Raw genomic sequence first — 131,596 nt, forward strand, 5'->3', positions numbered from 1 at the left:
TGGACAGGTGACTGACTGAGCGCTGGTGCCGGAGAGCGCACAGGGCTGTGCAGCACCACCCCCCCCGGGCTCTGTCTGTCTGTGGGTGTGTGTGACTGTGTGTGTGACTGTGTGTGTCTCCCCCCCCCCCCCCCACCACCACCACCACCACTGCATCTGATCCGGGAGGGGAGAGTTTAAAGTGAATGTCAGACACCGCCAAGTGATGGCGGAGCCGCGCGGTCGGGTCGCCCGGAGCAGTGGTCCTGCACCAACACCCACTCCGCCACCACCACCACCAGCAGCAGCAGCAGCAGCAGCAGAGCAGAGGCAGCCGCTCAGCAGCTCTGCCCTCACACCTGCACTTTAGCGACGCAGCTGCTTCGCCTGGTTTTGCTTTTGCAGTTGTTCGTTCTCTCTCTCTCTCTCTCTCTCTCACTCACTCTCTCTATCTCTCCATCTTTGTGATAGTGATTTCCTCCCCCACACACACACACACACTCCCTCCCACACACACACACACACACTCCCCCCCCCCCACACACACACACACACTCCCCCTCACACACACACACACTCCCCCCCCCTCCCACACACACACACATACACTCCCCCCCCCACACACACACACACACTCCCCCCTCACACACACACACACTCCCCCTCACACACACACACACTCCCCCCCCCACACACACACACTCTCCCCCTCCCACACACACACACACACTCTCCCCCTCCCACACACACACACTCCCCCCCCCCTCCCACACACACACACACTCCCCCCCCCCCCCCACACACACACTCCCCCCCTCCCACACACACACACACTCCCCCTCACACACACACACACTCTCCCTCACACACACACACACTCCCCCTCACACACACACACTCCCCCCTCACACACCACACCACCACACACACTCCCCCCCCCCACACACACACTCCCCCCCCCCTCCCACACACACACACACACTCCCCCCCCCCCCCCACCCCACACACTCTCCCCACCACCAAAAAGAAAATTCTCTGCCATCGACCTCCCTGTGCCATCAGCTCTCAGTGCAGTGCAACACGTTGAGCTCTCAGTACACTCAGCGCCGGTGCCTTCTGCTGTTAAGAAGGTAAGTTGCTGTGAACCAAATCAGACCCCCCCCCCCCACAGGGCAGTCTTACAGTACTCCCCCACCCACACACTGTGGGACAGTCACTTTAGTCTGAGAAGGTTCCAATTTATTATTATTATTATTATTATTCATGTTTTATTATTATTTTTATTATTGTTATTAAATGTCCAGACGATTGTCGCAAAACTTCCCGTTCTGGACACTCGCCATATAAATACACGGACTGTGTGGGAGAGAAACAGCTGTTAGTGTTGGTGATTCAGAGCTGAAAAAAGGTGGAAGGAACCTGTCGTGTTAGTTACATAGTCAGCACGAGTGTGTGTGAGAGAGTGTGTGAGAGTATGTGTGTGTGTGTGTGTGTGAGAGTATGTGTGTGTGTGAGATTGTGTATGTGTGTGACTGTGTATGTATGTATGTATGTATGTATGTGTATGTGTGTGAGTGTGTGTGTATGTGTGTGACTATGTGTGAGTGTGTGTGTATGACTGTGTGTGTGTGAGTGTGTATGTGTGTGTATGACTGTGTGTGTGAGAGTGTATGTGTGTGACTGAGTGTGTGAGTGTGTGACTGTGTGAGTGTGTGTGACTATGTGTGAGTGTGTGTGTGTGACTGTATGTGTGTGTGAGTGTGTGTGTGTGTGTGTGAGTGTGTGTGACTGTGTGAGTGTGTGTGACTGTGTGTGTGAGTGTGTGTGTGTGACTGTGTGTGTGTGTGACTGTATGTGTGTGTGACTGTGTGAGTGTGTGTGTGTGTGAGTGTGTGTGTGTGACTGTATGTGTGTGTGAGTGTGTGTGACTGTGTGTGTGTGACTGTGTGTGTGTGACTGTATGTGTGTGTGACTGTGTGAGTGTGTGTGTGTGACTGTGTGTGTGTGACTGTGTGAGTGTGTGTGACTGTGTGTGTGTGAGTGTGTGTGTGTGACTGTGTGTGTGTGTGAGTGTGTGTGACTGTGTGTGTGTGAGTGTGTGTTTTCTCCCCTCGTCACAGTTCCCTGAAGGTGATCTGACAGACAGACAGACACCAAAACGATGCACAGCACAGACACGACTTAAGAGAAAAACAAAAGGGAAACTTTTGAATCTTTTTTTTATTCAGAAGAGATAGAAACAGAGAGAGAGAGAGAGAGAGATCGTATCGACATTGTCACAGAAAGTATATATAATGAAACCAAACCCACCACAGTGCCCAAACTTTCTCATTGTAATGTCAAAGGCTTTTTACATCTCGTTTGGATCTCAGGCAGATCAGACGTGTCTCCAGTTGTACAATGGACCTGTGTGTGTGTGTGTGGTTTTGTTGATGTATTTGAGCTTCATTATTTGAAGGCTGTTTTTTTTTTTAACTGATACAATACATTACCTGTCGATTAAACAGCTGAAGTAGCGATGGATGGGCTGTTTGCGTGGTGTGGATGGAGCAGATGCAGTCTGTGTGCAATGAGACCTTTCTCTGTAGTGCTGTGTTGTTCAGTGTAGGCACTAACATTGCAGAAGCCCACACAGTAAGTATGCATTTCTTTACAATATATTTGCTTTGATGACTACTGCACCTTATCTCACTGTTTATTTTTAATTGCTAGATTTCACGGCACGTTTTGCACTTGGACATTACAAAAAAATCCATGACCACATATATATATATATATGTAATAATAATTACCCTTGCATTTGATATAGCGCTTTTCACGTCGGGAGGACGTCCCAAAGCGCTTCACAGAACACACTGTAAAGTGAATTGACTGTATATTTGTGGGCGAACGCGGCAGCCAATTGCGCACAGCAATGTCCCACAAACAGTCGTAGATTGAAAATGACCAATTTATTATTGTTTTGGTTTTGGAGGATTATTATTAGGCTCTGTGTGGAGTAAGGAAACTTGCCCGAGGTTTCGCCCTCTGCCTGGAATTGAACTCAGGTCTCTCACTTGCAAACCACTGAGCTACTGGACTCTCACACAATATATATATATATACAGACACCACCCCTGAATTGAAATGAAACTGTGTTATAGCTGGACCAAACACGAGCAGTTTCCTTCTCTTACAAACCCATTATGTTGAGGATAGCAAAATAAATGCTGCTCATTAGAAACAGTATCGATTTATGCATTACAGACCCATACTGTTTTCGCACAAGGGAAATGCAGTGTTAATGTATACTGATAAGTAACATTTCTTACAACAGCGTTAGGATATTGATGTTGTATTCTCTGTCAAAGGAAGGAGGGTTTCCTTCTATACTGTGTTGAAGGTCTAAAGCTCCGAGCATCTCATCTATCAAAGAGAAACCTGCCAAAGAAGTGGCAGTACTCACAATAACCATTGGTTATTATTATCCGGTGGCGGATTCTATGCCAACCGCCTAATAATTTCCGGAATTAGGTAAGCAGGATGCAGACCTCCAGGGAGAGAGTGTGCGCATCCATTCGAACAATCTCTCTCTGGATTTCCATGTGTAGGTGGGATGCGTGGAATTCTCAGCGTGGTTAGGATTCCCTGGTTTCTGCATGTGTCAGGCACCCCGCTGACCAAACAGAAAATGTCCCATCCTCTGCGGTGAGAGGATTTGGGTTGACAGTGAAGAACCTGAAAGAGACTTGAGTGTATTCCTGGTTTTGAAGGTACCTTCTCTTTTTTTGGTTGTCTTGGGCAATGCACTAACTGCGAACCAACTCCCAGGCCTCAGCAATGCTGTTTTGTGTGAGCTGTGGCAAGTAGGAGTCAGTCTTAGAGTAATATTTCCAGCCCTGAATTCTTGGGATAATATTGCCTCTCTCTTTAGGGAATTCTGGCTTTCACGTGTGGCTTTTTTAAAAAAAAATTATGTTTTAAAATTATTCCGTGTGAACATTTGTTTCACGTGTTACTACATTTGATCAGAGTTGTTAGAGAAGCCCTTTGAAGAAACTCAATTGGAGTAGCTTCATATAAAACAGTAGAACCAGAGGATTGATTGGGGGTACATTCAAAAAAAATCTACGGGAACACTATTTCAGTGAGTAAGTAGTGAGTGTATGGAACAGGCTCCCTAGGGAGATGGTGGAAGCAGAAAGTGTCGATTCTTTCAAAAGCAAATTAGATTTATTTTAGGAAATAGTATCTCGGGATAGATACAGTATATAGTTTGGGACATGACAAGTGCCAGGTTGGCGGAAGGCAAATTGGATCGACCTTGGTCTTCTTTCGTCTTAACAATTCTCATGTCCTTAAATGAAAAGATGTTAAAGTTGAATATGTGAAAACCTTCTGAGTTATGATTGATTGATGTTATGAAGCATTACTGGTTGACGTGACTGAAGCTTCCCCTTCCCAAGTATCAGTTTAAATGTTGTGATATCATTTCAATATCCCCCCGCCAATCCTTGCAGAAGGATTTTTTGTACGTGGTGGTGTTGTTGTATAACCCCTTTCACACACGTCAGGAGAACGTCTTCACGGGATTTACTGTGAAGTGCAGTGACTGTGTTTTTGTTGGCAAACACCTATATTTTAGTTGTGGGCTAACCCCAGGAAGCAATGATTGTAAGATAAGAATAATTGCAATAAAGATAAAAGTATAATACAAACAGAGGTTGCTGGGAATACTCAGCAGATCAGGCAGCATCTATCGAGAGAGGAAAGTGAGTTAACGTTTCAGGTCAATGACATTTGGTCAGAACTGCGGGATATTGGAAGGGAGCAGTTATTAGGACAAGATAAAAGTGTGTTTCCTCTCACAAGGTTCCCAGAAATTAGAATGAAAAGTGTGTCATTGTTGTTGAGTCATTTATGAACCTATTTCGAGGTTTAGCAGCCCCACAGGCCTTGAGCTTAATCATCCCATTATAATGTCACACAATTATGGTATCAAGAGTTTCCACAATTGAATACTGCTGTCCTCAATCAACTCACTTAAGCTGGATTTCTTCTGTCTGTTGCCCGCATTCCAAGGGGGTATGATTGAATTAGGGAGGAGAGTTAATGAAGTAGTTTACATTTGCTTCAAATACACGCTGAAGAAAGGATCTATTTTGGAATGAGGGAGAGCTGAGCATTAAAAATCTAAATTAAAAGTTCAGTGTGGACCCCAATTGTGATCACCAATTATCCATTATATTCATCAATTGATGTGAAATTTACAGAAGATTTTTGAATATTCTTAGCATTTGCTTAGAGCTCAACGGAGGGTCTAGTCTGGGTGGTGTCCAATCTTGTTTGGCCACCCTATTCTAAATGGTGTGAAAAGTACGATGACAAACTCAACTTGCCCCCCAAAGTTCTTGATCTTAAGGATACAGACTTTCAGCTGAAGATCAGTTTAAGGTCTTTCTTAGGAGAAATGTCAAGATGCACTAAATGAGCATTTTCAGTTGTGGTGCACACCACCAGAGACTGGCTCGAGGCTCCCGTGTATGTGTGTGTGTGTTCCACCAACCTTCCTCATACCCCAAAGCTACTGTATTCGGGGCATCTTTGCTCTCAAGCTTTTTCCTTATGAATATAATCTTTAGTCATAAGAATTGCTGGGCGAAAGAAGACCAAGGTCCATCCAGTTTGCTTTCCACCATCCTGGCAGACGCTTGAGACGCTGAGTCCCAAACTAGATTTTCTATCCTGAGATATTTTCTTTACAGAAATAGTATACGGATGAAGGTGTTGAACAAATCCACAAATCCTTCCCCTTTGGGCAGTGGTTTGAAAATGGGAGAATTTTATTCACCATTCTATACAGTCTCTGCCTTTGCACTTGGGTTTCATTCATTTCTGGTCGAGAACTATTGGCAATTAGAGATGAAGTACCTTTACTGCATCTCTTTACTGATCCCTTTACTGATCAAAGTGGTGGTTCAGCTACTGAAATAGAAGCTGGTCCTTGTTGCGGAGTCCAGCCATTAACTATTTTTCTCACAATTATAGGAATAAATTATCAACTGAAGGAGATTTTTCTGGAGAATATCTAATGGTCTCCCTTGATACCATCTTCTTTGCTGTTTGAACTCTGCCTCATTAACTGGTGGAATTTATGCTGTCAGTTAGAGTTGCTTTGCTGATGGCGCTCTGGGATTAAAATATTGACGGGGACTGTTCCATTTCTGTCAAAACGCTTTCTGTAGTTTTACTAGATTCCACCTAGACTGGTAGGTATATTTAACCACAGGAGCAATTTAACTGCATTAACGAGGAGACTTTTACCTCTTATGGGATATATTGTGTATATATATATCATATATATATATCTATATCGAATGTGTCTATGTATATGTGTATGTATCTCTGGCTCGGTGATGCACTCTGATAAGTTCTCTTATGTGAAGAGCGCTGTATAAAGTACCAACTCTTCCAGTAGAAGTGTGATGTTTAGTTGAAAGCCTCATTTACATTTCACACTTTACATAGTATTGGATAGAGGCTGTTAAAAGCTGAACCCCTAATTTCAGAAGTATGTGGATGTCTGAAGCGTATTACAGTATATTCTGTGAAGAGCTTTCAGACATCTCAACGATTTTGTAATAGAGATGAGGAGAATGACGGAAATAATTGTTTGTATTTTGTTGTGTTTTCAGCATGGTTTAATTCATTTACTCTTCAAACTGGATTTCCACACACCTTTTGCTCGCTGATCCCTTCATCTGCGTCTCTTGGCTGCCTCCGTGGGTTTATAAGACAAAAAGAAAGTCATGAGGAGACTGGCGTATTGCAAGATTGTCTTGGCCACATCATTGGTCTGGGTGCTTCTAGACGTCTTCCTGCTGTTGTATTTTAGTGAATGCAATAAATGTGATGACAAGAAAGACAGATCTCTGTTACCGGCCTTAAGAGGTAAGAGCTTGCATTGTATTGTATTGCATTGTGTGTCAAGTAAGCTCTAAAGGTTGAAATTACTATTGTAAACTGCATTTCATCACAATGATAGGAATCTTTCCCTTCCCATTGCCTGTTGATATCATTTTGTGTCAATGCATTCATCTTCCATCCCATATGAAAGTTGTTGTTTTTCTTCTGTGTGAAAATGAATTGTTTTTGTGTGTGTTGTTTGAAGTGTGACTATATTGGGGCTTGTGGTAAGTATTGCTGAATATAGATTATTTACAGCTCAATGTTTTCACTTCCTTTCTGTTACTTTTGAGACAATTTTACAAAACGATTAATGTTATATTCATGACTGTTCCATGTGGGTGGGATTTATTGTCTATTGAGTGAATGATTTCTGAAATCTATTCTGGAGTGGTGATAATGGAGTTTGTTTCACGGTATTTTATGAACACTGGGTTTATATATAAAAAAAACAATGACGTAAATAGTGCTGTGTTTACCTTTCTAGCTGTTAACATTAGAAAACTAATTGGGATTGGAATGTGTATTGGGTTAGGACACCTGCCCTTCAGCCCTGGGGCCTGAAATCATGGTTGATTTGGTTGATACAGGATAGCAGCCACTTACTTTTCTTTTACGAAATACTAGCACCTGATGAAGGCAAAGGGCAATATCCTGCAGATGCTGGCAATCTGAAATAAAAACAGAACTCGCTGGGAGCACTCAGCAGGTCAGCCAACACCTATGGAGAGAGGAAAGTGATTATGAGATGCTGCCTGACCTGCTGAGTGTTCCCAGCGACTTCTGTTTTTACTCCTAATGAAGGCGAATGAACAAGTGTGGCTACAAGCGGTAAATCAAATCAACAAATAATAAGTTGAGGATAGCAGTGCCTAAAAAGTTGACTGAAAATTCTCAACCTGTGAATGTATTTTTTGACAAAGAGCCTATAGTTTTACATCTAAACAATTGTGATAATATGTAACACAGTCACCTCTTAAATTGCAGGACTGCCTCAAGGATAGGTGATGATGATTTGAACAGGTTTAGCACTAATATGGTTGGGCAGTTTCAGTGACTTTGGGAAGAGATCTTGAATGCAAATGGGCACTTATTTTTAAAAATCCAATGTAATTGCCTAAGATAATTACCATTCCATATTCACTGCAAAGACGGATGTAAAGACAATTCTGTAAAAAGACTGGATCCAGATTTCAAATTAAATGTACCCAATGCATAATTAAAGTGGAAAGTGAGAGGGTGCATAAATTAGGAGAGAATGCCAGAAGGCAGATATAAAAAATACATAATGCATATGTTATGCATTGTTTCACTAGACTCACAATCAGGTACATTGTTTATTTTTAAGGAAAGGGATGTTTTACATTGCAAACGTTTCCTGCATTAGGGAAATGTCCAACACAAGTCAAATAATCTATATATTTTCAGGTGAAATGAACCAAAACACTTTTATTCAGTGTTATTCAGTGCATGTAGGAATGTTTTTTCTAAAAAAAGTTTCAAACCTATTTAATCAAATGTTTGTTTTTCATTGCATCAACTGTTTCAATTTGCCAAATGTTTGCGTATTGTTTGCTGTCTGTGTTTGATTAAGCATATTCCAGTGTTGCACAAATAGCAATTCACATTCATATATATATATAAAAGAAGTGTGCTTGGTGTCAGTTTAACAGAGCTGTGGAAGTGTTCCAGTTGCACATAAATAGAATTCTTTACTTCCAGTGAAAGCCATTTTAAAACCGGATGTATGAGTGCTGTTTCCATTACTAATTGCTTTACTGCTTGCTGGCAGTTTTTCCAAGTCTGTCCTTTCCTCTCTCAATGGGGGAAAAAAAATCTCTGGTGTGTTTGTTTGTTGCTGTATTAGAGGTGCGATTTAAAGCGCTATTGTGTTTTAGCAAAGTGCGTGTCCGCTTTCTAATTATTGTATATGTCTAAAGTGCTCTGGGATACTGCCCTGCTGGAGGGTGCTACATAAATGCAAGTTGTTGTTAGGTGTTCCAAAACTATTATAAGGAACCAGTCACTACACTTTACAGTAAGTCTGTGAAGCATTTTGAGACATCCTCTTGATGTCAAAGTCACCATATAAAATCCAAAGATTGCTATTTATTACTGTTTGGCCACTTGAATTTTGACCCCTGGTGTTCCATTGGTAAGATGATCTTAAGTACAAACTTCCCACGCAGCACAGTGAAGCTGTGTTTTGTGTTGTGTGATGTTTCACGCAGTAATGTTGTAATAACTTTGTTCAAGCTGTAAAGCGTACAAAGGCAAAGAAAAGGCTTGATTATCGATTGGGTGTTTTGTTCCTTGCTCTGAATCCGAACTTGAAAAAAATGCCTTTATGTTTCATGCCGACCAATACTAGTGCCTCCAAAACCTTACTGTAAGTTGCTCATGAAAAAGAAATGAAGGTGCATCAAGCGGTCGGAAGCTGTAAGAAGATCAGCCGCTTACATTTATGCGAATCCATTGAAGTTAAACCTACACATTTTTGCACAATCCATTGCTTTTAAAACATTCAGAATTGAGGCGGCTTGGAACCGTAAGTCAATCGCACGCTTGTGTCCCATCCAGAAGGTAATGGGATTTAGTCCCAGAGCTTTTTTGTCCTTTGGCTATATTTACTTCAGTAAGTGAGAGATGCCAATTGTCAGCCAAGGTCTTACGCTAGTTAGTGTATTATATGATGGAATAGCATTCTATCCCTCAGGGAGGTGGTTTGCTCATCATGCAGCCTCCCGGCGAAATGTAGAACGGTATTGACTGCTGTTACAGAGAAGTTCATGATCTCGTCTGCCTTCTGCTTCAGATTGCAACTTGCAACATAATAAGTGGTACTGTACGTAATCAGTTAGCATGAGGAGGGAAAATTGTCAATGGAAAATTCAGTTAGACCCAAGGCTTCTTTTAGTGAAGGAAATGTTTATCAATATTTCTTGTTGCTTATTGAATAAATACTGTTGTTTATGAAATTGTGGCAGATGATAGTTACCCAATGTTGTACTAACTTCAGTTACCAGTAATTTATAAGTTGATTATTCTAAAAGTCTGAAATATTCAATGCTTTCAAAAGTCAATTGGTTACATCGATCTACATGATAAAACACTTCTTCTAAAGCAATAATTTTAGCGTAATATTCTCCGCTACTTAAACTACTTTTGGTCCTTTCCGCTAGTTTTATTTCTTCAACCTATTATTCAATTCCATCTGTCTTGTGGATGAGACATTAAACCGAAGTCCTGTCTGCCTGTTCAGGTGGACGCTAAAGATTCCCACAGCACTATTCGAAAAGTCTATTTGGTTTCATGCAGGATAGCATCTCGATGTTTCTCCCTCGAACACCGAGCGAGGGTAAAAAGGGGGCGGTCACTATAGACACAGTGGAAGAGATAAGTCTTTAGCTGGGATTTAAAGATAGCTAAAAGGGGGTGAGCCAGAGGAATCGAAGCAGGGAGATACAGAGGTAAGAGGCATGGTCACTGATCGTGGAGGGATGGGATGAGGGGAATCCTCAGAAAGGCTTTGCGCTGAGTGAGGGTGAGGGCAGTGGAGTGAGCTATGACTAGGTCAAAGATGTAGGCAGGCGCGGTGTCATTAATTGGTTTGTAGATGAGGTGAGGATCTTGAAATCAATCATTTCAGATATACTAGCATTAATATTTCATTTCTGACATTGGATTATCTCCCGACTTTCTAAACTATTGTTTTAGAAGTGTAACCGGAATAATTTCAATAAAACTTAATATTCCTCAATCCAAATCTCTTGCTGCTCTGTTTTCTTTTTAAAGTTTCTGTTCCTCTGTAAAAAAAAAAAAAAATAAATAAAATAACCCGCCCAGTTGTGATGGCCTTTTTGTTCCGATCTCCTTATCCTGGAAAATTTACAAGGATGAAATTGGGGGATAAATCAGAACAGACACTAAAGGTGACCTAAGTAGAAACCATGATGATGAAAATAAATAAAGATCAGAATGAACAGCCATATCATATCTTGTGTCCTGATACCATACGCTCCCCTTAACCGGAGATGGAAACTGCGTATCGTAAGATGTTACAGCATTTTAATAAATAGAACATAGACAGAAAATTACAACTTATCTTAATATATAAATTAATCAGTTTGCCTTTATTCTTCTGTGAAAAAATATACCCATATCAATTTGGTTTCAAAATTTTGTGAATTTGATTTCTGGAGAAATCTGTTCTAAGCATTTACTTCAAAGGTTTATTTGGCTATGCATGTATTTACCCAACATTTTATGACGACAATCTCAACATAGATCTGTCTTAAGGTATAGAATAGGGATTGTAGTGGAAAACATCAACAATACTCTTGTTTAATGATTTCTATTGAACTTGGAACCTCCCCTCACCATCTTAAAGTAATATGAAGGGCATTTTATCTTGTAGATTAAAAAAAATTGTGCAAAACCACATACTGGATGAAAGTTATAATATTTTGTAGAGGTTTAAGGCACAATGTTATCAAATCCGTTCAGAAACACCATTTTTTTTTACCTCAAAGACTTGCGTGTGGGGAAATTAAAGACTGCAGCTTGAATGGAGTATTGGATTATATTATAAATTTATTTCCCTTATTTCCGGAAATTTTGTGTTGCTTCAGGGAAGGCAACTGAAGAGAAATTGCCTCACTGCCTTGATCATTTACAATTTGTGAACCAGATTTTACTATACTTTGTGTGAACTCCAGGCACTATAGTACAGTTAAATTGAAGAGGCTGTAAGGTTTGTCAGTCATTCATTAGTCATGTTAATCATTTTTAGCATTCTTTTGCATGTGTACTTAATGAAAGATGCATTTCCTAATAGCCTGTTCCTCAGGTTAGTAACACGTCAATGATTTATATTTTAATCAATGAAGAACAAGATTAAATTCTGTAACCCATCTCGAGTGACAAAGCTTGCCTATCCCCTGAGTGATGAGCTACAGACTTACATGCTTTGTCTCAATTTGTTGATGTATAGATTGAATTGTACTTAACTGTTGTTTTTTTATGATAGCTTTCTCTCAAACATGTTAAAATGTTTAACTTAAATTTAATCTGGAGAGATATGGGAAGAATCGAAAGACCTACTTTTCACTAAGAAGGAAAAAAAAATCAAGGAAATGTTGGAAGATATTTATTGATCCTAAAATCAACAGAATGTCAGAACCTGATATCTTTTACGCTTGGAGCAAGGACTCTTTGCAAGTCTTAAACATAACTGTGTAAACACAGAAGGTGAGAAGTTGTTCCTCGATAAAGGGGAAGATTGGATTTTTATGAACAAACAGTTAGAAGAGGATACCCGTAGTTAAACTGATCAGTTGTATGACAATTCCTCCTGCTATGTACAGTCCATTGGGTCTTAGCCTTGAATGTCTCAGGTTACAAGTCAACACTGAATAACTGTGTAATTCTGTAAACTGGCTCCTGGGTTGAGCAGTTCTAACCTGAACATGTCCTGAAGGATGACCTGTGAAGCGGAGGCTAGTACTTTAATAGATATAAACAAACCCTAAAAGGGAGAAGACACTTTTACCTCTTCTCTCTTTGTTCTTGGAGGTGATTCATCATGCAATCGTTTTGCTTACATACCATACAGTCCGCCAGAAGCAATTATATCTTTTAGAGAACAGTCCAGACTTTCAGCTGCAGAATAGGGAGAAGTTGGGAATATAGATGGGCAGTTCTGCTCATACCCCCAAATCCAACTGTCCTGCCCAACAGTCCCTTAAATAAGATTGGTCATTGACTTCAAGGCTGTTTGTGGGACGTTGCTGTGCACAAATTGGGTGCTGCAATCACCCTACAAGTACGTACTTTGCAGGAAAAATCCTGTGAAGCACTTTGAGATACTCTCTTGATGTGAAAGGTGCTATATGGAACAAGAGCTTCAGCCAGACATCAGTGTTGACTGCATTCAGAATCTGAACCTATGCTTACAGTGAGCAACCTATTGGGATATAAACTAAAGCAGTTCAATGCATCTTTGCTTAACAGTTAGGGTGATGTCCAGTGGGTTTCAGAGGAAAGTGAGTACTCTAGCCTAGACCTTCCTTCTCTTGAATAATGCAAAAAATAATTTCAGATCCATCATGTTCAGATTATGTCCTTGATAATAAATGGCTTCCCTTGTGATTATCAGCCTCCGGGCTGCATTATAACAATAGATGTACCTGTATCTAGATTTTGTGTTAATGTATAATTGAACACCTTTGAATCGGTAAATGCAAATCCAGGAAAATGATGAATTTTAGTATTTAGTATCAAAATAGAATTTCAGCAGGAAAAGTGCTAACAGATTAATCAAACAAGTGCATGCAATTATCTTCAAAGTCATCTTTGAGTTACTCTTCGTCTTTGATTTAGTGAAGTTCCTTTCCTTCTAGGCATTAGTCCAGCCACTAGAGTGAATAGGAACGAGAATAAGCGAATGATCCCTTTTTGCTCATGGCCATTGCAATCCAGACGGCTTGATTTTCATTGGCTACAAAATTGCCCTTCAAGTTGTTTTTCAGCCATGGAAAATACAATTAACTCCAGATTATATTGTTACCAATAATTGTCAGGTCGTTGGGACGTCTCAAAGTGCTTCATAGAATACGCTGTAAAGTGAGTCGACTGTGTATTGTATTATCAGGCGTTCACTGTAAATGCTGTAAGTACAATTTGCACAGCTCCAAAATGATCGGTGGGAGCAGTAAGGCTACGGAGAAGCTATGGAGACCAATGGAGAATATACCGGGAAAATGATGAATTTTACCAAGAAAATACTTGTTTCATGTACAATCCTGATTTCCCTCGGTCGAGCCAAGCTTGGGGGAGAACCGAGTTTGCTAATCCCGAATCTGAGCCAGCTGCACAATGCTCAGAGGAATTGGGGACAATGGTATTTTTTTATTTTTTTTTAAAAAAAAGTACACGTCACTGTGGTGTGTTGCCTGTGCATCCGTTTCCTGAAATTAGCTGTTTATCTGATGTGCAGAGGATTTCAGCAGAGGTTTAGGCAGATTCAGCAATAGGACACTAGTCCGGGTCAGTTAATAAAATACAATGCTCCTCCAAATCATATCAACTTGCAAATAAACTTTTCTTTTCAATAAAAGGTTCCACCACCTAAGAATTTAGTACGTATTAATGGCAGTAAAATGCTTGATTTAAACATGTTTTTAACTGCGCGTAGTAAAATTAATCAACTTCGAGGTTAAAAAGTGAAATAAAATGTGACTCTTCCACAAACAGTCCGTAGCCTCACAAAGGTGAGGCAGTCTGTTGCTTAAGCGGCTGTGGGAATGGTCAGGTTAGCTTCAGAAATACGACTGTTTTCGCAGGTGTCAAGTACTGAATGAGTTTTAATTTCCTTCGACTGAAGGCTGACAAAACAAAAGCCATCCTGCTTAGTTCCGCCAGCGCCTCCTCACCTGTGACTCCCTCACTGCTCTCTATCTCACAAGGGCAGGGCACAATCTTGGCCTTTAGTTTGAACAGCAGCTCTCCATTAGGCTTTTCATCAACTGCTTGATCACCGGTTTTCCACCACCTCTGTCATATTGCCCTCCTCCATTCCTATCTCACCTCCAACATAGCCAGCCTTTTGTTTGCACCTTCATCACTTCAAGGATTAACTTCTTCAATATCAATCCTTGCTGGTCCTCTTAGCTCAAACCTCCATAAGCCGTAATCTTTAACCGTGCTATTAGTATCCTGTTGGATGTGAAGAGTTAATAATATTATCTCAAAAATGCCTATTGAAACGTAGGAGGGAATTGAGAACAGAGAAGCTTGAAAGAGAATAATGATGCCTTCACAAATTGTTAGATACTTGTATGAGACAAGAAGGTGGCAACCACTTTTATTAACATTTCACAATCTGAGCAAAAAAACATTTCTTTTGCACGTACATTTGGTTCAGACAGCATCGCTACTACCATTCAAAGTGCACGAGCACAAAGTGACGTGAGTTAATACTGATAGAAAGCATTGTTTCAACAAATTATTAGTGGTTTGAGAATACAGTGTTAATATCAATACTCCTAAGTTGGTTGAGGGGACGCCATTAACATTTGGCTGCTTCGTTCTGTAAGTTGTAATATTACCTTACATTTATCATACATTTGTGGCGTTATTATCATTTGCAGTGATCCATGGCTTAAGGTAATCACTGCTCTGCCCTGTCCACAGCTTTTTAATGGTTTGAATGACAGTATTTTACTTTAAAACACCACTCACACGTAATTAAGAAAGGGTTTATGAGAGGGAAATATTGTCCCAATAAAATTGTCTCATCAAACTCTATATATTTAGTAATGACTGAGGAATAGTTACTAAATACAGACTACTACCCAGATGCTCAGTAGCCTTTTCAAATTTGTATGTCCTAAGTTATTTTGTATCATTGAAATTAATCTATTGGATACTGATACTACAGGTTTTAAGGATAAAAAGGATATCAAGGAATCCATTAAAAGGCTTTCATGTCTGGGTAATAATTTATTTGATTTACTTGCTGGGTTGAGGACCCACTTAGGACTGGACACTTCTGGGTTTGATTTCTACCGGGTCCATTCCCTTTGTTGAGATTAATCTATTTAGTACTGTATCTAAAATACTTTCCGGAGAGGTGAGTGAACGAAAGACGTAAGTGAGGTATGTCTTCATGGGTTTGAACTGACTCCAAAAGAGCTGATCAAAAGGTTTTGACCTTTAATACAGTATGAAGCAGAATTGATAGTATTCAATCTAGTATCTAGTACTGATAGCGTTTCTGCTTATAGTGGTGTTACAATTTGTGATTTGTAACATTTACCACTATAAAGCAGAAAAGAGGAGATATTATTTACCCTTTTATCAAGTTTTTTTTATTAGCCACGTTAAGCTTTTTGAAATGTTCCAGCTTACATTTCATTAAGGATCTTGAGTGATTTTCCAAACCCAACATAGTACCCACTGCGGGGGGTGGAGGAACATTACCTTTAATCCGTTAACTAATCTGTACATTATAATAACACGCATCTTGGTATCGCACTGGGTCAATTAATAAAATTGCTAGATTAACTCTATTTTCTACACTAATTGTAATTTATCAAAGAAGAAACTTGGGGGTGGAATATTTGTAATCCACTTACATCAAGGCACGGCGAGCAGTGTTAAACCCACTCAGACGATTGTGCTGGTGTTTCACACAACATTAAATGACTGCTGCCAGGAAACTTAAAAACACAAATTTATTCCAATTCCTGTTTTTGGAGCCCAATCCAATTAACTTATCAACGCCTAAGGAATCCTCGCTATTCCCTCTTAACGCCACACTGTCGTTAGATCGACCTTTTAGAACCTATGGGTTTAAGTCTGCTTACTTCAAGCGTCAGGGATGGTTCTGTCGTAAGATGAGGTGAATGCATAGACTCATATAGCTGTTAATAATGCACTATATTCCTGAGAAGTCTCACAAAGAAATATACGTGCACTCTCCTTTACGAACGAGCATTTCTACAGTGGAAAATTAAATGTAACCAACCTCTTCTTTTTTACACTCATGTGACTTGTTTTCATAACCTCTTTCACTCACTCTTTCGTTTGGGTTTTGTTTTGGCATTGAAATGCCTATTTATCCCTGATCCTGAACAGTCTGAGGAAGGTTGGGGTCAGGTGCAGATGTCCGCTGCCTGCCTCAGTATTGTATGAAATATCCACAAGATTGAGCCCTGGGAACGTGTATTATGAGCAAGGTTGATGCCTTACTCCAAAATTGGGCCTAAACTGTTTCAATCCTTTCGGAATCCATTTTGAACAATTTGCCTGTCAATTTCCCTGATGTTTCGCTTGTACCGCTTGAAGTATTCTGGAGAGGGAACAGGATTTTACATTTCCCACTTCAGTACATTATTTCTGATGCAAGGCTTGAATGCAATTGCCTCATCTGCATTTATACTGCAAGGTGCACATTTCTATGCTGCCAAAACCTCTTCAAGGATGACAATCCGGACCAGGAAGTCTGGTTCAATTCCCTCTCCTACGTCCTCTTCTCTGCCCAACCCAAGTGAAATTTTAATTATCTACTATTGCAATGCCCGAGATCAGATGACAGGATACATAAGAGGGACTGAGACAGGAACATTTTGGGGCTTCACATGGCACTAGTTGGCTTCACCAATTGAGCCAAGTCATAAATCCGTTGGCTTTTTTACAGCAATAAGAGCATAATACTGGACGAAAAAAAGAGTCCATCGAGTTTATCTTCCTGGCGGTCACATGCACATTTGTCCCGAACTACCTGTGTACTGAATCCCATTATGTTATTTCCTAATAGAAAACTCTCTAATCTGTGTTACTTTTTCATAGTTTAACAAAGTCGTGCTATTTGGCTTCGAATTTGAAAAGGAGCCATTTTATTACTGAGTTCAATATTTTCACAAGTCTGGGGGGATGTTGGGATATTGTGGAAATTGCACTGGTTTGGTTGTCAATCTTTGCTGTTGTGCAAAGATACAGTAATTGGGGTAAGAGGTTGATGGACTGTATTCTTGTGTTTCGATGGCTGATCCTCTCACTAATCTCTAGCAGTGATGTTGTCTGCCATAACACTACTAAAATAAAGATTTACATTTCAGGCAATGGTTTATAGAAATTGCCCTGAACAGCAATTACTGTAAATTACCGCATTCTCACATTATTTGAGTTTTGAGGAATAGATGTGCGTAACTAAGGACAGCCACACATTAAGATTTAATGCATTCACCCTTTTGACAGCTTAATTAGTTGATTAAGTGTGTGTCACACAAGACATTCTGTTTCATGTTCTTTTTGGTTTGTATGTTAACTGAAGAATCTTTTTCTTGCATATTCTGCAAGACAGTTCTGTTGAGGGCTTTGAGTCCTGGTATGAAAGGCACAACATGAACTTATATATCTTATCTTCTGTCATAACTGATACAACCATAGTAACCGTTTATTTTTCTATTGCAAATATAAATGTTTGGCTAAAATTGTGAGAAGCAATCTTTTCAGAGCTAAATAATTAGTCTTTGTTTCGAAATAAAACTTCACTTATATACTGTGTGTCAAACTGCTTGTTAACTCTAATTCATCTCACCTTTGGGAGTTAGGTTGTGAAATTAGACGCCACAATGATGGTGCTTTCTTTGAATTGTGTAACTTCATTGAAATTTCTGTAACTTTTTTGTGCAATAGGAAGCAACTGAAGATGAAGACAGAATCACTCCCTGAATTTATCAAACTGTATCCAGTGGTTTGATGGATGCATAGAGGCACCTAGAGATGTTCTTATGTTTTTAACAACACTGGTGTACTTTCAAGCAGGCTAGAAATTTCATATAGCGTAATACAAGCTTCAAAACCAGTGCAGGGAGTTCTAGGGAGCAATTTGCGGATGAGTGACCCCCTTTGGTTTTCTATCATCTTCGGTTTCAGATTTCTAACATTCCCAGTAGTTTTACTTGTGTTAAATATCCAACTTAGGTGTTTGTTACTCTAGCATTGGTTGCAAGGGGGAAAAGTGTCTCCCTTTCTTTAGCAATGACATCTCAACGGGAACAAAAGACATTTGGAAGCAGTCGCTATAGAGTGAGTAGGACATGAAAATTGATTTCACAGTACCTAAAAAATAAACTGGGAATGCCCAAGTGGAAAGGACTTGTCAATGTAATGCCTGACTACTCCCTATGTTAGCTTCAGGGATTAGAAGCAGCTGAACTGCTGGTAGGTGGTGAACGTACTATGATAATATTGAATCTGACATGGGAAACAATGCAGGCAATACCCAAGTACATGATGTTAGACAGGCTGACATCAGGGGTATAAATGCTGAACTTAGCAGCCTAGACTAGGGGCATTTCTCAAGAACAAATCTTAGCAGGAATAAAGGGTCATCCTTCAAAACAACATTAAACAAAACATTAGGCACAAGACAAGTACGTACCTAAATGTAACAGAGAATATGACATCTAACTTTCAGCACACATAACACAAGGTATCTCGAAGCATGCAGAAATCCATCACTATGCTTAAGATTATCCAAACCAAACTGAAGTTTCATGTGTGCCAATATCTGCAAACTTTTAAGAATCCTACTATTCACAGGCTATTGGACTTAGTGTTTGCCAGGCACATTAATGTAAGTAAGTCCGATTCAAGGTCAATTTGTATTGTAATCTATGGTTAGGGAAGTACAAATTTCCTAGGTAAACTCTTGCTCATAAAAATGGGTTCCAGGAAGATTAAGTCAATTATATACATTTCCCTTTATAATAACACAAATCACCATGAACACGTTACCTTCAAGATTTGAACATCACTGGGCAAATGAATAAGAAATTAGTTTCTTACAATGTAATGGAAATTACAGTATTTTTAAATCGGATGTTGTGTCCAAAAATACCACTGCAGACGATGGAAGAATAGTACTTGCTGCCTTGCATGTTTTTGTACTTCATGGATCATGTGTAGCGCTGAAGTAGCCATGGATATGGGATAATGATATGGGAGTACTGTATAAAGCAGACTATTTTTAGTTTCAGTAAAGAGGGAGTCTTTGTAATTGTTTAATTGTTAAATTACGACCCAGCAGCTTCATTAGACTTTGTGCTTTGGTCATCAGAATGAATAGGAACATTCAATCTATTTCACAGTTTTATAGAGCGCGTTATGTAAAAGTGCTTTCAGAGTGCAATATTTATGTTTCTCTATAGATTAGAAGACTGGCTTGAAATTGAGGAAACAACTCATTTTGCTGTGTGCAATTGGCTGCCGCGTTTTGCCCACAGAATATGCAGTCAATTCACTTTCCGGTATATTCTGTGAAGCGCTTTGAGACGTCTCAAAGCTGTGATAAGCTGCTTTATGAAACGCAAGTATTATTATGTTGTTAATGGTTTACCTCCAGTGTGTTGGCATTCAGCCAAGGTATAGTGTGAATAGCGGTCATTTTATAGCTCGCCCCATTATTCCAGTTCAATTCCATGCAGAGCGAAACCTTGGGCAAGTTTCCTTACTCCACACAGAGCCTAATAATAATCCCTCCAAAAAAACAAAACAATAATAAATTGGTCATTTTCAATCTACGACTGTTTGTGGGACATTGCTGTGCGCAATTGGCTGCCACGTTCGCCTACAAATATACAGTCAATTCGCTTTACAGTATATTCTGTGAAGCGCTTTGGGACGTCCTCCCGACGTGAAAAGCGCTATATCAAATGTAAGGATTATTATTATTATTATTTAGTCGGGTTAAAGTTTTAAGTTATGCTCTTAAACCGTCGTGTTATAATGGGCAGCCTGTAAGTGTAAGAAATTGTGGCTGCTCTTGCACCTAAAATGAGCTAACAGAATACCTTAGGGAGTTAGCTTGTGAACTTCAGACTGGACCTAAGCCCTGCTATAATGCAGTAAAATTCCCAGACCCCGAGTTCTAATTCGTCTATAAATTGCTTACGGTCCTGTTTTGCGGGTTGTCAGAACACTGCTGATGTCACTGCTGGCACAGACTGGCCATGTTCCTGCTCACGCTCGCTGTGTGTGAACAAGACGAGGAGGCAGAGGGAACCTTGGTCGCAGATGGAGAGGATGTCATTTGTATGTTTGACCAGAGCTGGCTTGGTGCGGAGAGTGGTACGGAAGCCAGATTGGAGATACTTATCCAACGAGTGATGAGAGAGGATGGAGCCAGAGGAAAGGGAGTTGTTGGTGACGTCAACGAGCAGGAGTTTGCGAAATGGCAGCTGGGTGGGCAAGATCTGTGTGGAAATGAGGTCAAGGGGGCAGGTGGTTGGTTTCATACAGTAGATGAGGGATGAGTGAGAGATGGGGTCAAAGGTGTGAAGTGTGGGAAGGAAGGGGGCAGAGGAAGTGGTGACAGCCGAGTGTACCTTGTTGATTTTGGACATAGAGTGAAATATTCAGTGAGTGGGACCCCAACAACACTGGATAATACTATGGAAAGTAATAAAACGTGCAGTCTGAACCTAGTTAGGTTACTCCAAAGCGATTGCAATGTTAAACCACATGGTGTAGAACACAGATGTCGGCTATTTTTCAGTAACTTTCAAGAGTTAAGTCTCGTAAAAGTGAATATGGAAAAGATTTCTTCCTGCAAACTATTTTAAGAACAAAGAATATAGCCTCAAACAGCCATAGATACTGAATTAATCGAGGTGTTTAGAGTGAGATATATAAACACTTGGGAAGCAAGAATGCAAAGGGATATGGAGAAAAATTGGAGCAATGAGATTAGCAAGATAAAGAGCTCTCATTGAACAATAAAATAACAGAACCCACTGGATACGAATAACTTACTCCTGTTGCCATGTCCCATGAATGCGTGCTCTTTATTCAATTACAATTTGGGTAAATCCAAGTTGTAAGAAACGCTTGTGTTACAAATTCTGCACTTTATTATTTTCACTCGGCATGAGACCTCCCAGTACAGTGAAAAACAAACCAGTGTTGCATCTTTGCCAATGTTGCTCTGGAATCGAATGTATTTTTTCCTCTATCTCTGTGGGGAAGTGCTTGTTGAGACGAGGAGCTCTTTCCATATGAAGGAAATACATCCTGCCTCTGACTAATGCCACTTATCAGCTCAGTTAGCAACTAGATTTATCATGTCCCTATTTGTTTTACCTGTTGCCTTGTCCGTGGATCAATGTGCTTTCATGTTGTAAAACACGTATAAGGCAGCAACATAATCCAGGAAAATTATGCATTGGCCTGCTTGCTCTCTCTCGAGCCTTCCTGTAAATAGGGCCTTTGTGTGACCTGGGAGTGAAAACGGAATATGCAAACACAATCTCTTTGTGAAGTGCAGTGTGCTGATGTGTTGAGGAGTGTTCGGCTATATACAAACAGTACAGCAGTGCTGTGTAATTGCATAACAAATGGGTTTCTATTCCTAAAGTCTCTATTTTACTCTGCTTTGTACTGAGAATTCTCAAATGCCTTGAAGATTAATGCTATCTATTTTGCTTTTCCTATGTGGACATGTATTATGGGCTAATAAGAGGTGGCTTATGTCCCAGTTTTGGATTGACAGCAGTTAACGTTCCAAATCTTGTTTGTATATTGAAATGTGTTTAGCATATTTGTGCTGCAGAAATCCATTGAATGGCACCATTCTTTAGAACTTGTGTATCTCTTCTGTTATTACAGTATTTATATAAGAAGAAACAATGGTTTGCTTATGAGCCGTTTGCGTGCTGGATTCCCTTCTGGTTGGGCTGATGTGTGTTTTTTTAATAAAAGATATTAAAATTGTTTATTGTGTGTCATCAACATTTTATGTTGAAACGTGGTAACTGTAGAAACTGTTTCTGTAGGAAAACGTGTAAACGAGGTTCCATAAACAGCCACAAAGTGAATGAATTAGGAGGATTGTTAGTCTTCACAAAGGGATGAACTACTTTTACTTCTCAAAATGCGCCATGGGATCTTTTATCATTCTCATGAACAGGTAGCCAGAGCCTTGCTTTAACATCGCATCTGAAAGGTGACACCTCCAACAATGCAGCACTCTCCTGGTCCTGCTCTGGAGTGTCAGTCGAGACTGGAATTGAGACCCGGGATTGGGGGCTCGATCCCACAGCCTTCTGACCCAGACAACTGCACCAAACTGAGTTACAGCAATGTTTACATTTCTTTGTGTGTTCGCATTGATTTGGCAGCATTTCAACTCATAATGCTAGATGTAAAATGCAGGATTTTTCATAAGCAAATGTGCTGCAGATGCATTGAACTGTGTCTTAATTTTTTTTGTGCCCCTTTGGCACATACTATCAGTAACAATTTAAATACTCTTTGAATTCATCTTGTAATTCGTATTTGACTAGCTGCGTGGATTGTCAGGAGCACAAGTATTGCGTCGCTTATTGCAAGCCTCGTCTGCAATCAACCATCCTTTATTTTTGGCGAATTGGGAAAGATTTATTATTTCTTGCAAAATGAAGTCAAATAAGAGTTTTTTTTAATTTCCTCACAACATAATGATGAGTCCAAGGAGCTCCATTACAGATTGCAATGCATCAACCCACCGCAAAAAGATTTGACTCTTAAATCTGTGTGCTAAAAATACCGACTTATGTGCTTATAATTGGAATGAAATTTCTTGATTGATTTATGCCATAGATTCTGTGTGAAACAATAGCGCTTCGGTTGAGATTTTGCAATTAGTTCCAGGACTTGACACTCCCACAGCTTTAGCAAAATGGTTTGGCCATTTTTTCAAAAATAATATAAAGGCCGTTATCTTGTATTTGGGGCGGCATCTGAATCCTGCTTTATAGGACGCAGACTCAGGTAAATCCATGTCTTATTTTTAGATGATGTTTTGCACAAAATTGTGAGATCTGAGGTCTTTGTGCTTGAGCAAAATGGCCAGCGCATTAGTATGGTGGGTATTTGGAGATCACATAGGCCGAAGGGCCTTCTTCGTCATAGCCTCTCTTTTAATCTTGAGTTAATTGATGCTTTAAGTGTTCAATAATTGTGATTTAAATAACATTGATTTCTTTTGGGGGCATCTGTCTCCCAAATGCCCTCCGGGAGAATCAAATCGACAAACAATGCGACTCGGTTTTACTCGGGCAAAGCCAAACAAATGAGAAAGTTCCAAGACCATCGCTTGGGCTGCCCTTCAAGTTCTCAATGTTCTAAGAGAGTTGGATGGACTCGGGGCTCCAATAACTTTCAGAATGATTGCACACAAGGACACTGGCATTCTGTCAGGGCCTTGGAACTGATGATGTAAATACAGTTGCAAAGAACAGCTTTGACCACTGTCCCTGGCCTGAGACAGGTTAAACAGATTTGTATGTCTTCCTGATTGACCGTTGACAAGTTGATTAGAGTCGTGCATTATTGGAACATTTATTATTGTAAAAGGCTGGTTTAAGGTTTTGTACCACACTGTACTCTCTCTATTGCTACTTTACTACTGTTTAGTAAGCAAACTTATTAAGGGACCAGGGCCAAACATAAGTGTTTGAAATGGGGAGACTGATAACTCAAGGAACAGATTAATCAGTAACCAGTTCAAGCACACTTGAAACATAAAGTACCTCTCTCGAGTCTGTATTGTTCTTTAGATAACTGGTGCCAATTGATGCGGGCAGTTTCTTTCAGCAAGTTAACATGGCCAGTGGCCATCTACTGTATCCACCAATTTTTTTTTAAACGGAGGATTTGACTGGATTAAAGCGAATGCTTTTTATCGTTCTTTGGTTTATTTATTCTAGTTTATGCAGAGCAGCGTGTTTGAGCCACAAGCTTGTGCAATGTGAGATCGTGTTGACAAGATGGCAGGAAATCTGCCAAGCAAAGCAAAAATGACAGGATAAATACAATGCAAACAATGTGCCCATAAACTGCTTGGAAAGAGTAATTCATTGCTAGAAAAGATGAGATAAACAGCACTGCAACACCCAACTTGCTACCACAATGGAAGAAATGACAGGCAAGAAATTGAAACAATTTTAATTGAGAGCAGATGATGTAAAGCTTAATATTTCGAAGACGTGATAAGGCGCTAAATCAAATGCAATATTATTATTATTGCTGTCAGCTTTCAATTAAATCCTCCTTCAACGAGACAGCATTTTGTCTTCAACACAACCCTTCGGCCTCTCTTTACTAAAATATGAATAGATATTTTTATCAATATGCAGTATGCAATTTTTTTTCGAATGATTTTGTATCTGCCTAACTCCTTGATTGAGTGACAGTAGGTTTTGCTGGGATGGGATGTAGGGCAGTTTATGTGACTCACTAGCAGGGGTCTGAATAAGAGAGCTTTAGAGTATAGCGCTTTAAAGAGCCCGAGGCAACTGTAATGTATCGGCTTGTCTTTGTTGGCTAGACTCGAGAATCAAAAATAACCTGGTTATCTTTACAAAGTAAAAGTAAATAACGGTGTAATTATCCACTATTTCCAGCTTTACACCACATCACAATGAACTATAAAGTCTGTTACTGTAGTCTGGAAACATACTAGTTTCTGTATGGGAGTATTCTATTTGACTGTTAATCTGGTGCTTTTACAACAGGCATTGCAATTATGATTTTTAAACGTATCTTTAATAATTAATTTACTTAGTTTGCTCAACTGTGCCAGCGTTGGTTGTGTTGTAAAAGAACTTCAGTGAAATAGAACATTTTGTTCAGTCGTGGTTCCAGTTTCTCTGATAACAATCCTGGGGAACATTGCAGAACAGAGCGCATTAGTCCCTCAGCAAACAAGATAGCATTTCAAGAACTGCCACACTAGAGACTGCTGCTATTTAAGAATAAGGTGGACCAAAGGACTCCTTGTGCACTTCTGAGAATCGGAGCTGTCTTGTTGGCTCGTGTTGTACTCTATTTATTTTGAAAACACAGAATGCTTCAATAGAGTTCTGACCCCCATGTCCCAAACGTCAGAGTCATGGAATCCCTGATCAAACCTTGGTGGTTGTGTTTTTTTTTAAGAGAATAAACTTCAGCGCATTAAATAACTTGTGAGTTCACAAGCAGAGGGCACCTTGTTTTAAATCAAATCAATGTATATTCTTGCACATTTCTTAGAGTACAGTTTTTATTGTGCCTTTTTTTTAATGTGAACGTAATTATTAAATCTTCAGCTGTTTTTCTGTCCTCCCCCTCTCACCCTTGCACCATTTAGGTCAGCTGGCCTGACAGATGTGACCTTTGAAACCGTGCCAGCTACCAGCAAACTGGAATGTGTAGTTCATCCCCAGCTCAATACAAACTGGTGATGCTGCTTCGTCAAAGAATATTACCAGACTTGCCACCGACAAACCTACGTAAAGCAATTCATTTTCTGTTTTCGGTCAGCCGGGTGTCTTGACTCTTGCGGAAACCCATCACCGTGGCTTAACAGCATCCAAAACAAACAGAGAATTCCATGCATCCCACCTACACATGGCTCCCAGAGAGAGATTGTTGGAAAGAAATGTGATCTCTCTCTCTCTCTTTTCCTGCTTACCTAATTACAGAAAGTATTACGCACAGGATGGCACGAGCCAAAAACAATTAACAGCTCCTTTAAAGAAGTCCAGTCTTTTTGTCCAGCGTGTACACAGAGTGATGAATCTATATTAGTTTGATGTAAAGCTGAGTGATTTTATTAAAGCACTACAGAAGAGTTTACTTAGGCATAATTTTTATTTGGGAACTGCCGGCTGGTTTCTTGTCATTGGCCTATCAAGAGGTTATTGACTTGCTTGTTCCTTTGCTGCATCTTGGCAATCTTTAGTGTTTCAGCTTTTCATTACAGTTAGAAACGTTTGGAACAGCTGAAGTATAGAAGAGAACACAGAAAGAAAAATAAAAGTACTTGCGTGTATTTAAATATGTTGTGATCATTATTACCATTTTAAAGCTGCCATTATGTTTGAGAAGCTTTAATCCTTGCAATCATGATAACAGTATCCTTTTTGGAATCAAAAATATACAGAACCAGTTCGGTGAGTCAGGATTGGACCTGACCACAATTTCAGGTTAAACAGACCGAAGTACAAAGACCGACAATGTTTTGTTCTGTTTATGGAATTGACATTTCCAGTCTACAATGTTTACCAGCTAATTCATGAAGAAGAATTGAACCAAGGCAGCTTCTATGGCTAGCTTTCTACACTGCTGGCCGATTGACCACAGTTTATTTCCTCCAGGGTTTTTAATGTTTTCCCAGTTTTAGAAGTTGTCAAAGATGGCAGGTTGGTGTGAAGAGTCTTTGGAGTGTTTTTATTTGAATGGATGTTAAATACTAAAGTAATTTAGCCAACAAATTGCAGAGAAGCCAAAGGCAGGCACACTGTTGTGAATGGTAACGGAATAATTGGCTTCGCTGGTTGAAACATTTTGAAATCAGCTGGAAAAGAAATATATGATCCAGATGCAATGAAAATTGATTGAGGGAGTTTATGCTCTTCTCCTCCGAGCACTAAAGGTTAAAGGGGATACAATACAAGTGTTTAATGTAGTGGGAAGAATTGATGAACATCTTACTGCATTAAAGATGAAACGTAAGGACAGGTCAGCAACATGCAACAGGGAAAAAAAAGTAATTCAGGCAGATTTTCTCTCCATGGAGAGATAAATTGCCAATAAATTGAATTTATGTGGTAACATAATCTCTTGTAACCAAGAGAGGCACAAGCTTTCAATGAAGAAAGATAGCACCATTTTCAAATATATATAATGAAAAGGACAAGAGAAGTGTTTTGCTGTTTCGTTTCGCCCACAAAATATAAAGTCGATTCACTTTACAGTCCATTCTGTGAAGCGCTTTGAGACATCTTGAAGACGTGATAAGGCGCTGTATCAAATGCAAAGATTATTATTATTACAGTCCGTATAACATAACCTAAGAATGCGTGGAATGAGAAAAGGTCAATTTGGCCTATTGAAGCTAGTCCTTCTCACTGGCTATATGCAATTTGCACCGCTATGCCCAACCTGACGTCTGACACATCTCCCGAAGGAGGTGAATATACTTTCAAAGATCTAAAACCCACTGATCTTTCTCTCTTACCACTGAACATAACCAAATCCAGAATATAATAATAATAATCTTTGCATCTGATATAACGCTTTATCACGTCATTGACATGTCTCAAAGCGCTTTGCAGAAAATACTGTAAAATGAATTGACCGTGTATTTTGTAGGTGAATGTCGCTTGGCATTATTCAGCTGGATTAGCTTGTGTTCCAAAGGTGATATTCAAAAAGAGCCGGGTTGAATGTATTACTAAGTAACTGGAAACTACACGTTTCAAACTGTTTCTTAATATGGTTTGAAAGACCGGTCCTCGTATTTCTGTAACATGCGGCCAAACTCACAGCTTCACTGTATTTACAGAATCGGCAATGCTAAAAATAGTCATCTAAAGGAGATATCTTTTTGATAAATTTCTGTGGTTGGTCCATCTATGAAATTCGAGCACTGCTGCAGATTTGATCCTTGCATTCAATTTTCTCTATGATCAGATTTTAGGAATTGGCCCAAGACCAAGTCAAATCAATAATGTTTGTCTCAGGAAAATCCTTGAAATTTGAAATGATCATTTTGTCTGGTCTGTCTGTCTGTCTGTCCAGCGCCTTGGGACGTCTTCGCGACCTGAAAGTTGGTTGCTATTTACTGTTACTTAACATGACATCCTTTGAGGTAAATATTTTGTTGGTTTGTTCTGGTATGCACTTTAAGCCTTCTATATTCAGCTTGTTACTGTTAACAAGAAATGAGCTTCAAGTAGGTGATACATGCAATAGAAGGAAGCTTGTTTGTTCGAGCCAATGACATATACTGTGTTTGTGAACGTCCTCTCCTGCTAATGGTTATTTGTTATAATCATACTTCATATGAATTGACTGGCTTGCAGCATCCAAAAATAATATTTTTTTTTGGCTGTGCTTTTTATTGACTTGATGTTTTGTTTATCGTGATGTTTTTACCAGTAAGCAGCTGCGTTTATGGAGACAATATATTGGAATCCAAAATGGAATAAAAGATAAAACAGATGTCCAGTTAACAATGACCATTTTGTGAATATTTCTCAAGTGCTAAAAGTTCTAATTGAAGTGCCAATACCTTATGCCAGACCTTGATTGTTGGAGCTGGAACATTGTTTTCGCTAACTATTACAAAGGTCCCATTTACACATCTGAACCTACCAACAAATGCAAAAAAAGGTTTGAAATAAACGTTAGCACTCACAATTTCCCTGTAAGAAAAACCTTGAAAAGGTCATTTGTTTTATGAAGTCTATTTCTTTGACAGAAGATGCAAAGAACAGCCTATGTACTTGACTTCATCCTACCCATGCCATCCTTCAAGGGAACATTGTGCTTAAATGTTCCTTGATTCCCAAACAGCAAAATCTTTACTATCCAAACATGTAAATCTTTGATACTGTTATTCCTTACAGACTCTTTGACTCAATGTGTATCAGCAGCAGGTTTTCATGTTTCAGGCAAGATTATGGGGTCTGGGTTAAACATAAGCTTAACTGGGTTAAGTGCTCCTGCAGTATGTTCTCATGTCGGAGTGACAGCTGTTTGCATCTCCCAGCATTCTAGAGATGGATTACGGGAAGGTTTATGATCTTGCAGTCATGCAGGTTAATGAGTTTGAGGAAAGGAGTGGGGACACAAGTCTATTTCCCTGAGGGAGAAGAGCTTAATGGCACGGTACTGTGGAGCAGGAATCTGACTCACTTTGAGAAGGTACTTGAAAAGGAAGAATTTGCAAAGGATACGGAGAAGGAGCGGGACTGAGTGGGCAGCTCTTCCAAAGAGGCACGGTGGGCCGAATGGCCTCCTTCTGTCCTGTAATATTCTATGATTCTATGGCAGAATGTATGTCCGTCTGTCATTAACATCATTACATTTTTCATAATGGAGAACATTCCTTGCCTAAACTCAAGCCATTTGCTGCTGTTTTGATGGGATGCCTGAGGGCTAAATATTGTCATGGTCTTTAGTCTTCAAACCATTGTCTTAATTTAAAGATTGGGCAAAATTTTGCTGACATTTTATCAAATTCAGTCTTGCTTTTCTAAATTTCTTTCAAAAGAACTGTGGAAAACCAGCTTCCAATTCGAGGCTGAATTTAAGAACTTTCCAAAATGATGTGCAGCCTTAAATTTGAAGCAAATTATTTCACGGATGAAATCATGATGTACAGTAAACTCCTAATAGCTCAATCTTGGCTTAACTTGTCACTACCACTTAAGCCCATCATGCTGTGAATATCAATATCCAGTCTGCATTTATTCATGTATTTATACATATGCCTAACTCGCCGCTCCTGATAACTCATCACTGAACCTCTTTCCCTTGGGACTGACAAGTTATAAAGAGTTTACTGTATTTCCAGCCTCTGGTACCTGCCCCTAGATCTATACCATTTTAATGATTTTACTTTATTCAAACCTTGTCTTATGTTTCTTAAACACAATTTCTTAACTGATGAGCCCTTTGCAATCCTTTAAATAACATTTTCACCCTCCACTGCTGTGCTACAAGTCTTGAAATTTTAAGTTGGGTTACATGTCATACTGGATGAATGAATAAGTATGCAATCCAATATTTATTCATCACCGCAGGGATTTCAAACCACTTCAAATGGTGCTACCAAATTTAGTAGAAAGCTTGACGTCTTAACTGAACACGACTGGGATGGAGATTAGGATATCTTTAGAACTAATTATCAATCAGACAGATGCCACTTAAGTAATTAAACTCTTGAGTGAATCTTCCTCCTCTCCAAGTGACATAACAATCCTCTGTTCCAGGCAGGTAAATAACTTTACAATGAGGTACAATTCTGGCTTCCGGGAGGAAGAGTGCGACTGCTGGAGATGCTTTAACCCACTTCTATTTATGTAGTGCCCCTCACGCAGGTTAGCATCCCAGATCTCTTGTGAGAACAATTACCCCCTTAGTAATAATACTAATAATAATCCTTGCATTTAATATAGCGCCTTATCATTTTGTTGATATGTCTCAAAGCGATTCACAGGATATACTGAAATATAATTGAATAATGCTTGCTTATATATTATACATTATTATAAATAATTGCTACACAGGATGTACTGCAAATATAATTAATGAATGCCTACTGCATTAGTGACATCAGTGGTGACTTTACTGCAATGTTATGATGATTTTATACACCTTCAATGTTATCACGTTATACCAGGTTTCAGCTGCAATGAAAGACTAAATTCGCTCCATTTAAATTTGTAACCTAAATTCTTGCTAACAAACTTCAAATTCTGATGATGACTTTTTCTATCAGAGTGACAGGATTGTAATGTAAAATTGTGCGAGCTACTTTAGTAACAAAAGTACAATAGGGATTTTCTCTCCTGCTCAGTACTTTCCACCACGGCAAATTCTCTGGATTCCTAATATTCCTGGAATTATATTGCTTTACACAGTCCATTGCACTAATTAAATATTCCCCTGATGCTTTGCTGTGAAGTGTTCCTCTCGGCAATAGGTTAAGATTGTTACTTTTGCAAACTGTAAGGATTAAGATGTGTTCAGATATACATGAAGGAGAAGTGTTGAGAGGGAATTGGAAGGGCTCAAGGCTCATATAAACATTGGCACATATTGGTTACGCCCAATGGCTTGTTTCCATGCTATTGCCGTCTATTTAATTCCACGTGGTGTAACTTATCAACCAGACAGGTGCAAGTAACTACGTCTCGAGTGCATCCTTCACTCAGCGAAAGATTACAATCCTCTGTTCCAGACAGGTCAATAACTTTAGCATGTTAGTTATTGTGGGATGTGTAAAATATTAGGTTAGATTTTGTAATACTATGTATTCCCATGTATGTATTAGTATGGCCCTAACCGTACTAGAATCTTTGGACTCAAAGAGTGTAATAAAAGATGGGAATAATGTTTATGAATGAGGTGCAAACGCGCATTTGTGTGAAGTTTACAGTGGCAGTGCAAGTTTTTCTTTGGTATTTTAAGCTGAATATTGCATGACTTAAATTGAAACACAGTGTAGTGTAACTGGACTTCCATATTGGTTGTGCTTCCATTACATCATGTACCAAGGGAATGAAAAGTCTTGTGTTTGATTTATTTCCAAGGAGTTTTCCTTTGAATTATCTACTGATGATCCATTTTGATTTCTGGATGAAGATTTATTGCCCCCTTTATATAATGCATTTTTAGCGTTGATTCAATTGGCATTAAAATTATAATTTAACTTGGCTTTTAGAGTCATTGATTCAATTTTGACTCTACTTCCTGAACCATGATGCTGACAGTATAAATTGAAGTTTACAGTAGCTGATTCTAAACCAGCTCTTAAACTGGAAATTGTAGGGCCTTGTATTTTAGTGTTACTAAAAAGCTGGTTACAACCTTATTTTTTGATAACATTTAACAAAAGACAATAACTAGCTTTTCAGAGTTGAACAGTACAGCTCTGCTCATACACTTTAGGATGTTTTTAGATATAATAATAATAATCCTTGAATTTATATAGTGCCTTATCATTATCAGATCAATAAAAGAACGGACAGAGACGAGTGTAAATGGATGGAATAGGACTTTGGAATTACATTTCTCCTTCCTTGCAATAACTGTATGAATCCCAATCTTGCATTATTTAACACTAATAAGGATTAGGAGAACAATTTTCACACATCAATAGAACGCTAGTAAATCACTCAAAAACACACTTAATCTCTGTCTGTGCACTGACAGAATCTCTTAGTTATTCTTTTTAACGGCAATAATTTGAGTTCAGGTTCAAAAAAGTCAATCTTAAAAAATTTATGAGTCTTGAAAAATGCAATATGGAAAATTTCCAGTTGAATTTGGGAGGAAATGAAACTGAGTTGGTCTTTAAATCATTGTCAAGTCTGCAAAAGTTGAAGGTTATCTTGCTGCCTTTCTGTCATCAAACTGTTTATCAGTAAATCAACCATTCAGCTTCCGATATGGCAGCATTTTGACATTGCAAAGAATGCATTGTGAAACAGTTCCAATACAGATGCCCTACAGTGGGATACAAGGGTGAGGGTGTAAATAACTGGCTTACAATTGCAGTTGTATTCCTCTCCTTATTTAAGGAACAGCTTCAAAATGCCTTCCCCCTGCACTCCCACCCCTTCCTGGACCTCCGAATAATTATAACACACAAGTCTGCCTGAAAAGCCATGAGCTATCTTGGATTCCCGTTCCACAGAGAACATTTTCCAATCATATTCAGAGGATATTGACATAACGCAATCTGAATACCTCCTTGATTGCATGCAGGACCACCCCCTCCCCCAGCTCATTGTCCAACTCTGTCCTTGTAAAGCACTCTGAGACATTACCTTATTTGAAGGGCACTATATAAATGCAAGTTGTTATTGAATAAGGCCAGGGAGGTCTTTATTCACCTTCCCAAAGGGCAGTGAAGATCTCGTTCAAATCTCATTAATACTCCGTGCACAATCCAGGATGTCTCCAACCCAATGCTCCGTACAAAACCACTGGGAAATGTTTCCTTCCCCAACAATAATGTCTGACTTCAACAATCTGATTTGTGGATCGCATATAGTACCGAAATGTCAGTTTTTGCAATGAATGTGTAGAATTGAACATGTCTATCATGACCTGAGGGTAGTGTGAAAGGCACTTTGTACAACAGTTTCCCTTTAGCTACATATTGACCTTTCCATCTTATTGCAGCAATCATACAATAATAAAATAGACTTTATTCACTCAGGTAGAATGTTAGGTTTTTTCCTGAGTGCAGCAACACAGTACAAGCTTCAATTTGCCTTGACTGGTTTCAGAAAAGAACCTTTAGTAATCATACTACTAATAATCCTTCCATTTGATATAGCGCCTTATCGCGTCTTTGAGACGTCTCAAAGGGCTTCACAGACTATACTGTAAAGTGCAGTGAGTGTATATTTTGTGGGCAGCCAATTGCGCACAGCAGCATCCCACAAACAGTCGTGGATTGAGTGACCAAATCAGTCGTGGATTGAGTGACCCGATTAAGATTAATGTCACAAATTAAGATTTGTGTGTAGATTTGACTGTATAACTACCTCTAGAACCTCAACACTTCCAACATGTTGCAGTTCTAGGACTGATTTGACTAACAAAGAGGAGCTTCAGTAGTCTCTTGGGAAAGCAGCAACTCTGCGAGAGCTCAAGTATGATTGACTGTTTCATTCAATGCCAGCTTCAGTGACAGTTTCAACCTTTAGTGCTGTACAGAAGCTCCATCAGACCTGCAGAATTGTAAGGATATCACATATAAAGGCAACACGAAGCCTGTCAACAAAAGATATTGATCAGGAAGCAGCCGTCAATCTTTCGGAATAGACTTAATCAGGATGATGAGCGCTTCCTTTCTTCCCTGCAATCCCGTGCAGTTTGGTTGCCGTACAACCAGTGACACGCATCACAGAGATCAACCATTGAGTTTGTTCCCTTCAAGATTGAGGTAGGAAGGTATTTTCAACAAGATTTGAAATGTAATGCCCCCCACTCCTCCTCCTCCTCTTCACCCTGTCACACTCTATCTTCTGCTCATGGGCTTCATGTTGTGGAATAATACTACTGTATAGACTTTCCTCTTTATTCTATCCATGTTTCTGCATTCTCTTGATAGTCAAACGACAATGATCAAACGTCCAAAGGTCTTCTAGAAATAATGTGCTTCATTATTGCTGTGATCTTGCTGTAACTCGGTAAACCGCTGTGCGTTTATGTAGGCATAGCAGAATGCTCCTATTTACCTTGCCATTGACAGTCTTCTTCTAACTTAAATTATAATAATGAAACTATCCTCGCGTTTGATATTGCCTCTCATCACTTCGTTGAGACGTCTTAAAACGCTTCACAGAATGTACTGTGCATTTTGTGGGCCAAAAACACAACAAGAAGAGCAAAAAAATGATCTGTATGTTTGATTGATAACTGTTTAAATGACCACTGTGCACTAGAAGGATTTGGAAACTCAGTGAATACTTCTTGCTCCCTACTGCTTTGATTGGAGACGATGAAAAACAATCAAATGAGCGTGGCTGGTGTTCTGTGTTGCACAGTTTGTCTTGTGATGATTTGCGATATTTGTCACCGAGGATGTAGAATAAATGGCACATTATTTACTTGAGAGTGTAGCACAATAAATCTCTAGGTTGATGGGACAGACTGATTTGTGTAATCCACCTGCTTTGACAATACTAGGACGCATTAGGAATATTAAACCATCCTGTTCTAGTGCTTATCTAGCTCTGAGCTCCAAACAGATGGTCCCAGCATTTCATCCTGGAAAACAGTAAGAGCAGTGAGTTGACCGATAGGATTTGGCATTTGCAGTAAACCTAAACATAATGAAATGTGATAACAACCCTAGGCCGCCTCCTTCAATTAGATAAATAAAGAGAAGCAGCGGTAGAACTATAACCAATTTTCCTTAAAACGATCCGACCTACGTAAGCACAAAGTGTTAGAGGTTGACCCAGCTGGGTGCTGGGCAGCATCAGACCGAGGTACCGACAGATAATTCAGCTTCTACACCGGTTTGAGAATTTTTTCCATCAGAAAGAGTAACCTTTTGCAACGTGTTTCAGAGCTGTGTTGTCTCCAAACTCCATAACGGGTGTGAAAACGGGAGTCAACCATGTGTGTCATAAGCAAATACCATTGCGCCGATTCTGAAGTGAACTATTTCCCAATTGCGATCTTTAAATCAGGAACAGCGATACAGTTGAGAGTATCTAGATATCCGCAAAAAAACTGAGAACCAAGCATGACCAGTTTCTAATCATTTTCTAAGACCCTGAGAATCTCATCTGATATTCTCAGAGAGAGATCAGAGTAATTTGTAAGAGAGCATTTCCTTTGTGGTTCATTATTTTTCTTTCCAGTGCATTTCCTACCAACCTGCCCGCTCCCTCCGCTCATCGGGCTCTGGCCTGCTCCATGTTTCCCGCCCGACCTGCCCTACCATCGGTGGCCGAGCTTTCAGCCTCTCTGCCCCCACACTCTGGAACTCCATCCCACAGTCCCTTCGTCTCGCTTCCTCCCTTGCCTCCTTCAAGGCCGGTCTCAAGACCCTTCTCTTCGATTGTGCCTTCAGTCACCCTCCCACCTCTCTGCCTTCCCTCACCCCTACCCCACGCCTCCCCCATACTCAGGTCCTGACCCCTGACTGTTCAGCGCTTTGGGACATCCTTCCGACGTGAAAGGCGCTCTATAAATGTCATTTTGTTGTTGTTGTTTGCATCTCCATTCTATTGAAGGCATATGTAAATGCATTTGAACTTTATATTCAGGGCTCATAAAACCATTGATGGGGCTCCTGCTACATGGTCAAGGAATATCAGCTTTTATGACAAAGCACCTGTAGTATTAATTACTATGTTTGATCAGTAGTGATTTATGGAATAAAACTCATGATATACATCATATATAATGCATTAAGCGCTCCGAGATCCCGCCCGTCATTTATGTACAACAATAAATGCAAGTTGTCGTCATTGTTGCATTGGTTATAATGAGAGAATCGTGAAACTTATTATGAAGTATATGAAGTATTTTGCAAACGCACGTCGCTTTTGTTGCTATCCATATCATATTTATGGCAAACCTTCCACCCGTTTTTATTACATTTCAGCACCGTTTCATTTCTGAAACAAGTTCTTTCAAAGTTTAGTTTTCCTTTTGACTTCCTCTTGCTATTCTATGCCCTTGGATTTCTTCTCCAGTGTTTACTTAGCTCCAGGAATAGATCTAATGATGCACAATGAGTGCGTTGAGCCCATTATGGGCACAACTCCAAATCAGCCAGTGTTGCAAATCCTGTGTTGTTTTGTGACAGTTCTGCTGTGCTGTAGCCTCTCTTAGCTCAGCTCTGCTCTCTCTCTCCCTCTTTCGTAACTTGGCGCTCTCCTCCTGACAGATCTGGACAAGCAACTGTCCACGCTCATCCTCTCTCATTGCTCATTGCATGTTTAAGTTACCCATGGCAATTGGAATGGCCTAGATAGGAAGTAAGTATTAAAATAGCGTGTCGTATTTCAAAATAATAATAACTGCCAATCAAGGTTTTTTTTTTTACAGGTCACAGACTATTTAAGCAATTGTTATATTAGATGAATAATAATACAGACAGCCCAGCACTATGCAGTAGTACCTGGATTTGTTTGTTGAAAGTGGTTGGTAGTGAGTAGTTGGGTATTCCATTTCAAGCACTGTTGTCAACATTAAAGCTCTGCATTCTTCACTCTGATGGAGGGACCAAGGCGTCCTTGCTTCAGCGTTCTGCTGCTCTTTACAGGACGCAGTTATAAGGTGGGTCTTGTCCCTAATGAGGAGACCCAGGTTTGATTCCCAGGCAGGGCGAAACCTTAGGCAAGTTTCCTTACACCCTACGCCTCTGTTTACCAAGCAATAAGTAGGAACCCGGTTGTTAGTCACTTTCCATCCAAAGCAAGTGCAAGGATTATTATTATTACTATTATTGTAACACAGTTTTAGAAGAGAAAATACCCCCACTATAGCATTGTGGTATTTTCTGCTTCCCAAACCAAGCATCCTGTGACTTCTCTGTGTGAGTTTGGGAATTATGGCTGAATAAAAGGCCCCTTTGTGTTTGATTGCATGTTTGATTAAGACCTACATTGGAGCCTGCCTGAACTCATTTCATATCATGCCCTTTATAGACAGTATTTTTTTAAAAAAAAGCTTCATTTAAACTGTAAATACCAATGTCTGTCACTGGGGTTGCTGAGCTGGGAATGTGAACTTGCTGAGTGTGGAGAATCCGACATAAATCTTTATCAGGGTGCAGCTGAAGTGTTACTGTGCTGACATTTTGCTGCATCTCCAAACATTTCATTTATATTTATGCTCCTAAATTCATTTCACGTTACTCTGCTTGGAAAAAGAACAGTGCTGCATCAGCTTAGGTTTTACGCCCACAAAATATACAGTCAATTCACTTTCCAGTATATTCTATGAAGGGCTTTGAGACGTTTTGAAGACGTGGTAAGGCTCTATATCAAATGCAAGGATTATTATTATTATTAAGGTTTCATTCCAACTTGCAAGCATTGCCATTCTAACTAACAGGAGCTTATATACAGCACAACACGTTTCCTGGTTTATTAGCGCAAGTCTATTACATAATAGGCAACTGTTGTGATGAGAAAATCTTTCATCAACCTGAGTCTAGTGCTTGTCGGGAGCAGCGAAAGCCTAAGGAATTTGTGGTGGGATCAATGGGAAAGGCAGAGCTTTCTAGTAGCACTTACCATACGTTCCCAGTTCAGCATGGGATGGTTAAGTCTCGATTTAAAATTCTGCATGCAGAGAACATATTTTCAGATAATGATACACTGCTGTCTGGGAGACAGTTCTGTTGGCAACTGAATATATTCTTTGTTGCTGATATTTCAAGTTGACTTTGAGTGAATAATGCCGAGCTGGAGATGCAACTACTCTTATATTCCCAGCATAAATCAAGAAGCTTGACTTAAATCTGAGCACTTTGGGATGCGATCCTTTAAAAGAGTCTAATCATTGAGTGACATCTCTCCAATATTCTGCGAGATGGACTCTGGCTTGAAGTGAACTATTCGCATCCAGTTCACTGATCTTAATAGGTTTAGATTCTGCTGAGTTCCAGAAAAAAACGGGTAGGTTTTGTTCGCAGCTTGCCAAAGGAGATTACCGTACATTATTGTTTTGCCTACAAAAACACAAGTCAATTCACTTTACAGAATATTCTGTGATGCGCTTTGAGACGTCTCGAAGACGTGATAGGGCGCTATATCAAATGCAAGAATTATTATTCCATCAGTGGGGGCGGGGGGTAGTGAAGAAGGGATAGAAGATGGAAAAAGAGCTTTTTTGTCTTTTGGAATACTGATGTTGTCAACTATGATTAGTGGAGCTGACATTTCTTGATGAGTCCTGTGCTGCCAGCAGATATCTCTGCCATCTGTTTGCCTGAGCATAACTTGTATGCGATCATTAAGGCAATGAGCTGAATGTTGATAACTGACAAGATCTCGGGACTGATGTTGTGCGGGGTTAGATGAGCCAATGTCAGCGTTGGGCTTCACTGACAGTTTTGTCGTCATAAAATAATAATAATCCTTGCATTCGATGTAGCGCTTTTCACGTCTTCTAGACGTCTCAAAGCGCTTCACAGAATGCAAGGACATAAAGCGCTTATACTGTAAAGTGTATTGACAGATTGAGACGTCATAGTGCTGAAGATAATGTGGCAATTTGTTTGCCATGAGTCTCAATCTTTCCGATTACCCACTTTGCCCCTAACCCCACCCCCCCTATGTTTGGCCCCACAAGCAAATCTGCAGTCGTTGAATGAATGTGAATAATATCACTATTTGACCTCGACTATAGTATCCATGCAGTTTTAGTACCACTTAGTCATGAAAACTACCTTGGTTGCTCTGCTGTGATTCATTTTTATTTACACCTAGTCAATGCCTAGGAACTATTGTGAGTCTTTTAACATGCAGTTGTATATAATTTTTTGTAAAAAAAGAAATAACTGAAACAATTTTACTGCCACAGTTGTAAATTGTACCAGGCTACTGTTAAAATGATTTAGCACTTTTTTCTATCCTTGCTCATAAAATATAATTTCCTGTTTACTGTAAACACAACCTACACTTGTGAGTGTTGCATTTCCCCCTCCACCTGTGTTGAGATTCTCCAGCCCCCACCAACATGACTAATATTCACATAAAAGAAAATCTGTGCTGAGATCCTCTGTTCAGGACATCAATGTTGATGGTTTGTCGTCTGAAGAAAAAACTGCACCTGAGAAATTTATTGAACAAAGGTCTTTTCACTTTATACGCTTTATACACAAAATACACAGTCAATCCACTTCGCAATATATTCTATGAGATGTCTCAATGCCATGATAAGGCACTATGTCAGATGCAAGGATTATTATTATTTATAGTTGTATTATTCTGGTATGAACTGTATTATGACAACAGCATGTTTTTGATCATTCATGATACATAGTGTTACGTAGAGTACCGAAACGGGCCATTTGGCCTAAATGAATAATGAGCTCTGGTGAAAGAGCACCTTGTCTTTATCTTATTAAGCAAATCTATTCTTCTGGATTTCAACTGAAAACGCCCATCTTCCTGAGATTTCTACTCAAGTGAAATCCAAACTCAAATTAATGCGAAAGGTTTGCCGTCCAACTTTCATCAGCAACACTTTCTCAGCTTCAGCCCCATTTTCTATGTTTAGAGCATTCATCAGACAGTGGGAATTAGAATAAATAACTGCCCCGAAGCTATATGAAGAAAAACTCAATTTCATTCAATAAAATATTTGACCAGCGTGTTATCCTGCAGGCATGGTTTGGTTAGGTAATTTCTCATTATTTTGCTTACTGTGGAGGAGCACACCAACTTGATGCAGCTTTTCAAACTAGGATTTTGTGTCTGAATTTTCACACAGCAAAATACTTCATTGCTGTTCAGAATACGTTGCAACGGAAGGTACCAAGAATTGTGTACAAAGTGCGAATATAGAGTGTGTGCATTGGAATCTGTAGCACATAATACGAGACGTGAATTAATGTCGATGGCATGGAATATCTCCACCTGATGACCCGACTGAGATCAGATAACACAACAGGAATTTGAACTTGCAAACTCCTTGTCTGTATGGTGCAGTTCTATATTGGTCATTGCTCTTACCCAGAAGGCTATCAAGTTATGTTAAATACTGCATCAGATAAGGATTAAGAGAGAAAAAAGGGCACAAAGTTTGTGATTCTACTTCTCATTCAATTTGGGATATTTGAGATGCAGAGAATTAGAAACGGTCTGAGGTCCATTTACAGTGTTCGCAGACTTACAACTTGTTTTGATTCAGTTACATTCATGAATAATTGAATGGCTTGAGGTGCAAACTAGTATTGTTTCAAATTCGTATTGTCTTAAAACAAAATTAACAATCCATGGAATTCTTAATGCATATGGTGCTCTGGCAAACTGATATCCTATCTTTATCTCAGTTTCATTGTACCAGCAAGAAATGATATTCATTTTTTTATTGAACTTTAACACCAGCTTATTTTTGATTAGTATTACTGCTCATAGTATTTTGTTACAATCAATTGGATGTATTTGATGTTCAAAGGAGAGCTTTCTCTACATGACTGTTAATGATGCTTGCACAGATAACAAACTGGACAAGGAAATCAATATACTGTACTTTGATGCAAATGTACAGAAAAGGATGCATTTTAAATGAGAAATGCAGCCAGTTGATGCGAGACGCAACTCAATTGACATCTTTTAATAGCCTAATATACTTCCTTAGTGTCTCTCTGTGTTATTAATTGGCAAAAAAAAGAGGTCTTACAAAAGAAGTTCTCGAGCCAGGTGGGTCTGCAGAACTCCAGGGCACTGCTGATGACAGCACAGCCCGGCCTGGCACATTGGCAGGACTTGGAAGGGCAGACCAGTCACTGGGGGCAGGGAATCCTCCCACTCAGCTCCTGTTGAACCTGCAAGCCAAAGCCCTAACAGGTAGAGTGTTCCTAGCTGACAAGCAGTAAGAAAGCTTAGCTATAACAACCTATGCAAGTTTAGCTGGCTAGACTCCAACGCACACTCTGGGGTTCTCAAGCCTTGGCTAATATTTACCAGGATTAGCTAAGCAAGATGCATCCCTCCAGGCAGAGAGCTCACAATCCATTCCAACAATTTATCCCTGCAATTTCCATGTACAGATGGGATACCTGGAATTCTCAGTTTGGTTTGGCTGCTCTTAAGCACGGTGATGGGTTTCTGCACTTGCTGACCAAATAACACAGTGTAGTTGAATTTGCGTTTTCCACTAATTTGAAGGAATGTTTGACATCACAGAAACCATGTTAATATCCTTTATCCAAATTTATTTTTACATTCAGCCCATAGCTGGCACTAAGTACCTCAAATAATACTGGTTATGCAGATAACTGCATTCAACTTAAATTACTTAAATGCAACCTGAATCCATGCCTAAACTGACAATATTTAATACAATATTTTACACAGCAGCCACTGTGAAAAAAATCATTAGGTTGTCAAATGCGGTTTTATACATGAAACATCAGAAAGGTGTTAAAAATTGCTGAAAGAAGATTAGGTTTGTTTGGTGCAGTGGGTGGAATAAATACATCATTCATCAGTGGTGATTGATACACTGCTTGGATTGTGGTGCCTTTTTTTAAAGGTGCAGCCTGGCTCAGTTGGTAGTTTTGCCTTGTGAGTCAAAACAGTTATTGGTTCAAGCCCCATGTTAGGACTTTGAACTTATAGTCAGTCAAGTCTGATAGTGTAGTGCTGAGCAGAACACTGTATTGTCAAAGGTGCCATCCTTCAGACAAGACATTAAACGGAGGTTCAGTCTGCCTATTAAGGTGAACGTTAAAGATTCAGTGATAAAAAATTGGTCACTTTAATCCATGACTGTTTGTGGGACACTGCTGGGGGCAATTGGCTGTCGTGATTCGCCCACAACATATACAGTCAATTTACTTTACAGTATATTCTATGAAACGCTTTGAGACATCTCGAAGACGCAATAAGGCGCTGTAACAAATTCAAGATTTATTATTAATATTATTATTATGGCACTATTCAAAAAGAAACAGGAATTTCTCTCTGTGTCCTGGCTAACAATTCTCCAGATAAAATAAGTCACTCATTTCAGGCTGTTTGTGGGTTGCTGCTGACTGCAACAGCTTCCTCCAGCGGTGTTCCCTTCTACAATCTAAGCTATAAAAATCCGCTGTAATGTTTTGTGATGCCTAACTATTTTTTAAGTTTTCTCCCAGCCTTTACCAAACATTCACTTCACTTGAGTGTCTATAAAGAATCTGTCATGGCAAGAAATTATAGAGCGCAAACTCTATAAATTCAAGTGTCTTTTGCTTCTTTGCCAACCTGATCCATTTATTAGATATTTCCATATATTAGCTGTAGAGCAATCCTGCAGCTATTGTTGCATTCAGTTCTCCTGTCGGAATGATGAATTACTGTGCAAAATATCAACGTCATTTTGCATTAAGCAAAAAAAAAATGCATTCGTATGGAAAGGCACTTTTGTGTATTTTTGGCAATCTGGCTCAGTGGTAGCACTCTCCTGTGCGTCAGAAGGTTGTGGGTTCAAAAGGCTCAGGTGGGTCTTGGAAACACAAAGTTTAAGCTGACACTCCAATGCAATGCTGGGGGCGTGTTGCATTGTCGGAGGTGCCGTCCTTCAGATGAGATGTTAAACCGAGGTTCCATCCAGCTGTTCAGGTGGACATTAAAAATACCATGTTGGAAAAGAGAGGGGAGTTTCTCCTGGTGTCCTGGCCAACAATCCCCCAAATAAAAAAAATTGGTTACTCAATCTTTGGCTGTTTATGGGACAAACCTGTGCTTAAACTGACTGCTGCGTTTCACCCACAAAATGCAGAGTCAATCCTCTTTACAGTACATCCTGTAAAGTGCTTTGAGATATTTCCACGAGGTGACGAGGCACAATACCAAATGCAAGGATTATTATTATCTTTTTCAATTTAACAATGGTAGAATAATGACATTCCATAAAATTTTGCTTTTTACAATTGGAAGGGACCAGAATACGGTGGCTGTCCCTCTGACCAAAGCTACAATCATTCTTCTGTCTTTATTTACAATATACATGATTTGTTTGATTTTAATCTTTAATGCCACAACTTACTAGTAAACATTTGGGAGACATGTAATTCAAGACGTGGGTTTTGGATATCCTGCCCTGATCTGATTGTAATGCAGGAGAACATGATTGTTAATAATTGAAGCAGAGATATGTATAATTGAAGCAAAGATGCGTCCTCCCAATGTGAAAGGCGCTATACAAATATAATTTGTTGTTCTTGTTTGTGGGACATTGTTGTGTGCAAATTGGCTGCCATATATGCCTGCAAATATAGTCCTCAGTAACTCCTGTGAAGCACTTTGAGACGTCTGAACGACGTGACAAGGTGCTATATCATAATGCATGGATTCTTCTCCTTATTATAGAAACCAATAATACCTAGAAATATAGGAATCAGGAGTAGGAGTAGGCTATAATATTCCATAACGAGTTTGATTATAGCTTTGGCTACAGCTCTGACATCAACAAGAATGATAGTCATTTCTTTGTTTTACACCTGGGAATTAAGTTCTTCAATGTTGTGGTGCATTCTAATGTGCTTTTAAAAGGATAATTTGAGTTTGATGTTCACAGCATGTACATTGAAGAATGAAATTCCTGGAGCAATTTCAAGGCTATAAACAAACCTTGGAGATCATATAACTGCTATAAATTGTTCAGTGTTTCTCCCGTGGTTTATGTGAACTCTGTTTAGATTGTTTTAAACCTCAGACATCTGTTCTTCTTTATTATAGATCTGCACTGTTTGAATTTTTCCGGGGCATTATAATCCTTTCAAAAACAATTTGGTCGCTCAGTCCACGACTGTTTGTGGGACACTGCTGTGCGCAATAGGCTACTGTGTTTTGCCCACAACATATACAGTTAATGTACTTTATTCTGTATTCCAGTGGGGTTTTCCACAAGATGAAATGTTGTGTGTTACCACATTTACCCTTTCTGCTGAGTTTCTAATCATCTCAATGTTTAACAGATTTTTTTTCCTTCTTATACTGGTATATAGTTCCTGCTGTAAAATCTTTAATGTAGCCATAAAACACTTTTAAAAATGACATTTAGCTCCATTCGCTTTACAATACATGGTATATTGCAGAAACTTATTTAGACCTTTAAGTTATTCAACAGTAATTGCATGAACACCCAACTTTGAAGTCTTGTGAAAAATATAACCTATTAAATCCTAAAGAGTATTCTATCAGAAACAAAGGTTCTGAATAAATATTCTGTGCACATGCTGTACATTAGGGCTCCAACATTTAGAGCCCCATATAGAAATTTTGAAGTAAGAGCGCTTGATCTTTTAATGAAGAGGTCATAAAACTGAATTTTAACATCAGTATTCCTGCCATATCTAGACTGTATTGTAGAGAGCTTTTATGATTTTATTAGGCGTCCTGAATATTAAGAACTAAATCAGAACTAGTGGTCTTGAATTGAAAGCCACTCGTCTGGATATTAATGTAAGAAAAATAGAGATTGTTGGCTTTAAAAGTGTGCTAAAAGTGTTTTTTAAGAAATTCTACAATGTCATAGCACTTTCTCCAGCTGACCTTGTGTGAATGTTGTCGCTCTGGAACAGACTAATAACTGCAGAATTTTATGGCTAAAGGCAAGAAAAGCTCCATTTAGTTGTCATTCCAGATTGCCAGAGAAATACCGTACATCTTACTGCATTTTTTCAATGTTACTGTTTTCCAGCCAGATTTGCTTTTTCTATTGATCATGCAGTGAGATCCAGGATAGCGATTTACTACATAAAAGGTGTTTGTACACAGTGTTGAGTTTTTTTTAGAGAGTGGATGATGTACTTATTTTCCATGTTATAGAATTAAACTCTGATCTGGTTCCACAATATTACTGTGAGTCCAAGAAAAGCAAGGTTTTCTAGGGCACTATCTGATCTTGAAATTAATTGTCCAAGTCTAGTGGAAGTCACACTTGGCATATTCCTATTGTAAGTCATAACTAGTACAGTATTGCAGTAAACTATGGCAAAATACTGAAGATTACTGCTGATCCTTTTACCAGTTAGTATTCATGAGTCCTACTATCCTCTATGAAAGTTAAAAAATTGGCCTTCACCAGTTTCCAAGTTGATGCTGGATTGTTTGTCGCTTGTCTTGACATTTATTGGCTATCTCGATTGATATTATGACAATGGAACACTTTATTGCCCATAAAATCCTGAGTAAACTTTTCTCTGTGAATTGTAAGTGAAGTGAGAAGGTTGACAATCACGTCCGATAATACATGGGTGGTTGTCCTTGGTGGCTTGTCACTGCACTGAGAACAAATGTTAGATTCAAATCTGTAACTCGTGTCCGAGGAACTAGAACATTTGCACCAGCGGTGGTCTTGGAAGATCTTAAAACATAATGCAGATGATTCCACATCATAGATTACTGAAAAAACAACTTGAATTTGAAGCTAAACATTACGACTGTTTAATAGACATTGGTTAGACTCTGGGTTGATGCGGGTGCAATATGGAATCTGCTAGTTTAGTCACAGACAGCGCAGATGAGGCTGTTAGTATTTCCTTGATGTAATACAATATGTAGTGTCACTGGATACCAAACATATGCATCCTCCAATTCAGCACCTGTCTGCCTTTTTTAAAAAAAGGCAATTTACAATTTATGGACAAGAATATTTTTCCAGTGAGATTCAGTGACTGTCAAAACTCACAAATGCACATCAAACTCTACCTTTGACATCTCATTATCAAATAATGTTGAATGACATTGAGTGACTGAACTGTGCTGTCAAATGACTTTATGAGCTGAAATCTGGAAACTCAGGACTAACTAACTAGCATGTTGTGTCATTGCATGATGGACAAGTCTTATGAGATCTCTGCAAGATCTTTTATTGAAGCACTTCGTAGTAATGAGAGAGGGTTGGGCCATTTTTTCAATTACCAGCACGATAAAGGATGCTTAAACAACAACAACAACTTGTATTATATATAGTGCCCTTCGCGCAGGGTAGTGTCCCAGAGCGCTTGGGACCCTTAAAGTGGGCCATAACAACCCCAGGTTCATATCTGTACTTCTTTTAAGAGGCTGCAGAGGTTACATAGTGACTTAATAACAGTATTCCTCTAGCTGGCAGATCAAGTAGGCAGAATTTATTCGGGAATAATAGAAATGTTTTTAATCAAAAACCCGAATCTCTAATAAAATAAATATTGACGGTTTCCCTAAATTGGATTTGGATTACTAGATTACCATTACTTCGGTTAGTTTCATATCTATACTTTTAGTTCAGGATGTACTGGCAAAAGGAAATACAGGGAGGAAAGGTGTACTGCTGAGAAAGAAACTGCAAACATTTCCTCACGTAGCGACTATTCCTGTCTGTTCCATAGAACTGAAGTGAAATTTATCTAGAATTTCAACCTAGATTGTGAGTCTCATGTGAGACTTCATCGCACAACCTTTTGACTCTTGAGTCGAGAGGGTGACCAACTGAAGCCAACTGACTATTTGTAGTGTACATTAAATGACCATTTTCTTACATGCTTTTTTACCACACGTGGATTCCCGTACCCAGCCTTGTTTGTTGCAATGAATTTCCTTTGCCTCTGTTTGGTTGAGCTTTCTCTTCAGCAGTGTTCCATTTGGATGGCATTCCTTTTGCAACCTTCGCTTGTAAAAGGCAACACACCTGAATGATTTTACAGTAAACACAAATCCAGTATTGCTAAGATCCGACCTTCATATTCACACAGACACCGTGCATTGTTTCTCACGAACCAATTAGTCAGGACACAGACTGAAAAACAGTAACCATCACCCATAAAATATACAGTCAATTCACTTTACAAAATATTCTATCAAGCACTTTGAGATGTCTCAAAGACGTGATTTGAGACGTCTCTAAGTGCTCCGAGACTCTATCCTGTGTGAAGGGCGCTATATAAATGCAAGTTGTTGTTGTGATAAGGTGCTATATCAAAAACAAGGATTATTATTATGTGTGGTTTCATTTTGTAATGAGATAGTCACAAATAGATCAAATAGGAAAGTTAGAAGAAATTTCTTCACACAGAGAGTAGTGGGAATGTGGAACATGCTACCACAAGGAGTTGTTGAGGCAAATAGCATAGATGTATTTACGGGAAAGCTAGATAGTTACACGATGGTGAAAGGAATAGAAGGTTATGCTTGGAGGAAGGGCAGGAGGAGACTCATGTGGAGCATAAACGCCGGCATAGACCAGGCCTGTTTCTGTGTTGTATATTCTAATGAATTCTAACATTTACTCATCAAGCGAAACCCTTTATTTTGAAGAAAATCGTTTTGTTCAACAAATATATATTTTGAGTAGCAGATTAATGGAGCTTGGGATGTTTTCTAAATCCTGGAACTGCAAACTGTTGAAGGAAGTAAGTAAAGGTAGGTAATGTAATGGTCAACTATCCCGAGAAAGATACTGATACCTTCAGTGAAGCACTTTAGCATTGACCTGTGACATCTGCAATTGCATTAACTAGGACCTAAACTTATTGGTATGGCAAGCAAGTGCTGCCACCTCCACTGGTACTGACACGGTATCATTTGTGTGTGTGTCTATGGCACTTCAAATAGCTTTAATGTCTCACATGGGATACAAACATCTGCTTATTAAGTCTTTGCCTACAGTAACCCTGAGTGTCAGACCACTTTATAATCCTAATTTGCAGCCTGAAATCCTTCGGGACTGTTTGCCTTTGACGCAGAAATTGTTTTCAAGAAGGATAGCGTATCAAATCCTTGTCTTCCATCAAGGCTGTACACATAACCATGTCCTAGGAAACTATACTGTAGGTCTTGACCTAGACCTATACGTATCTGTTGGGAAGCACACAATAATAAATTGGTCATTTTCAATCCATGACTGTTTGTGGGACACTGCTGTGCGTAAATGGCTGCCGCGTTTCGCCCACAAATATACGGTCAATTCACTTTACAGTCTATTCTGTGAAGTGCTTTGAGACGTCGAGAAGATGTGAAAAGCGCTATATCAAATGCAAGGATATTATTATCATGTTGTCGAGCCATCTCAAAGAGCTTCACAGGATATATATTGCAAAGTGGTTTGACTGTATTTTGTGGGCAAAAATAAGGTAGTGTTCCAACATAATGTGACTGGATTACCTTCCTTTTTTTGGGGACATTGTAAGAGCAATTTTTTTGGGGGGTTATAGAAACATCCTATTATAAGGAACTAGAAAACTGAGCAGTTGTGCCCCATAAAAGCACACCTCATGTCTGTCGGTCAGGGTGAACCGACGCTTGCAATGGGTGATTTCATGATGCAATGAAGATGTGGATGTTGGATTAACATGTGATCCTATATTAATTGGCACTGTATGTATTTAGTACAGCTTCACGTTCTAGTTTATGAAAAATTGCAATTGAAAAGGAATTGGTGTCTCATTTGTTGAAAGAATCGAGTCATTTCCAAGCCATCTGTAACAAGGCACATCAGTTGCTGGAGTGCATCTCAAGGTCATTTGATATCATGTTGAAATGGGTTATTTGATGCATTAGAGAGGCTTCTGAGAAAAATGGAAGCATGATTCCAGATGTATTGAAAAAGAAATGTACAGCGAAATCCTGAATTGCATGAATATTGTGCATGTAAGCAGTTATTAAATTTATTCTATGAGTGCAGAACTCAAGTTGGAATACAGAATTGGCAATCTGTCTTGTTTGTGGCTTGAAATATTTATTTTTCCCCTTCTGGAGCATAGACGTGGAATGAACTCGCCATCACAGATGATTAATGCTACATTGATTAACTAAAAGGAAATGAACAATACCTTGTTAAGGAAAGGATTGTCGGTTTATAGGAATACAATTATATCTAGTGTGGATTCTGTATACCGTCTTATCAATTCTGAATATAAGGAGAATCTGAATAATGAGGAGAACCTGCTTAGTGCAGTAGTTCAGGGTTGGATAATGTTACATTGAAATCCTGGGATATTTTTTGTTCTTCATCCCTTTAGTGTCAGGAAACGCTTACCACTTGCATGTTTCCTAATTACCCAGGATTCTGCCGTGGATTCATTATTCTGTTACTGAGACTTACTTCATCTTTCAAGTCAGAGGATAGTCCTCATGGCTTGAGACGTCGGCTCATGTCTGATTTCACAGACCCCAGAACTTCTGTGCAGTTCTGTGCAATAACACAAGCTGCAGTCATTGTTGGATCAATGTGACAGTTGCACTTTATTCTATCAATTAATCTCAGGCCTTTAGGACAATGATACCAATTTGGTACTAAATTATTGTCAGTTTCAGACCCCATACAAAGTATGATAGCGGAGACTTTCATCCCAGCTGACTAAGAGGGACTTGAACCTCAGGATATAAATTTCACTGTGCTGAACCATTGCTTCTTCCATGTTATTTAAAATTTAATTTTGATGTCTAATCTGTTGATGCATATGCAGGGTAACACAGTGTCTTGGGTATAAAAGATTCTAGGTGTGATGCCCAGTAAAGTCCACTCAGCCCTTCCCTCATTTCAAGTGGATAAAATCATTACCAGCCTAAAAATACTCCTCCACGGTTCCTCAAGAAATAACTTTGCAGTTGGAAATTCTTGTTATCTGCCACACAGTAACAGCTTCAGACAAAGCAGATCATTTGTCCATCGAGCAAACCCATCCAATTTCCCAAAGGTTTCTTCGTCATCTAACAAACGTGAATCCTTTTTAATTTGTCAGTAACTGAAAGCCAACACCCTTCCATTCGCTGCCCAGACAACTATCTTTCAAGATGTTTAAAAATAAACAAGCTTGCCAGGTTTCCCGAAGAGTGCATCAGTCACGTACTGAATGAAACTGGACATGGTATTCTGACAAACGCCAGCCAAATCACCCCCTGGTGTCTGGAATGATCCAGTTGTGGGGATATTTATGGTCGCTGTCAATTTAACACCCACCAAGCAGAACAATTGGAATAATTGATGTTCCCTCAATATCGGGTGGTATTAATTGGCACAGCACCCTTTTGATTTCCCGACTGATTCTCATCACCTGCAGGAGTGCTCCTCTGACAAGTGGCAGCTTATTGGCAGGAGGGAACGTCTGTAAATCCTTCACCCGGAGCGAGATTGGGATTTTGCTCCTTGTAGCTGCCACATTCCTTTTGCACCTCACCTTTCTGACAGGCCTGCTCCTGGTGTAATTGCTGTTGGCGCATCGGTTTTGTCAAGACAAAGCAATTTATAATAAGCTGTGCTCTCCACGTGATGTGTGGTGTATGCATCCTTGCCAGTTTCGAAATGGATGAAAGCGCTGTAGATTAAGAGGATGAACCCACATTGTAAATACGATGTAAATGATCCGTTTGTGGTAAGTTACCTTGTATAAACTTTAAAGTCAAGAAGTCCATTTTTAAGTTGAACATAGATTGGCATTTATACAGTATTTAGTAACTTTTATAAATCTTTACAAAAGTATTTAACTTTCCCAGCTTCGTTTCTTCAGCATTTCTTCTCTATTGTTTCCATTAAATTGGCAAGGACGATCCTTGCAGTTCTTCTTTTCTCTGAACATTACACAGAACGGCAAGAAGAAGATGACTTTTTAATCTAATTTCCCCCACCGTGCTGAGTTTCAGCACTTTGGGCCGTCCTCCCGACATGAAAGGCGCTCTATAAATTTAACTTTGTTGTTGTTGTTCCCAATCTCGGTTCTTTGCTTTCTAGGACCATGGTTTCTGAGAAAGAACAGTTTGAAAGTTGTAGTGAGAAGACATTGAAGTATGACTGGGAGATATCGAAAGCAGACAGCTGCCCTGGCGTATTCCTGTTCTAAACAATTCTTGTTTTGATTGAATGGAGTCTCACCACATAACTATAGCCAAGACTGAGGTGGATAGATTTTTTTTTGTTCGGTCAGGCCGACAAGGAACATGGGGGAAAGGCGAGTAATTGGAGTTGAGCTACACATTAACCATGATCTAATAGAATGGTGGAACAGGCTCAAGGGGCTAAATGGCCTACTGCTCTTCCTATGTTCCTAACCCCTTTTGTGCATCTCAAAGTAGTCAGCTCGGAGAGGTGTTGGAAAAGGGCTGGCAGAAGGTCATTCATCTGTGGAAATTGTTGAGACATTCCTAGCTGTCTGGGGCAGTGCATTTCCACACTGGCAACCCTCAGTATGAATAACTTCCTCATTAGATATTCTGCACAACAGCTCCATTTTTCTGTGTAAGTTTAAGCACTCCCTCCCTGGATGTACTGTGATGTCTCACGATGTTGTGTCATCGAGTTGGGAGCAATTTAGAAAACCAAAACAAAAAAGCACATTTATTTAAATCGATAGGCGGTATACACGGTACATAAATATTACAAATAATATTACCTTCAATGGAATGCACTTTGTGAAAAAAAATTGTTGAAAATGTCTTAGAAGTTGAATGCAAAATGAAATTTTAAACAGAACCAACCATAATGTGCTAGAGAATTGAAAGGATCCATGTAACCAAGAGAATACATACTATATGAAGATTGGCAACAGGTCTAAATTGCTTTCATCAGTGTTTCTTTATTCCAATAAAGCAATTGTTGGTATAATAACATTTCTGATGTTAATAGTTCGAACATATTGAAAATGAAACAAAAGTGTCACGGTGGTGCATTAAACCGGCAGCAATGAAATTGGGAAGCAAGTGAGTATTTATTAAAGAGAGTTGAATCTCATTTATAGATACTGATATTACACTGCTATTGCAGCACTTTCTCTGAGGACAGCAGAAGAGGCATTTATAGACAGCGGTGGAGCCCGGAGCATGATTCCTCACTGGAAAAAAGCTTTTTTATATAGGCTCGTTCCTGAAAAGAATATACTCTAAAAACATCATTGTCATGGCTACTGCGTGTTGACTCATCTTTAATAGTTTTGCATTTGGACAGAACACTTGTATTACTATCCATCTTTAAAGGGAGTTTCTTTCATCTGGTGTGCCTGGCCAACAGTCAGTCCCTCCGATAAAATCAATAATAATAATCCTTGCATTTGATATAGCGCTTTTCACTTCGGGAGGACGTCCCAAAGCGCTTCACAGAACACACTGTAAAGTAAATTGACTGCAAATCTAGTGCTCTAACCACTGAGCTACAGGACTCCACAAATTGGTCATCTACTTCAAAGGGCTGTGGTTACTAGCAAAATACTGTCACTACACTTACAGTATATCCTACTGTAATTTTGAGACGTCTTCCTGATGCCAAAGGCACTATGTCAAATGTAAGGGTAATGTATTATCTTTTTGACTGCACTTTTCGCCCATTTCCTACATAAAATGCAGGAGAAATTGAGCTACACAGATAAATCTGAGGCGGTTTTAACAGCAGTTGATTTGCACTATTGGAATGTAAGATGCTTGATGTTTCCACGAGTGATCAGTTGCAGTTTCTCTGACTTATTCTAGGCAGCTGGGTAACTAAATTATACGATATTACTGGAATACAATTTTTTTTGCAGTCCCTGGAAATATGCCAGAGGTTATTGTTTCCCCATCACTATACTGAAGATTTCATACAGCCCCATATTCATTCCGATATGCTATTTTTGAGGGAATTCTTCCTCTTTTTTTAAAAAAAGGCAAAATTTGACACCTCTTTGCATTATGTACGTCACTTTTTTTCCCTTTTGAGATGCGCCTAGTTTCAGATTTATAATTGAACGCTGTGGAGAATCCCAAAGCTCGTGGAGTCGTGTAGCTCAGTGGTTAGAGCACTCGCTTTGCAAGTGAGAGACCTGAGTTCAATTCCAGGCAGAGGGCCAAACCTCCAAAACCAAAAACAATAATAAAGTGGTCATTTTCAATCCACGACTGTTTGTGGGACATTGCTGTGCGCAATTGGCTGCCGCGTTCGCCCACAAATATACAGTCAATTCACTTTACAGTGTGTTCTGTGAAGCGCTTTGGGACGTCCTCCCGACCTGAAAAGCGCTATATCAAATGCAAGGATTATTATTGTTATTATATGGTTGAACATTGCATTCACGGCTTGTAGCTTGATGTTCCACTGCACCATTCTTTCCCAATATAATAATAGTCCATGAAGATGGACACGACGACCTTCAATTCAACAACACCAACTGCGCCCTTCGCGCTGGTGGCGTCCCAGAGCGCTGGATTCAGAAAGCATTCGGTGAAAAAACGTCGAAGATAGAGAGAATGTGGCATTATTTCCGAGTATTATTTTATTTTCATTATTATTCCTTGAATTATTTATTTTCCGAGTATTACTGCTCACCAGTGGAAGATCAGAACAATGCAAATAGCTGGAGACTTAAACATGCAAACAGGACAAAAGTTGAAGCTGTGGCTGATCAATTAATTTGTCCAGCAGTTGCCTGGTCAGCTTTTATTCAAATATATTTTAGCAACAGTTAGAAAAACAATTTAATTAGAGATTTCTAGGGGGCTTTAAGTGAAACAGATTGCTGAGTACAGTGATTTTTTTTTTCTTTTTAAAATAACCTGAGGATTGTGATAAATGCTAACTAAGTTTTAGCTTTTGTTGCAATTCACTTCTGAAGTTCACCCGACTTTTCAGCGGCACTTTGTCACACTGACCCAGCAAATTTTGCCATTCTGAAGAATCATTTTGAGAAGATGATTCAAGAAGCATCTATGTAGGAGATGAGCTTTACAGGTTCAATGGCCTCCCTGATGTTTCTAATTATGTATCTATTCATCTATGAAAGCTCCTGATTTATAATTTCGTTCCCTCTCTCATGTCTAGACTGCTGATCAATCTACAGACTGTGTGAACCAACTTGTTCTCTTCATGTCATAAACTCTCCCTCTGTTTTTATTTCAACTTGCATTAAAACATTTCTTACCTAGTCTATCCATTATTCTCAAATGAACTTGTACCAGTTAACTTCTCTTTGAAACGTACCACCGTGTATGGTTCGAAAGGTGAGAGCAATTTTTGAGAGTTATTTTCTTTGGGTGACAACTGGATTTACAGGCCAGGTTTGTGTCCAATTAAAAAAGGATGATTGGCTTCTTAATTGCAACTAATTGCTATAATGTTTAGCCACTAAAGCAGCAAATGATAGATTGAGTACGTACGTATACACTCGCAAACAAATTGGGGAGAATGGTTTGGTTTGTAATACATCAACCCATGTTTTCCCTTCCAATTCTCTTACCTCTGCTGAGGTTGCTAACCCGTGTTGGCATACGGTCCTCTGAACATCAGTCGCTATCCAGTACTTTGCCCAAAGAGCTATTTCTTTATTTGTGAACCTGGAGGATAAGTGTCCTGGAAGCTGTTCAGCTGGGAGTGGTGTGTGTGTGTGTGTGTGCACAAAACCATCAGAGCTCAACTTAACACTGATGGCCACATGCACACTTCAGCTGAGCTACTGGACAATGATCTGGAGTAAGAATGGGGCGAAATAGTTCTCCTCCCTCGTCCATTGGTACTGATGCTAATTGGTACTGATGCATCCGTGTTGCAACTAGAATGAGATCAGCAATGCCAAAACATAGAATTACATAGACTGTATGTACATCACTGAAATGGGCAATTCAACCTAACTAATGTTCATACCACTGTTTATATTCCTCCACTCCTCCTAAACCTCTCTCAAATTCTCTTTATTTCCCTTTCCCTGAATATATTCATTATATTTCCTCTTAAATGTGTTTATGCTTTCTGTTTCAACTATAGCTTCCAGTACTGTGTTCCACACTCCCTTTCAAGATTTGCTACTGCCTCTCTGATGTTTATGCCCCTTGTTTTGGACTCACCAACAAGTGGTAACGGCCAATGTCCACTTTATCAATTGTTCTTATAATTTTAAACACCTCTATTCAGTCCACTCTCAATAGTCTTCTCCAGAGAGAAAGAAAAAGCTCTAACTTGTCCAGTCTTTCTTGATAGTTGTGTCCACAGGCTAGGGATTAAACTAGAACCTTTCTCACTGTGTTTTCCCACCCTCTGGAACTCCATCCCGCAATCGCTCCACCTCGCCCTCTCCCTTGCTTCCTCAGGACCCTCCTCTTTGACCGTGCCTTCGGTCTCCCTCCTCCTCCACCCTCCCCAATCCCGACCCTCAGCTTGGGTCCGAAATGTTTGATTGTCCAGCTCCTTGGGACATCCTCCTGACGTGAAAGGCGCTGTACAAATGTAATTTTGTTGATGTTTCAGTTTTACAGTAGATTGTGCCGTTACACTCAGTTTGTATTACACACGGGATATAGAATATCTGAAATGACAATTTAAGTTTAGTATTTTGGCTCAGAACATTGGTTTATCAGTGTCGTGACCTCAGGGCTCGAGGACACAGCTTCACACTAGCCACTTCACAAGTTTCCAATGGCAGTCGGACTTTGTGGGGAAGGTGAAAAAAGACAGATGAGACATTTTTCCTAGGGAAGGGAGAACATTTTGGCCAAAATGTTGTACATATTCTGCTGTTAGTTAGCACAGCCCAACTGTGGTGTCATTAAACCAATTATGTGGAGGGATAAGAACTCGGAACAGAAGGAAAGGACAAAGAAGTCACATGCGTTTTGCCCACAAAATAGTAAATTCAGTATATTCTGTAAAGTGCTTTGAGATCTCTCAACGACGTGATAAGACGCTATATTATTATTGTTCTCTATGATTAAGATGCTCAGGCTTTGAGGTGTCTGGTATTGCAGGACAATAGTCATTTGTTCAATAGTTTAATTGGCCTCTTGACATTTGCTCACTTACCTGTTTCTGTAAGGTTTATGGTCCACTGGAAATGTGTTGCTGGGCAACCACGGAAAGGCAGCTGCAGTTCAGCTAATGAGATAGAAAATCACAGTCAGACAGTTTGTTTCCCTCAGGAAATCTGCTCGACGTGGGTACTTTAAGTTACTATTGTTGGTTTGAACTATAAATGTCTGTTGTACATTTTGCTGTTTCGTGGTACAGCATTGGGTTAAACTCCTGTCACGTATCTCATATTTGTCCTTCTTCAAATTATCTTTTTTTCTCGCGAAGGAATCTGTGACTCATAACGATGTGAAGAGAAAAAAAGAAACTGTCTTTTGGATCAGGTGCTTCCTTTCTGTTTCCACAAGCGTACGTGTATATTGATCGACTGCTTTGAAAAGGAGTCTGATGAATGACAATCTAAAAATGGGATTGAAGGTCAACAGACATCTGATCAAATAACCTGTGGTGCAATTGCTGCCCACTGGGAAGTGTGGATATGTCTTCTGTCCAATGAACCTGCTTATTGCTTGAATGATGCAGATTAGAACGTTAGACTGACGTCCTTCTGGCATAAAAGGCGCTCGACAAATGCAAGTCCCTGTTGTTTATTTCATTCAGGAGACTAAATGCGTACAGGAGGGTCCATGGCATTGCAGGTTATACTGGGGCCTTTGGAAGAAAAGGGCTGTGTGGATTTGAATGGCCTTGTCTCAGGCCATGGATTCCTATGGAATTATTAGGCTGCTTAGGGAACATCCGATGAGTTTTTAGACTTTGATGAAAGAGTTTGGGAATAATTCAATCCATGGTTCCAGCATGAGATTTAACCTAATACTGCAGAGCCTGACATACCTTTGGTTTGAGCCTTTAGTTACCTATTCATCAGAAAATAACTTTATTTGGGCCGACAGTCTCTTAATGGGGTAGGAATTTGGCTTCCGACCAACTCATGTTTTCTTGGTATTTATTTTATCTCTGTGGGAGAGTCTGATTTGACTTGCCTTCTGATGCACGGTTGCTTTCCATTTTCTTTGGTTACACAGTGCAATTCAATTGAACTACTTCAATAATAATTGTGCTGTTTGCTTCACTATCAGTAGCTGTTCTGTAGTAGCTCTACACGTAAAATGAAAAAGCCATGTTCTCCAGTTAAGAACCTCTACAGAGTCTTAGAGTTACAAGTCCTGATGCTGTTCGATGACTTGAAACAGGTGGCCACGGCACATTAATTTTACACTGTCTGCAGTTTTCCATCACTCTCCCGGCTGAAGAGGATCTAAGTGCACGGGCGACACTCCATGTGGAGAGCAGTTTAACATTTAAAAGACAAGTATCCACACTTGCTTACTGCTTTGTATTATCATGCTCAATAGAGTTGCAAAGCATTGGCCTTTTCTACATCTGATTTGTGCATTGTTCTGAAGCAGATATAGTGATTTCCAGCAAGTCTTCATCTCTGACTCTTGTCACTGTGATTTTACTTGAATTGTTAATTCACTTCATATGCAAATCCCGTCTTTAGATCAATTGTAATCTCATCAAAAACTGAAGGATGTTTTACTGTATTGGGAAATGCTGTATAAAACCCATCAAAGTCAAGGGCCCTAGCTCTGCTCCCAATTTAGAGTCTCTCCTTCCCTCATCTTGCCTCTTACTCTATTCATGTGACATTCTCCATTTCCCATACTTTACATTACGGGAACTCTCTGGGCGAGATTCACAAACCGAATTAATGTAAGTGTTTGCTGTCTGTCTGTATAATAGGAACTGGCCCAATCTAATTGCACATAGGGGCTCTTACAGCCAGCAGACAGAACATCCCATCAGTCCAGCACGGATTTTAATCCAGATCCCAGATGGGAAAGGTCAATAAAATAATCGATGATATCTTTATCCATTGCTTTGCTCCACGTCTGTTGCATTGTGCACCAACCCTAGCTTTTAGAAAGCAGTGCCCAAATACAAACTGCATACACTTTGGCACTCAATCAATGACTGGATGGAGTTACAGATGGTGGGGACAGAGTGGCTGAAGGTCCGCCTGCCAATGGTGGGGTGGGCGAGACTGGGGGACTTGAAGCAGGCTGGAGCTCGCTGAGAGGAGGGAGGCAGCAGGTTGATAGGGGGTTAGGAGGTCACAGAAGTAGGGGGGAGCAAGACCATGGAGGGTTTTGAAGGTGAGGATCAGGACCTCGAACTGTATCCTCTGTGTGATGGGAAGCCAGTGGAGTTGGGTGAGGATGGGGGTGATAGGGTCTCGGAGCCTGATGCGGTAGAGGACACGGGCTGCAGAGTTCTGGATGATCTGTAACCCATGGAGGGAGGAGTTGGGGAGGCCGACAAGCAGGGAGTTTGCGAAGTCGAGCCTGGATGTTATGAATGCATGTATGAGGGGCTTGACGGCCTGCGGTGTGAGACAGTGGTGGAGCCAGGCGATGTTGCGGAGGTGGGGGAAGGCAGAGCGGGTCATGGCACGGATGTGGGGTAGAAAGGACAGTTACCTTTCTGTGTAATAACACAAATGATTGCATTGCTTAGCTGTCTTATGTTAACTGTTCCATATAATAAGACAATCATTGCTTTTTTTTGTTGTATTGCATTAACAAAAAAAATCCAATTCATGGTAGAATGGCATTAATTGATATTAAATACCTGTATGCTTTTATTGATATTTGGAAAATAAATACTGGTATCCAGTTCCATAAGTCAATAATGTACAATAACCAAACGATACTGCCTTTACACTGCTAGAAATTAAACTGCTTTGCCCCCAGGCAGTCGAATGATGTGGAACTGGAAGCCCGATTAATATTTCTTGCTCTACATTACTTTGAATCTAGGCTGAATAAACTGCATACGTGTGATCAGGGCATTCTAGCGCATTTACAACACCCAGAAAATGGGTGTTTTGTTCTTTAGTGTTCACGAAGAGCTGGGCAGCAGTCCATTTACAGGGTCCAAGAAACTCTTTAACAAGAGGACATGGAGCGAGCCGGTGCTATTTGCACCTGTTTCCTTTTATACTGCTTATACTGCATTAGCACTGCTCATGAATGCACTGCCGTCAGATTCAGTAGTGTTAAGACAAGAGCCCCAGCAGTGAGTGAATCCTGGGACGGTACCCAGCGCGAAGGACGCTATATAAATGCTTGTTCTTGTTGTTGATATCCCCACTTACCCTGCACTTTTGGCAGTCTGTCGAATGTTTGGTGGTTGATGTGCAACAACAAATTACATTTACACAGCTCCTTTCATGTCGGGAGGACGTCCCAAGGCACTGGACAGTCAGGAATTTGGACCCGAGCTGGGGGTAGGAGGTTGGTCGAAGGTGCGATCGAAAAGGAGGGTCAATGAAGGCATGAACCATATAATAAATCGGATCTAGTGCTGCGACTAAGGTTCACGTAATACTTTTCCAAATGCACTGTGAAATGAATGTTTAAACCATTTCAGTGTAATTCCCAAGGGGATAATTGCCATTGTGAGGGAATTTCTTTCATCTGTACTAAATAGACGAACGAATAGTCAGAAGCACTTTGGACAAAATTGTGTTTGCAGTCATATTTGCAGAATAATTGTTCAGAATGAATGCATTATGGATTTCAGCATGGGAGTTCTGATTTGCCATGGGGGAAGAAGTGATCTGATAATGTTTCGATTTAGATGGGATTACACAAACAATATATCAAAATGCAAGCATAAAATCTGAAAGGATTAACATCCATAAAATATTTAAATAGAATGAGGGGTTGGATGATATGCACAAGCAGAATGATTGGTTTCTTGTTTGTAATATTACACATTCTAATTAGAAGTAGACAAAAGGTTTTATGTTATATGCCCCATAAAGTCAATGAAGTAATTTTGAATTAGGCCATTTCAATTTACTTCCCTACAACTGCATTGGATCACTTTAAATTTCGGTAGTTCTTTAATAAATAAAATGACAATTGTGTCCTGTGAGGCTATATATTTCTTAATTGGTGTAATTGTACAACCCGTGTGTAGTGATGAAAATACGCTTTACATTTTATGGGGGTGAAGCGATTGGAATAGAATGTGGGTGTGCTGTACCAAAATAAATATCTGTTCTAAGAGCTCTGAGGTCGCTACCCTGCATGGAGGGCGCTGTGCAAGTTGTTGTCGTCGTCGTCGTGTGTTTAATAATTGGTATTTTTAACTAATATTAAAAAAAGAAGCTTGTGCATGTTTGAATTCAGTGTTGCATTTCTTTTTCTCTTTTAGCTGTTATATCCAGAGCGCAGGAAGGCCCAGGTGAGATGGGAAAAGCAGTCGTCATTCCTAAAGACGATCAGGAGAAGATGAAGGACTTGTTTAAAATCAACCAGTTCAATCTCATGGCTAGTGACATGATTGCCCTCAATAGAACTCTGCCGGATGTGAGATTAGAAGGGTGAGTCTTGACTTGTTCCAGTTGTTACGCAACACAAAGGCTATGGCCAACAGAAGCATTTGCTGATGAATGTGACACGGTGGCAAATGCAGGGGAGGTAGATGACAGCGGGAAAGAATATGTGGCCTATTTAAGTAAATGGGCAAGGAACGGCAGGCAGATTTGGAAGTTGTTGAGTATAAAGTAATGCGCACAGGAATAGAAAACATTTACACAAAGGTGAATTCATTAGCAGGAGTCTGGAAGAGAAACGGTTTAAATTATCGATCATTTAATGAAAGTTTGTGGTCAATAGGAAGCTGTTACGAACAAGGCTAATCAAATACGTGGGTGCATCTCAAGGGCATGTGAGTTTACATTGATTATTCTAAGGCAGTGCAGGTCACTTGTGAAGCTGGAGTTGAATTCTCATGCCCAGGATTGGCATCCCACTCGCAGAAGGTTAGTGTGGATTGGAGGAAGCTCAACAAAGCCAAACATGGATGATTCTAGGAATTGTGACTGTTAGTGTGAACTTGCTTTCATTGTCAAAAAATAAGTTTGAGGTGATAGATGATACAGGTACATACAATAATTATATAGTCATTTGGCCTAACTAGTCCACGGATAGTGTGTTTACACCACATGAACCTCCTCACTCATACTCCTCTATTCCCTTCTCCCTCATCTATACTATATCCTAGAATCTCTCAACTGGGTTGCTGATGCCTTGGCTATATAGAGATAAAGAATTAGTCTCCCACTGTACTTCTGGAATTTCAATGTCAAGTCTTCTGAATCTCCAGTGTTTCTCACTGAATTAATTGATGTTTAAAATATGGAGGAAACTCAAAAACAAAAAAATCTCCTCTTGAAATAAAAAAAGCCTTGAGTATGGTCAATTAATGCTGGACGTTTGAGGGAATTAATTAAAAAGAGAACTTGGAGAAACAGGTACATACATAAGATTAGGCACTCGGTCTCATTAGCTGAACAAGGTCCTTATTGTACTTGCAAAAACAAGAGTTAAAAAGTGGAACTGATTTGAACAGTTTAAGTGTGCTACATTTCCATATTTTTCCGTATTGATAAATCTTACATTGCTTATTAAGTGCACGGTGAAACAGCCATTTACTGGTGGTCAGCGTGTGACCGGTTTGCCAGGAAATGCTACCCTTGGATCAGCATTTCTACAAATTAAAAAATGAGCAATTTGCAGTCTTTGAACGGTAACCTAATCTAATCATTAAATCTCAACCAAACCGGAAAGTGCTTGCCTGAAAATGATTTATGCAAACGTGGTTAGTCTCCTGAAACGTGCTGTTTTGAGGTAAAATGTGATTGACTGTATTTAGTAGGCTGATAGCTGGGAATATAACATTATTCCACCAGGATTGTATATTTAAATGGAATTTTTTTAAAAAAGGGGACAAATTTAAAAGCTGCAATTCTGATCCAACACTGAAATGCAGGAAATCTACATCAGTGCAATTATAGATCTGACAAATAAACATGAAACATGTTTCAGCTTGTATTTTTCTCCTTCAAATGTTGATTGACCTGCTGTGGATTTCCAGCATTTCCTTGGTGATATGTTAAATTATTTTATCTTTAAATGTTTGATGAAAATCAAGAATCTTAGGAATAGATAAAAGGCTGAGGTAATTACTACATTAGAATTCCATGCCTAGATTACTATGTTAATGTAGTATAGCACATTAATAATCCTTGAAGTTGATTTAGTGCTTTATTACACCATCAGAATGTCTCTTAGCTATTCACAGGATTTACTGCAACAGTGTAGTCCATAACTCTGTCTGTCCAGTGCCTTGGGACATCCGCCTGATGAGAAAGGCGCTTTACAAATGTAATTTTGTTGTTGTAATCTCTGTATTTGTAGGCAGATAATTTGCACACAGCAATGTTAATAGTAATAATAATCCTTGCATTTGATATAGAGCTTTTTCACATCTTCTAGACGTTTCAAAGCTCTTCACAGAATAGTCTGTAAAGTGAATTGACTGTACATTTGTGGGCACAGTTCCACAAACAACTATGAAATGAAGGACTACTTTAATCTGTGAAACTGTTAGCCAGGACACAAGGAGATGTTCCCTTCTCTTTTTAACAAGTTCCATGGGATCTTTAACCTCCACCTGAACAGACAGACAAGACCTCATGTTAACATCTCCTCTGAAGGACACCACCGAGGCCAATGCATCACTCACCTTGAACTGCACTGCAGTGTCAGTATAGGACTGTGAGCTCAAAGTCCTGAAGTGGGATTTAAACTAGCAACTTTCTGGGATCAAGTTGAGCCTATTATTGAATTAAAGCACAAAGTCTATTTTGCGTCCAGTCTAATCTAAAGCTAATCTGATTAGCTTCATGAAGATTGGACTGTTGGATATCTATTAAGCATTGAATAGACATTATTCAATATTATATTATTGTTAATAGAGCAATGCCTTCACTCTTTAAACAAAAATGGCTGCTTCATAAACTGTTTTAGTTTAAGAGAGAATCATTGCTAATATCACTTGGAGTTTGCATGGCTTTGATCCGTTTGATCCCTGGATGAGAGGAGAATTGCCTTGTGTCAAATAATTGCTGTTGAGCTAAAATAAATTAAAATTTATCTCTATGTGTCATTGCGTTTGATATGTCAATGATTAAAAGAGAAAACGCATCCTTTCTCCCAGGGAAATTGTTTCCTGGCTAAATGCTGAATGGCAAGCCCCAGGCAAAGCTGTCAGCATTTTGACGTTCTGTGAAAAATCCTCGTCGGCTCATGAATTTTTAGCGACGTACCAGCCATTCCCTTGCTCAGAAAAATTTATATAGACGTAGAGGGATATCACATGCATTACATTAGCCTTTTTCAGCAGTCTAGACAGTCATTACTGATGATGGTAGCTGTTTGCTGATGGATCTGATTCAGACCTATTAAGAAAATCATGATTCAGTGAATGTCTAAAGCAAGACTTGGAAACGTCTGTGAAATGGGTGGATGTTTAAGTTCCTGTGGTGCCTGGAACCATTTTTTNGTGTGAATTTTCTCTTCTCATTTTCTCACCTGTTATTTCTGAAGACAGACAGTGTTCTCCAGGCACCAACTGCTCTCCACAAACACGCTCTACTCTTCTTATGTGGCCTTGAACAGTGAGTGTATGCAGGACTATAAGAGGCCACCACAGCCAAGCCTGATCCTGTGCTCGTCTGACATTCACATATGTCTCTCACACACACACAACACACAGTCACTACACTTTACAGTAGATCCTGTGAAGCACTTTGAGACAGCGTGATAAGGCGCTGTATAGGAACATAGGAACACTACCTGTCTAAGCTGACTGCTTTGAGATGCTTAAAAGCGGTTATGAACATAGGAACAGGGGTAGACCATTCAGCCCCTTGAGCCTGTTCCGCCATTTTATTAGATCACGGCTGATCTGTACCTCAACTCCAATTACCCATCTTTGCCCCATATCCCTTGATAACCTTATCTACCAAAAATCTAGGTAACTCTTGAAAATTTGATCGGATCAAATGCAACTATTACTATTATTAGGTGTACTTTCTGACCGGTGTTCCTGGATAACAGAAAGGAGAGCAGGAGTCCTGATTGAATTTTCGCTACTTAGCCTGAGAGCACTAAAGCCATTTGTACCTACTTAAAAGCAAAATGGCTAATTGCAGTCTGTTCAGGGCTTAAACTGTGAGCTTAATTTGTCTCGCAAGTTCTCTTTGTGCAGCCAAGCAGATTCTTATTTCCTCTTCAATAAAATAGGAGGGAGCTGCCTGGAATGGTTGTGAACTTGGTTCCACTCTGGACTAAAAAGGAAACTGTCCTCTTGCCTTTATCAGCTTTCAGCCTTTGCAATTAGCCAGTGTGTGCTCCTCTTTAACCCAGTTAGTACGTCAAAACCGATTTACGGTTATCGCTAGTTAGACCCCAATGAGAACATTAACATTTAGTAACAATGAGTATACACACCACAGTGAACCCCATAAAGTTAGTTTGCAGAATCCATAAATTCATCAATCCATTAATCAATGAAAGATATATGTGATATAAAAGTATATCATGGCCGACATTTTGACTTCACCATGGGGGAAATAACTGCAAATGAACCTATTCGCCTTTCTTTGTGGTACAGTACATCAGAATACTAAGTCTCTGTCACTCCCCAATCATTGTCAGTAACTACCCCATTTTTTTTACAACGCATCAGAATTTGTGTCATTTAGTCCAAATTAAAATGAAACTGATTGAAAAACGCATTCAATTGTTACCAAAGCAGGAATTGACATCTGCTGAGAATAGTGAAATTGTCCTGTCATGTTCCACAGTTGAAAATCAGGTACGAGTGAACTGAAGGGTTCTCAGATGAGTTTTGTCAGAAGCGAATTTATAAAGTCGAGTGGAATGCACTAATTAAAGGAATGGAGGGTGATTGGCACAAGGCTTCGCTAACTAACATTACAGTCAGGATGTTGACAGCAGCACTATACATACGGTAAGTTGCTGAGCTCAGTACTGCTGATGAAAGCATCACAAACCCAGACTTCGTGATTATGCAGATTATATAGAAGATAATGAGTGACTGTGCTTTAAACGTTTCCATGTGAGCTGACCGTTAGAGACTGATTACAAAGGGGAAATAATTATCACATTACACTAATAAATTAGTGATTGTCATTAATAGTCGGTTCCAGCATTCATTTTAAAATAATGTTGAAACTGATTTGGCTTTTTTTATTATTTATTCTCAGTTAATTAATTTTAGTAATGACTTTTATAACAATTTGGATCATTTTAATATTCCATATTATGAATATGCTGCTGCATCTCTCTCTCTCCAGAGATGAATTATCTCGAAGCTGCGCAAAATAGGAATTGAATATTATTGTTCAATTGTTGGGCCATCCAAGGCGAATACTGCTCAGTTTAGCAGTGTGTCATTTGATCTTTTAAGGTCAGTTTGAAGCAATTAGAAAAAATGTATTCCAGTTTACTATCCAACTCTATTATAATAATAATCCTTGCATTTGATATCGCACCTTATCACGTCATTGATACGTCTCAAAGCGCTTCACAGAATATACCTTAAAGTGAATTAACTGTATTTTGTGGGCGAAACGCGGCAGCCAATTGCACACAGCAGCGTCCCACAAACAGTCGTGGATTGAGTGACCATGGCAATAAGAGCTTTGCTTGCTGCTTCAAGTCTGTACAATAACTCAGTTGTGAAATGGTCACTGTTGCTGCATTTAATTAGAACCAATTTTCTTTTCTGAAACGACTTCAGTCTCCCTGTGTAGAGGGTTTGCCAAACATACTTTCTTTATTATGTGGCACAACTCTCTGGGTTCCAGCTTGATTAAGGAGGACGCAGATTGGCTGCGTATTCAATCGAATCTTTTTCACCACAAAAAATTACGCTTAACCTTTACCAGAAGCTGTGAAAGTAATTTGAATGGAAGCGAAATTCCAACTTTCATTGCAAACATTTCACTTTAGCCACGCACACCTGGATTCAATAAACCTGTTGTTCCATTAGAGGAACACCCTATTCAAATCTGAAATGTTGCTGCTACAATAAATGCGGAGAGCAGTGTTATTTGATGAAATTGCACCACACAATTGGGTCAGAATAAAAATATTATATCGCAGAGATCCTCAGTGCATTGGTTTCATCTGCCTTGGGATTATTCTTAGAACAGAGGAGATCACAAGCTTTGCTTCAATATCACATGGATTTGCAATGGGAAGTTGGGTCTCCAGCCATTAACTTTGGCAGAATTTTTTTTCTCTCCACTGACTCTGCCATAAGCAACATGATGGGTTGCATAATTAATGCATTGCCCTTCTGCTCCGTGCTCCTGGAGGGAGCCATCTTAAACATTTGTGCTGCAGGTTTTTGACTCATCTCGCAGTTAATAGTGGATCTCGGTCTTTCTATTGCTACACTTTAAATTTCAGTCGCACAGTTCGGTCGATTCTGCCGTCATCCAAGCAGATAATCGATGAAACACAATTAGTTGTCATGATAAATTAGTTCTGTGCTCCAGTTTGATTTCTATTTTTTTCTTAAGATGAATTTCATCTTTAATAAAAATAACATTGAAAATAAATTTGAATAACCACCTATCCTATACAAATGAAAGCACATTGAATCATCGCACTGGAAACGCAGCCCTTACATTTTTTTTCATAAATTAATTGCTCAGCGGGCTAAAAATGTAATCCAAACTTAAATTGTTTTAAATAAGCATTTATTGATATTGCTTCCAATATAAAAAGACCGATTGTCAATGCATATCAACCAACATTAATCCTTTGGTGGGGGTTAATGACATTCAATATAGAAATCTGGGAAATAATGTAATACTGAGTCAAATGGGTTGTTTTATGGGACATTTATTATATTCACTCGTTTGACGATTTTTGGGGGATAAAATGATAGTTAACAACCCACTTGTCTTGAATATTACTGGTGTATTAGTGGGCAAAAAGGATTTAAGAGCATTGGAGAGTGAAACAAACGATTTCTTCAGACTCCGTAAGACCGTCTCTGTTCAGTCAGACATTTTATTTTACTAAAATGGTTAGTTAAACAAAGCTGTTTTGCCCTATTACCTTGTAATTCTTAGTAAATAGATGATAATGTTGTATTAACTGTTGCTTTGATTCAAAGTGATTTAGTCCATCTGTTTGTAAGACTGCTGTGATCTTACTTGCTAACTAATCTCAATCAGGTATGTAACTGAATTTAGCTGAATTTATGAAGCAATGAAACTATTCAAGAAACTAATTACCATTAGCCCAAATAACAATGTTCTGACCAATTCAGATTGTGATTTTAAATAGAGCAAAGGATGTGTAATGAAGGAAAATGTCTAAAATTAATTATATAAAGGAATTTATGCATTTACGACACCTATCGCGTTCAATAATATATGATCCCATCTACAGATGGTTAGGTCTACATCAGTACTCAGCATTATACTATCTTGCTCTCTAAGATTAGTGGAAATACCAGCCTGTTCTCAATGACCCTTCCTGCAAAAGATTGATTGTGGAGTGAGTTTTACCAAATCCACCTGTCATAACTGAGCTCAACTCCATCAGTTAGGAACTAGGTGATTCACCGCCTAGATTTTTTCTCTCTCTCTATAAATATCTCTCCCCAGTTTTCACCACATGGTGCTAACTGTGTTTCTGAGCAGTTTTCCACCTGAAGCTGTCTATGCACACAATTTCAATGTTGTTATCTCCTGCATTTTTCTTTCCGGTAATTGTGGAAGCCTTGACAATTGGTACCTTTATATTCAAAGGTTAAATCCTGCTTGTGTGCATATAATTCTTTACAAAGCAGCTGATACTCTTGAGGGTATAATTCCATTCTACGATACAGGAAATGCCATTTGTGATTTGTTTGCAGAGCTCTGTGTTGCTTCAGTAGCTTTGCTTTGTTTATTCTAGAGTTGAATTGTCATTATCCCTCTCGCAACTGGAAAAACAAGTCAGAAAGTTGGCTTTTATCAACTGTGATAAACAGTACAGTAACAGTCACCTCTTCTTGGTTATTTTGCCCACAAAATAATGTGAATCCACATTCCACTATATTCCGTGAAGCACTTTGAGAAGTCTTGAAGACATGATATGGCGTTATATCAAATGCAAGGATTATAATTATTATTACAACTGAACTTGTACAGATATACGGACACATGAATGAAATAGCATCAGTGATCTCTTCTAACATTGCTTTGTTGTATATCAACATGGAACGTGAACCCAACGGGGCCCAATTCCTTTCTGAGCTGCAATAATGTTTCATTGTGGTCGGGAAATCATCTACAATGAAAGTTGGAATTTTGCTATTGTGTGCAAATGATCGCCCGAATTCTGATGTATAAATTATATTTGATATGCAGAAGTAATTTCAAAGCAACCAAGCAACCAAACAAATCTTATGTGGTTCCTTGATCAATATTCAAACAAGCATGTGCAGCCACAGTTACGTTTGTTGCAGCTTCCGCTTTGATTGCACATATTAATCATTCAACCATCTGCCCTGAATAGGTCTTGTTCGATTTGTCTCCATGTGGAGCAGGTCTGAGTACTTGCCTTCTGTTTGTCAGTCACCCATGAGGAAATGAGAAAATCAGGTATCCAGATCAGCCGGGGCTAAAATAAAACTTGAGTCACTGAGAGACATGCTCTGCATTGTATTCCTTGGGGCTTGACGATGAGGCACAATTTGTTGTGAGAAGTTCATTTAGTTTGAGAATGACATTCATCCATCCTCTCTGTAGAGATCAGGCATCTATATCCATCGAGTTACCATTGAAATCTCTCAGCTCCATTAGTCAGAACACTAGAATCTTCACTCTCAGTAAAGCTTCCCTTTTGTCGAGCTCTGATGGCACTTGACACTGTATACAGCATAATGCCTAACACTCCTGCCCCTCAAGCAAATGTGTCCAAGATAAATAGCATATGTGGATCATTGGTAGCTCTGAGGGAGACAAAACACTAAAGATCAATTAGAAGTTGTGAACTAATTTAAAAGTATGTTGATGTGGAAATCCATTTCCTGTAAACCCCTTTACACTATAGGGAGGTACAGACTCCAGTTTTTGAGTCCTCTTCCGCGAACATCAACTAAATAGGACTTTGAATCTATGCCTCGTACCCACTCCCCATGGGACTACGGATGTTCACCGTTCTGAGCTTAGCTCTCAAGGTACATTGATACTGATGTCCTGTCCTACAAGCTAATTATCCTTGGTGCTCAATACAAAGTAGTAAATAAATTGGCTGGGTCGAGCATAGCAAGATGATTTTCTCTCCAGTGATTGGAGCCATGGGGAGACGGGGGAACATGAAGTCAGAGTAGGGTTGAGTTTAACCTTAGAGGTGGGAGGGTATGGATACACAGCGGGATTGTTGACTCCTTTTGGTGGGGGGAGGGATGTGGTGAGAGCAGAAAGTAGTTATGCCTCTGAGTCAGAAGGTTGTGGGGTTCAAGCCCCACTTCAGGACACAACAACAACAAGATTTCATTTATAGAGCGCCTTTCACGTCGGGAGGACGTCCCAAGGCGCTGGACAGTTGGGTCGGGACCCGAGCATTGGGGGGAAATGGTCAGGGTGAGGGGAGGGAAGGGAGGGAGCGAGGAGGGGGGAAATGGTCAGGGTGAGGGGAGGGAAGGGAGGGAGCGAGGAGGGGGTAGAGAGTCGAGAGGGGAGCTGAAGGCTTGGTTGAAGAGAAAGGTCTTGAGACCGGCCTTGAAGGAGGAAAGGGAGGAAGCGGTGAAGGCACTGGGGGATGGAGTTCCAGAGCCTCGGGCCTGAGAGGCTGAAGGCCACCGATGGTAGGGCGGTTGGGGCGGGGGATGTGGAGCAGACCGGAGCCAGAGGAACGGAGGGTACAGGCAGGAAAGTAGGGGTATAGTAGGTTGGAGAGGTAGGAGGGAGCGAGGCCGGGAATGGCCTTGTAGGTGAGGATGAGGATCTTGAATTCGATCCTCTGGGGAATGGGGAGCCAATGGAGGCGAGCGAGGGTGAGGACGGGAGTGATGTGGTCGTGACACAATAGACTTGGCCAGTCTAAGCTGACACTCTAACGCAGTGTTGCATTGTCGGAGGTGCTATTTTACAGATGAGATGTTTATCCGAGATCCCGTCTGCCTATTCAGGTGGACGTTAAAGATCCCAGATCCCAATTCGAAAAGGAAACAAAGTTTCTACCAGTGTCCAGGCCAAGAAATCCCTTAAAATAAAATTGGTCAGTCACTCCATGGCTGGTTGTGTGACACTGCTGTGCTCAAACTGGCTGCCACATTTCGCCCACAAAAAAATACAGTCAATCCACTTTACATCATATCCTGTGAAGCACTTTGAGACATCTCAACGACGTGATAAGGTGCTATATCAAATGCAAGGATCTCACTTGAAATCACTGTAATTTAGACCCTCGTCTATCCTCCACCACTGCATGTTTATATAGCACACTGTATTGGTTGTACAGGGTGTCCAAAAAGTTGTGATGTTACCCTATTATCTAAAAAAAATCATCATTTCTTTAACACTTATTAGACCTTGTAGTGGTATCACAACTTTTTGGTCACCCAGTAGTTAAGGCATTGGGTAAAGTTTATAGCGTTGGCTATAGTTTATGATACTGGCTATACTGTACAGTTGGAAAAGGAGGTTATTTTTATACTGTCTCAAGAATAAATTCCATATTTGGTGTGCAGAGGGAGTATTCTGATCCATCATAGCCTATCCATTTTTCATGCTGTTTACAGTAGCCATGACCTTACCAAAGTGAAGAGTCATTTCCAGTCCAAACTGATTTAAAACTGCTGGAACTCATTTCATTTGTGACCCTGAAGATGTATCAAAAAGAGAAAGCATATGTCCCCACTAGATTGAAGGCTAAACTATAGCAGTGAAACGGTATTGAAAAAGAGTTACTCGTAACCCTAAGTGTTGTCTGTCTCTACAACAACAATTTGCACTTTTATAGCATGTTTCACATCTCAAGGTGCTTTCACAAATAGAGCCCGAGCTGGGGAATTGTGGTTAAAATGGCTGTCCAAGAGACAGAGTTTTAGAAAATAGCTCAAGCAGCTATTAAGCTTTAAGAAAAAAATTGAATTTGTACTTTAGTGTACTTTATCCTAACGGCTGATTGGTTCGGTCAGTTTTATGTACACAGCAACTTGCAGTTATAAAGCTCCCTTCACGCTGGGTAGCGTCCTGGAACGCACACTAAAGATTATTTTATTGTGCATAATCTTTGGCGTGATTTTGAATGTGTAGTTTTTACAATATTTTTAATAAGAGCAGTTTGTAATGAGATTGATTTTATTTTCTAAGCAATCAATTCAACACATTGACTGTAGGTTAGGGGAACTAGCACGAGGTTTGTGAGGATACGGATCATAATTTATACAGTTCATCGGTCTATCTGAACAGGCAAACAGGACTTGGGTTTAGCATCTCATCCGAAGGATAGAACCTCCAACAATGCACACACCCTAAACACTGCATTGCAGTTTCAGCCTCGACGCTGTGAGTTCAAAGTCCCAATGTAGGGCTTGAACTCACAACCTTCTGACTCAGAGGCGAGAATGCTACTAATTGAGCCGCACCAATTGAATTAGAACAAGAATTTGATGGTGTCCGGGAGTAATTGTAGACACGGTCACATTCAATGGAACATTTGTTGGATATTTAACTTTATTCTAATCTTTACCTCTTCTAAGATCCTTTTCACTGAGCGTGGGCTTGAAAAATAATTTGGTCACTCGATCCACGACTGTTTGTGGGACGCTGCTGATCGCAATTGGCTGCCGTGTTTCGCCCACAAATATACAGTCAATTCACTTTACAGTATATTCTGTGAAGCGCTTTGAGACGTCTCGAAGACGCGATAAGGCGCTATATCAAATGCAAGGATTATTATTATTTTTATTGTATTGTTTATTCATTGTCTTCCATATCAAGGCCATATCTGTGGCTGCTTATGCAGCGATTTAGTGCATGAGCAACATTCAGTTCCAGGGCAGGGCTGTCTGGTTCATTGGTGTAACGGTTGGAGCTTTCTAGTGGTAATAACGGCACAGCTACAGAATTATCTAAGAATTCGAAGGAATAAATGAATGCGCCACATCACACGCTTTCATGCGTTTAATGGAACTGCTGCAAACTGTATTTTGTTTTCAGTCGAGGGCCCTTTTGTGAAGTGCTCAATTATTAAATAAATTAGGTGTGTTAGTGAGCACTTCAGCTTTGAAACAATCTCCGTAACGATTTGCATTGAGTAATTCTGGAGCGTTTTAGGTGGTGTGGTTCCACTATCTTTCCTCTCCAGGCTTTCTTTCCAGGCTTCGCTGCGCTCTTTCCTCTCCACCTATTAATTATTCGAACCCCTTCAGTCGGGTTTCCGTGCTGCCCATAGCATAGAAACCGCCCTGGTCAAGGTCATTAATGACATCTTGACCATCTGCGACCAGGGCTTCCTCGTCCTCCGCGACCTATTGGCCGCATTTGATACGGTCGACCACGTTATCCTCCTCCACCGCTTGTCCTCCCACCTCAACCTTCAAGGCCCTGTTCTTAAGTGGTTTAGGTCGTACCTCTCCCACCATCTTCATTTTGTTTCCACAAATGGCTTCTCCTCCAGCCCCCGCGGTGTCCCTCAGGGCTCTGTCCTCGGTCCCCTCCTCTTCACCCTCTATATGCTCCCCCTGTGGTGACATCATCCGCAGACATGGGGTAAACTTCCACATGTATGTGGATGACACCCAATTCTACCTTTCCTCCTCTACCCTCAACTCCACGACCCCCGATGTCCTGACAGCTGTCTGTCCGACATCGAGTCCTGGACGAGAGACAACTTTCTTCAGCTCAATGTGCACAAAACCGAGGCCCTCCTGATTGGCTCACGTCAGCGCCTCCGCACCTCAGGCGCTGACAGCATCAGCATCCAAGGCTGCACTCTCCACCTCTCAAAGCCATCAGGAACCTCGGTTCTGTTCGACCCTGAGCTGTCCTTTCTCCCCCATATCCGCGCCACAACTGGCACCGCCTTCCATCACCTCCGGAATATCGCCAGACTACGGCACTACCTCACCCCTCACGCGGCTGAAACTCTGGTCCACACCTTTATCACCTCAAGGCTGGACTATGGGAACTCTCTCCTCGCCGGCCTTCCCGGCACCTCCCTCCACAAGCTGCAGGTCATTCAGAACTCTGCAGCTCGTGTACTGTCCCGCACCAGACACCGTGACCACATCACTCCCACCCTCGCTCGCCTCCACTGGCTCCCCATCCCCCAGAGGATCGAATTCAAGATCCTCATCCTCACCTACAAGGCCATTCACGGCCTCGCTCCCCCCTACCTCTCTGACCTACTATCCCCCCACGTACCTGCCCGTACCCTCCGTTCCTCTGGCTCCGGTCTGCTCCACATCCCCCGCCCCAACCGCCCTACCATCGGTGGCCTTCAGCCTCTCAGCCCCGAGGCTCTGGAACCTCATCCCCCAGTGCCTTCGCCGCTTCCTCCCTTTCCTCCTTCAAGGCCGGTCTCAAGACCTTTCTCTTCGACCGTGCCTTCAGCTCCGCTCTCGACTCTACCCCCTCCTTACTCCCTCCCTACCCTCCCCTCACCCTGACCATTTCCCCCTCCTCGCTCCCTCCCTTCCCTCACCCTGACCATTTCCCCCCAATGCTCGGGTCCTGACCCAACTGTCCAGAGCCTTGGGACGTCCTCCCGACGTGAAAGGCGCTCTATAAATGAAATCTTGTTGTTGTTGTTGTATCCATATGTAAGAAAACATAGTCTGAAGAATTTACTGTAAAAGCATTGATCCCACGAGTCTAGAAATCCTATCAATGGCTTGATTTAACTAATATCAGTTAGCCTGCCTGAAAAACAATCAGCAAGACACAGGTTCTACTTGTACGTGTTGAGGTATAGCTGTTCATAGTTTATTTTAAGAACCTTTTGCTTATGTAATTGTTGCCCCTTTTAAGCCAAAAAACGTAGACTGACCTCTGTAGTTTTTCATGTGGTGGATTCCCTAACCCCACTGTCATGTTGAGGGAGATACTGGGTACCAGCTTGTAAGGCAGAACATAAAACTACAGAGAAAGAAACCCCCTAGATCAGTATTATTTGTCTTCAATAAACTGGTCACAAAGCAGCATTGGAAGAGGATAATAATAATAATCCTTACATTTGATATAGTGCTTTTCACGTCTTCTAGACATCTCAAAGCACTCATTATTATTGGCTTGGAGGGTGGTGGTGGGAGAAGTTATAAAATAATCAGAACAAATAAGAGTGCGGGTTTCTGCTTCTGAATGGCTACTGCCTGCAAAGTATAAATGAAGTCTAGCACCTGCAGTTCCCTAACGGCACAAGCATAAAGAGTAATTCTTAACTCCAGCTATTTGTCAACTGGCCAGACTCCCTTTATTCCTGCCTGCTGATAAGGTCACACTGTAGCACTGTGTGACAAAGCTTAAATCTTTGTTATTAGCAAGAGAGTAAGAATAGCATTTATAGCGTGATACCGTCAGGAAGGTGCGGCAATAAAGCTTTGGATGGAAGTGAACTTTAATTACAGGCAAAGTCCTTTGGAGGCAGGAATTGCATTTGAACAGTCTTGGATTTTCCAGTGCCCCCATTCTGTCACTCCCTTGACTTTCAGAGAAACCACTAATTCAGAGTGACTGAATAACCTCCACATAACTGCCAGATAACAGCTGCACAATACAGTTTCACAGCCTTGATGCAGTCTTTCTGTCTAAAATTATTACCAGCCATAGTTAGTGACCAAAGATTATTCCTAGTGCTTTTTTCATTCACATAATCTCTCAAAAAAACAGAGGATAGTTCAGGCAATATCCTTTTTATCTTGAGTAAGATTGATGTTAGCAATTTTTTCCCAACTGCTGTCTTTCTCTCTGGTTGCACAGACCTCCCATAAACATGTTACTTCCAACTGTGTCTGCGGTCAACATCTTTGCCTTTTATTTCTCTGCTTGATATCCCCCACGTGCATTTGTCAAACACTGTGAGACTTGCTTTTACGTGAAAGGTGCTGTATGAGCGCAAGCTGTTCATTCTTTTTAATATTATCCCATGAAGTTACCTGCCAATCTTGTTCAAAGTCGATGATATTTTCACACAAATACAGTCACTTCACTTCAAGCAAACAGGGTTTTGCTGTGATGAGGCAAAGGCAAGGATTAGTATTAAAGTGAATTCTGATTTGCTGATTAAATATTTTAACATTGTTCAATTTCAAACCTTCAGGGTTTAACAGTGAGACTGAAATTGGACGCTTTTATTGTCATTGTTGTGGTAGAATCGATAAGATTTGCACACAAATACTGTCATTTTGAGTTGAGGTACAGATCAGCCATGATCCAATAGAATGGTGGAACAGGCTTGAGGGACTGAATGGCCTAATCCTGTTTCTGTGTTCCTAGAATACTAATGTATTTTCCCCAAGGAGTCGAAGACTGATTTACCACGTAAAACATTTAGATTTGTTTTCAATCGTTCTGTAATCTACTGCCTTCAGAAGGAATTGGAAGCTACATATAGAAATTCCAAATGAATATCTGTGCGGACTTATTGATGCGGTATTAAAAAGTAACGGTACAGTGATTTCCATTCACTAGTTTGGCCATCATAAAAGAATCGATTCCAGAATCCATTACGTCTAACCATTTTGACAAATCCTTGCCAATACCCACAATTAAAACTGCACAGCTGCCCGGGAACTAATACAAGTACCACCTGGGTACAAGTAGATCTGCAAAATGATTTGGTTTTGTAATAGAGCATTCCTTACTGCTGACTAATAATGCACGTGTTGTTCGATGCATTCTTACCTTTTCCAGAAAGAACAGTTTTGAAGCAACTAAGAACTAAGCCGAACGGCTTAGTTTTTTTTGCGCTGCGCAGTCAAGCTTAACAAGATGCCCTAGGTTCACGTAAGGTATCTTGCCAGCAAGTGGATGCCAGCTGTCACCAAATACCAGAGGGAAACTAACGTTGGGAGTGGCTGTTGTGCTTCATTGATTATTCTGAACTTCACTCTGTTCCTAGCAGGTGGAGGCAAGCTGTGACAAAAGGGTGAAAATGTGTTTTGGCTTTAGTCCCCCAAAACCTTCACATTTTGGGAATAATAATAATAAAAATAATCATTGCATTTGATATAGCACCTTATCAGGTCTTCAAGACATCTCAAAGCGCTTCACAGAATATACCGTGAATTGACCGTACATTATAATTATTTTTTATTTCAGAATGTAAATCGCCTTGTGATTTGCCTGTCTTCACTTAAATACTAGTGAATATTAATAAGAATCCTTGCCGTGAATGCAGTCCTTGAATGTTTTTAGCTTGAGATTTCAAAATGAACCACTGGAAGCAAATACTGTCAGTTAACTAACTACATCTGCTGGGGACTGTTGATTTAAAAACTTGCAGGGGATTTAGCAGTTGAATTGCTGGCACAGACGCACCACATTCTGTTTGGATGCAAGGCTTTGAATGGTAATGGCTTCACTCCAGATGAATGTTTCCTCCAAGGAACAAAAGCTTCCTAACCATTTTATTTCACCCTCTTTCCCCACAGATGCAAGACAAAAGTCTACCAGGATGACCTACCGGACACAAGCGTTGTCATTGTTTTTCACAATGAAGCTTGGAGCACTCTGCTTCGGACTATTCACAGCGTTATCAACCGTTCTCCAAGAAGAGTGCTTGCTGAGGTCATCCTTGTGGATGATGAGAGCGAAAGAGGTAACCACAATTTTCACTGTACAAGTTTTATTATTATTCAGTATCTTAAGCGCAAGCGAGAGGACCTGGGTTCGATTCCCGGCAAGGTGAAATGTTGGGCAAGTTTCCTTACTCCACACGCCTCTGTTAACCTAGCAGTAAGTAGGAACCCGGTCGTTAGTCGATTGGTGGATCGCTTTTCCGGGGGTAATAATTCCTTCAAAAAGAATAATAATAATAAATTGATCACTTGAATCCGCGACTGTTTGTGAGACATTGCTGTGTGCAATTAATTGGCTGTTGCATTTTGCCCACAAAATATACAGTCAATTCATGTTGCAGTATATTCTGTGAAGCACTTTGAGACGTCTCAAAGACGTGATAAGATGTTACATCAAATGCAAGGATTATTATTATTATTAAGATGCCTCGATATAAAAGATCAATTTATTCTCTATTCTATAACAGGCACAGATGAGACGAGATTAGATCAGAAGGAAAATATACAATTATTATCAAATAATACAATTCAAAGAGAAGGAAAATATAGCCATATTGATGGGCTGAACCAAGGCAAATGTTTTCTCAATCGGGCTTGGCTGAACTCAGATTTCTATCACTTTTATGTTGGCATATTTTTCCTATTTCAAGCATGGGATTTTTTTCCCTTTCTCAGAGAATACATTCCCTCTGGTATTGCAATGTTCATGTTGACGATTCAGTCAATGATAATGCCATGATACAGACTGAATTTCAGCACCAACATTGAGATAGCACCTGCTGCCTGAAGGAACTACTGTTGAATTGTTTCCTAACTGTTCAAGGTCATATATAGATAGAGTACAAGACAATGATTCTGAATAGACTCTTTTTACACTCAGATTCTCTCAAATTAATAAGAAAGAAATAGTTAATTTTGTTAATCTTAGGATAGACCTTGAAGTGTACCCATCGAATAATATAATAATAAACCTTACGTTTGATATAGCACCTTATCACATCGTTGAGATGTCTCAAAGCACTTCACAAAATTTACTGTAAAGTGAACCAAATCTATATTTTGTGGGCGAAATGCGGCAGCCAATTGCGCACAGCAGTGTCCCACGAAATAGTGGTGGATTGAGTGACCAAATTATTATTATTTAAACATATTTTGAAGGGATTATTCCCCCAGGAAAATGATCCGCCAATCGACTAACCACCAGGTTCCTATTTACTGCTTGGTAAACAGAGGCTTGTGGAGTAACGAAGCTTGCCTAAGGTTTCTCCCCGCCTGGGAATCAAACCCAGGTCCTCTCGCTTGCGAGACGAGTGCTCTAACCAATATGCTACAGGACTCCATCTAATTACGGCAAGTTTACTGTTAATTAGGAAAAAATTGTATGTCCAACCATGTTACGAAATGTTAGGTATGCAAAGAGCAGACATTCATTATGCAGTATATTGCCTGGTTAGACTTAATTTTTCTTCTCTTTTCCAAAGGTCTTTTAATTTCACCAAAAGCTATGATTTATCCAAGTCGGTTACATTTCATTACAGTTATAGTAAAGTTTAAGTGTCGGGAATGAATTTTATGATTAAAGTCTTGAATAATGTATGAGAATTCTCATCCATTATTGACTCTAGAAGCAGCAGAGAACAAAAGAATCAAAGCTTTCCACAGACCTGCCTCACAGAAATAAACTGCGAGCAATTGTTCATTCAGTGGTTGGAATTCCAAGTGTAATTGGTTTTGGTAGTAAAATTAAATGATGATCTTCCATAATCCATACTTGATATTAACAGAAGATGGTGTTTTTAATCAATCCCTGTCATTTAGTGGAGCCTACAGCAATTAGCACCAGATAACCTTTGTATGTCAATGATATGCCACAGAAAGCTCATTGTTTTATCAGCCACTGTGAAAATACCAGGAAGGTACTTGGAGCATTTTGTGGTGATGAAACTACTTACTCTCTTTGAGCAGTAGCTTTGTGATGTGCACCAATTTTATCACTTTGGTATATTTCCCACTTTGGTACATTGGTTATATTTCAAACAGTGCGTCAATTCAGGTTTGCTAAATGGAGAGGATGAGTTCTTGCTCGACATCGCATTGTGATTATTGCGGGCGACATTATAAATAGAATGTCACTTTGCATGGGCAGATGTATGACTTAGCCGATTATACGATTTACACAGATCAGACTTATGTGAGTTGTACTGTGTTTCTGTTTGGGGTCAGTGTAAGACTTTATTTGGAAAAAAAAGGTTTCATCAGCAGCAAAATGAATTGCTTAACTTTCCTTCTTTAAAGAAGCTGTTTAACCATGCTGTTAATTACTTATCACCATAATAAGCATTTGTTTCATACAGCAGTTTTACGCATAAGAATTTACAGGACCAGAAAAGATCATTGTGATCTATCATGCCGGGACCAAAGATTTTCTTTAAAAAGAAGTGAAAATACTGACTGTATTCTCATCTAATTCCCTTTTAGATTTGCTGACACAGTCTTCTTCCACCGCCTCCTTCGGTAGTCTTTCCACATACACACCACTCTCAGTTTAATTACATCTTTCTCTTTGGGGCTCAAGTCTGTATCTCTGTGTTTTGGATGTTTTGATCATGTTAATGTATAATTCGAGGTTAATATCTTTATAGCCTTTAGTATCTTGAGCACTCAATAATACAGCACGTTATATATTCAGAACCGGAACTGGGATTCTTTAAGGGTCAGTAACAAAAAAAACTATAAGGCCGACTATTTTTTAATGAATATTTTATTGCTCCATTGATTGCACTGCCCACAAGAGAAATTCCCAATTCATCGGTTTCTGGACTGAATTGGTTTCGAAACTCTTCTTTGTTGTAGATTTCCTAAAGAAACCCTTGGAGAATTATGTGAAGAAGTTAGAAGTTCCAGTGAAGATAATTAGGATGGAGCAAAGATCTGGATTGATTCGTGCCAGACTGCGAGGTGCAGCAGCATCTAGAGGCCAGGTCATTACCTTCCTGGACGCACACTGTGAATGCACTATTGGGTGGCTTGAACCCCTGCTGACCAGAATAAAAAACAACAGGTAAGATGGTGCTGACGTCTTGATTGTACAAAAGAAAAACACGAGTTCACACGTTTCACAGCCCTGCGGTAGCCAGCGTGCCAGGAGCTAGAAAACTCAATTGCTCGCTGCAACAGAAACCTAACTAAAGCACTTGGTTTCTGATCCCATACAATAGCACAGGGCTAGCGTACTAAATAAAGGACAGACATTGGTCCCTACTGATAACCCCTGTCAACTAAAATTAAAACGGGATCCAGAAGAATTTTTTAGAAGGGTCAAACTGGGGACTTCTTTAATAACCTCAAGGCAGCAAACACGATAGATTAATTAAAAAAATAATAATTTGAACACTCAAGCCACGGCTGTTTGTGAGATCAATGCTACGCGGCAATTGGCTGCCGCGTTTCGCCCATGAAACGTAGTCAATCCCCTTTTTTTTGCAGTAAACTCTATCAAAAAATGCTTAGAAATAACTTGACGACTTGATAAGGCGCCATATTGAATGCAAATATTATTATTATTTTATTTGGAAATGTTTATTTCTAAGATTTGTGTTATTTGAAATGGAACGTGAGGAACATCAAACCAGACACCCGAGGATCTGCATCCTCTCTCCTTCCTTCAACTTGAAACCTTGAATTCCCCCATTTCCTGTCACCAAAAAACAGTGAGCAAAACGCTATTTGCCATAGGGAACCTTCAAGAAGAAAAGGGTTTGGTCAAGTCTACCTGCACTAGTAAAAGCTTATGATGAAAGACATTTGAATCTGCTTCAAGTGGTTCATTTAAACGGCACTAACTCCCTTTGGAGGAGTGCTAGGAATTTATTTGAGGTTTTGTGTCCCTGTGGGCATAGCAAACTGGAAACTTTCAATTTTAGCTGAAGCTGTTCTGTTCACTGCTGGTGTATGCTGAGGTGAACTACATATGGGACTGTTACACAACTAGATTTGATCTATCTGGAAGGCAATATTTTTATTTTATTCTTAAAAAAACCACTCACATCTTATAAAGCAGATATTTATGATCGGCTGGATGTGCAGAAACCCACTGAGAGTTCCAGATATCTATGACTCCTGCTTGTGGAAATGGCCCTGTTTCTGGAATGGAATGTGCTTTCTGTCCCCTGGGGAGACAGACGCACCTAACTTACTTAATTCCGGAGAGTATTGGGTGCAGGTTGGCAGGTTGCCCAGTGGTTGCCGTGTCTGTGGGTTGGAGTATTGCTACAGTTTAACCAGCTAAATCCACATAGCTTGTCATTTAGAGCACCGACTGGCAAGTTTCCTGCTGCCTGTGGACAAGGGACTGCCCCACCCGTTTGGACATTGGCTTGCAGAGATAACTGGATCCGAGTGGGAAGATTCCCTGTGCCCAGTGTTTGGTCTGCTTGTGCAAGTCCTGCTGATAAACCAATGCCTGGATCTCCTGTGCACCTACCTGGCTAAGGAACTGGACTATCACGTAGCAATAAACTATTGATTTGATATTCCATTGCATTGTTACTTTGGAGCTCGTCATCCATCCACTACCTGCCTCTAAGGAATAGATTTGGAACAAAACCTTTGGCAATTGGCCACTTTAACCTCGTCAAAACATCTCTTTTTAAGTCCTACTATTGTCACTGCATCATATTTGTCCCCATCATTAAAGAAGGTTTAATAACCTAATCGAACAAAACCAACTGGAGGTCTTTTGATAAAAAATTAAACATTCTTCGCCCTGAGGACCTAGCTGTGGAGTTATGTAAATTGGATTCTAATTAAATTGTTTCTTTGGATTAATAGTGCAGAGGATAATTAAAGAATGATTTCATTCCACGTTCTCTGAAAAACAAATATGTGCCGGCTGATGGTGAAAAGTATCTCAGTGTAATATTTTCAGACACAACAGAATGTCATCTCATGTAGAATAATGATAATCTGACTTGCACTAATCTTAAGGCTGAGTTCTGATCCAATCAGTGAGAATGAAAGGGGTGGGGGGGTGGCGGGGGGAAAAGAAAGCTGCCCTTAATTTTGCATTTGCAAATTTTTCCATGAAGCTTTCATCAGGAACACGTGGCTTTCAAATCCGGGGATGTACTTGATTTATATTTCATATTCTTCCTAATGTCACCTTCACGAGAAGCTCATTGAGTTTTCCAAACCAGTTGTATATCCTTATTCCCCAAAGTATTTATGTAAATGCCACTTGTCACTTCTCTGAAGTGCCCTTCATCTTCTTCTTTCAGGACGTTTGTAATTACTTACCTATAATTGCAATTTGTATTCTTGTTATGTCTGTTTTTTTTAGTATCTTGCAGTAGTGAGTAGAGTTCAATGACAATTACCACCTACTGTTATTCAAGCCTTTATCGAGCACTTTTGGAAGAAATATGCGCATATTGTGAAGAAAACCAGTGGAATTATTCAAGCCACAAATCTGTAAATGTGTTGGACCATGTGTATTTATTGTCTATTCCTATTGTCTCCGTGAACGTTTTATATTATTGTATTTAACATGGCGAAAGAGTAGCAGAAAAAAGGTTTGCTTCAGTGATGCTACTTTAATAATAATAATAATAATACTCCTTGCGTTTGATTCAGCACCTTATCACATCTTTGAGACATCTCTAAGTACTTCGCAGAATTGACTGTATATTTTGTATTATATATTATATCCTGTGAAGCCCTTTGAGACTTCTTGAAGACTTGATAAAGCCCTATATCGAATTGCAAGGATTATTATTATTATTGGAAGCTGTAATGGCCAGAAGACAATGGTCATTTCAAAGTGCAATATATTTGTTCAAAATCTATGTTTTTGACTCTGTTTACTTTCCAGGAAAACTGTGGTTTGCCCAATTATAGATGTCATAAGTGATGACACGTTTGAATACATGGCTGGATCGGATATGACGTATGGTGGCTTTAACTGGAAACTAAACTTCCGTTGGTATCCAGTGCCCCAGAGAGAGATGGACCGCAGGAAAGGGGACAGAACCTTACCTGTTCGGTGAGTAAAGGAGATAGTGAAACCCTCTCATCCACACCTTGAATCTCTGATTTAGATATCTGTTGTTGATCATAATAATCTTGCATTTGATACAGCGCCATATCACATCGTTGAGTCAATATAAATACTCTAGAGTGGATTGGATTGACTGTATTTTGTGGGTAACATATTGTTATCACTTCCATCTTGAGACGAGTGCGAATAAACCCAGATTAGAAATAGTTTCTCATATGCTCGTGCCAAACCCGGCTTTACCGTGTGATGTCGTTTGCGGGTCTGGTCAGTTGAGCAGAATCGAGCAGTTTTCACAATAAGATTTGAAAAAAATCTGACTTTTCTATGGAATCAGACTGGAAGACAAACCGAGATTCCAAATCAGTTGAACGACATTTGCATTTGCACCTGCAGTGGAGTTCTTGTGAAATCACCTTCTCGGAAAAGCAAATCATTCCACAATTGAGCGTTGTAATTTATGCTGCATTTCAGCACTGATTAATTCAACACCATTTACGTTGAATTAATGTTAAAATTACAATATGAATAGGGTAATAATGTATTGTTGGGGAACAATATATATACCAATATCTCAATAGGTCCCATCTCTTTCTAGATGGAGTATTTCATTGGGTACAGATTAATAAATGTTTGAGATGTCCTTCCCATGTGAAAACCATTATATAAATATGAATTGTATTGTGTATTTTATATATACACAGCTTGTCAAGGCTGTGAGGCATGCGATCACTGAGACTATTATCAACAAGCCTAATGAATTACCAGAATATATGTTGAGGTGGCATAAATCATAACTGGTTATTTTAACCTGTCTAGTTCATAGGTAAGAGCACAGGAAAAAAAATTGTGTTAATTTGAGCACTCTAAGCTTCAAAAAAAACACTGATGAAAGGAGTTTAGGACACAGCAAAATGGTGATGATTGAAAGTTAATCTGATAGCATTCATGCCCACCAATAAAAGTGTACAACAAACTTTCCAACTTTCCATGTTTGCCTTACCTTATGAAAAAATAGTACAATCTGATTTATATTCCAAGGCAAAAGATTTCCATTTGAGATTCGGTGCCTGATAATCTGATAATCTTTCAAATCAATTGGCATTACAGAACAGTATTTGAAATGCACTTAACAACGAGGATCAAGGAGGCTTTGACAGTAATCTGAGCTTCTAGCCTTACTACACGTCATGACAGAAGGTTAACTGACTCCACAACTCTGCTTAAAAGACCTAAAGGTGACTGCGAAGTGAATACGCCTTAATCTGCTCCATTAACAAAAGGCGCTTTCTGCCCTGTTACTACTACACTACAATTTGGATTTACTCAATATGCTGTAATGACCTACAAAAAGCTCACCATTTATTTCACCCTAGTTTTTTGTCCATTGTGTTTACTTTTACAGACTTAAATAACTGACTTAAAGATCTTGTACATAAGGTAAAGTAGATGACTATTGTAAACACCACTCATTTTCTTTTAAACGTACACTTTTTCTGGGTGCTGTTTAATTCCAGTTGAAAAACGATTTAATTCACTAATCGGAAGACAGTGGTAAATTCTGATAAGAATTATATAACTTCTTAAATTAGTCATACGCTTCTTGTGGGGGAGTGTTTTTGTCCCTTCTGATCCACGTTAAGAGGAGTGAATGGTCAGCAGTGCTTTGCTAAAGGTATAGCTTTTCTATTAAAGATATGATATGTCAGTTTGCACCCACTTGGCATTATGCCGTAAGAATTCTCTCCTAATCTGCATCAGTACCATTGTTGGATAGAATATAAAGGGAACTCGCAAGGCAAAAACACAGAAGACTAGTCTCCTGAGTGGCACAGAATCAGGTTACCTATTATTAGTTTTTTAGATGGTAATATACTTGATGTTATAATTCATACATTATTTCAGGACTCATCTTTTTCTCCAATTATATGTTCGAGTTTATCAAAAATATATCTTAATTCACGAATTCCCTGCAAACATGGCAATTCAAGATGCTCGCAGGTTGGATGGAAAATTAGTTAAATGCTGAAAACTTTGCTGTGTTTCAGTTAAAATGTATAGAAGAATGTTGGGGGTATACGTTAAGCAATCTTCGTCGATGTCCCCTTTCCCTTTTCAGGATCCTTCAACATATATCAGCATCTTGTAAACCAGTTTGATCAACAAAATTGTCTTAGTAGGTACCTAAATGTAATTATGACAAAAATAAAAAATCATAATAATTTGGTTTCTCAATCCACAACTGTGTGGACCCTACTGTGCCCAATTGGCTGCTGCAATTCGCCTACAAAATATACAGTCAATTCACTTCACACTATATTCTGTGAAGCGCCTTGAGACGTCTCAATGACGAGATAAGGCGCTATATCAAATGCAAATGCAAGGATTATGTACTAGCAAATTATCCCTCTACCTCAGAAGCGTATCAGTGTTCTTTGACAGGCTTCATAAGTACTTTGAGCTACAACTGACCTTGCTTTCTCCCTTCTTATAGGACACCGACAATGGCTGGGGGCTTGTTCTCCATTGACAGAAGTTACTTTGAAGAGATTGGGACATATGATGCAGGGATGGATATTTGGGGTGGAGAGAACCTTGAGATGTCTTTTAGGGTTAGTATACGACTGTCCGTTGTCAAATTTTTCTTTGGTTTTATACGTGAATAGAATCTCCAAAGGAAAACACCTTGCTCTTTTTACTAGAATCACTGCAAAGCAATACAGTCAGCAAATATTTTCAATAACAATAATAATAATAATAACAATCCTTGCATTTGGTATAGCGCCTTATCATGTCTTCTAGACGTCTCAAAGCACTTCACAGAATAGACTGCAAAGTGAATTGACTGTATACTTGTGGGCGAAAAGTGGCAGCCAATTACGCACAGCAGTGTCCCACAAACAGTCGTGGATTGAGTGACCACATTTTTTGGGGGTTGAGGAATTATTATTTGCTCTTTGAATCCAAATGTCATCTTGTAGCAATACACCGCTGTTTATTTAATAGGTTTTCCTTGTAGGGCGCAACATTAAAAAACATTGACAAAATGTCGAATGAAAGAATGAATGTTAAATGACTGACCAATATCTGCCCGGGAAAAAAAATCTAAGTCACAAAAACATGCACTTGTGAATTCATAAAATGAAGAAACCATTTTATGTTAATCTTTTATGAGCAGGCTTTTGAAACTCTGACATACTGCCAAGTCTTTATTTTGTGCAATGTCGATGCAGTGTGAATGCTCTTATCAGACATCCTCTCTTGAAAGCACATCGTAACAACAGTAGAACCTAATTTAATCAGCATAAGTGGGAGAAGAGCAAATTATTTTTTCTTGACAGAGCCTGCATGTGGGAAACATTTATTGTCTTGCCCACCTTTGTATATAATATAAACTATTCTGCCTTTATCAGAGAAAAAATATCCTCTCTTACGCTTGCTTGTAGAAGAAAATAACAATGATTTTCAAACCAGAACCCATGTTGGAGCAAGACTTGAGAGTGACTTTATTGTGTGTTACAGATGACTAAGGTTGTGGAATAAATGTCAACACCAATTACTTCAACATGTCCTAGTTTCAATATCTGACGTTATGGCTGTCAGTTCAAATATGACTATTTTTCCGATGTGAATATAACCGTTAGTTCCTTAGATAATTATGCTTGTCTTTTTGCATAGGCATTTAAATTAGGATGTAAAATCCAGACATTGTCAATAATAATAAATGCCTGAATAACTTGGTGTAGCACCTTATTGCATTTGCCTAGAAATACACAGTCACTGCACTTTACAGTAAAATGATGTGAAGCACTTTGAGAATGTCTACATCGAATACAAGGATTACAACAACAACAACAACTTGCATTTATATAGTGCCCTTCATGCAAGACTGAGTTCGACTATAACCAACTAAACCGAGAAACTATCAATTGACCGTTCTCAATGTAGAATCCCTACATTAACTTTCTTTTTTAAAAAAACGTATGCTGTTGCAAGTGCCCACGGATCTCTATTTTGTTTAACGTAAGATTTGAGCAAGGTTTCGAGAACGATAGCAAGTGAGGAAAGCGTTTGCGGAAGGGGTTGGAGAATCAGCTTCTATGAGTTTCAAAGGTCGGTAGAAGAAAAAATAGTTGCAGGGAAAATTGCAATTCCAGGTTGCTGGAATTTGGCATTTACATCCTCACAAAGAGTCTTGGGGTCGTATACGTCAACTTTAGATGAAAGGGAAATTATAACCTTGGTATAACTTTGTAACCAACAAGTAGAGCATTTAGCAGAAGCGAGCCTCTCTGTCAGTGCTCTGTTGGTATCATTTGTGAATCCTTCCCATTGAGATTTCAGATCAACTATACTGAACTGAAAGCTGCGGCTTATTTGCTTATCTGCCACTGCTCTTGTGATAGAAATCATTACATTCACAGAGCAGTATAAGAAGCCTGAGCAGAATTTTCATTCTCAATCCGGGCCCCTGGAAAATGGTAACTTTCGTGTTTATGATCTTCTTCCCTCCCTTCCACCTTCGTTCTATTTTTTTGCAAGATCAATAAAAGTTAATGAGAAAAAAAAGCAGAAAAATTGTGGAGGCTGGATGTACGTTTGTTTTGTGTCAGGATTATCAAAGGTGAAAGATAACAGTCGGTGACTGATGTAGCTTTGATCAGCAGCCCATCTGTCTTCCTCCCATAACCTGTTATCTTGAAAGATAATAATGAATTGCTTTTATCACGATCAGTGCATTAAAAGCTGTCTTTTTTGAGGGAACTTAAAGCGAGCTGTTATCTGCCTGAATCGGATCGCGTTCCTTGAAGCAAATCAAGGGATTATGTTTGTGTCAGCAGTGTGGACGTGTAACCTGCTGTGGTTTGTACATTTGCTTAGGAAAGAACGCATAAGGTCCGTGAAGCAAAAAATAACTTGGCGTGCTATTAAATGACAACCAAGGCTACAGCAGTGCCACCTATAAATAGTTTCCATGGAAACTGCAGTCTACTGTCAATTGATGAAAAGCAAAGCAAATTTGGTAATTTACTAGAATACCCACTGGTAAATAATGTCCCACAAAGCAGCGATGGCCAAACTGTGGCCCGCGGGCCGGAAGTGGCCCCTTGGGTGTAGTACGTGTTCGATCGTTAGTGTGTTTTCAGTTTTTCTCTTGATTGAATATTTCTTAACTTATGCCATAAATCGAGAAATATTCAACCAAGCAAATTTATTTTATTGGACACTGCCATAAAGGTTGGCCCTCACTGCCATAAGGTATGATGTTAGTAGAGTGGAGTTACAGTCAAATCACTTTACAGTATATTCTGTGAAGCGCTTTGAGACATCTTGAAGACTTGATAAGGCTCTGTATCAAATGCAAGGATTATTATTATTATGTCCATCTGCTGGGGAATACAAACTAGCAGTATTTGGGATTTGGCATACTCAATCCATAGCTTGGACATTAAGATGAGGGCTTTTTTTAAACAAAATTAACTTTTAAAGAAATGTATTCTTTTTGTTAAACCAGCAGAAGCAGAAATAGTTAATGTCTACAAGTCAGACATTTTGTTTCAGAAGCAGATTTGGCTCCAACCTGGCATCCCTTTCCTGTTGTGCTTCAGTAGGAAGTAGATATGCAGGTGGAGTGCCCATGTCAAGCACCCAACAATACAATACTTGGTGTTTTCATGCAGTCTATGGAAAGAGGGAGAAATATTTTTGCTGAATTCCTTTCGTACAACGTTTTAGACCTTTGATATCCTCCAGGGAGGGAGTGCGCCATCCATTCCAACCGAAAACGCGTCTGTGGAAAAATCCATCAAAATGCATATATATCACTGTGGGTATCTACTCCTTTCATGCACCCTAGTGATACAGGGAAACAATATTCAACACACAGTCTGGATGAGAATTTTTATCACAGATGAAACGCACAGTTTACAAGCTGCAGTGATAACTAAAGTAGAGATGTGTTTAAGGAATGTGATTAAAGTAGAAGGTTAAGTCTTTATCATTGCCTCTCAGGATCCACTTTGGTCTCAATCCACAATCAAAATAATAGCGCTGCTTATTACTTGAAAAGATTGAGGAATCTGGTACTTTTATTAGCTGTAAGTAGGTATTCCTGCATTTTCAGTTGTTATAAGATGTCCCTTAAGTAAGGAAAATGCAGTGCGTCAGCCTGCTGATGAGAGTGTGAGTGGAGCTATTAATCTCTGCTATACATCAGAAGGTAGCACTGAGCCGAAGCCAGACATTTCCACACAAGGAAGGTGGACAGATTGAGCGAGTGGGATAAGTAGTCAATCCCACATAACCAGTCATTCACTCAATATTTCGAAGGGCATTGGATATATACTCGAAAAGGAAAAATGTGCAAGGCTATGGGGCAAGAGCGGGGGAGCAGGACTAATTGAATAGCTCTTTCAAAGAGCCGACACAGACAGGAAGGGCTGAATGGCCTCCTTCTGTGCTGTAAGATTCTATGATAATAATCCGGCTATTTGAGCACTCTGCACTCTTTCGATAACTAGTCAACTGTGATAACCACTCGTTTGAGCTGTATCCCTTGGGGTGACGAGTTATCAGAATTTTACTGTATTTGGTTACAGAGGGCCAGGAAAACTTTCATAATGATAGAATTATACAACACAGAAGGAGGCCATTCGGCCCATCATGTCTGTGCCAGCTCTTTGAAAAGAGCTAATCAAATCAATCCCATTCCCCCGCGCTCTCCCCATAGCCCTGCAAACTTGTCCTCCCTTACAGGCAGCACTGAGCAGTAATGTTAAACGATTACGTAAAGGCTTGTTACACGTAAACTATTATACAGATCCTATCTGACCCTCAGGTGAAAAGTCAGCAAGAGAAGAGTTGTGGGTTAGTTGTGGTGCTTTGCTTTGGATCTTAATGTTCGTGGGTTTTAAATAAAACTATTATTGCAGTCAAATGACTGGAGCGATTGATAGCTGAGGTAACTCACCATGACATGACGATTCTCTTTCAGTTTCACTGTTCCTGTTGAGTTCTGATCTCTGCTATACATCTTCAGGTTGTGCCTGAAGAGCTTCCTTTTCGACCGTGCCTACAGTCACCCTCCCGGCCTCGGCGTCATGCTCCACCACTTCATTTACTGCAATTATTACTTTTCATTTAATAACGTTATTTAGAAATAGTCACTAATATTGAAACGACCTTTGAGTGAAGAGGGGAAGTCCATCACAAAATACGTTTAGCATTTGATCTTATTGCAAAAATAAATACGTCACGGTGAATAAAGATTCAAAATATTCGCGTCAGTGATGTCTTCAGCAGTTTCACCCCAAAAAATCTAGTTTGCGTGTGTTTTGAAAACGGTATCTCAAAACCATTCATGTTCGAGAGGTAAGCATGTGAAATTGTTATGAATATGTTGCGGGCACCTGTTTAATCGTTACAGAAATGTGGTGACTCTTTGTGAGAGTTGTGAAAACTTGCAAAGAAACCTGGAACGTATTGATAAGCGCAAGGAAGGGACTCATGGATACTGTCGTTGTGCAAAGGAACCACATTGATCAAATGATTTGATGGTTCGATGATTTGAAGAACACAATTCCTACTCTATCTTCTCCTAGATATGGCAGTGTGGCGGATCCTTGGAAATTGTAACCTGTTCACACGTTGGCCATGTGTTCCGGAAAGCAACCCCATACACATTCCCTGGCGGGACAGGACATATCATTAACAAAAACAATCGACGCCTAGCGGAGGTCTGGATGGATGAATTTAAGGATTTCTTCTATATCATATCACCAGGTAGGCTGACAGCGATTTGATTCACGTGATCGTTTTCGCATTATTACTTTACGGGGGTACAAATTACGTTCACTCTTAGTTCCTATCGGATGTTCTCCCAAGGTTTTGATGGCAAAAGTTCATTGCATAGAATGTCTTTCTCTAACTTGTCTTGTTGAAGATGTGGCTGTCAAAATTGTGCCATGTGAAATTATCACCGATGATATTATCATATCGACCAAAATTGCAGTCGTCACAATTTGAGGGATGAGGGTGAGGGCTTTGGCTTTGAGGGGAGGGGTATCTTTGTGGTCAGCAAGAGGTATTCACCTACAAAATACTACACTTTACACAATATCCTATGATGTGCTTTTGAGACATCCTCCCAATGTGAAAGGTGCAAAATCAAATAAAGAACCATTATTATTTTTATATTATGATTATTATTAGAACAATTAACTACTTTTGTATTTTTGGTCAATATGATTATGAGCACTGTTGATAATACCACATGCTGAAATATTGACACTGTATTGTGAAATCATATTAGTTTTTCCAAGTAATTTAGATCCTGAAAATCCATTTTGCTTCTTTGCATAACAGAATCAGATTTCCCTTTGTATTATCTCTGACAGCCTATATATAAAGCTTACCTTCACTCAATACAGTATATGATGACTAATTTTCTTATTTGTTAAGATAGCTACCTATTTCAGTGTTGCAATGGTTTTATCAATAACTGGATCCCACCATAACCTGCATTATTAATTGCTGCGGATCTTTTTTCATTAGATTCCTTGTTCAGCCTAAAATTGGCACAGTTTTACTCTCTTCAAAACAAGAATGCAATTTGCTGATGTATTCATGCCAATCTTTATTATAGTTTGATACTAGGATTGCAAAAGGAACACTGCGTTTTTAAGTATTGCAGCATACATCTCAGGAATTTTGTCATCAAACCATAAAAAAATCATTAACTTTTGACTTTATTCATTACTTTTGATAGGTTTACTCACTTGTGGTTGGTGCAGTGGTAAGATTGGAACTTTGGTTAAAGAGAAGAGCAAGTTTCATTGCATCTTATCGCTAACAAATTACGCTAAGATGATTTTTAGTGCCACCGAACTAAAGGTTTACGATGCAGAATTGCATATGGCCAGAAGGTATCATTTCATGTATTGTGGAGCAGCATTAATAGGTTATGAATGCTACTAGTGTTTGAAAACGGCAATTAACCCAACTGTGATTTTTTTTTAAATGAGCTTAAATGAGGTTGAGCACAGGACAAATATTTTTGAGATCTTTGCACGATTTACCAAAATATGTCAAGATAGTGACACTGACTTGCTGTGCTACTTCCAACTATGTAGTGTCATTACCAGTGATCGATTCACCCCTGCGGTCTCTTCCAAAGGCACAGTGTGAAAATGCTGCAGAAACCCATATAAATTGCTATTTTGGGAGGAAATAATGCCCTTTGCTTCCAGTAACTTTGAAAGTTCCTACTGCCCTGGGGCCTTCGATATTGATAGTTGAAAACATTTTCTACCACTATTTCTAGCTGTAGAGTTACAGCACAATGAAAGCAGGCGTCTTGAATGCGGGTGATTATTTCTGCAAGGGATAGTTTGATGACTTCACAGGGAAATGAAATGAGACACTGTGGCCATCACCTCGAAGAGGTAGCTTCAGTGCCCACTTTAATGCCCATTAAATGGAAATAGTTTCCATCTGGCTTGAATTTATTCGGTCCTGTATCTGTTTTGAATCAGTGATAATCTGCCTGTCAATTTGGTCAGTGTTTCTTACCTCAGTTACTGTGAATAGAACAGACTCCGAAATGCACATCTATTGAAGCAGATGAGTATCACAAAGTCACTTCTTCAAAGTGCTGTCTCAGTTATAAGTGTGAGAGTCCTCTCTCCCCTATGAATTCCTCACCAACTGTCCTCCTATTTTCCCAAATCTGCTTTGTTTGTTTTCTTTAAAGTATTAAGCATCAATTTAAAAAAAAAACAATCTTGTATTTGACATTGGGGCAAGGGGTCCTAAAGCGTTTCGCAGGATTTACAGTAAAGTGTAGTAATTGTATTTTGTAGGCAAGCAAATGAATTTTTGGGGGGATTTTACCCAGAAATAAAATAGTGTAGGCTGCAGAGATACAAGGAATAATAAGGGTTATAGGTGGAGGAAACAAGAGAGAGGCATTCGATTAAGTGGCTGATATGGCTAAACAAAAGCAGTGCAGACTTGATGGACCAAATGATCAGGCTACAATACACACTCACTACACTCCAGCTGTTTCCAGTGAGCTGAGAAGGACAGTACGAGCTGGAGAAAGTGTCAAATACAATGCCACCTTAGAATACAAAGATGGTCTGGTACAGTAATGTGGCAACCTAATGGCAGGCGAGGGAAAATCATTTATTTTCATTGCCTCTAAAATGACACCAACGTAATCCATGAAATTGATTCATAAAGCATCCTGCTGGAACAAAAGGACCAATATTCAGAAAATCATTTGGCGTGATTGGTGTACTCAATCTCTACGCTCATTAAAAATGTGCAGACTAGAAAGTTGGGGTCTAGCCTTGATGCCCATCTTAAGGAACAAGTAAATCTCCACTACACTGAGACTTCTGCCTTAGCTTAAAATAAAAAAAAACACTACATGACTGATTGGGAAGATGTAATCATTCTTGATAAAGAAAGCAATGGGAACAAAAGGAAATGAATTGAGTCCTGCATATGCACCACAGTAATTGGACATTAAGCAGGACAGAAACATCAGTCTCCTTTCCTGAAGCAGACGGCTCTTAATGAGAAAGGTGTCTTCTCCATGGGGAACGGCTTTTGTTATCGCTAATATAATAACTGCAAAGCTGCTTCCTCACCTAAACTAGTTGTTTGATTTAACTGCTTACCTGCCTGAAGAGCTCCACATAACCCAGACCACCACAAATACACTAATTACTTTATGGTGAAAGTAGAATCTTAGAATGTTACAGGACAGAAAACACGAGAGATACAGCAAACCCATAAGTGTCCATTGCTGCCTCTTGTTTATATCAATCACACTTTTCAGCATTTCCCGCATTCAGTTGGCAAAAAAAAATTGCCCCCCATTTTGTCACTTGCATCCCAGAGGGATTGAGGTTATCTTGTCTTGTGTGTCATTTGCGAAAACCACTGTGAAGATTTATAACCTGTTTATGCTGCTCGAAGCAAAGCGATATTGATTCCAGCAGTAGAGTGATTATGAGTTGGAAGGCAGATGTATTCTTTCCGCTCCTAATCACTTTGCCCAGGGCTGAGAAGAGTTTCGTACAAGGACATCATAGTACATGGTTGAAGTGACAGTAATATTTTATTTTTAATGTTATTTAAAAACAAACAACTGAAGTTTTTCCACTTTCCTTTAGTTTAGAAAGTTTCAATATATTGTGCCATGCAATACAAATAATCATTGAGGGGTTAAAGGAAGTGAAGGTTACTTGCACCTGCATATAATCCAGGAAGAGCTATAATAATAATAATAATAATAATCCTTGCATTTGATATGGCGCTTTTCACGTCGGGAGGACGTCCCAAAGCGCTTCACAGAACACACTGTAAAGTGAATTGACTGTATATTTGTGGGCGAACGCGGCAGCCAATTGCGCACAGCAATGTCCCACAAACAGTCGTGGATTGAAAATGACCACTTTATTATTGTTTTTGGTTTTGGAGGGATTATTATTAGGCTCTGTGTGGAGTAAGGAAACTTGCCCAAGGTTTCGCCCTCTGCCTGGAATTGAACTCCGGTCTCTCACTTGCAAAGCGAGTGCTCTAACCACTGAGCTACAGGACTCCACTATGTCATGTGGTTGTATCTCAAAGGCCTGTTTAATGCCAGGCATCTCTGATTCCCTTCCAGGTAGCTAATGGATAAGTTATGTAGTCAGTGCCTTCATTCATGAATAATTAGTAGATCTAAAGAGAACTATTTACCTTTGTTGTATGTAAGCATTATTCATCTTTGTCAAAATTAAACTATCCCAACTATCCCAAACTATCCCAAATGCAAGAGGGAACCCACTTTAAAATAATATATAATTCTTCCATTAGTATAACCATACTCGTAAAATTGCTACACTGGAGAACTTTATAAAGGTTAAAAAGGTTTACGTGGCTGTGGGTGATACAAGTACTACAGGATTATACCAGCACTTGACTGATATTAAGAGGTTGCTCATTGCAGCTGTGGGCTGAGTTAATCACTGCACAGACATAATCACTAAATCTAGCTAATTCTAATCTTCAATTAATGAATATTAACTGCAGTAATGGAGGAAATTAGTTTGGTCACTTTTTATGGTAGAAATAATGTCATTACAAATGGTCTCTGCTCTTGCATACGCTGTTTTCATGATGCGTGAAGGATATTTCACTGAGTCACCTTTCCCGTCCTCCATATAGCACAGTTTCATTGCAAGCTCGGGCCTCACAGTCTATTAATTATTCACATTATCCGGTTCTTCTGTGTATTGACCTCGGTTAATTCTCTAAGATACTGAAATGGCCTTGTACAAACCTGTGCTATTTATAAGACTCATTTACTTCTCAACTTTGCTATTTTTATCCTCTGGATCAAAGCCTGATTGGGGGCAACAACATCAAATCGACAAATGGAACATATGTGGCTATCATTTTTATGATGTGAATTTGAACTCCTGTGGCCATTGGCAGATGGATAATTGGTCTTAATGTAGGAAGATGCCAATGTGATTGTAAAATTAAATTAGAGGCTTTTGTAAGATTTGAATAGAACCACATAAGTATTAAAGTGCTTTTCTTTTTGGCAGCAATGAATTAAGTGGGGTTAACTAAATAGACTGCCTGTAAATAAGTGAGTGTTTATCTTAATTGCATCCAAAGCAGTGGTGGATTTGCACCAGGAATATAACACCATTCATTGGGCTGTGCAATTTTTCATCAAGGGATGGGTGCAGGGTTGGTTTGAAGAAATGCTCACACATAATTAAAGCAAAGCTGTACGTTCAGTTTTTAACTGTGCTTCTTGCAACCTTCATTCACACAGAGAGGTAAATCTAGTGCAAGCTGTGAGATCTGATCGCAATTTGTGCTGGATCTCAACTTCTGCAGTCCCCCTAGAGTAGATGATTTAGGCAGCACATCAATTTGCATCACTTCAGTACTCCAAACCTGGGCTCTGTGAAAATCCATTTGGCGTTTTTCCAAAATGGTTCCTTAATGGTTCCGGGTGCAACCGGCTCTTTTAATAACATTTTAAAACTAATGATAGTTAATTGTTCACCGCACAGAGGGCTCTCCTCGTTCCCCCGGGTGATAACCAAATATATAAATCCACAAAAATTGTAAGGGAAACAGCTGACTGATTGTAAACAAGTAATGAAGAAGGCTACTGGGTTAAATCTGTGGGGTCAGAGAACTCTGAATTATGTGGGCGACAGGTGAGAGAACTGTTTCCTGATAGAGTCAAGTCACTTTACAGTATATTCTGTGAAGCTCTTTGCGACGTCTCAAAGCCGTGATAAGGTGCTACATCAAATGCAAGGATTATTATTAGTATCACAGGAGTAATACATTCTCCTCTGAATTTTTTTTAACCTGTGAAGAGATTTTGCACAATAGAGAGAGATGGTTTTACAGAAGTTGGTTGAAATATGCATTCTGTCAGCAAGTTAAATTATGTATTCTTTGATATGCTTGATGAAAGCCTGAGGTTTTATCTTTTGAAACCGTGCGAAAAATAATTGTAAACAATAATAGTGTTTTCCATTTTTTTCCTTTATTTCATATTGCTTTGATGTGGTATCGGTTGGAGCAGTTTCTGAATCAAAATGCTCTCATCTGATATGGAAAAGCATTTGTCATTGTAATGCAAGAGTAGATTAGGTTTGTTAAAACTCACTGTGATATGAATTTAAATCAGGAGCCCTTTGCTCCTGCTTTCCATTTTAAGGAAAATCTTTTTACCATATTCCGTCCTGCTCAGTATACAGTATTATAAAAACTGGAAAAGTTCTGAAAATAAATCTCCAGTATATTCCAATAATAATAATGCAATAATTCTGTAGCTCAGTGGTTAGAGCACTCGCTTTGCAAGCGAGAGACCTGGGTTCGATTCCCTCCCAGCAGGGTGAAAACTTGGGCAAGTTTCCTTACTCCACACGCCTGATAATAATCCCTCAAAAAAAAAGTAGGTAATTTCAATCCACGAGTGTTTGTGGGACGTTGCTGTGTGCAATTGTCTTCCACATTTCGCCCACAAATATACGGTCAATTCACTTTACAGTCTATTCTGTGAAGAGCTTTGGGACGTCTAGAAGTCGTGAAAAGCGCTATATCTAATGATTTGGCACCTTATCACGTCTTCGAGATGTCTCCAAGCGCTTCACAGAATATTCTGTAAAGTGAATTGACCGTATATTTTGTGGGCGAAACACGGCAGCCAATTGCGCACAGCAGCGTCCCACAAACACTCGTGGATTGAGTGACCAAGTTATTCTTAGTAGGGAAGTGCTCTAACCAATTCGCTACAGGGCTTCACGATAAGCATGTTCCATTGCGTTCGTAAATTTGAATCAGCTAGTTTTCTAGAGTGAGAGAGAGAAAAAAAAATAACTGCTATTAAAAAGACAGCTCCCCAAAGCTCCGTTAGTAAAGCTACTGCAGCCGTACAGACCTGAAAGGCTCCGAGTTTGATTGCTGGGCTGTATGATCTCAGCCAGACAGTAGTATTGGCAACACAGTTGACCTCAGTCCCCTGAGCTAGAGATGGGGGTTGGGAGTGCTGGAAAGTATACGTAGGGAGACAACAGGAGACTACAGGATTAGCTGTGGCAGCTAAGGAGCCCTCTCTGATTCAGTAGCCTGGTGACACTTGCTATCTAGGCTGCTTGAACCTGTCAAACTATGTTAAAACAAGTGTCAGTGCCTGAGAAAGGAGGAGTGAAAATTGGAGGTTATAAATATCAAACAAACCCCCCAAAAAAGATATTTTGTTAAAACCAAATTGATTATGACTTGAAACTTGGTATAAAAGCGGATTTTTTAAGCCTTTTTTAAAAAAAATACAGCATCAAACTACATTTAACAATATTCAGCAAAATTTACATTGCTCTTGTATTATTGAACGAAGGAGCTAGAAAGCTACTGCAGATAGATCACTGCTTCTGTACACAGACACACAATTTATCAGAACCCAATACTCTTATTTATCGGTAATATTACGCAATCAATCCGGGCTGTCTTTAATGGTTCAGAGCTGAATTCTACGCACTGATTGCTGCTTGATGCAATGATAGCCTGTGCTTGCACTACACAATTCTGCGCTTACAAAGAATTTATCTTCCGTAGTTTACTCATCAATTATTAAAAGGGGCATTTTAGGACACGATGTAAGGAAAGCGAGAACATTCCTGTGCGCAGTTTGCGGGTTACGAGCCGCTATAACTAACCCGATTTTCAGTCATATTCTACATCAATACAGCGTGAGGCTGGAAGAATAATGATGCATCATTGACTAAGAGGCTAATTAAGTCTGTGCTGCGGTGACCGCAAGCATGACAAATCAGTTAAAACAGTAAATTGAAAGCGTCTCTCCTACAAAACCAATAATTGTGAAATTTTAAAAACATTAGCAAAGATCAAGGTAAAGGCAACATGACCTGGGATCTGTTGAATTATTCATAATCATAACAGCTTATTAAAGGGCTGAACATATAATAGCTTAATGATTCAAGATTTATTTAACCAGTGTGGCCATTAGCTCAGTATTCTTTATTCTTAAAATTATATTTCGGTCACAATAATGGATTCTATCGTACGTGGAAGGATGTCAGTAAATGGTGGTTTTGCTGTGCGGCTAATGGGATAGCAGATTTCTGAAATGCAGTTTCTATGGAGATGGGAAGAATGTTTAATATTTAAATAATGTTTCCAAAATGTGCTTTAAAAAATACAATGGAAACGGTTTGAGAAATGTGCAGCGTTACTGTGAACGGTGAAGTCCAACGTGACGGAAACGCAAGAGAACGTGCGACTCGATCGCGTCTGAATGAGATGTGCTGAAATTTGTAGGATGTGGAATTTTCCTAATGTTCACGTGGCAGTTGCTGTCAGATCGGTCACTGGGGGCAAGGAGTCATCCGACTCAGCTCCTGTTAATCCTGCAAGCCAAAGCCCTAACGGGTAGGGTGGTCCTAGCTGGACAAGTAGCGGGAAAGCTGGCCAGACAGCGATATCAATGGCTTTAGCTGATTAGACTCCAGCAGTTAACCTCAACACACGCTCCATGATCTCATAGAATGTCGGAACATACCCAAGGGGCTGAATGGTCTACTTCTGTTCCTATATTCCTATATTGTATTATTTTTCACGCTCAATTGTTTACTGTTGTTTGTTTGGACAAATAAGCAGGCCTTTTAAGTGAATTATATTGCCTGAAAAGTGCCCTTGAACTGGATGGATATCAATGGAATTTTAGCCAAGATTGACCGTGTTTCGAAGTAAAATTGTGTAACTGACTGAGTTTCTCACATTGCATGAGCCAGACTATTATTTGACATGCCACGGAGAGCGTGAACACTCTCCAAACATAGACTGAATGATTAGTTGTCATCTGCGCAACCATTTACAGTGTCGTACGTTGAAACATAAGAGGGATGATGCTACTTCTTTGATCCGTTGCATGTTAAATTATACAACATTCTGCAGTTTTTAAATTAAGATAAACATTTCACTGTTGATATTGAGAGTAACATTTAAATAAACTTGTACCCAGAGGACTGAGAACTCCCATTTTATTTAACAAGTGTGGGAGTGTATAATCCTTTGCAATAGGAATAACTGACTTGTTTTTAATGCAGCGTGAACCACAGTAATTCCATAGTTACAGAGAGTGCTGCAATCCATCATATCCTCCTCATCCAGGTTAACAACAGCACTTAATCCCACTCATCAGTCATTAATAATAATCCTTGCATTTGATATAGTGCTTTATTACGCCTTCGACAGGTTTGAAAGCACTTCACCCAATATACTATAAAACAAATTGACTGTATATTTGTGGGCGAATTGCGGACAGCAGAAGTCCCACAAACAGTCATGGGTTGAGTGACCACATTTTGTTTGAGGAATTATTACCCCAGAAAGCAATCCACCAATCGACTAACAACCGTGTTCTTACTTACTGCTGGGTAAATAGAGACGTGTGGAGTAAGGAAACTTGCCTAAGGTTTCGAACCCAGGTCCTCTCGCTTGTGAGGCGAGTGCTCTAACCACTATGCTACAGGACCCCTGTATTAAAAACTAATATTTTGGTAAATACAAACTTTAGACCTGTACGGTTCAAAATGCGAGTTCTGAGATCTGAAATGAATGTCACCAAAACTGTGTGGAAGGAGAAAAACATTTCCAGTAAATCAGATCCCAGTAGTGTATACTCGCTGTGAAACTGCCGAGGGAACTAGGCGCATGAACACTTAGTCCCCACTAAGGGGAACAAAATCCACATAAAAGAAGCCATAGCTTTTACGTACAGTCATTGAATACCAGTATTAAGCTGATCTACATTATTGCTGTCACAAGCGAAGGTCTGCCTTCAGGCCTTTTAAAGATATGCATCAACTTTTAACAAACCTTTTGGGAATTTCATTCTTCCACGTTTGACGTCTCAGCCAGAATATGAAAGTGCTTTTGGCTCTCTTTAAACTTTTATCCCTCGCAATTGAGAAGTGGAATATACGCTGTTTTTCAGCAACTGTAACCCCTCGGCTTCAAGTCGAAATGTTTCATTTCTATGAGTTTCAACGAAAGGCTTTGATTCTTGTGCTGTGCTTTGAATTATAAGTATTAAATCTTATCATTTTGCACTTTCTTGCAAGTGATGATACACAATATAAGCATCTATATTTCCATCTGGTGAATATCAGTGGTATTGCAGTCTGCTTTATGATCCGATCAGCTTTTGTATACTCTTATGTAGAGAGGATGTAATGTAACCTTCAACATATTCTAACACACTTTAATATATTTATTTTTGCTGTCAACCCCTCCCCTCCATGGGTGAGAGGGTGCCTTGAAAGCCTCGGTGAAGTTTTCATATCACTGTAATTCCTGTTTCAACATTATTACTAAGGTTGCAGGGGTTTGGGATTTTTCTTAAATTTCGACATGTATCAGTCAACATCTGATTTATTTTCTTGCGTTTTAAAAATTAACCCAATTATTTTCCTTAACTGCCCTAAATTGTGAAGACGTTTTTCATTTCTCATACCACAGAAAGGTTATAAATTTGTAGTCTTCGTTTTCATACCAATGATGTTTAGTATTAACTGACTGAAACAAGTATTACAATTCCGCAGATGTCCAAATGCCTAACTTAAGTGCATTTTTATGTTGCGATTCATTGTATTTCTTAAATGCGCTCTCATTAAAGTTGCTGGTACAAAATTAAAAGCTGTTTTTAACAGGATGCACTTTGTGGTAAAATGCTCTGCATATTTATTGCTGGCAGGAATCGAACACTTAAATCACTTAACGTATCGTTGCTCTTTACAGTTGTGCAAATTCCATGTAATGGGATAAAGTTTGCGAGGTTTGATAACTTCAACAACAACTTGAATATCTATAGTGTCCTTCATGCGGTGCAGCGACCCAGAGCACTTCTCCTAGATGGGAGCAGTTCGACCTGGTTTACTCTCTGTTTACTTTATTTATGCGGCATTTAAGAGATCCAGAATTTGGCAAATTCTTAATAATTAGGTTTACGAATTTGCAGAATACTGACTACGATAAATATCAATCAAGATCCTCATGAAATTTTCTACAAGGAGGGTCATCACTTGACGGTGAGTCTTGGGACGTCCTCCCGACATGAAAGGCACTATACAAATGTAATTTGGTATTGTATTGGGAATTGGACACAACCTTTTTTCTGAATGCAGTGGATTTCCGATGTATATCAGTGACTTCTGAGTCATATATCTGCTTTTAGTTTTGAGTTTTTTCTCTATTTCCAGGACATAGGTTGCTGCAATAAATAACGATTGCAATTGGAATCATCGGTCGGACTTGGATGTGGGCAGCGCTTTGTAAACTGTGTATAACCAACTGTGTGTCTGTGCTTCTAGGTGTGGTTAAAGTAGACTATGGGGATGTATCTGCTAGGAAGGGTCTGAGAGAGAGACTGAAATGCAAACCTTTCTCGTGGTACTTGGAAAATATCTACCCTGATTCCCAGATTCCAAGACGTTACTATCTACTTGGTGAGGTATGAATCATGTATTTTTTTTATATAGTTTATTAAGGTGATCCTGATCCATTTCTTGGGAAGTTTGGCAATGTTCAACATTAGTCTGAGATGGACATTTAGGCAAAGGTTTACAATGTTCAATTACTAAGCAAAGTCTTGAAAGGGTGGTGAATAAGAATTACACTTTATAAAGAAATAACTCTTTTGCCATACTCCTCAGTACTTCTATATGTCTATCCCTCTTTTAAATATCCCTATCAATTGTATCCCTACAATTTCTGGGGCAGATAGTTCCTCTCAATCCTCTGTATAAAGAAACTCTTCTAGTCCGTTCCAGTTCTAAGCGTAAGCCTAAACCCTTTTTTATCTCTTGTACCCTCCGATCTTTAAGCCATTTAACGGGAAAGGTTTGTATTACAATTTAATTTAGGTGTAAGAAAACCCGTGAGTATGAGCAAGTAATTGCATCCTGATATCCTTTATTTGCTGTCAATTATAAAACTAATGTAATTCATCACATATTGTGTTGCCCACTGACAGGTGTGAAATCCCAGTCAAGCAATTCCTTGTCTGATTAATTGAAATGAAGTGTGACTAATGCCCGAGTTACAGTGCACCTTACATCTCACATCAATCTGGATGCAGGTTGTGAACTATAACCTTGCCAAACTCCCGTGTGATTGAAGATTTACATTGGGTGCAAGATCGCACCAGTAAAAGATGCTCCCAAATCATTAATGAAGTGTGGCCGGTGTTATAATGTGCAGGAAACATACTGTAATCTGGAGGCTGTGAGAGTAGGTCAAGTGAATTCTACATTTAAGAAGAAGAGCATTTCGTAAATGAACAGCAGTGTTTTTCAGAGGCATTTACAGTCCACTTAACGTACTCTCTTCTGTGCGTTAGTCAACACCTGTGGTTTTTTCTTCCTATCCTCCCTGATCGGAGGGTACAAGAGATAGGAAAGGGTTTAGGCTTACACTCAGAACTGTTCCGATCATCTTTTATAACCAACCCTCCTTCCTGCTTGTGTGCAGATTAGAAACGTTGAAACAAACCAGTGTCTGGATAACATGGGACGGAAAGAGAATGAAAAGGTCGGCATATTCAACTGCCACGGCATGGGTGGAAATCAGGTACAGCATCACGTGATCACGGCTTACTAATAATAATAATAAATCTTGTGTTTGATATAGCGCCTTATCATGTCATTGAGACGTCTCCAGACAATGGTTTTACCAACGGCCCAGATTCCGACATTTTGTCAAATCCCAAATAGTTTGTATTAATTTGTGTTACTTCCCTTTCTCCACCCATAATTTTCTGCCCCCACCCTTTGGAATTCCATCCCGCAGTCCCTTCGCCTCGCTCCCTCGCTTGCCCCCTTCATGGCTTGTTTCAAGACAGTCCTCTTCGACCGCGCCTTCAGTCACCCTCCTACCCCTACCCTCCACCCCTCCTTATCCCAACCCCTAGCTCGGGTCCACATCCTCGACTGTCCAGTGCTTTGGGACGTCCTCCCGACGTGAAAGGCGCTGTACAAATGTGATGTAATTTGTTGTTGTAAAAAATACTTAAACTTTTGTGAACTGTAACTGCCATTTCCAATTGCGTAGAGTTGGCCAAACCATCAAACTGCTTTCAATAGGAAGCCATGAAAGATAAAGGTAGTATCGGAGAGGGAGGAATCGTGTAACTTGTAGTTGATTAGATGATGCTGTTGTGACATATTGGACGTTATTTGTTGCTCAGCTTGTCTGCTGTAAACTTTATATGACAATAGTGCCATCTACAGATTTACAGCACAAATTACCACAAAAAGGAAAGTTCAAATGCATGCTGTGTTTTCACATCTGGGGTCCCCATCCCTTGTCTATCGCCAACTGTGATTGATTGCCTTGAGTTGGTGGCCTAACATATGCGGAACTCTCTGTTTGGTTTGGATACCCTTAAGGCTCATCTATCGCACATCCGACTGACTTAAAACAAAGATACACAGTCACCACATTTTATAGAAAATTCTGGGAAGACGCTTCAGTTTGATAAAGTGCTGAATCAAATGCAAGCAAGTGATATCAGCGGCACTTCCTACACCTAGTGCATAGGCACAGCATCAATAGTGCTTTGATGTCCCAACCACGACTCCATGGCTTCATTATAATTGACCAGATATCGTCTGAGAGATAGGACCCAGACAGCCCAGGGTAGGGTTCAAGAGAGCACTTAATTCAGAGTAAGGGCGACTGATACTGTAATATCCAAAGGGATCTGGACATACGAATACCGATGGAGGAATGGACTTAATGGGCTGAATATCCTACATTCATTTTGCTCATTCAACGCACTTTTTCACTGAAGATGAAAACCTTTTAGGAGTCTTGACACTATGTAGTCAAAGAGAACAGAATTTGTCTGAAACAGTGCTGTGTTTTGAAGACTGCACTGCTGAGTGGGAGTTCCCCTTATTTGATGGATGAAAACAAGCAGTAAAATGTTTGATCTTCAATGATCCAATTAGCATTGAACTTAGACCTACAATTGAATCTTAATGGCAATGTGATCGATTGTAATTGTACAGTTTATTTGCCGTATCTTGAAAACATTGTCGTCTCTCAGCATAAAATAGCACGACATTAAACTTTTGCCCCACAGTCGTGATTAGGATATTTGAATCCATTAAGAAAGGTAAATTAAAGAACAATTTGAGTTCTCTTGGCTAATTGAAATGTCGGCCAAGATCAACATGATTATACACGCATTTGAGTCAGGCGCCTGTAGGGAATGATAGAATTGATTTTTACATTCTAAGCACACTGCATATGTTAAAATTGCCAAGCATTTTAACTCCCTCCCACCCCCACCCCCTTTACCCTCCACCACTTCTGACCCCAACTCCCCATTTGGGTCCAAAACCCCTGATTGTCCAGTGCCCTGGGACGTCTTTCCGACATGAGCAGAGCTATACAAGTGTAATTTATTGTTGTTGTTAGTGCTGCAGCTTCCATTGAATAATTGTTCAATCTTAGCTTCAGCGGGGAACTAGTGATTTGGAAACATCCAGTTTTCTCACTATATTGTGTCTAATGTTGAACATTTTAATAATTGCAAGATAAGGCGGTGGAAGCTTTTAATGTGAAAATGCCTGATCTATCAGCACTGTGTACAGTCGAACGCACATTTTGTTAAAAAAAAAGAGCAAACATAAGGAAAAACTGCTGCTGGGAGCAATCCATATTATGATTTGTTAGCAGCAAGGTAATTATTCCAAGCTTTAAACCTTGTCAGATAAATAATAATGCTACAACTAGCAAAGGCATTCACCACTGCATTTATGGGACGTGAAAAAGACCTTCAGTAGGTTGTAGTCTCTTGCATGAAACGTTTTTTTTTATTTTTGATTTTTTTAATTCCGATTCTGGCGTTGGAATCTTCTGCTTTGCAACATGTTTCCGAGGGAAATCAATTGTAAAGCAATCCTATTACCATACCCATGTCAATTTCAGTACTTACTCACTGGTTCAGTGAGCGAGTGGTATGATATGCTGCCAAGATTTCAAAAAAAAAGTGCAGCAAAGACAACAATATTATGCTGTGGAATATATAGTCCATTTTATCATTCATTTAACCAGATGAATTCAGTTCTTAATCTCAGTTTTACAATTGTAAACCATGAACCTAATTTCACAAAACACTAAACTTGAGGATTATTACACTTGTTCAACAAGTGGACACTTCAATGGGTTACATCAAATCCTGTATTTATTTGAAGCTTTCCAGCGCATCCCTGAATAACAGAGCGAAAATAAAATCAAACTGTTGCCTTTCACAAGCGGCTTTGTGTACGTGGCACAGGCTGACACTGATGAAAGCTCTGGTCTCCTATTTCCCTTACTCACTGCTTAGAGATTGATCGAGTCATGTGGAGATGCATTAACTTCGCTCACCAAAGCCCGCTGCTGTTACAGGTGATTGACCCTGCCCACCTGTGCGATTCCAACCCTTCACTATTTTCTTTGCATATCCAAATCGTTCAAGTTGACACGGTTATCTGAAGCTCCATGTTGGATATGTGTGATTTTTTTTTTGACATCTTCTAGACGGCAAGAAAAATGAACAAGCTATAAGGGCAGCGTGATGTCTGACTCAAGGTCACTGCATAACATGTAGTTAAATGTCTTTCCAAGAAGCTGTTGAGCTTACCCGGCACCTTACCCTTCTCTCCCCTTGTGCCATTGTTATGTGTTATGCAAATTTTTAGTTTGAAATAAAATGGAAGATGACCGTTTGCCACATGCATGCAGTTATTACGCGTATCTTATGGGAGCTCGGAGGCAGAGACTTGCCGAGTTCATGTTATGGAGCAATATCACTAAAATGTACTTTAGTTTTACACCTCTCGTGCGTCAATTTCAAATTTATAGTCTGGGCCAAGTGCAGGAGAAATTGAGGGGAACATTTTATCAGCCTCTAAACATCCATTAAGTTCACTATCAGTCCAGAGGAAATGGAAGAACTGATCATTTCAAATGACACTGTCAAGGCACTTGTAGGATTGAAAGGTTTTGTTTCAACTTGCTTGTATTTTTTTATTATCTTTTTAGTGCATTAAGAATGAGTTGTTTTTTTCCTCCACCGTTAAGTCTAGTTAGCTACAAATAAACACTGTTTATCGGTCACCCTTCTACCCCTGCCCTCCTGATCCCAACCCTCAGCTCAGGTCCAAATCCCTGATTGTCCAGCGCCTTCGCCTTCGGATGTCCTCCTGACATGGAAGGTGCTATGTAAATGTAATTTGTTGTTGTTGTTGGATAAGAGGGTCCACTGGCCCCAAAAGCAGAGGGCTTTCTCTAAGTGTGAAGTGGAATTGCTGTACGTAATATATGTGTGATTTGTATTCCTCTTCAGGTATTCTCATACACAGCAGATAAAGAGATCAGAACAGATGATCTGTGCCTGGATGTGTCGAGGCTGAATGGTCCAGTGGTGATGTTAAAGTGTCATCACATGAGGGGGAACCAGCTGTGGGAATACGATGTACAGGTACACTATATTATTTTAATTAATCATATATGATGTATAACATGTTAAGAGTGATGTTTTATCACGTCCATGATACATTAGGAAAATACAATTGGAGATTTCAGTGTTCTTACAATATCTATACATCCCACTGTATTTCTGGTATACATTTAGACAGTTTCTTTCTTATAATTCGCAAGTACTGTGTTACAACATCATATCTTTTTAATCTTGAAAATGATCTATTGAGCTGGTGTGTAGAGAGAATAAGGTGTTTAAAGGTTCAAACTATTTATTAACACAAGCACTCTAAACATTATACAGCCCACTCGCATTAACATCTATTTCTCTGTTAAAATGATGCCGTTTCATCCATTTTCTTCTAGATATCCATATGATTGCCCCATAATGTAGACTGACGCACACACACATATATATAATATTTACATATATTTTATATATTATATATATATTTGGAGAGCGAGAGAATTTCAGTTTGGTTTTCTGCCTTAAGAATGCATGTATAAGGGTCAAAGTACAAACCTGACTTTGGCAGATAAAGCTAGTTATTTCTACATGAAGCTGAGAGGAGTTTGCAACTCTCTTCCTTTGAAGAACTGTACGTGTTTTTATCAAGTTCTGTAAATATATAAGCGTTTACTGCACCATCTGGTTCGAAACTACACTATTTGCAAATTATAGATTCCCCCCCGCCCCGCCCCCCAAACAAATTCATTTTCGTGGATGAGTTTGTAAAGTAAGCTTCAATAGTATTTTTTGGTCAGCCTGGTGTCCTGACACACGTGGAAACCCATCACCGTGCTTAAGAGTATCCAAACCAAATTGAGAATTCCATGCATCCCACTTGTTGGATTGTTGGAATGGAAAGCGCTCTCTCGCTCTCTCTCGCTCTCTCCCTCCCTGGAGGGACACATCCTGCTTACCTAATTCCAGAAAGTATTAGGGGCAGGTTGGCAAGAGCCAAGGCTTGGGGATCCCAGAGTGGGTGTTGGTGGTGGTGCTGCTGGAATCCAACCATCTACAATGAACATCACAATGCTTTACATGTTAACTTCAACAGACACATCACCAAATAGTGATCCAGAGCATGAACCTATCCAGTCCAGTCCCTCGCCTATGTGTCCTATGACCATTTGAAACACACCAAACATGTGGCTTTACTGCCTTACGATGACCTTTAGACTCTTAAGCTACCAGAGAAGCTACGTTAGCAATGCGTTTAAAGAAACCCTAAAAAAAACCTTACAACAAATGAGTTATTATTGTTGCTTGAACTATTTACAACTTTTTAGAGGTATATTGCAGTATTATACAGTATTTGGAAGTCAGTTTAGTAACAATATTATATTCTACCACCGGATGGAGCCAGTTAAGCACGTAAACCATTGTGATGTTCACTTTATTACCAGATAAATATTAGTGGGCAAATAAATGTTCATTTCGCACTTGCTTTGCTGAAATCTTACTTGGTTTGGTTTTCCTGTTTTCATTAAATCAGATGACAAATGTTATACAAAATGTAACCTTATATAGCAGTTCAGATAAAAGACTGCACAATAAATTGTTCCGTCCCGGACAAGTATTTGGTTTATTTTCTAACAAAATACCCTGTGATGTAGGTACAGTTTTAATTGCAAACAGAAAAACTGGTCTGTAAACATACTGTCATAATGGCGTCAATGTTAAGTGTCAGTGCAATACGGACACATCTGTAATTTTGCAATTACTGTATTTCATCTCCATCCACGGAACTCAGAGCTTTTGCTTCTAAAAAGAGGGTTAATTAAACAAATAATATTTGGCCCCACTCTAGTTTGAGGATGACAAACTAAGGATATTGCTGCATGTTTAGTTGCTCGCTTGTGTTTCAGAGCTTTGAGGCACCAGCTTAATAATTCTTGTTCATGCGAGGGACTCTCAAGGAAGCCACCTTGAACGTGTACTTCTTTCTATGTTTAAAAAAATATTCTAATGATAATTTGGTCACTCAATCCACGACTTTTTGTGGGACGCTGCTGTGCGCGATTGGCTGCTGTGTTTCGCCCACGAAATCCGCAGTCAATTCACTTTACAGTATCATCTGTGAAGCGCGTTGAGACGTCTCGAAGATGTGATAAGTTGCTGTATCAAATGCAAGGGGATGGTCTGGAATTGAGCCTCGCGTTGACGAGATACTTTGTGGGTGTGAGACGTGGCATCATTTGAACATATTTCCTCACTAATTGGCAATGACTGTGTCAGGGCAAGAGGATAACCGGTGCGGGAACAGGAGGTGTCACACTGTGTGCAGCAACGAGCTCAGGTTAATGTTAAGGCACATGGTTGCAGCTAAGGGAAGAGAATTTTACCCTTCAGATATCTCATGCCGTACCTGACATGGGAGTACTCTGAAACATCTTCTGTACTGATATCCAGTGCCTCGATGAGCACAAAGAAATACGCCCACAAATGTACACCAGGCCCTCAGATTGGTGGTGGGGAGGTGGGGCGGGGGGGGGGGGGGGGGTGGGGGGAATTATCTCAAACGTTAGAGTGCAACAGAGAAGGATCGGTGCAGGAGGTTGCCGTGGAAACTGAAACCTCTCTGGCTGCGTGGATGCTCCAAGCAGTTTTCAGTTCATTCGGTGCTTTCTGACACCCCGAGTGTCTGGATGGATGCGGCAATTTAAAGTGGGAACAGTCCAACCACTGATTTTCGACAGAAAACGCTTTTCTATTGTTTTTTTTTTACTCACTGAGTCCATTTGGTATTGGGCTTTCTGTGACGCTGCTTGCCGCCACACTGGCAGCACGCAAGTTATTTTCCCGATTTACGGTAGTTTTAATTGACGTGATACTGGCCGGGTTTGACACACTGCCGGTCGGATTGAGCCGTGCAATTTCCCTCCGTTCCACAGCACAGATCCCAGAGACTACCCTTGTATAGTCACAGTGACATGGGCTGTACAGTGCTCCAGCAAATGACATAGTGCTGCCGGGACAACATTGTGTGTGTGTGTTGTTTTCACACCGATTTCACTTCTGCCTTATGTTATGTCCACCCCCTCCAAAAATTGGGTCACTCAATCCGCGACTGTTTGTGGGACGCTGCTGTGCGCAATTGGCTGCTGCGTTTCGCCCACAAAATATACAGGCAATCCACTTTAAAGTGTATTCCGTGAAGCGCTTTGAGACGTCTCGTTGACGTGGTAAGGTGCTATATTAAATGCAAGGAATAATTATGATTAATATTATTATCAAAAGCGTCACTCTAGAGCTGTTTGCTAAATCAGTACCAGGGGAAGGGGGGGGGGGGGGGGGTCAAACTAAAATTTGAAGCTAGATTAACCTATCCCAATTTTCCTTTAAACTTGTAATGTGTGTTGTATAGATTGAGTACATCCTGGAGAATAGCGAGAGAGTTTTCCAAATAATAAACCCCTTGTGTCGTAGTCAAAGTAACATTTACCGTACTTGTGTCATACCTCTCAGTTTCTATCTTGTAAAACATTAATCCCTGATGTGCATCCTCTATTTATAATCCAGTGGTAGCTAGTGAATTATTTAGAATGGTTTAATTTTATTGATGCTACCGTGAAAAGGAAATTATGGCCTTATAATGTGGAATTTATTTGTTTAGTACAAGTCTGTTGATTAAACTGCTAAATTGGAAGAGATAAACCAAAATGTAATTAGAAAATATTATCTAATAAACTATGTAGCATTGTAAACAGTATTCACTGCAGGAGATAAAGTAAAGTAAACAGATAACGTAACAGGACAAAAGGACAAATGCAAAAATCTAGATTATTCATGTATATATGTAGACACATACACAGTTTTCTTTGTGTACAATGCAAGCACAGAGGAAAAACATTCTCTGTTAACCAGAGCTCTTCAGATAAAGGCAAAAACAAATCTCCTCCTCCCAAGATAATAATAATCCCTGACTTTGATATAGCGCTTATCACATGGTTGAGTCTCAACGTGCTTCTCAGAATGCACTGTGAAGAGAATCCACTGTATATTTGGTGGGAGAAACACGACGGCCAATCGCGCACAGCAGTGTCCCACAAGCAGTGGTGGATTGAATGACCAAATTATTATTTTTTTAAATGTATTTATTTATTCTTGATGGGATTATTACTCCCTCATAATAATTATTATATAAAATGAGTACAAGGCATGAATAGCAACTAAACTACATTCCCAGCAGAGTTTGGTGTCTATACACAAAGTACAGTTACAAACAGCAAATGGAGTTCCAAAGCCCTACTTCATATTAAAGAGACATTGGTTTGAGCATGGACTATGTGAGCACCTGCCAATATCACAGTAATACATTGCTATGTCAACCAACCAGTTGTTAACTGCCTTAAGGCAGCTGAAAACTACCCAAAATCCAGCTTTTATCTTCACAAACTATTATTTCAATAGCACTTTGAGTTTGAAATAAAAGACTTGCAGAATGTGAGACTCTAACCCACTCAGCACTCAGACATCTCAGTCACAACACAAGGACTTGTATAGCTGCTGTGAATCTATGGATTCTATTTTGGTGAAGAAGCAGCAAACTAGTGTGGCGTTATTCTTAACACGCGGTTTCAATCTTTTTACGTACAGACATTGACGCCCGAAAACATTTGATTGATAATTTGAGCTGGTTTCATTTTTAGTTATTTTATGAATCATCGGTGGTTTATCACTTGCTACGAATGTCTGACAAAGAAGCTGCACAACTGATCTGTCTTGTGCATTTAGGGTACAATATTCATGGCAGATCACTGTAATCTTGACAAGGTTTCGCCCTGCCAGGGAATCAAACCCGTCGAGAGAACCCGGCTTCGATTCCCGGTCAGGGAAAAATCTTAGGCAAGGTTCCTTACTCCACACACACATCTCTGTTTACCTAGCAGTGAGTAGGAACCCAGTTCTTAGTCGATTGGTAGACCAGGGGTAATAATCCCTTCAAAAAAATGCGGTCACTCAATCCACGACTGTTTGTGGGACGCTGCTGTGCGCAATTGGCTGCTGCATTTCGCCCACAAAATACATAATCATTCCACTTTACAGTATATTCTGTGAAGCGCTTTGAGACGTCTCAACGATGTGATAAGGCGCTATATCAAATGCGAGGATTATTGTTATTGTGAAATGTTGGAAGTATACAGCAATGTATTATTATGGTAAGCATAATTCAAATAATAAGACAGCTATGCTGATTCCTTCTCAAGATAAGTTATAGTTTATCAGTTGTAGAGTTAGCAGTCTTGGAATATTGAAAGTAAAAATGTTGACACCTGAAATTGAGTGTTTATGCTTTTTCACTCATAGAATGCAGGCAAATGGGAATATAATTTTCAGGTAAGTTAGTTGTAAACTCACCCCATTATCTGGAGATTTTATTAAATGTTCCAAGGTAACTTTAACTCTGTAGCTCACTGCTGGTGCACTGAATACTTTATTACACGCTTTCACACTTGCTTTCCAATTTAATGAAGAAAGATGCTATTCAAATTGACTTGTTGGAATGTTTTGTGTGGTTTACTTATAAAATGGTAAATATTTCCTGTTGGGTAAATTAATATTAATCTCTGTGTCTCAATTACTTTAGAATTAATTTGGTTTGCACCACCAGTGCAGAGAAAAGTTATAGAAAATGAACATTGACACATTAAGTAACATATTAATATTCATTTTTTAAAATTCAGGATAGATAACGATAACCACAAAACAAAAGTAGATTGCATGATTTACATAATTGACAAATACAAATTATGAAATCATGTTTCATCGAATAATAAATCATATTTAGTCTACAATAAACTTTTTTTTATTCCTCATCTCACCGCCGTTCCATCATTGTGTTTAGTTGTAGTAATTAGATTACTTTGGTGGTGAATTTACATGACTTTATAGCAAAACAATTTTAGATTCCGTCATTGTCTGCTATGTCTAAATGTACGTTTATAATCACAATAATTGTTATAATTAATCCTTCATCTGTTGTATGCATAATATAGACAACAACTTGTATCTCACCAAGGGCCAAATCCAAAGGAGGATTGGATTGACTAGTGAGACTGTAATAGAACATATAACATACGGACAAGACAGGGATCAGAGTGGCCCAGATCAGTTTTTCCATTGCTGTGAAGTTCATAGAATTATAAACGTTTCTAGGGTCTGCCGGGTGTCTGGCACATAGGTAAACCATCACCGTGGCTTAAAATTATCCAAACCCAGCTGAGAATTCCATGCATCCCACCTTCACATGGAAATCCCAGAGAGAGATTGCTGGAATGGAATACACCCTCTCTCTCTCTCCCTCTCTCTCCCTGGAGGGACGCCCCCTGCTTAGCTAATTCCAGATTCCAAGTATTGGGCGCAGATTGGTAAGAGCTAAGACTTGGGGAACCCAGAGTGTGCGTTGGAGTCTAACCAGCTAAAACTGCATAGCTTGCCATTGATATCGCTGTCTGGCAAGCTTCCCCGCTGCTTGTCCAGCTAAGACCACACTACTCATTAGGGCTTGCAAGGTTCAAAACTGAAAGGTGGCTGTTCAGCTCACTGTTTTTAATTGATACACCGACGCTGTAACTCAAAAGAGTAAGAATTATGCTTTGTACAAAAATTAGGCCGCTAGCTTTAGGTTATTAACCCAAAAAAATCCACATCAGTCACTTTCCACTGTAAATGCTTTATCATTTTGCTTCTCATGATGTACATTTTCCTGTTTTGTTTTGTTTTTTCTCTTCATTTGTTTTGTCATGCAGAAACTCACATTTGTTCACATAAACAGCCAGTCATGCCTCTCAGTTAGAAAGCAGGATAATGGCAAGTCTGATCCTACTGTGGAGAGCTGTACAGGCAGCACTTTGCAAATGTGGATCCTAAGAAACTACACTCGACAAGAAGTGTTCAGGAACATTTTTTACAGCTCGACTGATTATTTTCTTTAACATACACAATAGAGGTCAGTAGCTAATCATCACTCTTTGCCAAATTGTGTTGTGTAGTCGATTAGTACATGTATTCATGAGGAACGAGCCCTGTATTGTGATAATCTTTGGATTTTATGGGGGAAGGAACACGCTACAGACTTGTGATTCACAAAAGGAGACTGCTGTGTGACACTGGCTGAAAATTGCTCACAAAATCTGCCTTAAACCACCACCAAAGTTAATGTCACCAACGTTTTACAAATTCGAAGAGGAATGGGTATTGTAAGAGAAAGCAGGATATTAATGGAACTGCAAGTACAGACAAGTACGTGAGTTGTAGCTTCAATAAATCTGTGAAACCCCTTGAGATGTGATAAAGCGCTATATCAAAGGATTATTAAACAACAGGGCAAGTTATCTAGTAAAATCTTTGAGGGCCAAAGTGCTGGAGGAAAAGTGGGAGAGAATAAACTACAAAAAAAGAAAAATAGCACTTAAATCAGCAGTCAACAGCGCATATGTTTCCTTCTGGGAGGAGAAAAAGCATGGCAGGTGTTCGAATTTGTAAAGAAAGTGCATTGGCTCTTTTTTCAGAAATAATATTTTTTTCCCCCTCCAGGGAAAATGTAATCAGTTCAACTAGAACCGAGTCCCCAAAACAGAGCAATTTCTATAATCCAAAGGTGGAAAAAAAACTTAAAGGAGCGGGAGATAAGATGGGCTGAAATTGCTTTGTGCTGTGTGTGTGCATTTTAATATAGAAGGTTGTAGACCTTACCAACCCTTGTGTTCAAAATGTCACCCGGTCAGTATAATTTGCTGAACACTTTGAGGAGATATTTAAATCAGGACAACAACAATTTATTGGAGTCTCAGTTCAATATCCGGGCTCACAATTTGTCCGTGTGTTGATTTCTGAGTAAACGCACAGCAGTGTTCACAAGGGAGACTTGGGCTTTGCTATTGCTTCACGGAGTATTTTCTAGTTTTATTCTGCAAATGTGCTTTGTGTTTTCTCTATCACAATCGCTGGGCCATGGCAGAATGGTGCAGACAAAATATTAAAATAGTTATTTCGAAAAACACTAAGTGGCAGTGGACACGGGGAATGAAAGGATAGGAAAAAAATCCCTGAGCCAATTGTTTTGTGGGTATCATTTTATCTCCTGCCCATCGCTAAATGCTTTAAAACTGTCTTCTCAGACAGGAAAGAAAAAAACAGAACAAAGCAAGCAAAGACAAATTTAACCCACGAGAAAAATGGTTTCGCCCACAAAGTATACTGTCAATTCACTTTACAGTATATTCTGTGAAGCGCTTTGAGATGTCTCAATGATGTGATAAGGCATCTTATCAAATGCAAGGATTATTATTATTTAAAGGACTCTCAAGTATGAGATTGTTTGAGCTCACTGGATTGATTGAGGTCTGCCTTGATAAGCTGGCCAAAGTAGTTTGAATGAAACCAAATGCTTTTTATTTTAGATCAGTCCATCAATCATAGATAAGGAATGAAAAGTTTTCTTTGAAGGTGATTGAATTGTAAGTGACTTTTCCTGCACGATTGCTGTTAATCACTGCTGATGTCCCAAGGGGACATTTTTCTCTTTGTAAATCTCAAGGAGACCCCCACTTGCCTTCTGTCCCCAGTATCCCCTACCCCTTTTCCTCGATTTTTTTTAATATATACATGACTCATTTTATTGAACTTCAAAAACTATGAAGAGATAAATCGATGTACAAAGGATGAGCACCGCAGATCTTAACCAGTGATATTAACCATGTGCATCTTATACCCTTGTAATACTTGCCTGCTCTGAGAAAGGGTTTCTTAATAATAGTTATCATAATAATAATCATAATCCTTGCATTTGATATAGCGCCTTTTTGCGTCGTTGAGACGCCTCAAAGCGCCTCACAGAATATACTGTAAAGCGAATTGACTGTATATTTTGTGGACAAAATGCATCAGTCAGTTGTGCACAGCAGCGTCCCACAAACAGTCGTGGATTCAGTGACCCTATTATTATTTCCTTTTGAAGGATGCTGAGATCAAATGTAGACTGGACTAACTCACCCCTGAACTGGGACCCAACAGAGAGGGGGGAGCTCCTAGGAGAGAGTGTAAAGTTTTACTTATAACCCCCTTTTTTTTATCACAAGGCAATTTCCATATTTATTTTTGCACTTGTATATACTGTATATTTTTATTTTGAGCTGGAATTGTACAAATTGTACAGCACGGTCATTATCATTGGCAAATACTTGCTTGAATTTCATATCTCATTCATGGGCGTAATGACTGTATGATAATGACCTAATAAAGAGGAACCTATTTTGTTTCATTTAGCAATTTCTTGTTCGTTTTGATTTGCTTAAATTGAACAAATTGCCGGATAGGGTGTAATTATTTAGGGTTCCCACAAACGAGTTAGATGGGAACAAAGAATTAATGTAACCAGTAAGAGGAAACAACATCTAGTTTTTTTTAAAATCTACTGAATTAAATAGATTGTTGTTTAAGTAAGCAAATCACTAATGCCTAGGTTTCCTCGTAAACATTTTAATTATGGACTAGATTGTTTCAAGATTGAATCTTGTTTTGAATATGTAGAACAAATGTGCTTCATGTTGCAGAAGATCTGCAAAATGATCATCATCCTGCTGCATATTAAGAAAAATATTGCAATATATACATTGTATATATATTGTCAATTGAGAAATATCATGGAAATCTAGAATATATCTTCTTTGCTGTGAATACATTTCTGCTAAAACATTGTTCAGATGTTAATGATGGTGCAAAGCACATTTTAGTTTGTGAAAATGTCCCCTCGCTAATTGAATTGATTATAATCCTGTTCTGTTGAGCAGTGTTGTGTTCTCAGAGGACTATTGACACTTAATGGCTTTCCTTCGAACTGAGGAGAAACCTGAAGCTTTATGGTATAATCCATCTTAAGCTGCAGTGTTCTGACATAAAATGGAAAAGTTGTGCTGTATGTAAAAAAAAACTCTTACGTAAATCAAGGTTGGAGACATGAAACAAGAGTACCGGTCTGAAAATTTCCTGAGAGCTAGCGGAGATGACATAAGCAGCAATGATGTGGCAAACCGCTGTGGTGCATTGGAAAAATAATAATTGCTAGTGATGGTGCATTGATTTACTAAGTCGCTTGAAGCTAATCGATTAAAGGGTTAATTAATGCACTCTGTGCAACCTTTTTTCATTTTTGGTTATTAAGCTCCAGAGAATTTTTTTTTAACTGATATCAAATAACGTAGTTTTCGTCCATTGTCCAAAAAGTAATGCAGAGGGACAGCATGGAGCCTTTTGCCACGCAGTGTGTGATGTACTGCCTCACTGGGGATTTTATATAATGTTAGATTGCTGAATATGTCATTCTGTGGGGGAACCAAGGCATGAATGAATATGTAACTCAGTCGGACAGGGTTGTGTATGTCAATACGTGTATGTATATATTCCCCCAAGGAAAAATGTAATCATTTCTAATCACTATGTTCTTCTAAAAANGTTGCATGTTATTAATTCAGCTATTAACACAGCACAATCCACTGTCATTGTATTATTATTATAAATAACATTATGTCTTTCATTACACTGGGTCAATGTTTTAATAATCCATGCACTGTGGATGTGGCATTAATATGATCGAGGGTAAATAGAATACATGCCATTCCACTGTAACTTTGAAACTCTTTTTTCTGAGTCTCTTTTAACAGAGTCAGCATTAAGGAAATGTTTTGAGTGATATTGATGATTGGCAAGAGTGATGCAGATTGCAATTCCACGTAAACACGCCGAACTTTCTAAAATGGTATAAAAATAGATCGCATTTCAAAGCCAAAACGAGGGACTGTCATACCTAATAAATGATACTCGCTGGGTTTGCTAGCCATAAGTGCACGCATTACTGTTCTCTTCTGAAATAAACATTAGCATTTCCGTTTGATATGTTGAAGGGCACTGGGATTCCAATGGATCTTGCATGGCTTAAAAAATATAAGTCCTGTTCTAAATGTGCTAACTTTTTTAAAAAAAATTGGCAGTAGAGAACATGACTTCAGGGCTTGAAAGGAAATAGAAAGGTGGTGTTTTTGAACACGAACCCAAATGGTGCGAAGAATTATTGGTGCATATGTTTCATTGCCCATGAGCCCTAGTGTCATTGAACTAAGATAGAATAACGCAGCTGTTTTGCGGTTTCAGGTGTTCTGGGTGTTATTTAAAAAGCAGATGTACTTTCCAAACTGATTTCTCAGATCATTGCTTTCTCTCCCCCCGCCCCATCTCCTCCCCCCAGAGATTAACACTACGACACGTGAACAGCAATCAGTGTCTGGATGAGCCAACCGAGGAAGATAAAATGGTTCCGACCATGAGAGACTGCAGCGGAAGTCGATCGCAGCAGTGGGTCCTGCGCAACATGACCTTGAGTGCCTGAAGTTGGCTGGAGCTTCTCTGACCCGTCGGCTTCTGCAGGGTTCCTATTGCGATTCTTCATTAAATATTTTTTTTAAACATACAATGGACCGAGAGGGTCCTGCACTTCTGTGCCCCCCAAGTGAACTGAATCCAATTCGGAGCCATTGACAACAGCGGTTAGAAATACAGATGATTGTTTTTCTGTCAACATGACATGGCTGCACATGCCTGATCCAAGTCTGCATTTACGTTCACAAGAAGCACATTAGGAGCTATAAATAGCATGGTGAACTAGCTATTGCTAACACTATAAAACACTCGAAATGCATCAGTTGATAAACCTGCTCACAGTCTTTAATTCTGTACAATTAACAGCGTTGGAAACCAAGGTATGGAAACAAATTCACGGAATCACTTGAGAACGGAAATATGTGGGACAGATGCCTTAAAAGATCAGATAAAACATGCTGGTTATTTTAGGAGGAATTTTATCGTCTATTAAAAACAAATTCCGAACACCGTTCTAAATGCTTGGATTGTCCCTTCAGTGACGGTTAGTGCAAATGTTGTTAACTGGCAGGTTTTAAATGGTACAGAACTATAAGCGGAATGAACCACTGTTTTTTTTTTTTTACAAGCGCCAAGTAAAACTGCCATACCTGATTTGATGTCATCATAGAACCTTTTGCAGCCACAGACAATATAGTCCTGATGATGATATCTTTGAAAATGTGGGCAATCATTATATTATCCTGCTTGGGTAATACAACGGACCAAATTAAATACCTACATCATTCAGCCCTGCAACTTGTCTAGATGGGATCGTATTTGCACACGAGTGCTATTGGGATATCAGTCACTGCACAGCGACAGAGCATTCAAACATCGGATTCCAGTTATTAGGAAACGGAACATATCAGATAGTATTCCTGACAGGTTTTTTTTAAAAAAGTGGACCCCGGTTTACAGGTTGTCAACCTTGGTATTAATGTGGCCAACAATTCCGACATAGAATAGCATCTTCAGAAAAGAAATCAGTTCCGGGGATCTGAGTACGTGGCATAATAAAGCTCAAGCAAACGATGGTCAAAAATGGAAACTATTTTTAAGTGCACCTTTCGACATTGGCAAAATGCGATAGCTTCTAGACTAAATCCATTCCTTTGGATACTTTGCTTTGACGTCACATATTAAAGCTTTCTTAGTTCAAACTGTTTATGATTCTGTCTGTACTGTGTTTTCAACTTGGGGTGACAGCAAGTTTGGCTTCTTTTCGGGAGCCTGGGTTGAAGGTGTACAGCATGTGCAATATCCATCAAGGCCACAGCAGTCAAAGTGATAGGCTTGGGCAGTTTTTGTATCATAACATGCTCTGTTGCTCCTGTAGCCTGCGGATGTTGTCATTGTATTCTTTGCTGTAAATTGAGCCATTTGTACATTTTTGTAGAAATTAAATTTTATGAATAAGAATTCCGGCTGTCTTTCGTTGCGATTCTTTTAATGAATGCAAATTGCCTGCGACCTACTGAGAGTTAATGCGCCGTTTTATCAGAGGGAACCACAAGAATGAATACTGGCAGGTTACGTTAAGGAAGATATGGGTCTATGATTTCATAATGAAAGGGAATGGAAAAAGCAGATTTTCAGTCTCGATTTTTTAAAAAAAAAAGTGATTTGTGTTGAAAATTCTAAAGTAATTGAAGATTATTGCACAAAAGGGGCCTTGTCCTCATCATGAAAGCGTGTAAAAATGTCACGTTAATATATTACTGTACCTGGACTCTGCTCCAAACAATTTGTGCTCAACAGCCCAGGAAATTGATGGAAATGTTTGTTGATATTAGTGCGTCACTTTAAAACATGTGGGGCAATGGTACACTAACATGCCATTCTAGGGAGAGGGAGTTTAAGATGGATGTTGACACCAAAATTTCCCAAGTGGTGAGATCACATCTCACGGAACACCATCTCACAGACCCTCCGTCTCAACCCCTCCCTTGCCTCCTTCAAGACCTGTCTCAAGAACCTCCTCAAGAAACAATTCTTCATCTATGCTTTTGGTCAACATGTTTAAATGCCTGACTGTCCAGCACCTTGGGACATCCTCCCGATGTGAAAGGCGCTGTGTAAATGTAATTTATTGTTGTTGTGTTTTCTATTATAGCTGTCCATATTGCCTTGTGATCTTCAAGATATTGCTGTGTCCTGAGATCACCTGATGTTGTGACTGAAGAAAAACTGGAAGATGTAATATAAAACATAAGACAAATGTGTGAGTTTACACGGAGGGAACAGGACTAAAAACAGTTTTGATCCAAGAGAAATGTGTGTTTGGAGAGAACAGATGGAGTAGATCATGTAACGTCATTTCTGTTTCATGATGGTTCCACTTTTAATATTTCAAGCCAAATATTATGCTAGTAATAATAATCATAATCCTTGATTTGACATAGCGCCTTATCAAGCCTTCGAGATGTCTCAAAGTGATGTGATTATTGGGTTTGGACCATGAAAGCAATGCGATGAAATCCACAGGATACATATAATCAATGAAATGTTGACATGTAGCTGTTTAATAGAATCGTGCATTTTTCAAACCATTTATATAAAATTCTGCATTTATTTTTATTCATTCCAAAAAAAATCAGAAATTCTATATTTTAGCTATCAATATTTAGTGGAAAGTTAAGGAACACCGGAGTAAAGTTTGTGGTATTCCACAATTGATGTTGGTGAGCTTCACTTTGCAATGTTTAGTGCGATTTGTTTAAAAGTTATTTTCTGAGCTGCATCCGCCAAAGAGGGACAATATTTCCACTCTCCCCGACCCCTTAATGTTTTTCCGTTCCACAATTGAGACCTCGGACAAATAAAATAAGTCTTTAAATAGTACTTTTTTTAAAAAAAAAAGAAAAATACATTTAGAAAAGTCCTTTTTACTTTTTCATTGGTGTCATTTTTCGGTTAGGTCACCTTCCCCCCCCCCCCTCCCCCCGGCTCGGTCCCGGGATCCGTTACTGTAAAACTCTCTGAGACGCCGTCCGGCGTGGAGGACGCTATATAAATCCAAGTTGTTGTAGGTACCTGAAAAATATGTAACCGTTTTGTAATCATATTTTATATAGTCTTTATTTAGCATATATAGGATTATATAGCATACTACTGCTGTCATTGTAGAGTTGCTGTCATATTTTAAACTGACGAGAAAGTTGTATTACTAACTCAGTAATTTAAATATATACAATTTTATGCTGAAATTAAGATGTGATAAGGAACTATATCAATTGCAAGGATTATTATTATATTATTATTATTACAATTGGCACAGTAGGCAGGGTATTCCAGCAGCTGATTCTCACTCCTGGACACTTATTATAGCTATGAGGAGAGATTGGAGAAGTTGGGTCCGTCTTCAGTGGAGCAGAAGAGGTGGAAAGGTGACCTGATAGAACACAATTAAAGGGGGGGGTGACAGGATGCAGTTATTTCCACTGATGGTGAGGTAGTGTCACTTGCCTCACCTGACGAGACTCCGCTTGTGTTCTCGCTAACAATCTCCCCCCAAATATTGGTCGTTCGCTTCATGGATGTTTGTGGGCCATTATTGTGCGCAAATTGTGGCTGCCACATTCACCTACAAGTGTACATTCACTGCACATCCCAGTAAAATCCCGTGAAGCGCTTTGAGATGTCTCAACGACATAATAAGGTGCTATATCAAATGTATTTTTATTTTGTCCGTGTTATACCTCACTCTATAGAGCTGCAGTGGGACTTTTATTGAAAAATACAAATTGTCAATGTTATATTACAGTACTTTGCACGGTTCATTACTAAGAGCTCGAAGATAAAGTGTACAATTTGCTCATCACAGGATTGCAGTTGCCTGATTGCTACATGCATTCTTTGCTGATACAACAACCAAATTAGCATCAATACAGCATCTGCAGGCAGGGAATGCCTCTTCCAAAAAAAAACACGTTTAAAATCACACACGCCGTAAATTAAAAATTGATACAGATGACAAATTTCAAGAATGAAACATTTTACAGATCTATGACCAAGGCACGAAGCCATAGAAATAACTTATCCAGTTAATTGTAACAATATACTTCATGCATATCTATTTGTTTTTTCTTTAAAAAAAAGGATGGCATATGATTTTATTGGAGAATGCAGGCTCCTTTAGTTTGGTTACTATGGAAATCCTTATTCTCTTTCTTCAGCTCATCGGTTAGTTGTGGAGAGGGAGCACATTTGATAGCGCAGAGGACATGTGGGAACATAACAGAAAAGGCAAAAGGAAATGTACATCATAGGGTGAAAATTGCAATGTGTGATGAATTAATGAATTAATTCCCTGAATAGAGAGTTAGGTCTTGGATTCAGCACCATTGGATCCAACTTTGCAAGGACAGGAAAACCATACTCCCAATTCTTTTCAGAAATGATAGCTTGACCACATTTATCACCGTTTCTTTTTAGAAACAATACAGTAAAATACAATTGTTTTGCAGCTTGACAAATCATCCAACTGTATTTTGAATAGATTTTGCTTTATCCAAAAATAATAATCCTTGCATTTGAAACAGCACCTTATCACGGCTTTGAGACGTCGCACAGCGCTTCGCAGAATACACTGTAAAGTGAATTGACTCTGCATTTTGTGGGCAAAACCGTGGCTTTCTATCTTTGGGTCAATTACGTGTGGCTTTACTTCAACATTTATTAAATAGCAGCACCAGTACAGGCACGAAACAGAATAATGTGACTCTCTGTTCACAGTTGGGTTCAATTACTTCTAGATAACACTACAGAGCTACCGGGTCCCTAGAGAGAGCTTCTCAGGACTTTGTTGCAGTGATGCAACGATAGGTTTCCAAGTGTTAGAGCGATGAACTAATAGGAACGATTAGATAAGCTAGGGCTCTTCAGCCTTGTAAAGAGACGTCTCAAAGGGGACCTTATAGAGGTGTATAAGAAGCTAAATGGGATTGAGAAAGTAGATTCAGAATAATACGTTAAGAAGTGCCAAGGCAGCAGAACAAAGGCTGTAGGTTTATGGCTGTAAAGGGCAATTTCAAGAAAGACACCTGGAAGTATTTTCATTTCAGAGACAGTAATTAATAATTGGAATGGATTACCAGGATGCTGACTATTTAACAACCAGCTGGATGTTGCAATACGAAAAAGGGAAGGAAAGTACTCTGGAAAGATTAGATCAAATCCGCTATTGAGCTTTCCTCATCCGAACCCCTCTCATAATGTGCACATTTTGAGCATCTCATTCTCGGGAAATTGATCATTTACTTCATGACTGTTTACTGGACTGTTGCTGTGCACAAACTGGCTGCGCTGTTCACCTTCAAGATACACAATCGCTATACTTTACAGTAAAAATCCTGGGAAATGTTTTGAGATATCCTCCCAAAGTCAAAGGTTTGGATTGCTTTCTTGCTGAATTTAATAAACAAACAGGTCAGTTCACCTCAGTGGTCACCAAGCAATTAATCAATTAGTTATATATAAAATGAGGACTGAATAGAATTCAAATTCGTTCGAGACACGGTGACCACACAACTTAGTGTTTGCTGGAATGTAAAACTCGATTAAATTGGTTGAACTACAAACGTCTAATTAATCAAATATGAAATCAATGTCTAATTGCATTATTTTAAAATGAATAACTAATTTCATTTTTTGACTAAGCTTTCGAGTGTTGTTTTTTTTTGATTGGTAGCTTTTACTTCCGTTTCCACAATAAGGATTAATATTTATAATTTTTAGCGTCGGGTAAATTAATTTGATCAATTGGAAAATGGTAATAAGATTGCACATTCAGTGGAACGTATCGACACAAATGAATGAATCTCCCAACAGAAATGGTCATTATACGAAAGCAACAACAACCACCACATTACATTTGTACAGCGCTTCTCACGTCGGGAGGACATCCCCAGGCACTGGACAGTCAGTGTTTCGGACCTGAGCTGGGGGTTGGGATTGGGGCGGGCAGGAGGGGAAGCAGGGTGAGCGAAAGCACGGTCAAAAAGGAGGGTCTTGAGATGGGTATTGAAGGAGGCAAGGGAGGGGGCGAGGCGGAGGGAGTTCCAGAGCGTAGGGGCAGAGTGGCAGAGGGCCCACCCGCCAGTGGTGGGGCGGGCAAGGTGGGAGACGTGAAGCAGGCCAGAGCCCGCTGAGCGGAGGGAGCGAGCAGGATAGTAGGGGGTTAGGAGGTCAAGAGTTTCATTTCAGACACTCAACAGCCACCAGAGGTTTGGGTTGAATTTGAGCCTAGAACCCAGAGCTGAAAGGAGACTGGTCTCTATCCCATATATTTCACACTTAATTATTTGTTTTAACTCTCCATAAAATATAACAAACATGTTCCCTCTATTGCAGTAGCAGAATTCAATACTATATTTTTAAATCCACCAGTAACAATGTTACTTTGCTTTCGGTTTCTAACCATTCTTTAATCCATTATTTCTTACAATTCCTTATTCTCCTACTGTAGCCATGAGCCTCTGATGTGGCATTTTATCAAAGGCCTTCTGGAAATCCAGGTGTACCACATCCACTGCATTTCTCTTGTCTACTTTAGCGGTTGCGTCTTCAAATAAGTCAATGAGGTCAGTCAGGTAAGCCCCTCCTTTAGTAAATCCATGCTGACTGTTCTTAATTACATTCTCTTTCGCCAGATGAGAAGTTACTTCATTGACATGTTAAAGATCATGGCTATATATGATAAGCACAAAAGTGAGCCAACTTCATTTATAAATTTTATATATTGAATCGGCACAGAGAAACTAAATGTCTTTTATATTCAACTTAGTCACAATGTCAGTGTTACGTAATTAATATTAATAGTAATTGTCAGTATTCTTGTGCTTGAACTTTTTTTTTTATTTTCATACCGGAAGGTATCAAACACAATCTGAAGCTGAACGATCCAGGTAATACCAGGATTGCCTGGGAACTGATGTCAACGTAAGCTTTATCTGACCTTAAATTCACTTTACAGCATATTCTGTGAAGGCTTTGTGACGTCCAGAAGACGTGAAAAGCGCTATATCAAATGCAAGTATTATTATTAAAATGTCTTGCCACGATCATAGAAGTACAGAGGAAAATGCAACCGATTACAATAATCCAGTCAATTTTCAAGCTAATGAGTCTTAAACTCAAGTCACGTGCCTTTAGCGGTCGAAATCTACTTCACTGTGAGGAAATCTGAAACGATATTAGAAGTTGTATAACAAGCTACTTTCAAAATCTTGAATCAGAACTGCGGTCCTGTGTCAGTCGGTTCACAACAGAATAGAATTCACTTTGTAACTTTGAATGCAATAACCTTTTGCAATGGCATCCAATAGGAGAGGCCATTGAGTGACAAGCAGACAGATACAAATCATAATATTTACTGTAATTTATTTCAAAGGCAAAAAACAAAAACCTTCCTAAATTTGCCAGCTATTTCAGACATACTGCTGGGATGGCTCTGATACCTTAGCAATCCCAGCAGGTGCAAACTACTGAACAAAGAATGTAAGGACGTCAACAAGGCTTGAAGCTATTAAACAGTCATCTGCTTAACTGATGGATGATCTCGGCAGGGACCTGGTGTCCTTCTTCATCAAAGCAGGTAACAAAGAGGGAGCTGAATCCTACACATCGGTTTTAGACACTTGCCTTCATTTTGGAAGACATAAGATCAGGACCACACCATTGAGGTGTAATGAGCATTCCTTTATATGTCACACTCCTTTGTTACAATGCCACCAGTGAGATGAATGCTCGTGGGCAGTCTGTAGCTCAAGCAAACGAGCATTTGATTCCCTCCCCAAATGTCATGTGTTTGGTACCATTGACACCCTCTTAAACTGTTCATTCTATTTTCAGCCGTAACACACTCACGGGTAAGACCTTTTAGGTCAGATACAATACTTGAACATGGGGGGAAGGTGTCTAAGCAAAGCAAATGACAATAGTTTTTAGCGTTATTAATACAATACAATTTACATTTATATAATAACATCTTGCATGTCGAGAGGAGGTGCATCAAAATCACAGACCATCGCCAGGTTACACTGACATGTTGTTGGAAAACAATTACATTGGAGCCTAAAGCCCCAAATTTTCATACGTCAATTACATCAGATGGAATTAATGTCTGGTACTGCCCACACACTTTATTTTTTTGAAAAAAAAACAATAGTTATTTTTTCTGCCACTTTTCATGACCATGAAGTCTGGAATACACTACAAACTTAACAGCAACAAAAAATTTTGTTATCTTTGCATTTTTTTTTCGTTTACTGCCTGCTCTGAGAGTTGTAATTTACATAGGGGCAAGTCAAGGATTCTATTTTAAATTATGAATATTTAAAACACAGTGACTGAAATCAAGTGAAATGCTAGCTTGCATGTAAACTAGATCAGCTATAATGAAGGCAAATGTTTATGGAATAGCTGGTGAAGAAATTCTGAGGCTTAGGATGACAGCTGCTGGAAGGAGTTACCCAGAATCTGGATTTGTGAATATTGTACGTATAAGCAAATATAACCAGGGCTTGATGCTTACCTTAATTGGTATACAGAGTGACAAGCAGCTTCTACTAAAGCTCTGTACTCCCAAATGGTGGAGCCGTTGCTCGCTAATGGGTAGTGGTGTGTTCCGGGCAGGAAAGATGGTGGCAATACACTTGTTGGTCACAGATTTTATGCTGAACAGAGCTGCTCCCACTTTGGCTCATAAAGAGTTCATGATACCTGCTACCACTTAGCGAGGAGACAGCAATGTCTCACAAACAGCCATAGAGTGAGTGACCAATTTTATTTAAGAAGATTGTTGGCCAGGACAGCAGGAAACATATCCTTCTCTTTGCGAACAGTATCTGAACAGGCAGACGGGACCTCGGTTTAATGGCTCATTCGAAGGACGGCACCTCCTGCAATGCAACACTGCATTGGAGTGTCAACTGAGACGATGTGATTCCTCTTGATGTAGAAGTGATAGTGTTACCAAGTCAACCAGCCTGACACCTGATAGCAAAGGATCCAATTTGTGGACTGTGGGATCCACGTGCAAATGTATTTTTATAGAGGATCCTCTTAACTATGTCATTAACAACAAGTGAAAGGGATTACAGAATTGTTGACATAATTAAGGGCATCTGTAATTTCCTCTTTACACATGGTTAGTAGAACCTACAAATTAAACACCATAATTTTCATGAGGTAATTTTTCCTTATTAATGAGATCTTTCTAGAATGGACTAGAGATTTCAATTGCTTGCCCATTAATTACAAGTAAGCTGGGTCCAGTGGTCTGAACAACGTCCTTTCAACTCAAAGTCCTTATGTTACAGACTCGCACAGATGTAATCCAAAACTCTCCCTCTACAAATTACAAGGTTTTCTTCACCCAGTTCTAATGTACGTGGGACCATAGCACAAGACTGACAACACACTGGCACAAGTTGTCAATTTATCTCCAAGAGGTCAAACAGACAACTTGTTTGGGAGTTGAAAATCATCGCACGAAAACACTGCAGTGTGCACTAATGCAGGTCTCTTGAAGTCGGGGTTTTTGTTGAAAAAGGTTTGAAATTGCATTCACTTTTTGGGGGATAGAAAGATACAGCAGAACACTGTGAACAAATACCTAATTAGTTTACTTCAAGATTAGCGAACGTTTTATACATGCGTCTTTGCAAATAGTTTATCATACATTAATGTTTCAGCCTATTGCTAACGATTTTATGATGATTAGCATACTAGTACCCTACTTCTTTTAGTAGTTTTAAAGGTCAACATTAATATGTCTTACTAGAATCGGCTTCAGAAACAGAGAATATGATTCTGTCTCCCTCCCCCAGAAAATTAATATGTATTTCTCTCTTTTCTGACCTTGAAATAATTCCTTTGTATGTTGGATACAGAAGTAATATTTTCTGCCGCAAGCAATTTTCCAGATTGCTGCAGATTGGTCAACTTATCCATTTTCTGCAAACCTTTAATTTTTCTCACAGCTGTAAACCAAGTCTTTTGATATTCCTCAGTGCTTGGCAATACAGAATTCCAACATAGAAAAGCATGTTTCAGTTGTCTGAACTAATAATAATAATCCTTGCATTTGATATAGAGCCTTTTCACATCTTCGAGATGTCACAAATCGCTTTACCGAATATACCGTAAAGTGAATTGACTGTATATTTTGTGGGCGAATGAACAAAGAACATCGTGTTTCCGTTTAAAAAAATCTTTTATTACCACTTGTACTTATTGTAATAAAAGATTTTTAAAACGGAAAGATTGCATTTATTATCATTATTATTATTATAATATATTCACATTATTATGAATAAACCCCATCAATTATTAAATAACTGATTGCAAAACTCTTCCTTTTGTAATATATGTTAAAGATGTTGTCTTAATATTATCAATCTTGAGGTATGGGCAAAACTGGCAGTGCCAACTTAAGTGCTCTTGGATGCTACCACAGGAGATGTTGTTGTTGTTGTTGTTGTTTATTGCCCATCCCTGATCTATCCTGCCAGACCATTGCAGCAGGTGTTTAGAGTCAACCACATTCTCTTTGAAATTTTTTTTTTTGCTTATACAATTCACATGTAATAGTTCATACGTCCGTACTACCTGATGGACACCCTATTGTCTACAATATTGAGCACCTATTGTGGATATTGTCCAGTGGACAAAACCCAAATCAAGTTGCAGTTGTAACTTTGACACTAAAGGCGGACATCTTCTGGGAACTGTGCTTGATCACATATTTGTGTCGCCAAAGGTAATGTCATTCTTTGCCATCGTTTTCTGCGGAGGAGTTTACTCAACAACAACAACAGCAATCTCTCCATCTGAAAAGATGAGCAGTGACTGAATCACTTCAGACACAAATGGATAAACGTCAACAGTTTGCTGACGAACAGTATGTTATCTTTAGCGCTGATAAAAACAACTGAATGATTCCATTGACAAAACTGGCTTGTCGTGTCGTCTTGCCACCCACATACTTCTGAAGGGTACAGAGCTTTTTCTCCAGTTACTAATGTCTATCTGCTCACTTATGAAGGTAGTGGTGAAGGTGCCCAAAAGATTAAGTTCTTAAAAAAAAGGTGCTCTTAAACATTTGGAATAAATTGCTATAGTTGCCAATACAAATGTCCTACAAACTACCTTGTGTTCGAATATTGTAGCCATTTTTAGCAGATTGCAGAACAAATGTAGATCTTATTAATAGCCAGTAGATTGGATGAGATTGCCAACTCCATTCCTCATTTCATCCTCTATATTTAATGTGTCAGAGATTGCCTGTACCCTCGATGTAAATGCAGTAAAAACTGATTCTCCACGAGCTTCAATTGAGGTCAACTGCATAATTTGCTTAACTCTTGATCCATTGATGAACTTATCTCATCTCGGGTGTGATCGCGCTGCCAGATGCATTGTCCTGGGATAACAGATTTGTTAACATCTATCGAATCATGATTATGTCAGTTTGGCATTCAATTGGTTGGAGCTGATTCTCAGGTAATATCTTCATTATAATTCTCGCTTCTAAATGAATGTCAAGACCCAGGAGGATGAGACAGGTAAGTGAAGTATTATCAAATTTGTTTTCATTAAATAACAGAGATATTAGAATAGATCGCATGGGATACAAAATGGGCAGATGTAATTTTTTTAATTAATTAATTTTTGTTGATGTGTTTTTTTTTAGCAGTGTTTATTACTGTAATAAAGATACTTCTGGCATAGGAACACATTTATATCTACAAAATTACTGTCTGTTTCAATAGCACAGGGTATGAGCTGAAAGCTACGAATAGTTGGCCAGAATGATTGGAATTTCCCTAAATTTGCCAGGACTCCGATTAATTATAGTTCAGGTTAATTTTCATAAGAATCCTTGCATTCGATTCACCGCCTTATCACGTCATCGAGACATCTCAAAGTGCTTCACTGTAAAGTGAATTGCCTGTGTGTATTTTGTGGGCGAAACAAAATACACAGTGTATAAATGTTCAATTAAGGAAGAAGCACTATGCTCATAGGTAGCTCTACCTGCTGTTACAAATATCCTGCTAATCTCAAATAACTGTTCTTTTTTGTGTCTCTTACCTTATTAATGTCCTGATTTTTCTGTTGACTGTCTCTTATTTAATTGCCTTTGCTGGCAGCTCATTGCTCAAAATCATTCGCCTGTCTGTAGTTGATAACTGTGAGATCTCAGAGACTTGCTGTAGGGCAATCTTCTGTTGAAGTCATAGAAACGCTGTAGAAACAAATACACCAACGCACCTGCCTGTGCTACAGGCTACTGTCCAATAGTCCTAAAATGTTCAAATCGTAATAAACTAATTTTAAAAAATCAGCAAACATAACCGTTGTTTGAAGTTTACTCTGCTTACCCAGCAATAAGTAGGAACCCATTTCTTTGCTCGATTAGCAGATCATTTTCCAAGGGGGTAATAATCCTTTTCCCCCCCAAAAATGCGGTCACTCAAACCACCGTCTGTTTGTGGGACACTACTGTGTGCAATTGGCTGCCACGTTTCATCCACAAAATACACAGTTGACCTCATGTAGTTGACCTCAGTTGAAGCTCGTGGCGAATCAGTTTTTACTCTTCTGCGAGGGGCTTTGAGACGTCTCAATGACATGATAAGGCGCTATATCAAATACAAGATTATTATTATTAGTGGTAGTAGTAAGGTATAGAGGACATTAAAATGAAGAATATAGCAAGTACTATTTTCAAATGTTTTACTTGTTGGTATTCTAAACCTGACATACTTTCAAATCTCTAAATCTTTGCAATTACATGACATCAATTGACTGGCCTATGATAATCTGGTAGCATTTCATTGGGACTTGCCTCTATTTGTAAGTTGCCTTTCTACCTGTATTAATGGATTTCTATGTTTGCTCTATCTGGACCGCAGACATCAAGGAGATACAATAAAAGCAACCATGAATTGACTGGCAGGAGACATTTAATTGGACTGAGCTAGATAATATCAATACCTGCTTTTCAACCAGATAGATGACCTCATTGCAGCATCCAATTCTCTGTCTGGGAGCGTCAATAAGAGGTAATGTTGAACATCGCTACTAATAATCCTTGCGTTTGGTAAAGCGCCTTATCATTTTGTTAAGATGTCTCGAAGCGCTATACAGAGTATACAGTAAAGTGGTGTGACTGTGTGTTTTGTGGGTGAAAGGTGGCAACCAATTGCATACAGCAGTGTCCCACAAGCACTCATGGATTGAATGAACTTTACTGTATCTCTATCCCTGAACCGGGAGTGTGGATTGACAGGGTAGAAAAAAATATGCAAATTTTACCTACAATTTTAAAGTTATTAAATGGTGATGCAAACAATAGCATTTCCTAAAGTACTTCCAGGTATACTTCCGGACCTGAGCTCCAGGGTAATCAAGGTGATTCACCCCTAGCAATACTG

The 131,596-nt window shown here is 39.4% G+C and overlaps 1 protein-coding gene across 5 annotated transcripts; it reads left to right on the top strand.

Moving 5' to 3' along the window:
• Positions 1 to 996: 996 nt before the first annotated feature.
• Positions 997 to 119,563, top strand: galnt13 (UDP-N-acetyl-alpha-D-galactosamine:polypeptide N-acetylgalactosaminyltransferase 13). 5 transcript variants are annotated; one of them, XM_042336499.1, is made up of 14 exons: positions 997 to 1,109; positions 6,654 to 6,909; positions 60,127 to 60,295; positions 76,453 to 76,619; positions 79,453 to 79,660; positions 82,469 to 82,639; positions 85,146 to 85,263; positions 90,253 to 90,433; positions 101,572 to 101,711; positions 102,731 to 102,829; positions 106,599 to 106,733; positions 112,047 to 112,076; positions 113,489 to 113,688; positions 117,982 to 118,039. In XM_042336499.1, exons 2-13 carry the CDS (start codon positions 6,768 to 6,770, stop codon positions 113,672 to 113,674), a joined length of 1,746 nt encoding a protein of 581 aa, XP_042192433.1. In that variant the 5' UTR covers positions 997 to 1,109; positions 6,654 to 6,767; the 3' UTR covers positions 113,675 to 113,688; positions 117,982 to 118,039. The 5 variants fall into 5 exon arrangements, with proteins under 5 accessions (XP_042192433.1, XP_007888113.1, XP_007888114.1 ...); XM_007889922.2 differs by lacking the exon at positions 997 to 1,109 and adding an exon at positions 2,404 to 2,613; XM_007889923.2 differs by lacking the exons at positions 997 to 1,109; positions 112,047 to 112,076 and adding an exon at positions 2,404 to 2,613.
• The last annotated feature ends 12,033 nt before the right edge of the window (positions 119,564 to 131,596 follow it).

Source organism: Callorhinchus milii, unplaced genomic scaffold, assembly GCF_018977255.1.
Source record: "Callorhinchus milii isolate IMCB2004 unplaced genomic scaffold, IMCB_Cmil_1.0 Scaffold6, whole genome shotgun sequence".
Classification (NCBI taxonomy): domain Eukaryota; kingdom Metazoa; phylum Chordata; class Chondrichthyes; order Chimaeriformes; family Callorhinchidae; genus Callorhinchus; species Callorhinchus milii.

Coding starts and splice junctions, on each gene's coding strand:
- galnt13 (XM_042336499.1), top strand. CDS start 6,768: ATGAGGAGACTGGCGTATTGCAAGATTGTCTTGGCCACATCATTGGTC. Junction 79,661..82,468: donor ACCAGAATAAAAAACAACAG/GTAAGATGGTGC, acceptor TTTACTTTCCAG/GAAAACTGTGGTTTGCCCAA. Junction 112,077..113,488: donor AATGGGAATATAATTTTCAG/GTAAGTTAGTTG, acceptor TTTGTCATGCAG/AAACTCACATTTGTTCACAT.